The sequence below is a fragment of the Corythoichthys intestinalis genome, chromosome 2, assembly GCF_030265065.1.
Source record: "Corythoichthys intestinalis isolate RoL2023-P3 chromosome 2, ASM3026506v1, whole genome shotgun sequence".
NCBI classification, from domain to species: domain Eukaryota; kingdom Metazoa; phylum Chordata; class Actinopteri; order Syngnathiformes; family Syngnathidae; genus Corythoichthys; species Corythoichthys intestinalis.
The window spans coordinates 69,372,646-69,505,986 of NC_080396.1; the positions used below are offsets into that span (position 1 = coordinate 69,372,646).

The following is a 133,341-nucleotide window of genomic DNA, read 5'->3' on the forward strand; positions in this document are numbered from 1 at the left end:
CTGTTTTTCTCTAAATTCTCTTTGCTAATGTTAGCGAAAGAAAAAAACGTCCATATGTTTGTACTCTGTCTTGTACCTGTCAATTTGATCTGGATGTGATACCGTAGACATATTAAGATGCAAATCCAGATATTGTCTTGCTTGTCGTGAATGATAGGGACAAGAATCATATTGGTTTTGGAACTGCTGTTGTTGAAATATGGCACATTCAACACAACATCAACAAAAGTCATCAAAGAGTCATTTAAATAATCAGCTTTTCTTTTGCTGTCTTGCGTTCAGTTAAGGATGGACATTTCAGGTCATGAACCAATGGGCTCTACAGGATGTACAGCTTTCTGCATTAGTGCTCCATCTGACACTTTGACGTCCTGGAGGAAGGAGACAGCGGATATAAAATCTTCCAACAGTTTATTGGGCCTTCCAGAGCTCAGCTGGCCGGGAGTTTCCCCTACCATTTATGACGGGTTAGCTAGTGAAGAACTGAGCATGGCAGAGGTTGTTGCTCATTCTGCTCAAGGTCTGGGTTCTTCAGAGCCAAGGCCACTCGTGTCTAGCCCAGTTCTCAACCCTACATCTGATGTACAAGGTGAAGCAGAGGAATACTGTCTGGAGCAGATCCAATCAATGGTGGTGGGAGAAGTGCTGAGCGACGTGAGAAAAGCTTGCAAGCTGCTCAACATTACACCAGGTGCAACTATTGATCTTAAGTCTTTATTCGTTTAACTTCAAACGCTTCACTGCTCTTGCTCGAATTATGCACACAGGTCTGATGAGCCTCTGGGGACATGCCCAACTTATGCAAACAGACGATTCTCATTGCTCCCTTTTAACTATAACCATCCTAATAGTCCTTGTACTTCCTCAATTTATTTTTCTGGAATTTTAGCAACATGAAACAATTTTTGCTGGCATTGAATTGTTTGAATTTTCCCCCAAAGACCCGCTCGACTGGAGTTGCATGCACGTTTACAAGTGGCTGCTATGGACGGAGCACTTGTACCGACTGCCACAGATGAGCGTGCTCTTCAAGGATCTGAATGGAAGGGACTTGTGCTACATGACAGAGGCTGACTTCAGACAACGCTCCTCACAGTTTGGACACATACTGTATGCTCATCTTGATATCTGGAGATCTGGTAAGATTTGAGACAGAAGCTGGGAAGTGAAATTTACTCGTATATTTTTAGAAGCAAACACAGTGCAAAAACAGTGCACTGTTTGGTGTGTGCTGGTAATTGCAAAAGGATTCCATTTTGTGTGTTTCTGTTAGCTGCAGCAATGAAAGACCAGTGCCCGCGAGAAGATGTTAAATCAGGTAAGTCCACTACATTCTGCACAGAGTGTCATCAATTAAAGCATGAAAGGAAAAAGTCACACATGCAGTTGCTGAGTGTCTACCTCTACCTTTTATTTAGCAAATGACAATTCTTGGTGCAACTGCCCAGGCCAGCCTATCCACTTGTGGCAGTTCCTTCAGGAGCTGCTCCTCAAGCCGCACAATTACAGTCGTTCTATCCACTGGATCAACAAAGAAAAGGGTAGGAAATAGAGAATGAGCAGTTCATATTTAAATTAGCTGCTTTGGAATGACACCAAACCATGGCCGTAGGTTTGGTCTCGACATTGGTAGGGACGATATAACAGCATAACATACATGTACACTTTTTGCTGCGGACGGGACATTAATAAGACCAAATAGATTGGATGAAAGGAGGTCAAGGCTACATTTCTCACAATATGAACCTATTTTTTTAAATGTACTTAGTTAATTATGATTATGTTGTGTGTATGTTGTGTTGTGTGAGCAACATAAGAGGTTATGCAGCACCATTTAAATATAGTTTTTTTTTTTTTTTTTACATTACCAACTGTGGCTGCTGCTAGCCGAAAAAACTTCTAATATCCCTTCTCTTCGAAGGGGGTGGAGGAGGCGGCATGTTGTCAACATGTATTCCTGTCGGGGCTGTGTGTGTGTGTGAGTGTGCATGTGTAGGGTGGGTCAAGTCATTAGCCAATAAAACTTGTTTTTGAAGGAGAAAAAAAGGACCGGCGCGTTCAGTGAGGGAAAACGGGTTAATGTCTGATCATAATGAAAATAATTCACTTAATAATGGTCGGGTCAATTCTGTCCTTACAACATATGGGAAGACAATCTAACCTATATAACTGAACTTATAATATAACGCAAATAAGGTTGCTTAAAAGTTGGTGGTGACAATTTGAGCATCCTGAAAAGTTGGTAGTGTTATGTCCCCAATGTTGTGCATGAACGCATTCAATGAACGATCGTTATTGAACACGTGCATTTTATGGGCGAACGTGAACTGAACGCATCATATTTTTGTCTCATGAAACGTTACTGTGAACGCGTTCATTCTAGCGGTCGTGAGCGGTGTTCATAACCTCGTTCATTGTCAAGTACTGGTGTTGTGCAGCAAAGACCATACGCGACTACTGCGGTATACGTGATGTCAACTCTTTTTTTATGCAGCGTAACGCTCGCACACATCTCACTAGATATCATATATCAGAGATATCATATAACAGAGAAGTGATTTTCCCCTATCCCCCTAGTCTCATCCCGTTGGCTGTTTGAACCCAGCGTGATCATTGGACACATAGTCAGTATACCACATTCATAAGTTCTGAATTAGAGCCTTTCTGGCAAAACTGCAGATAAAGCCAGGCTAAAAGCACTATTGTGAAAAAAAAAAAAAAAAAAAAAAAAAAAAAACTAAATGCACTTGTACTTTATTTAGCATCTTTGGCTAATATTTAAAAAAGTTGCATCATAAAAATACTCCTGCAACATGAATACGGTGTAAATAAATGCTAAATGGCATGGGGAAGACGCGGTGAGAGATAACTTTCCTTCGTGTGCCTCGATGACCAAACGTCAGTATATAATTCCTTTATTTATGAAAAGTTTTTGGTGTTTAATTTGGATTCGCTGCATTCGCGGCTGTTTGTAGCGTTACGCCCATGTGCAGAACCGGAAAGTTGCAATTTCTGATGGGGTACAAAATTTGACAGAACACTGACCTATTACCAAATTTTAAGTGAGTTTTACGAACAGTTTCAGTGTTGAAGTGGATAAAGTAATTGTTGTCTGTGGGTCCAATATCGACTCTGTCAATAATAACTTAATAATAATAATAATAATAATCATAAAAATAATAGCAGCAACTACTGGGGAGAAGACAGAACTACAAAGGTTTAAAATAATTAATTAATTAATTTTAAAAAAGGACTACAAAAGTTTTTTTAAACCAAGAACCTTAGTTCAAAATTTTGAATTATGAACTGAACAGTTCTTTTTAAAATTTGTGAACTGCAATTTAAACTAGTTCATGTCGAAAATGAACTTGCTAACACTGTATGTCCCTTCTGTCCCTATGCAAACCTATGCCGTTGCACCAAATATTGAAAAGTTGATGTTGTCATGTCATAGAGAAATGAGTTTGATGAATATCTGGTCTGCTTTGATTAAGGCGACACCAATATGTGACAACTTCTCTCCTCTGTCCAAAGGGATTTTCAAAATAGAAGACTCGGCTCATGTGGCCAGGCTATGGGGCATCAGGAAGAACCGTCCAGCAATGAACTATGATAAACTCAGTCGATCGATACGTCAGTACTACAAAAAAGGAATCATTCGAAAGCCAGATGTGTCACGCAGACTCGTCTATCAGTTTGTTAACCCCATATGACCCGGTTGTTTGCTCTGTCAGGCAAAAAGATGAAGATTTGCTGGACATAAAGAGAAGAATTTTAAACTCCCTAAAGTACTTGATCTTTTATTTTCATTTGTAAAGACTGCCTATTTCAAACGTGCATTTCTGCCTATTATATGCTCCAATGAAAGAGACTTCATTGTATTTTTGTTTTAAGCACACCGCAGACATCTCCACTGGTTGCCTGGTTTGTTGTCATTTTGTTGCATTGCTTTCTCCCTACAAACAAGATGGTGCAGACTAAAATTTATATATATCCCAATTCTGATTAAAGCTTGACGTTGTGTATTCAAACAGTAATAAAAACTGAATTCGATGACTGTGTATGCAAATCCTTTTAAGCCTGTATTTACAGTTTTTCACAATCCTCGGAACACAATGAGGATACTTCGCACACATTTCCCAAAGTGATAACATATCACACTATAAGCAGTGTTGTTAATAACGGCGTTAAGAGTATAATAGCGTTATTTATTTCAATAGTGAGTAATCTAATTAATTACTTTTCCCATCTTTGCAACGCCATTACCGTTATTGAGGATGTGAAGGGGCGCGTTACTACAATCTGGTTGCATGAAGCGCGAGTTGTCTGATTTTGTCACAGCTGCCTGGATAGAGCAGAGCGGGAGGGGGGAGGAGAGGAGGAGGTGGTGACGACGTTGCAAATGCAATGAGAATTGGCTCGGTGCCCCGAAGCATTAGCATAGCATGCGCATTCAGGTTAGCATTAGCATTTAGTGTGACGAGCGTCATTTCCACTTTTCTGAGTGGGTTCACCCAGAACCCATTATGTTCATAAGTACCATAGGCATGTAACAATGTATTTCTTGTTGTTGTCTGTTCTTCTTTTCTGTCTGCTTTTTTTCCTTTCTGTCCCCCCATAACACTTCCTGCTCGCTGCTTTCTCCGAAGGAATATACAGTGGGGAGAACAAGTATTTGATACACTGCCAATGGGAAAACCCATTGGCAGTGTATCAAATACTTGTTCTCCCCACTGTAACATAATGAACATCCACAATGGGAGTAAATCAAACTCATTTCCAAAACTGTTCAGACCATAAGGACACTTAAGATTCCTATTCTCCGTGTTTAAACAGCTGAACATGACAGGTAATAAATAAATAGATAAATAAATAAAATAGTTGAGACCAAATCTCTTTTTGTCATTTTAACTCCTCAATATTATGTTACAGATATCTTAAATAAAGATTCCATCTATTCAAAATGTAATAATGTCCTGACAAAAAGATGCCGTTATCTACACTGTTAATTCTGATAGCTTTTAAAGTCCGGTGGTATTACGTTTCTGTTCTTTCATGCTTTCATTACCACAGAATTGCATTAGTTAGCATTTCTCTTGCCCATTTTTTTCAATTTGGATTATAATTTTTCTTTTAAATAAGTCTCTTCTACTCAATTCGGTCTCATTTCTGGTTATTTTCTTACACAACAGTAATCCTTAATTGGTAATGATTCCTGCTGCATTTGTTCTTTTTTTCATTTATGAAAGTAGACACAAAATGACTAATCATGTTTCCCCATTTCTATATAATAAAATTATTTTTAAAATTTTATATTGATCTCCTTTCCCAACTGTGGAAATTACTCACCAAAACACACACACACACAGGCAGCCAAATGAATACAAACACCAAAAACAACACAGACCACACTTCTTTTCAAACAAACTTCTTTCCCTTCCAAACCAATATCTCAATATTGACATCAAAACAAATTCGATTGGGGTTTTTCATCACTATCATCATTTTTATCTGTGATCATAATCATCTTTATGCATATTTAAATGAACGTCTTGTTACATCAAGATGAACAGGCACTACACCAGTAAGGAGATAAAAGTACATCAGTAACTATGAACATACATCATCTAGACCGCTAATATAGGGTTTCCACAAGATGAATTGCGGTCCCTTGTGTGCATAAGGAGGAGATCAACATTACAAAAAAAAAAAAAAAAAAAAAGCATCTACACTGACACATTTTTACTGTCTCAACATGGTTAGGTCTCATTTTCAACTCAACACAGTTGTACAGTTACAATAGAATAATATAATCTTTAAATTACATCTTCATATACAAATCTGACAGTTTGGGTTTTAACGTTTTTATAATACACTTTACCATCGCCATGAAATTCATACGATATGGTGTCTATTACTTCATCTTTTCCATTGCTGTTAATTGAATGAAACACATGTACATATATAACACTACATTTTGTCTTAGTAGTCAATCACTTGCATTTTTTTTTTTAAACATTTCTTTACACAACGCATACATACCGAATGATGATGTTGCCCTCAAAATGTAGCTAAGTATTTTTGTTTGTGTTTTGTAGTTGCTTGGTTGTTAGTATTTGTGTGTGTGCATTTTCATGGATCATGGATGAAGTCCTTTTTGCTTCGCTGGACAACTTTACTCGTAAGACACAACTTGTGAGCTGGTGATGTGTTTCTCCTCACTTGTGATACCTACAGCTGTCCAATCTTGTTCCAAGCAGGTCCAAAACTGGTATTTCTCATACAGTATACATTTTCACAAATTTAGGAGTAACTCATCATATGATAACGCGCATATGAATTTGCGTATTGCAAACAGTGATATGATTAAGGGGCCTCGATGTGGCACTAAAATGCTGGCATCGGTATCGCAAGTATTTTTAAATAATGCGCCGATACACTATGTACTCTTTGAGATTTTGTTCGCAACAGCCATAAATACAGTGGCCGAGAAGTCTCAGGCAAACTGCAAAGTCCAAATGCTTTGCAAATGGAAAAAGCACAACTGCAAATTGCCACAATACGAACACCAATTCCAAACACTTTGCAGAAGAAAAAAGCATAATTGCAAATTGTCCAAAGCAGGATTGCAAATAGCCACAGTACGAACCCCATTTGTCCGTAACACCAACCCCAATTGCCCGCAACAGCAACCTGAAGGAATAGTACCTCTTCCTCGTAGGCACTGTCTAACTGTTTGCATTATTCTAACACACTTAATATTATCAATCAGGGAATAGTATCTTTCCTCGTATGTACCAATCGACTGTTTGTATTACTCTAACAGACTTAATATAATCAATCAGGGAATAGTATCGTTTCTCGTATTTACTGTTTGACTTTATATTACTCTAACACACCCAATATGAAATAAATAGCACTTATACCATAGTTTAAGGAAACAAGCAGAATATAGGGCATAAGAGATACATGACGCCTTCTTAACACGGAAGTCCAATGTGTGCGTCAAGTAACTGACAGAGCAAGATTGACGGCTGACATCTACAAGCCCACGTCTGCACAACCAACTCTCGCAATCAGTTCTCCTGGACAGTCCAGAACAAATAGCAGGACGTCCTGTACCAACACAAGGAATACCGGAGAACGCCCGATATCCAACTGATAACACGACTGACAATACTCCAAGAGCCCCTTTGACGCTGAGGTGGCAAAATCCACAACCCTCGTTGCCCCGACAACAGGAACTCCCGAATCCTCCTGTCCAATCCACAAACAGACATTAATCTTAAACAATGCCCAAACGCACCCTTCTTCCTCCCCCCACCCAGCGAGAGCTTTCAAAAGACTTAATGTTTAACCAAGCATTGTCATTTTTTTCTCGGAAACCTTTTGTTGACTTGTGATATGGTGACCTTGGATCCTTGTCTGTGTCCCTCCGTGCTGTATGATCGCTGTCGACCTGAATAAATTGCCAACTTGTGCTTCGAAGCCTTCTTCCAGCTTTCAAAATGGAGGCAGTACAAGGGGTTAAGACTAAGGTAAACGCGCAGAGTTTGGCCTTTTGGCCGGGTTGTTGAAATTTCGACCGGCAGTTCGGCTGGTGTGGTTCCGGCAGTCTGGATAAGAAAAAATCAGATTCCTTCAAATCCTAATTGCCCTCAACACGAATGCAAATGGCTTGCAACACGAATGCAAATGGCCACGACGCAAACCCCAATTGCCCATGACACAAAGCCCAATTGCCCGTGACAAGAAGCCCAATTGCCCACAACACGAACCCCAATTGCCCGCAACACGAAACCCCATTGCCCCACAGCACGAATGCAAATGGCTTGCAACACAGCTGCAAAAAGCCACAGCAAAAATTCAAATGGATGACCCGGAAGTAGACTAAATTCTACGGAAGTAGAAATGAGAACTACAACTCCCACCCTGCTGCTGCCACCGTTGAGATGGTCACAAAACACTGTATACCAAAGTGTAAATTTGTGAGTGAATTTCTGTAACTACTTTTTCAAACCCTGCACATGTAAAGGCGTGATGTGATTGTGTTGTGGAATTTGCGGTTACACGACAGCAGCAGGGTGGTATGTGTAGTCCTCATGTCTCCTTCCGTGAAAATTTAGTCTACTTCCGGGTTGTCCTTTTGCATTTGTGCTTTGGCTTTTTGCATTCGCGTTGCTGGCAATTGGGGTTCGTGTCGCGACAACTGGGGTTCGTGCTTTGGCATTTGGGGATCGTGTAGTGGCAGTTTGCATTCGTGTTTTTTTCTTTTGGTGTTTGGAATAGGGCGTTTGTGTTGTGGCAATTTTCAGTTGTGCTTTTTTCTTTTTGCAAAGCATTTACGCTTTGCAATTTGCCTGACACTTCTCAGCCACTGTACATAAAACCACCGAAGAAGAACTTCTGCTGGCATGTAGGCATGGGTTCCTAAAAGTACTGTTTCCGACGTAACCAATGGAATGGTAAATGGTAAATGGTGTTATACTTATATAGATAAACTGAATAAAAACAAACATTTTGACGACTATTTACCACTGGCTTGCTTTGTTGTAAACGTTTATCGTAAGTTTATCGGATAGTAGACAAACAACAGCCTTTCCTCTTCAGGCAAGTAATTTAATGAAAATCACAAAAATAAAGCCTTTTTTTGTATATATATTTTTAAATTCGTCTAGGGATGTCCCGATCCGATCATGTGACTGGAAATTGGGCCAATCGTACCATTTCTCAGAGGATCGAAATCAGGTGAAGAATAACGGGTTTTTAATTTAAAAAATATGTTTGTCTGCTTCATGCTCATACAGCGCCACAGCCTCTCACCCTCCCTCCTGCTTAGCAGTGCGGTCCAACTCTCCAGCTTGCATTTGGTACTTAAAGTTAACGATGATTGACAGGTTTGTAACTTTGATCTTGCCAGAGAAACTTGGTAGCTCTACGATCAAAGGCACAAATCTGTCAATAATCGTTGAACTTGCCTAAGTGTGCTGTGGCAACCCATTGTGTAAGTGAGAGCTGTTTCTGCAGCATGAGCGTCAAAGCGTGAGTCAACTCACTCAATGAGTATTTTAATAAAGACAAGCATTTTTCTACCTTATTCTTAATTCACATTATGAAGGTGGCACGGTGGGACGATAACATGCTTGCAACGTTTGTTAAAAAAAAAAAAACATCGGATCGGGACTCGGGATTTGGCAGATTCTCAAAATGGGTGACTCAGACTCGGGTGAAAAAATATGTGGTCGGGACATTCCTAGTATCGGCATTTGTCGGAAACGAGGGGCCAAAAAACGATATTGAAACTATACTAAAACTTCTGAAAATGAAAATTAACTCTTAATACACTGCTAGCGTAACACATTTAGTGCATTATTGATGACAAAAGTATTCCCCGTGTTAGTGCCTGTGTTGTGAAGACTATTGAAGCTTTGGTGGACTGTGAAGCAGCTACAAGTAGATATTGTCTAGTTACATGATATGTGAGGTTATTGCATGGATGGGAAAATGCAGTTGATGTTAGTGGGGATTTCTTTGGCTCAGCATAGAAATGGGCCGGTTCTATCAGTGAAGACCTATGTTTTTTTTGTTGGACAGCATGGCCCTTTCATGCCTCAACACTAGTACATTCATGTCCTGTTGAAGAGGTTGGTCTTCACTTAACGGTCTGGAGCAATTGACCCCTTCCTGGTAGAAAATTGCTGGCATAGGCATTGTCTGAAACGCCTCTTTACATCATCATTGATGGTAATTTTTAATAGACGTGGTTCGGAATGAAAGCTGCTGCAGAGTCATGAATCTTTTCAATGGATTGCGTGACACAACATAAAATCAAGCGTATTGTCAGCAAACCTCCTCACATGAGAACAGATGCATGCGATGCTTTGAAAGTGACGTCTGCATTTTTTTTTGTTTTAGCGTTGCATCAGGTTGTGGCCCCAACAAGGCTGGAGGATCCAGGGAATGTGAGTTGTTGCATACCACATGCTGCTATGCATACTCAGAAACAGTTATACACGTAACACAGCACACAAGGGGAAAAAGGTTGGACCGGAGCACGAAAAAATAATACATCCCCAGAAAACAAGGATACTGTTTGTGGTACTTTTAACACGACACAGCATTCCTGATGTAAGAATGATGACTGACCACACACAGCGTTAAAAAAGCTACACAAAAATGGCATCGTACTGTATATACACAATGCAGGTTAGAGAAGCTCGTCTTTGTCCAATGGGTATAACTTATTATATTCATCTTCCATTTGCACAACAGACTGCAGTGGACTGCATGTTTATATAAGCTGCATTGTACTTGATCGTATATACAGCAACACAGAGAAGCCATAATGTTCCTGTCAAGGTCTATAGTTGAGTGTGTACTGTATATATACTGGGGTAACTGCCAGTCTTGTTTCCAAACGTGTAAGTCCACTCACTCCAAAACCTGGATAAAATGTACTTTACCGATATATATTGTCTTTTACGTTACTAAGTTTAGCTTCACGCATCTGTTGGGCAAGGGATGTGTTGCTCTTAAGTCTCTGGCTATGTGCGGTGCATTTGATGGTGCTGTTCAAGCTGCCTCCAGGAGCATGTCTTTTCTTTGTCCAGCCCTTGGCCTAGATTGGCTCCACGTAATTGGCCGGGTACAGTCCCTCTCGGCCGCTGTCCAAACGACCTCGACACCAGCCTTGTTCATCTTCATCCTCAGTCTTGGTGAGTTCATCGCCTGTCAGGTCATATGGAGCATTATTTCATTAATACACAAGAATAGTTTGAAATATGAGCCAACAATGATATAAATATTCCTTCATTTTTTGTAATATACATTCCTGTGTCGCACCGATATCAATACAGTGGTACCTTGACATACGATTGCATCGACATACGATCCTTTCGACATCCGATGTATAATTTGACTTGTCATTCATCTCGACTTATGATGACATGCTAGAAATACGACGATATATGGAGGGCCGCAGCTGTCGATTAATTTATCAACTAGTTAATTCAAATAATCGAGTAATCAGATTGGGAACATTTAATGCGTTGTAGAATAAATTTTAGGAAATGTATAACAAAGGATTGCTAAAGTTGCGCTTTCAAGAGAGCAATAAATGCGAACACAAAATAATATTCCCGAGTGTTTCTTCAAACTATGCAGTATTGCACTTTCATTTAAAAATAAATGAAAATACCTGATCTTAGCCTCAAATAGTATTAAAAAATATAAATAAATGAGGATCTAAGCCAATCAAAAGAACAATTGGCAAACTTGCATAGCAAAAGTCCGCTAGCTTAAACACTATAAAATTCTTTTTTTTTTTTTTTTTTTTGCTTAACAAACCGTTTAAACACATATTCCCACAAAAAAAAAAACAGCTAAATATACCTATAAACGAAAATTTTAATGCATAAAAAACATGAACTTATGTTGTTATCTCATATTCCCTTTTGCCGCTAGACGGCAGTGTATCCACCCAAATCAATAAAACAAAATGCAAGCACTTTGAAAACAAACCGTTACAACGGCACTCTCATTAAATGAATACTAGAAGCTCGAATTACTCGAGTTAATCGATTAATCGTTGCGGCACTAGATTTTTGATAGCATTACAATTTCCTTGTTTACGCACGAAGGATTTTCTATTGAGAGAAATCAGCATGGGTCCGAAGAAGGTTAGTGCAGCTGGTGAAAAAAGGAAAAAGGTGACGCTTACCATTTAAATTAAGATGGAAATGATAGAAAAATATTAGCGTCGTGTGCGGGTCCGTCAATTGGCTCGACAATATGGCTGGTCTCCTCCCGCCTCCTTTTGACAGTCTCTTTAAGTTAAGGTCACACTAAAAACGCTTTTTTAATTCCGAAATTATTATTATCATTTTTGTAACATCGGCAAGGAAGTCACCAGCTTTGGCAGGTTTTAAAATTTTTATTTCAGAACTTGTGCAATCCAACACAGCTAATGTCCGCCGTGGCTGACGCCAACAACAACATGAAAAAAAGTAAAAACTTCCCACTCTACCACACCTCACTCTCTTTTGTCAGTCACATGGTGTGTTCAGGAACAGCATGCAAAACACAACCACCACATTAGAACCCGATTAGATTAAATTATTATTATGGGTAATTGCTATTTGTAATTGTACCAGCAGTATTTATAAAGTATTTAGCATAGGTTTTTGGGCTGTTGAATGGATGAATCGAATTATAATGCATTGTATTCTTATGGGAAAATCCCGCTCGACATCCGACCATTTTGACTTAAAAACAAGGTCCTGGAACGAATTAAATCCGTATGTAAATGTACCACTGCATTCGGACCTAAATGGATTTGACATGCTAGTCAATGAGGTAAAAATAAAATTTGTTCTTCCTCTGGACAGGATGCAACCTCCCACCAATTAGTTTATCACAAGTATACATCCAATTCATTTAAAGCGAGAGGGGGGCAGCGAATGAACTACAGTATATACAAAATCAAGACATGAATGTTTTTAGCTTGTCCACAAAAATTTGGGTTACTGAATACACATTTCTGTAATGCATAGCCTTCCTTAAAATGATAAACTAGAGAAGAAAGATACAAGGATGGGATCAATATTTTCTTATCGCCCTAAAAATTCTACCATTATTTAAGTTCCTTAATGTATCGCGTGTACAGCATTTTAGCTCAAAATGTACTGACAGTGTATAAATGATAATCATCAAGCGGCTCGGAAGATGAATGCATACATTTTGTTTACATCGGTGTCAAAGAACATCGTCTGCCAAATGACCGATTGGTGGTCATTGGTGGTTACTGACGGTAAGCAAAATCATTATCCCGCTACAGTGATTATAGTAGATTTTGAGGCCACTCTTTAAAGTCATTAAGACAAAAAAAATGTGTGGCTTTTTGCCCGCATATAATCCAGCTAAAAGACAATAATTAAACAGACTATGTACTAGGGGTGGGCAATATGGCCTTAAGCACGTAACGATAAATGACGATAAATTCGCCCAAGCGGACTGTTATATCATTTGAAAATCTGAATCAATGCATGAAATACAGATGAACCGTTTCTCGTTGATTTATTTACCAGCTTTCAGTTTAATATATTTAACAATTGTACATGCAGTCTAAACATTAAGTATATAAAAATGTATTGTAATGTATATGTAAACAATAAGAATTCAAGTATGAACATTTATAACAGCGTGTATGGCTTGAACATTGTACATTGTCAAAATCAATATGCCCGTGCAAACATGTCATTTGCCACGTTTACATGGAGCCAAATATTCCAATTACAATCGGAATATTTGTTCAAACCGAATAAATGTGTTCCATATAAACACCTCATTCGGAATGAACAGGCCCAAACCGAATGGAATTTCATTCCGATTCACAGGGGTGGAATATTCCTTTTCCCAAACCGATTAGAAGTAAAATTATATCATGTAAACAGGGAAGCGGAATGGTGTCTGGTTGCGTTCTTTCTGCGCATGCTCCGTACTGACGTGGTGACGTCACTTGGTGACGTAAGTAACGTCACTTGCAACATGGCTTCCAAGCACACGCACAGCGCACTCACACAACTTTTTAAATGAACGGCGTATCATTCTGAAGTTTTGTTTCCACTTGAAAAGTTAAAACAGCAGCTGATCTGACGATCGATCTCCATGTTTTGCAACGTGACACTTTGTTTTGATTAATCTGCGCATGTCAGACGGCAGTTGTCAAACGTCCTTTCAGAATAAAGGCAGTCACATGTAAACGCTGGATCGGAATAGATGAAGTGACATGATGTGAAATTTCCATTCGGAATGATTTGAATCGGTATGAATAAAAGTCAGCATGTAAACGTGGCTATTGTAACACAAATGACTTGCAGCTTGAACAGTACACTTCAAAAAGACAACTTATTGTTAATGGCTGCTGTGACATAATTACTCAACACAAGTGTTTACTTCATGGTTCCAGGTTTTTTTTTTTTCCCCCCAGTGCATTTTTAATACATGCACACACACATGAACCCCCAAACAGACACACACACATTAAAGCTATATTGATCTTCTGCCTAACCCTAATGAAACATTTAAGATTTTATGATGGTTTTATAAAAATAGCTGGGGCCATTAATCAGTCATATTATAAGTTTCACTGTAGGATTGTACTTTATGCTGAATGCTTTTCCATCACAAAAGCTATCACAGAAATCACATAGACAAATACAAAATAACACGACATAGTAATTGCTAGATGCAGTCCGTGCCCAATCCACTCATTAAGTTCAGCCCTTTCAACAAGGTTAGAGCCGCTATCCGACTCCATCACGTTCATTTGTAGCATTAACCGCTAGCGTTAGCTGCTAGCATTAGCCTGTGGCCTGGCAACCAGTAGAAAGCACTGAAAGCACCATCTCCTTAAATTGTGAGAACAAGGGAGGACAGCGGGTGAACGCCTGTCTGGATGCCACCAAGAGTCTACTAAATGTCAGGTGAAAGTTTGGCAAACCTCCCTTAAACCACACTCCATCACGTTTTGCTTGTAGCGTTAGTCGCTAGCGTTAGCCTATTGGACTTCTGTTTGTTTGGTTTCCTGATGACCACGTGACTCCCTACGTAAGCACACTGACTGCTTTCTTAAAGGGGAATGAACATGGACGAACAACACAGTCAAAGCGGGATGAAAAGACTATATTTTCTTGTTTTAAATTACCGAATTTACTGACATGGTCAAAATGATGTCGGTCATCGTGAAGAATTTCGGTGACGGTAAATTTTTGGTTTATCGCCCTGCTCTACTATGTTCGTACGTCTTGTTACACTGTAAATGCTAATGTACAACTTAATTAAGTATGATAAATGAACCAAACTCATTTTTTATCAACTTGTTGTGAACACTAATTTTTAATATGTAAGTAGTAGTTTGGGGCTGGAAAACATGCTTAACTTGATGTATCAACGTTAAGTCAAATCAAGAATTTTTTTTTTTTTTTTTTTTTGACCCAGTGTTCCGACGACGTTCTTTCAGACATGCACAGATCTGCCTTGTCAATTTCATGCTTTTCCCACACCAAAACATTCCCGCACACGTGAACCGCGCTGTCAACCAGAGCTCTCTTCAACACCTTTACTTACTTTAAATTACTTCACATCGATTTAGTAAGTAAATATTTTACTCTTTTATAAACTGTTGCTCACGACAGTTTATAAAAGAGTAAAATGTTTTAGTGAATTTTATTTATCTGTTCCGCCGCAATTGATGATGGGTAGTTGTGGCAATGACGACTAAGAGTAGTGGTTGCTGTTGTTATGTCATGTGTGTTCTGTTCAATAAAGTGCGCGGTTTCTTAGGGTTGTGTGGTGTACGGGCCACAAGAACAGCATGTGTTAATACCAAAAGTCAGTCTTTGTCGTTCTTCTCCACGTCGCTTGCCACAATATTTACTTACCAAATTGATGTGAAGTAGGTAAAGGTGTTGAAGAGAGCTCTGGTTATACTACTGATTGTTCATTTCACACAAAGCATCAACAAAACATTAAGCAGCTTGTCAAGAGCCAATGTCTCTTGTGTCTTAAATGCATTGTTGTCATTGTAAAATAAGGTTTAATTCCACTGAGTTAATCCATTGAGTGTTCTACCTTCATTTTTTTAGTGGGAGGGTCATTACTTTTTGAAACTGTTTGACTTAAATTAGCATTTGCTTTTTGTATTGTAAAATTATTTAAGGTAAAAAGATTTCACCTGCATATGATGAATGAGCAGCACTAAAGCTAACTAAGGTATAACTTAAGTACTGAAAACAGCATGAATAAATTCCTGTAAATAATTCAAGTTAATTTCAGTACTGCAAACTCAAAATTTTTACGATTTAATCTATTTAATGTAAGTAGCATAAATTCCATTTTGTAAGGCAGCAAGTTTGCTTTTTTTTTTTTTTTTTTTTTCTTAAAGTAAAGTTAACTTATTATATTTTACAGTGTATAATTAGAGTAAGGTGCCTATAATTAGTTTTACTTGAGGGAATTGTTGACTAATAGTTGGAGTCATTGTAGAGAAATTGTAACTACCTCTTTCATTCTAAACAACAATTCAGGCATAGCTGCGCAAAATTTTGTCCCTAGTGTTTACCTGCTTTGAACGAGAGTTCATCCTGCTCCTGGCCGTCATAGTCATAAAGAGCTCGCACACGAATGCCTTTCCCAGTGCTGGAGTCATCTTCAAAGGAGTTTCCGTTACCACCATTTTCATTTCCCGAGTATGCAGCGGGTTGCTCATCATCTGACCACTCGGTTGAGTATGCTTGGTTCTTTTCATAGCTGCTGACGCTAGAAAAAAAAAAAAAAAAAAAAATATATAAAACAATAAATAAGGTGACATCGAATGTAGTGTTGCAATGATTAATCGATTAACTTAAGTAATTCGATTAGAAAAAAGCTTTGAATCATAGTTTGGTGCTTCGAGAATTCATTTAACTAGAATGGCGTTGTAATGGGTTGTTTTGAAAGGGTTTGCATTTAGTTTTATTGATTTGGGTTGATACACTGTCCTCTAGTGGCAACAGTGAATATGACATAACTTATTTAATATGGCTGAATCCAGCCTCTCCCTGTTAAGACCAACATAAGGTAAGTTTTTGTTTGAGCTAATATGTTTTTTTTTTTTAATGCGTTCATAGTTTAGTTTATAGGTATATTTTGCAGTGTTTTGTGGGAATATTTGTTTGAACGATTTGTTAAGAGCATTGTAAAAAAAAAAAAAGTTTGAATTTTTATAGCCTTTAAGTTAGCGGACTTTTGCTATGCAAGTTAGCCAATTGTTCTTTTGTTGTACTTAGATTCCCATTTATTTATTTTAGGGCTGTCAAACGATTAAAATTTTTAATCAAGTTAATTACAGCTTAAAAATTAATTAATCGTAATTAATCGCAATTCAAACCATCTATAAAATATTCCATATTTTTCTTTAAACTATTGTTGGAATGGAAAATAAGACACAAGACAGATATATATATTCAACATACGGTACATAAGTACTGTATTTGTTTATTACAGCAATAAATCAACAAGATGGCATTAACATTATTAACATTCTCTTAAAGCGATCCATGGATAGAAAGACTTGTAGTTCTTAAAAGATTAATGTTAGTACAAGTTATAGAAATTTTATATTAAAACCCCTCTTAATGTTTTCGTTTTATTAAAATTTGTCAAATTTTCAATCAAAAAATAAAATAGCAGCTCGCCATTGTTGATGTCAATAATTACACCATGCTCACTCATGGTACTAACCCATAAAATCAGTTGGACCCAAACGCCAGCAGAGGGTGCCAAACACCAAAAAACAAGTAACAAGCAGACGTTACACTGTACTGTCATTTTAGTCTGTTTGAGCGGGGCATGTGCGTTAATTGTGTCAAATATTTTAACGTGATTAATTTACAAAAATAATGACCGCCCGTTAACGCGATAATTTTGACAGCCCTAATTTATTTACTTATTTATTCATTTTATACTGTTTGAGGCTAAGCTCAGATATTTTAATTCATTTTTAATGGAAGTGCAATTCTGAAGAAACACTCGAGAATTTTATTTTGTAGCTTTAATGCTCCTTTGAAAGTGGCAATCTTGGTCATCTTTTTTCTTAAAAAATGTATCCTGCAACACATCAGATGTTTCTAATACGATTACTCGTTTATTCAAACTAACTAGTTGATAGATTAATCGATTACCAAAGTAATCGATAGCTGCAGCCCTAATTAAATGTAATATTTAATGGTGGCTAATACTATATGTGTGTCCATGTGCTATAAATTTAAATATAAAACTTCAAAATAATTTAATGTCTTTTTTACCTTATGAAAAAAAACGTTACACTTAAAAATACCTTCCTATTTATTTTCCAAATTATGGCGTCAAAAAATATAAAAGCTGTTCAAAATTGAAGGAACTAACCTGCTCCGGTCACCAGGGGGAGCAACGTGGTCAGTGCTTGGAGTAGGTGGGGCTCCATCTGGCTTCTTCTTCTTTGGGGGAGCATTTGCCTGGTCTGGGTTGTATTCCTGCTCAAAACACATTCGTGCGGGTGCGAAAAGCAAAAATTAAGAGCTGCCTTTTGACATTCCTCACACGGATACTTCGTTAGAATCCCTTTGACGTTATACCTCAAAAGCGGGCCAGTTCATGTGCATGCCAGGTCCGTGGTTGTTGCTGAACCACTTAAGATCCTCTTGTGTATTTGCTGATAAGATCGTACGTTCCAGTTCTCTGTATATTGTGGCGTAACTAAGGACAAACAAATAAAATTGATATAACCACCAGAGGACACTGGACGATGCTCTCCAGTTTGGCAATAGAACCAAAGGATTAGTTGACATTGTGAGAGATGCTTACCAGGTGCCCAAGTCACCTCATCTAGCTCCTCTTGATGGTGAGAGCAGTGACAATTTTGTGTATGGATTAGATCAGTTTACTGTAAAAACCTGCTGTCAGTACGCCTGTCCAGGCACTGCAGACCAAAACTAGCTGGTAGCTAATGAATATCTGATCAGTGCAACACATATGTTGCGCAATGTCCCTGATAAATGAATAAATGTTTGTCGATAAAGCGTTAGAGCAGTGCATTCGCTGTTGATTTTAAATTTCAACAGGATCACTGTGGTACTACCTGTTGTCATTATCAAACACATACATACTTTTTGATTGGGTTCACACTGTCAATTGTTAACGAGATTTTCACAGTTCAAAAATAAACAAAATGAAGTCTGCAAAAAGAAGACACGTGTAGCAGTAATCATAAATGTTATATTCGTGTGCTACATTTATGGTATAGTAAGTTGGCTGCCATTGACGGCACTCGCTGTCCAATCCATTGTGACTGTCAAAATGGATTGGACATTGAGTGCCATCAAAGGCACTCGAAAATGAGCATTCACTGCCAGTCCTTCTAGTACAATGGTACCCAAGTCAGGTCCTCGAGAGCCCCTATCCAGCTTTTTTTCCATGTCTCCCTGCTCCAACACACCTGAATCAAATAATCAGGATTGTTATCAGGCTCCGGCAGAGCTTCCTGATGAGCTAATCATTTGATTCAGGTGTGTTAACGGAGGGAGACATGGAAAAAAAGCTGGATAGGGGCTCTCGAGGACCGGACTTGGGCACCCCTGTTCTAGTATAAGCGAACTGGACGATAATCGCTGTCAATGTCATGCAATGAGTCAATTTTGCATCACTTCCTTGTACTTTAAAAATACTTACGGGTCACTTCCTGTAAATTTTGGATCATTTCCCATTGATTTTCCAAGCTGCTTCCCGTTGATTATGGGGCATTTCCAGGTTACTTTCTGTTAATTTGGTGACACTTGCTGTTGGGGTTTGGTAGTGGTGGAATGTAACGAAGTAAATGTACTTCGTTCGGACTTTGTAACTGTACTTAAGTAATTTTTGTGTATCTGTACTTTACTTGAGTAAAAATATGAAGTGGTACTTTTTACTTGAGTATATTTCACTACATTTTACAGCAGGTATCTGCACTTTATACTCCACTACTTTTCAAATTGTCACCTGCATTACACATTACTTTTGTTTGTTTTCTTTTGTTCTCATTGTGAATAGCGTACCGTACATAACATGTCACCTTTGCGCATTAATGTTCATGACGTTAGCAACTGTTACTAGGGGGGTCAAACCCTCATGCTAGATGCATGTAAATTGTGTACGACAGTATGAGCGAGATGTTTACTGAGCTAAACCTACCAATTCTGTCTGAAAATGATGTCCCCGGTCCCAAATTCACTGATAAAGATGTGGAAGAACATACAAATGTTCAGCTAAAGAGATGGCTTGAGTGTCGAGGGTGGAAAAAGAGCCGACCTGATCCAGAGGTACCGTTTTTATCGACACCTATTTCTTGTGTGCATTGCCTTACGCCACAGACACTGAAATTCTCCTGTTTCAACAAGCTATCCTTTACCACCATACGCCCTGTCTTTCTTATATATTATACCCTCTGGTTGTCTTACGTCTCTGAGTGTTATTTGGGTGATTTATATTGCTATTTTTGTGTAGCGATCGTAAATGCTACTTAGTGACAGCCAACGAACAATTAAAAATTTTTTCATTAATATCAAATATTAATTCTAATTAATTTTACACTTCCCCCTTACTAAAGTTGCTTCTTTAGAACAGAAAAGGTAAAGCTATTAAATCTATAGCCTACCTGTAGGCATGAACAGGCTTAATACAAAAAGACCAAGGCCAAACATGGCTAATTTATTTAAATATCCATATGTTGTGATATATAAATAAAATTTAAATTTTTTTCAAGTCATTCATTGTCAGACAGAAGCAGCACGGCAAAACGGCACGCTAAAAAATAAGTAAAAATATCAACTAAAAAAAATATCATACTTCTTCGGAGCAGGCTGTGGCAGGCAATGGATCAGGATTGTCATCTGTAGGACCATGGCCCCCAACAAAATTTTTACTGCATATAAAGGTGAATGGCTTCACCTTGCTGGTGCTAAACTGGTCTTTTGGACGTCCGCACATTTTTTCCCCTCTGAGTTTTTGGCTTCGGGAAACGTATATCATATGTGGATGGTCGTAATGTCTGTTGTTGTCTCTACAAGTTCCATAGCAGCAGTGTTTACTCAGCATGTTCTTTTTTGAAGGATTACCAGCAGAAAACAAGCAGTGCTAGCATGGGTTGTATGCGAGTGCGCTTCTATGTTCACCCTCTTCTGGTTTATGATGGTGACGTCACATAGCTTTGCGAGCTAAAAATAGCATTCGTGAGGTACGCTATTGATAGTTTCGTTTTCATGCTTCCGGCGCAATCCATGCCCCGTGCAAGTGAGCATTAGAGGCAGCAAGTACAAGCAAGATTAGGCAGGTGAAATGTTATTGACGAAAAAAAAACCACAACACTGTAGTGCAGTAAGTGGCGGTATGCACCTGATATTTGCTTGCAATCTGCCATCAAGATAAATTTAGGAGTTTTTGAGCTTGTTAAGCTTCAGTTTAAGTTCAGTTGCTTATTTTTTCCATTCTGCACAGTTTTAAATATGCCTATATTTAAAATATAAAATATATATCACAGTTTTGCATTGGGAGACAATACTTTTACTTTTTACTTGAAAAAGTAAAAGTACAAAAAGTACTTGCTTTTACTTTTGTACTTTTACTTGAGTACATTTTTTTCTTAGAAACTTGTACTTTTATTTAAGTTTTTTTTTTTTTTCCACTTGTATCTGTAATTTTACTGAAGTAAAATAAACGAGTACTTCATCCACCACTGGGTTTGGGACATTATTGGGTGACTTCCTTGTTAACTCATTGACTGCCATTGACTGTGCTAGACGTCCATTTTCACTGGGAGGGGGCAAATGAACGAATGTAACCGTGCACACCAAAGTAAGCCAAGTGCAGTCGTGCACGCAGTCAATCACACAAATAACAAATCTAAGATTTTACAGCACCAATGTCAAAATAAAAGCATGGGATTTTTTAATGTACAGTATGAATGAGCTACCACGCGCCTGTCAGGCAGAACGATCCCGCGAGCCTTACATTTGACACCCCTGTAATATACTGCACTTGGAATGTCCCCAATCTGATCATGTGATCGGAAATTAGGCCTGATCACATCATTTGTAGAAGATCGGAATCGGGCGAAAAAGATTGTTTTAAGATTTTTTTTTTTTTTTTAGTTTAAGCGCTACAAAGCAACAAAATAAGATGTACAAGGATATCGTCAAAAAGTAACCAGAAAAATGTATGTTTTGTACTACGCAACATTTTTAGAAGATTGGAATCGGGTGTAAAAAATGTTGTTTTTAAGATTACTTTTTAATGGCTACAAAGCAACATGGTGGTCAAAATGGACAAGGATACGGTGATCCCTCGCGATATCGTACTTCAAATTTTACGCCTTCAGTCCATCGTGGATTTTTTCCAATTAAAAAAAATATAGTTTTTTTTAAAATGTTAAAATATATGGCGGAAAACACTCAGGTGACTTGAAATTCTGCTCTGAGACTCTCAATTTGGCCAAATTTCAAAATTGTCCTATGTGCATGTGTGATACATAATTGGAAAGCTTAAAATCTCAATTTTCTGGGGGAAAAAACATTTTGAACAGGAGGGCATTAAAAAACAAAAAATGTTTTAAACAGCAAAACCCTAATTGGAGGTGAGAGCAGAATTGAAGACGCCACAATTTTAACGAGATATTATCGCGTACATACTTGGTTTTCATCCAAAAGTTCTATGTAGCATGTATCACCGAGTGTCAAGACACAGATGTGAATGGCCACAGCCGGATTTTTATTTTATTTTATGGGTGAAACATGGTGATATAACAAGGGTCGCGATGCAGAAATCGCAGACAACAAGGAGTGGTTGAGATTTTCTTTTTCATATAGTTACCCTTTTAAACGTTATTTTTCAACATTTTTTTGTTTGTTTGGATCGATTATTTATCATCTAACATATCGGGGAAAATGCGACAGTAACAAAAAAATTTGAATTAAGCAATAGTTATGAGGTAGATATCCGTGACTTTTTTACAGACCCCAAATTTTTCATTGTGACGTAATTCATTTTTTCAAGTTTAAAATATGCGAGTAAATAATTTAATAATAAAAAATAATAAAAGTCTTTTTTTTTTTTTTTTTAAACTAAATATTAGACATCAATGAATGATTCTAAGCTAAAAATGACAGACATTTTGAATAATAAATATAATTGCTTACCTTCTTTTTATGGCTAAGTTGAAACAAAAGTTGCGCGACGTCTGTAAACGGGGGTTTTCAGGGTAAAACGGACAAATTAAAAATAGTTGGGAGGCTTAGTGCGCCATGAATCTGCTATGGCAGCATATAGACATATTGTTCTATCAACCACAACAGTTGTATTGGCTTAAAATATAACAGTTTCTTTTAAAGAGGAGTGCAAGAGCAGAAACTGGTTTTTCAGTCTTGTCTGTGTTTTCCGCCATATACATATACAAATGTACAAATCATTGTTTTCTTTTACATATCTCTTATTTATATCATAATTATTACATTTGCAGTGCTAAAAACCATTCATTAAAATATAAGTACAGTTTTATTAATATAGTTTTTTCTTTTCTTAATTTGGCAAAAAAAGGGAAAAACCTGTCTTATATGTATCTCTTTCCAATGCCATTAAATCTGAATAAATACATTGACCACAACGAGAAAAAAAAAAAAAAAAATCGTCATTTTCGCACTATAAGGCGCACCTGTCTATTTAGCCGCCACCCACCAAATTTGAAACGAAAACGGCATTTTTTCATAGCTATGCCACACTGGACTATAAGCCGCAGCAGTCCTCGCTGTGTTATGGGATATGAACACTCAAATGTATTAACCGGTAACACTTTATTTGACAGCGGCATCATATGACTGTCATAAGACCAAATGAACCACCATGAATTCAAGCTTCAAGCTTGAATTCAAGAAGCTTCATATGGCAATCACTGCTCCCTTGGGGGAGACAGTCAACCTCTGCTGCCACCTGCTGTCAACACTGCTGTCGTCCAACATGCCTCCTAGCATGCATTGCAGCGCTACAGATGTAAATAACAATCAAAATTCATGTTCTGTGCTAATTATTTCTTCAGTTACTGTTCCAGTTGTTTCATTAATTGTTATTTATGATATTTGATAAGTTTATCTTACAGTGGCACCATAAGACTGTCATTAGACAATCATAATTATGACATGACACTGTCATGACTATTAATGAATGCTTATAACATATATCATTTAGTGTTTACGGCAAATTAGTTCACTTTCAAATGAATGTAAAAGATCCAAGCTGGATATAAATGGAGTTAGTGACGTAATTTGTCGGATGACACTTAATGACATCGGTCAAATGCATTCAGTGTTGCCCATGGCAGTGACATGCCATAATTATGACAGTCTTATGACGCCACTGTCAAATAAAGTGTTACCTATTAACCCAAATAAATCAAAATATAAACCGCACTGGAATATAAGCCGCAGGTTTCAAAATGAAGAAAAAAAGAAGTGGCTTGTAGTCCGAAAATTACGGTAATGTAAAACAGCTACGCCTCTACTTTGCGGATTTTTTCTTTTCACAGGGGTGTCCCCATTAACCGCGAAAAACGAGGGATCACTCTATTGTCAAAAGAAACAAAGAAAGTATGTTTGGTTATAAATGATTAGGTCAATGAATAAATTTGGATCGGTACTCGGTATCGGAAAATCCTCAAAATGTGGGTAACACTGTAGACGGAATGAACCAAAAAGCATGTGAAGACTCAAATGAGGAAAGTGGGTCCTAATTTCCATCCTTGCGCACCAAGTTTGGACTGACCTAATTTTCAATATCACTTGGGAAGAAAAGAGGATTTATTTCAGCCTATTGCAGGTCAAAGATCTTTTGGGAGATGCAGTCATTATAAGCCCGCTGTGTATGTGGTTGTTTTTTGGGTCTGGCTGACCTTTGGTTCTCTGTTAGGTTGAGGTGGCGTTTAATGTCCAACAAGGCCTCCTTCAGGAAAGTCAGCCTCTTCACCTCATGCTGCTGGCACTGGTCAAACACCTGCTCCATGCTCTCCATGTAGGGTGGTGCACATTTGTTGAGCTCCTCCAGAGACTTTTCGTATTTTTCTTTAGCCTGGGAGAAATAAAAATGATTAAGTCTCCTGTCTAAACAGGTGCAGTCTTTTCCTTACTTTCTGCACATCCTGTTTGCATTTGTCCACTTTCTCATGAAGTTTCTTCTGCTGGTCCGGTGTGACAGAAGCCTCAGTCTTGCCATTGGCCTCTCGAGTGGCCGCCAGCTTCTCTTCCTTGCATGCCATGTGGTACGCTTTTTTCGCCGTCTCCATCTGCATGTCCAAACACAAAATTGTGCATATAATCTGACATGAAGGTATAAAAATCAGGGAAATCTATGAAACCAAGTGACAAACAATGACATCTCACCTCCTTGAGCTTTTTAGCCCATGGTTTCTGAGCTTTCTTAAATCCTTCCTCTGCCTCCTTTGCCTCTTTGAAACCTCCAATCATTTGCTTGTGATAGGCCTCCTTCTGCCAGTTCTTGACTTTCTCCACATCCTCGTTCATCAGGTTGTTCTTGACATCTTGGTGCAGTTCGCTCACCTTCTCTGCCTCGGTCATTACAGCCAGCCAGGCTCTCTCCACAGAGCCATACTGGGGGCCTGACGTAAACGTTAATTTAGAGTAAATGTGCTAACGTATGTCAATTCATGGTTTTATAACTAACCTTTCTCAATGAGTTGTCTCCATCTCTTCGACCAGGCGGTCAGCTGATCCCCATAAGCTTTTTCTATCTTGGCCCGTTCTTGCAGGCAGCCCATGAGGTCATTGCACAGTCGATGGCCATCATCAAATCTTTTGACAGCACGTTTGTAGTTTCCCACCTGGGAACACAAGAGCAACAACATTCAGCACATGCTTAATGGGCAAGCATTATCGCCATATTTTTAAAGTGTAGGGCTCATCATTAGTTATTTACACCTAGAACTCATCATCAGTCAGTCGTATTGCAGAGATGGACAACCATTCGTGCTCATATACACACAGTTGTACACAGAGGCGTCGCGTCCTATTAGGTAAACCAGGCAATTGCCTAGGGCCCCCAGCCAGCAGGGGCCTCCAGAGGGCCAACAGATTTAGCACACGCAGCTTTACTGCACTGTCGCAGCGACAAGTGCGACAGTGCCAGTGAAAGCCTTGGGTGCGACTGATTTTATTGGCTTCGGCACCCATGAGCATTGTGTAAGTAATTATTGACATCAACAATGGCGGGCTACTAGTTTATTTTTTGGTTGAAAATTTTACAAATTTTATTACAATGGAAACATGAAGAGGGGTTGTAATATAAAATTTCTATAACTTGCTCTAACATTTATCTTTTAAGAACTACAAGCCTTTCTATCCATCGATCGCTTTAACAGAATGTTAATAATGTTAATGCCATCTTGTTGATTTATTGTTATAATAAACAAATACAGTCCTTATGTACCGTACGTTGAATGTATACATTAGGGCTGTCAAAATTATCGCATTAACGGGCGGTAATTTATTTTTTAAATTAATCACGTTAAAATATTTGACGCAATTAACGCACATGCCCCGCTCAGACAGATTATTATTATTTATTATAAAATTTCTATAACTTGTACTAAAGTACTTGGTTGACAATTTTACAAATTTTATTAAAATGGAAACATTAAGAGGGGTTGTAATATAAAATTTCTATAACTTGCTCTAACATTTATCTTTCAAGAACTACAAGCCTCTCTATCCATGGATCGCTTTAACAGAATGTTAATAACGTTAAGTTTGATTTATTGTTATAATAAACAAATACAGTCCTTATGTTCCGTATGTATATATATCCATCTTGTGTCTTATCTTTCCATTCCAACAATAATTTACACAAAAATATGGCATATTTTATAGATGGTTTGAATGGCGATGAATTGTGATTAATTACGATTAATTAATTTTTAAGCTGTAATTAACTCGATTAAAAAACTTAACTTATATATATATATATATATTAGGGCTTTCAAAATTATCGCGTTAACGGGCGTTAATTAATTTTTTTTAATCAATCACGTTAAAATATTTGACGCAATTAACGCAGTAGGCCCGCTCAGACAGATTTAAATGTCAGTACAGTGAAAGGCCAACTTGTTAATTGTGTTTTATGGAGTTTTCCGCCCTCTGCTGGCGCTTGGGTGTGACTTGCATATGTTATGTGGCGTAATGTCGCCCTCTGCTGGCGATTCAGTGCAGCTGATTATTTGGGTTTCGGCGCGCTTTTTTGACGTGATTATATGTCGACGCGAACTCACACTAATAGACAGTGCTATTCAGACCAGCTAACGTCCGCATCCAGTATTCAGTGGCAGTTCTCATAGCCCCATCACACTGTTTGTGTCTAATACATGCATCGCTTGTGAGTTATATTCCTCCTTTGTTTATATTCATGAGCATTAGATAGTTATTGATGATGTGTATTGAATTTGTTCACATATATGGTGAAATGCAGTTACATTGTTAGATGCTTGTGAGCTAATTGGCTAGTGCTACTGCTCAAATGGACACGTATGTGTAGATTTTATGTTATTTTGTGATTTATGCAAGTTATTGACACATTGCCTTGTTATTTTCAGTTTTACAAAAATACAAGAAACGTGCTCCTGTCAAAAAGAGATGACTTCAGTAAAACCCATGCTACTTTGCCACACCGTCTGATTTCTTTTTGGAACTTAAGTTCGCTATCTGTCAATTTGTGTACTCACACACATTGAGGAAAGAATAGGGCTACTAGTTTATTTTTTGATTGAAAATTTTACAAATTTTATTAAAACGAAAACATTAAGAGGCATTTTAATATAACATTTCTATAACTTGTACTAATATTCATCTTTTAAGAACTACAAGTCTTTCTATCCATGGATCACTTTAACAGAATGTTAATAATGTTAATGCCATCTTGTTGATTTATTGTTATAAAAAACAAATACAGTCCTTATGTACCGTATGTTGAATGTATATCTCCATCTTGTCTTATCTTTCCATTCCAACAATAATTTACAGAAAAATATGGCATATTTTATAGATGGTTTGAATTGCGATTAATTGCGATTAATTACGATTAATTAATTTTTAAGCTGTAATTAACTCGATTAAAATTTTTAATCGTTTGACAGCCCTAATATATATATATATATATGTATATATATATATATATATATATTAGGGCTGTCAAAATTATCGCGTTAACGCGCGGTAATTAATTTTTTTAATTAATCACGTTAAAATATTTGACGCAATTAACGCACATGTCCCGCTCAGACAGTATTCTGCCTTTTGGTAAGTTTTACAGCAAGGTTTTTTATGCTGTCTAACAGCGAACTCTTGTGGTCGCTTTGCGACATGGTTTGTTGCTTTCTCGCCAGTTCAATATGGCTGCACGACATCTCGGGCTGACGCCTACGTTGTAATGTTGTGCTTATATGATCCTTGGACAAGATTTGTCCATAAGTATGGTTGTTGTAAAGAATGTACATATTATGTTAGTAAGCGAAATGTTATATTTTTTGTATGAGACGCTTTTTGTTTATGTTTAGTGAACCTGTATAGCGTGCTAAGCTAAAGTTGTTGCTAATGCAATGCTTGTGTACTTTTTTTTTTGTAATTTCATGACGGTCTAAAGAGGACAGTGGTTTGAGGCCATTTTATTAATAAATCAGATGAAAAAGGAAGAAGTCTGATTATTAAGGCGTCGTTCACTAGCTGTCTAGCTTTGGAAAAAGTAGACGCTTCGGAGTGAGGACAGCATAGACAGATTTAAATGACAGTAGAGTGAAATGCCCACTACAGTCCTTATGTAGGCCTACCGTATGTTGAATGTATATATCCATCTTTTGTCTTATCTTTCCATTCCAACAAATTATTTTACAGAATATATATATAATTTACAGAAAAATATGGCATATTTTATAGATGGTTTGAATTGCGATTAATTGCGATTAATTACAATTAATTAATTTTTAAGCTGTAATTAACTCGATTAAAAATTTTAATCGTTTGACAGCCCTAATGTATATGTATATATATATATATATATATATATATATATATATATATATATATATATATATATATATATATATATATATATATATATATATATATATATATATATATATATATATATATATATATATATATATATATATATACTCACCGGCCACTTTATTAAGTACACGTGTCCAACTTCTCGTTAACACTTAATTTCTAATCAGCCAATCACATGGCGGCAACTCAGTGCATTTAGGCATGTAGACATGGTTTAAGACAATATCGTGCAGTTCAAACTGAGCATCAGTATGGGGAAAAAAGGTGATTTAAGTAACTTTGAACGTGGCATGGTTGTTGGTGCCAGAAGGGCTGGTTTGACTATTTCAGAAACTGCTGATCTCCTGGGATTTTCACGCACAACCATCTCTAGGGTTTACAGAGAATGGTCCGAAAAACAAAAAATAACCAGTGAGCGGCAGTTCTGTGGGCGGAAATGCCTTGTTGATGGCAGAGGTCAGAGGAGAATGGCCAGATTGGTTCGAGCTGATAGAAAGGCAACAGTGACTCAAATAACCACCCGTTACAACCAAGGTAGGCAGCAGAGCATCTCTGAATGCACAGTATGTCAAACTTTGAGGCAGATGGGCTACAGCAGCAGAAGACCACGCCGGGTGCCACTCCTTTCAGCTAAGAACAGGAAACTGAGGCTACAATTTAGCACAAGCTCATCGAAATTGGACAATAGAAGATTGGAAAAATGTTGCCTGGTCTGATGAGTCTTGATTTCTGCTGCGACATTCGGATGGTAGGGTCAGAATTTGGCATCAACAACATGAAAACATGGATCCATCCTGCCTTGTATCAACGGTTCAGGCTGGTGGTGGTGGTGTAGTGGTGTGGGGAATATTTTCTTGGCACTCTTTGGGCCCCTTGGTACCAATTGAGCATCGTTGGAACGCCACAGCCTACCTGAGTATTGTTACTGACCATGTCCATCCCTTTATGACCACAATGTATCCAACTTCTGATGGGTACTTTCAGCAGGATAATGCGCCATGTCATAAAGATGGAATAATCTCAGACTGGTTTCTTGAACATGACATTGAGTTCACTGTACTCAAATGGCCTCCACAGTCACCAGATCTCAATCCAACAGAGCATCTTTGGGATGTGGTGGAACGGGAGATTCGCATCATGGATGTGCAGCCGACAAATCTGCACCAACTGTGTGATGCCATCATGTCAATATGGACCAAAGTCTCTGAGGAATGCTTCCAGCACCTTGTTGAATCTATGCCACGAAGAATTGAGGCAGTTCCGAAGGCAAAAGGGGGGTCCAACCCGTTACTAGCATGGTGTACCTCACCGTGCCTTTGTTGGTTTCCTCCGGGAACTCCGGTTTCCTCCCACATCCCAAAAACATGCATGGTAGGCTGATTGAACACTCTAAATTGTCCGTAGGTATGAGTGTGTGTGTAAATGGTTGTACGTCTCCTTGTGCCCTGCGATTGGCTGGCAACCAGTTCAGGGTGTCCCCTGCCTACTGCCCGTAGTCAGCTGGAATAGGCTCCAGCACCTCCACGACCCTCGTGAGGAAAAAGCGGCATGGAAAATGAATGAATGAATATATATATATATATATATATATATATATATATATATATATATATATATATATATATATATATATATATATATATATATATATTAGGGCTGTCAAACGATTAACATTTTTAATCGAGTTAATTACAGCTTAAAAATTAATTAATCGTAATTAATCGCAATTAATCGCAATTCAAACCATCTATAAAATATGCCATATTTTTCTGTAAATTATTGTTGGATTGGAAAGATAAGATGGATATATACATTCAACATACGGTACATATGGACTGTATTTGTTTATTATAACAATAAATCAACAAGATGGCATTAATATTATTAACATTCTGGTAAAGTGATCCATGGATAGAAAGACTTGTAGTTCTTAAAAGATGAATATTAGCACAAGTTATAGAAATGTTATATTAAAACGCCTCTTAATGTTTTCGTTTTAATAAAATTTGTAAAATTTTCAATCAAAAAATAAACTAGTAGCCCTATTCTGTCCTCAATGTGTGTGAGTACACAAATTGACAGATAGCGAACATAAGTTCCAAAAAGAAATCAGACGGTGTGGCAAAGTTGCATGGGCTTTACTGAAGTCATCTGTTTTTGACAGGAGCACGTTTCTTGTATTTTTGTAAAACTGAAAATAACAAGGCAATGTGTCAATAACTTGCATAAATCACAAAATAACATAAAATGTACACACACGTGTCCATTTGAGCAGTAGCACTAGCCAATTAGCTCACAAGCATCTAACAATGTAACTGCATTTCACCATATATGTGAACAAATTCAAATACACATCATCAATAACTATCTAATGCTCATGAATATAAACAAAGGAGGAATATAACTCACAAGCGATGCATGTATTAGACACAAACAGTGTGATGGGGCTATGAGAACTGCCACTGAATACCGCAGTGATGCCAGACTGGACGTTAGCTGGTCTGAATAGCACTGTCTATTAGTGTGAGTTCGCGTTGACATATAATCACGTCAGAAAAGCGCGCCGAAACCCAAATAATCAGCTGCACTGAATCGCCAGCAGAGGGCGACATTACGCCAGATAGCATATGCAAGTCACACCCAAGCGCCAGCAGAGGGCGGAAAAACTCCATAAAACACAATTAACAAGTTGGCCTTTCACTGTACTGACATTTAAATCTGTCTGAGCGGGCCTAGTGCGTTAATTGCGTCAAATATTTTAACGTGATTAATTTAAAAAATTAATTAACGCGCGTTAACGCGATAATTTTGACAGCCCTAATATATATATAACAATTTTCCAGTCATGAGGGTTCTGCGCAGGATCTTAGCGTTCAACCATCTTTTATATGAATGTCATTTAAACTTGGTGTTGACTGTGGAACACCAAAGCTGCCAAAGCTAAAAATATATAAATAAATGATTAAATAATTTAAAGTAAAAATAAAAATCAATATTCATACAAAACTAATAAATAATAAATAAAGATTTAAAAATAGTTGTTTAAAAAAAAAAAAAAAAAAAAGTGTCCTCCCTTAAGTGTCATAACAGCCTCCAGGCGCCTGCGGAATGCTTGACAGGTCTTCTTTATGTAGGATGCTGTCATCTTTTCCCAAGATCTAACAACGGACCTCTCCAAGGCTGCCACAGAAGTTTGTGGCTTCTTACAGGCACTGTCCTCCACAGTTGCCCATATGCTATAATCCAGGGGATTGAGATCTGGACTCTGGGGTGGCCACATATCACCTTGTCAATCAACTTTTTGGTCTGCACAGATCGTCACTTCCAGACCCAGGTTTTCGTGAGGCTGTTCCAGTATCTTTCAGTTTCTTTTTAACTTTGTAGACTGCACATCTGGATATTCTCAGATTTGCTGCAATCTCAGTAGGTGTCAGACCGGCACGCAGGAATTCAGGTACAGCTAAAGTTTTCTTCATTTTCAGCAGAAGCACAGGAATTGTTGAGACGAGAAATTACCAGCCGCATTGAGTGACGTTAATGTATCACTTAACCATGACAACCTATTTAGATATGTTTCAATGGCTTTTAAACAAGCAATCAACTTAGTGTAAACTTTTTTTTGGGTCACCCTGTATATATATATATATATATATGTATATATGTATATGTATATATATATATATATATATATATATATATATATATATATATATATATATATATATATATATATATATATATATATATATATATATATATATATATATATATATATATATATATATATATATCAACAAACAAACAAGCAAACTATATTTGATTCTTAGTTCTTATTTTTGTTTTATAGTCATTTTTATTATCGCTTTTATTTATTCATTAATGTATTTTAAATTTGTCAGCTTTGGTCCTCCATAGTTGTCTTTCCCTATTAAAAAAAAAAAAGCAGGCATCGCCAATGTGGCCCCGCCTCCTCAGCGCCTGTAGGGGGTGTGATCTCATGTTGCATGATGGAGAAAGGGAGGTAGTGAAGGGCTCGTGCTTTTGCATGTGTAGTTATGCAATAGCATGGGTTTGTATTAGCGTGTGTGCGTGAGTGTGCGTGTGTGCACACTAATCCGCCTGAGTGGTGCGTAGAGCAGGCGGGCAGATTTAAAGGGATGGATGACAAAAAAAGAAAAAAAAAGAAATGAAAATACATAGATGATGCAGACTGCATGTATGAGTACACACACTGTGACTGGCTCTGACATGACTTTCTGTGCAGTCTCTGAAAAGAAATAACAATAATTGTGAAGCACTCAAGTGTGTTTTCTCAACAAAAACAATACGCAGGTGAAACCTTTCTTAATGGAACTTTTTGCACTACGAAGTGATCTGTGGTGTCCTCGTTGTCTGTAGCTGAACAAGTGGTGCGCGTTGGTGAAAGGCCTTCTCAGAATCATGATGACTGAATCTCTTTGTGCCACTGTGGCTGAGTGCGACGACACAAAGAAGACTCTGTACAAATGGAATTCATTAACACTAATTTGACGGGCTTTTAAGTGTTTCTGTACTCTTGGGCACACAGTGAATCTTAGTACACATCAACCTTGCTGGAATTTGTATGGTGTCTAAATGACTCATGATACTCTTTCAAACTTAACTCTCCAACAAAATCATGTTTTGTTCTTTTAAGTACAAAAATTACCTCATTCACGGCACCCAAGCGGGAGGACAGGAAAGACTAGGGTACGACAGGGGAGGGTGAGTGCAACATTTGTGAAGGCTTTCTCTAGCCATAGACTTCATAATGGTATTGATGGGTCAGATCAGTCATGCACTGCGCCTCGTATTCAATAGGGGGCCACCCACATCAAGAGGAGCTATTCACAAACACACGCACGCGGCGATCTAACGCCGGATTTCTGTTGAAAAAGTTCACCAGAATTTCCACCGGAAAATCTTAGTTTACATAAGGCGCCCGCTAGCTACATTTACTAAAAGACTAGCATTGTACTTCAACATATTTACGTAAAATAAATGCTAACTGCACCTTTTTTTGCTTTTAACCAAGAATCAAGACTGTTTTACGTCCATATCTATAAAGAATTTGGGGATTTAAGCATTTATTCACAAGAATTTTCACTGGAAAAGCTCTGTTTAGATAAGGCAGCCGCAAGATACATTTATTAACAGACTAGCATTGTACTTCGACATATTTGCGTAAAATAAATCTTAACTGCGCCTTTTTATTTTTTGCTTATATCCAAGAATCGAGACTGTTTTACGTCCATATCTATAAATAATTTTGGGATTTAAGCATTTATTCACAAGAATTTTCACTGGAAAAGCTCTGTTTACATAAGGCAGCCACAAGTTACATTTACTAACAGACTAGCATTGTACTTCGACATATTCGCGGAAAATAAATCTTAACTGCGCGTTTTTTTTTTTTTGCTTTCAACCAAGAATCGAGACTGTTTTACGTCCATGTCTATAAAGAATTCAGGGAATTAAGCATTCATTCACAACAATTTTCAACAAAAAAAGCTCTTTGTCTGTGATTCCACTCAGTCAGCTTTGACGGCCTCACCAACAATGCAGGCCCCCTATTTATCGGCCCCGCGCCCGGTGTCCCATCAATACATTCTGAAGTCTATGCTCTAGCTACTTCAGTTTCTTCACACGGTCCAGAAACATGCATTTTATTTATTTTGTTGACTAAAGAAAAGTATCAACAACACAAAGCACCCGAGTTTTGGATTTCCTGACACCTGATCAAAGTGGCAATAAATCTGTTGCCAAGACAGGAGTAATTCATTGCAGGCCCCCAAAAAAACTATAGCTCCAGACACCCTGCTTGTCAAGCTTTAATGGATGGCAGGACATGATGACTCCATCAATCCTGGGGACACAGTGAATCCTGAACGCACTGGAAGATGGCAACACAGCCGTACCTTGGGTTCAAACCATTAAATTCAAGGAGTCTCAGTGTCTTGAAGGAGATGCTAACAGAAAATCATCACCATCTAAAGCTCTAAAATCCCAACAACCCAAGATGGAGGGATCCAATTATATTCAGGCTCTGTCGGTCTTTTATACTTTCCAACTTTCCTATATCCAAAATGGAAGACGCACGTAGCTTCCGATTCAGTTTAGATAAAAAAAAAAAAAAAAAAAACATGACTTAAATGTATCTCTTTCTGATGTTAAATCTGAATAAATACTTTGAACACACACAAAAAAAAAATATAACTATATATTTTAGGGAGGGCTGTGCTACTTCGTGGTTTTTCACTTATCGCGGCGGGTTCTGGTCCCTATTAACCGCGAAAAACGAGGGATCACTGTATTGAGATATTAATTTCGAGTGACGACGTCAATCATAGTACCTCCGTCTCGCCTGACGGTGCGTACCAATTCTCTCAATAACATTGGGGTTGTCCCAACGTCTAGCGCAAACGTAGCACAAGCGAATGGGACCCTTTCAGGGACATTTTGCAATAAATGGGGGGCTGCATGAAGTCATCATTCGGAATTAATATCTAATACCTCAAAAACGATAGCAGCACAAATGACCATTTTTACAGCACAAATATAGTATAAACGACTCCAAAGTAAAGTGCCGAGATATGATGAAGATATGGCTTGGCGATTCAAAATGCTGTTCCATAATAAAAGGCCTCACTTTTGCCGGCTGTCTGAGGTGAAAAACATGGAATTTACGACAGGGCAGACTTGAACAGTTACTCAAATATTTCCAGTGCCATCCAAGCTTTAATATCTTTAAGACATAATAAAATCAGTCTGTTAGTCTTTTTAAGTTGCATGTGCATTCTCGAGATGGACCTTACTAGCAGCAAATGCAAAGACAAAAGCTGTAAAACTAATTTTGAACCGTGCAGAACACCAAGAGAGCAGAGCAGAATGGCTTCTTAGAATTACTAATGCTGCACTAATAGTGCTGTTTTACAGCAAAGCACGACCACTTATGCCAACCAGATTCTACTGGTAAACCAATAAGGTAATGCGTATTTTTAGGCATGTTGAGATAGGCAACAAGTCAATTTATTGGATGGTAAACAAAAATGAGGGCGGTAATTTTCCTGGTTGCGATTTATCACCGTGTGTGTGTGTGTGCATATATTTATGCGTGCGTGTTGATTGCATATGAGACTCCATTTCCTTTTCCAGATGGTCAATGGTCCTCAGCACACCGTAGAATTAAAGTTAAGGCATACCAAATAAGGAAACACTTCTATATTAAACATTTAAAGTGTTAGCATTGCTACATTAAGGCTAATGGAAAAAAAAGACATGTACTACTGACCACTTTAGCCTGCTATAAAACATTGGCAGTTTTCTCCAAAATGCAAACTTGCGGTTAAAAGGTGACACTTCAGTTATTAAAACTCGCTGGTTTACATTTGCAAACGATGCGAAAAAAAAAAAACCAACAAAATCTATTACTGACACCAAATGAATGACCAAAATAGAAGTGCACCTTTTTTTTTTTTTTATTTTATTTTTTTTATACTGAGTGTAGTTAGCGGTTTAGGGAACGTACTTCCTGTGAACATTTAAGAATAAAAGCATGTCATGTTCCATATGTAAATTAAGATTTCTGGAGTTAATCTCATATACTTCAGATTCTACACTAAGAATAGCTTTAAAATGACACCCATTATGAAAAATCTGATTGGCAATGTATAATTTGGAATCAAATTGCTAACACGCGCACTTTGCAAGATGACATTGTGGATCAAATATAGACTTTTGAGCTCTAATTGGCAGAAAACTTAAATAGCGTGAGGTTTTTCACTTACAGACATGGACGAAATTATTTGCACCCCTGGAATTTTTCTAGAAAATACAGCATTTCTCACAGAAATATAATGCAATTACAAATGTTTTCAGTATGAATGTGTTTATTTCTTGGATGTGCATTGGAAAAACACAAAACAGCGGAGGAAAATAGTAAAAATTGACACAGTTTTAGACAACATTCAAAAAAGATGCTGGACAAAATTGTTGCCCCCCTCACCTCAATTTTTGGTTGCACATAATTAAATACAAAATTATAAATATATAAATATATATTATAAAATAAATAATTAATTAATAATTAATTAATCAATTAATAATGAAATAATAATAATAATAAAAAAAGAAGTAACACAAAGCAATCGCTTCCTATGACCATCAACAAGTTTCGTGCACCTCTCAGATGGAATTTTGGACCACTCTTCTTTTGTCAACTGTTCCAGGTCTCTCAGATTTGAAGGGTGCCTTCTTGCAATGGCCATTTTGAGATCTTTCCATAGTGTTCAATATGATTTAGACCCGGACTCATCAACTTACCTCAGAATTCTTCAGCGCTTTGTCTCCAACCATGTCTTGGTGCTATTTGAGATATGTTTTGGCTTAGACTTCATAATATATTGACATGACATGGGGCGCAGAGCAGATCCATAGGGGGGGCAATTTTTATTACTTCAAGTTCAAATATTTTCAAAACGAAAGCTGCTACCCACCTAAAACCAGAACAGGCACCTACCTTAGCCACATATGAGTCTCCATGGGCAGCGGCATAAAAAAATTCAAAGTCGTTCCTTTATAAAATCCCGATTAATTGTTTTTTTATATAAACAAAACTTAAAATGGCTAAAACACAAGATACACAAAAATCACCAAAATGCAGAGATAATCACCAATATCTTCAGGATCAATAGCAATATTTAACATACTGTATCATTAAAGTTTTTGCCCAAAATAGCAACTAAAATTTTTTTCAGCAGCTAATAAATCACTCAATTTTCATATCAGAAACTTAATACTTCAGGAAAACATGCAGAATCAATTATAAATAATGTATAAATACATTATTTATAAATTCTATATGCAATCACAACTTATTATAGAATAGAAAATTCTTGTGAATAAATTCTTAAATCCCCGAATTCTCCATAGATATAGACATAAAACAGTCTTGATTCTTGGTTAAAAGCAAAGAAACCATGCAATTAGCGTTTATTTTACGTAAATATGTCGAAGTACAATGGTACTCTGTTAGCGAATGAGGCTAGTGGCCGCCGGATGTAAACAGAGCTTTTCCCGCGAAAATTCTTGTGAATAAAGGCTTAAATCCCTGAATTCTTCATAGATATGGACGTAAAACAGTCTCGATTCCTGGTTAAAAGCATAAAACTGTGCATTTAGCATTTATTTTATGTAAATATGTCAAAGTACAATGCTATTCTGTTAGCAACTGAGGCTAGCGGCCGCCTGACGTATACAGAGCTTTTCTTGTGAAAATTCTTGTGAATAAATGCTTAAATCCCCAAATTCTTCATAGATATTGACGTAAAACAGTCTCGTTTCTTGATTAAAAGCGAAAAAACCGTACAGTTAGCGTTTATTTTACGTAAATATGGCAAACTATGATGCCAATGAGGTAGTGGCTGATTTCTCCCATTGATTTTTTTTTCACAACGTTTAAAAATGCATGCATGGTACGAAAAATATAATAATTACCTTGATTCCTCAAACAAATCACTCCTGAGACAATCCTTCCTGTTTGTATGTGGTAAAGCTTTCGTACTTTTAAAAAAATCCAAGCTTAAATCTGGCTTGGACATGATCGTGTGCTGTCTCCGTATGACCATTACTAAATGAAGCTCAGCCCCCTATGGTAAGGCGTGACGCAAAGAATTACAAAGTGTCAGGTCAATAGAGTTTTGAAGTCTACGGTTTGGGGTCCTGTTGGAACACCCATGACCTCTGACGCAGACCGAGTTTTCTAACACTACACCCTACATTCCGGCCCAAAACATTTTAATAGTCTCCATATTTCGTGACACACTGTCAAGGCACCCAGTGCCTGAGGCAGCAAAACAACCCCAAAACATTATTGGACCTCCACCGTGTTTGACTATAGGCACTGTGTTCTTTTCTTTGGAGGCCTCATTCTCTTTTTCTGGCACTGGGAACTTGTCTCCAACCACTTCCTGGTGCTATTTGAGGTATGCTTAAGGTCATTGCCCTGTTGGAACACCCATGACCTCTAACGCAAACCCAGTTTTCTAACACTACACTCTACATTCCGGCCCAAAACATTTTGGTAGTTTCCATATTTCATGACTCCTTGCACAATGTCAAGGCACCCAGTGCCAGAAAAAAGATGTGGTCAACAAAGAAAAGAACACAGTGCCAATAGTCAAACATGGTGGAGGTCCAATAATGTTTTGGGGTAGTTATGCTACCTCTGGCCCTGGACATGCAACAGGACAATGACCCAAAACATACCTCAAATAGCACCAAGGAATGGTTGGAAAAAAAAAGGGCTGGAGAATTATGAGATTTTTTATGTGTCTGGATCTAAATCCCATTGAACACCTATGGAAGATCTCAAAATTGCTGTTGCAAGAAGGCACCCTTCAAATCTGAGAAACCTGGAACAGTTCGCGAAAAAGTGTGCTCCAAAATTCCATCTGAGAGGTGCACGAAACTTGTTGATGGCTATAGGAAGCGATTGCTTTCTGTTATTTCTTCTAAAGGATGCGCAACCAAATATTGAGTTGAGGGTGCCAACAATTTTGTCCAGCACTTTTTTTGCATTCTGTGTAAAATTGTGTACATTTTGGCTTTTCTCTTCAGCTTTTTTGTGTTTTTCCAATGCAAATCCAAAAAATAAACACATTCATACTGAAAACATTTGTAATTGCGTTGATGTCTGGGAGAAACTGTATTTTCTGGAAAAATTTCAGGGATGCCAATAATTTCGTCCATGATTGTATTTCAAATTCTGCACTTAGCTAGCTTTTGTTATGGATTGTGTTGTTTTTTTTATATGCATTATTTTTAATGTAGTTTGAGTTTTATTTAATAACAATTCATTGCATTTGAATGGGTGATTTACATTAAAAAATTGCATTATATCATCTCGGCAATAATTTAAGACACAACATATCACCAACTAACATTTGTTATCGCGACAAGCCTACGTATTGTATATTCGCAGCAGTAACATCAGTAACAAACATAAACACTGACAATTCCATCCTAACATGCATGATTTTTAAATATGGGGGGAAGCCAGAGTAGCAGGAGAAAATCCACTTAAGCAAAAGTAGTTTACCCAAAAACCACACTGGAAAGCTTGAGGCAAGATTTAAAACCTTTGACCTCTTAACTGTGAGGCAAACATCCTAACAACCAAGCCAAAATATTTTTGCTATAGTTATTTTTTTAAATGAATAAAAAACTCACAATTTTGAAAATTTAATATTTTGCACTTGTATTTTCGTACCTCCCAGAAGCTGTCCATGGTGTCGTCAACACCTGCAGTTTCATCGTAGGAGCCAGACATTTCTGTGAATGTTGTAATGCTCTTTCTCAAGCAAACCTGTACTCTGCAACGGTGCTTGGTTTCTTGTGCACTAAAAGAATAGGAAGAAAAGATATGATTTTACAACAGCATAAAAGACGTTCCTGAATTAATATTATAGCACAGAAATAGCTATGCAGGCCTTGCGGTAACATGTGGCAATTACGAAAAGGAACTGTTTTGGCGAGATGTCCATAATAATGATATAAAAATAGCTTCCTCAGCCACGCATCCCATTTTCCTGCCCCAAGGAACGGCAATGAATGCCTCATTCTGGCGTGTCCTAGAAAAGACTGACTGCCATCACACATGCATGATCCTGAACCCTGCCGTGGTATGTGGACACCGTACAAAGAAATTAGACAATAGTCAGCTGCTGGTTTTATTACAGGTGAATAGGAAATACATAATGTCAGGGGTTTGATAATTAAGGCTTGAACTTGCTGGATACGCAAGGCCTGTGGGCGTCTCCAGACATATTTCACTGGGGTAATTGCCCCAGTATTGATCTGCAGTGCCCCAGTATAAATTTCACTGGAAAACAAAAAAAAAAACAAAAAAAACTTTAAGGTTTTAAGTCTACATAGCCTAATTTACTGAATGCGCTTATTTAATATGGTCATATTCAAGGGCGTACCAACTTTTCAGGATGCTCAAATTGTCCCCACCAATTTTTAAGCAACCTTATTTGCATTATGTAAAGAGTTCAGTTATATAGGTCATTTAGATTGTCTTCCCATATGTTGTAAGGATAGAATTGACCAAACCATTATTAAGTGAATTACTTCCCTTATGTTCAGACATTTACCCCTTTTCACTTGCTGAATGTGCCAATCCATTTTTTCCTCTCAATCACGCGTTTGATTGGCTGATGACTAGAGCCCCCAAATTCACACAATCCCAACAGAAATACATGTCACCATGCTGCCTCTTCCACCCCCTTTGAAGAGGAGGGATATTAGAAGCTTTTTTTCGGCCAGCAGCAGCAGCAGCCACTGTTAGTAATGTATAAAGATGTCATTGTTGTGGTTGTGGACATGGGGAACACGCCACTAATTTTGCGACAGAAAGTCCGACCTGCATCAGAGTTAGCATAACATTAAACTGTGTGAACTTGCTAACCTGTAAAACTCAAATAAAAAGCTGCTTAGAGAGGTGTCTTCCTGTGCCTTTTCTACTGTTAAAGTTAATTCAGCTGCATTTTGTGCATTTATTCATTAATTAAAATTTGTTTTCTACATCATTTTTCCAAAAATATTTGCAGCCTATGCACATTTTTTTTTAAAAACTCTCACTCCCCCCAAAAAACACAAAAACACAACCACTGTAAATTTCCTTTATATGACGCAAGCATTTTGAAAAATGACTTTCTCCCATGAAAATAATTTTAACTTTTCGTTCATTTAATTTTTACGTAAAAACCATCTATTTTTGAGAAATATACCCAATCTGTTTGGTCTTATTAATGTCCCGTCCCCAGATAAAAGTGTACATGCTGGTTATGCTGTTATGGCGTCCCTGCAAATGTTGAAACCAAACCTATGCCCTTGGTCATTTCACTCTATTCACTCCATATACATAATCTACACATGGCTCCTTAATACGGTGATTTATGCACGTAATTTTGACTGTGATAAGCATATGAGATGGTAACCGCGAAGCACTTTTGGAAGATATGTGTATCGACTGATCTGAGTTGCTGTGTTGGAAATTCATTCTGATGTGTTGTAAAGTCGTAATGTGGGATAAAACATGGTTGCTACAAAGAAGGGTAGCCTATTTTAATGCTCCAACCATAAATCACAAGTTGAGTCATTGTTTGGCGCTTTTTATAGACACCATTTAATAGTGATGAATTTTTTCTGCTAATCATACAGTCGACGGTGCAAATTACAGCTTCCTCTGTGTTGATGTTTGTTTGGCCTACTCTAATGAATTGTGAATTAAATGGTTCAACTTTACGTATCAGGCTAAAAAATGTGGTAAATTTCTCCGGTCGCAGATTGAAGTGAAGTTTAGCTTTCATCTTTTAGCTAACTGGCTATGAATACAATGACAACTAAATGCGACGCTCTCACTCAAGAGCTTTGTTAAATATTTTGTTAATTTGATATGTGGTATTTGAACTGTTTTTTTCTTTTGCAGAAACTTGTACTTTGGTTTGATTATATATAGTTTCAAAGGCTATTTCTGACTTTTTATAATAGATGAGTGTGAAAACAAAATTTGCTCGCTCGCAGTGCCCCATTATTGTATTAGGTGTAGTGACGCCCCTGACAATCTTACATCAAAACTCCTGCTTTTATATTGCCACAAAGACTGTAGAAGTAGTAGTCATCAATGCTTGTGAGAAGCTAAGACAAAAAATCTGAAACTTTTTTTGTCACTCCTTTAGAAAAATAACATGTATGTATCACAAATTATATATTGTTAGAGAAGTAATTGTATTCACAAATGAGCAGTTAAAACAAGTTTTTGAATTATTTGGGAGAAAGTAATTAAAAAGTTTTCTGCACATGCACAAGCTAATTCGCACTATATATGTATATGTTTTTTTCCTCTTTGTTGGGCATTTTATGTCCGGTGCGACTTATACTCAGGTGCGACTTATAATCCGAAAAATACGGTACATTTCAGATTGATTTCTAGTACCAATGTGATAAATGGCCGCCAAACTTGTCTAAATGTTCTAAAAACAAAACAAAAACATGGAAAGAGCATATCAAACGGCTCTAAAATCCTCTGTTACAAATACAGAAAAACAAGCAATTGATCACTAAAGTTCATAAACCTATTCTAACTGTCTGCACAGATCTTCTCTTGCCTGGTATAGACCCTACTCACATGACGTCACAACCACGCCTCCGCGCCATATTGTCCGTCTACTCGTCGTGTTGATGCATTACCACTACGTAAATTCCTCCTACTATGGCGTGTTTTTCTGCTCGTTAACATTAATAATCAAAATGGTGAAGGCGTGTGTGGCGGTTGGTTGCAATTACAGAGAAGATAGACGGAGAGACTTGAAGTTCTACCGTATTCCGAGAGACCCGGAGAGGAGAGCGAGATGGACTGCTGCAATTCGACGAGAAAACTGGGCTCCAAACGATTACCACGGATTATGTAGTAGTCATTTTATATCTGGTAAGATGCATTTAATATATATTTAGAGGGTTTTGGGCTGACAACCACAATTAAGATCATTGCGAGGCTAATAACCGACAACATACAGTTTCAAATTCAAGATGCTTATTTCTTCCACCATCATTACATTTTGAATAATATTTAGCTGGTACCAAGTGAAAGAAGCTGGCCTCGTCTACGGATCATCAGTTAAACAGGTGTGTCCAAACCTTTTGCAAAGGGGGCCAGATTTGGTGTGGTAAAAATGCGGGGGGCTACCTTGGCTGATTTATATAGAACAATATATTTAAACAAATTTTAGCAAGCCCTTCTGTGTGTCACATTTGCTTTATTGTTTTTCTAATTCATAATTTCAACAGTCTCGTCTTTGTGGCTTTCTCTTTCGACACTCGAACTGTTGCGAAATACTGCTGCTGTGAAAAAATAAACTAGCTTCAAGTTGCTATAATTTCTCGCTGCGGATCTTCCCTGTAATGTTGTCGTACATGTCAGCGTGTCTTGTTTAATAATATTGCGTCACATCGAACTCTTTGAAAACAGCGACTGTCTCTTTGCAAATGAGGCAGACACAGTTGTTGCGTGTTTTATTGAAGAAATAGTCCAATATCCACCTATCCTTGAAGCGTCGGCCATCGCAGTCGACTTTTTTTTTTTTGGATTGTCGCCATTTTAGAAATCACGCAGGGTAATGTTGCTTAGAGTGCTGCTCTTAAAGTTTTTCAAACTTTCGTGAGAATAGGCTGATTTTGTGTGGCCAAGATAGTTGTAGATATCAGGGTAGCAGATATCAGGCAGAAAGGGCGAAGACAGCGGGTCGAAAAATATCGATTTAGGCATCAAATATGGATCTGGTGAATGGATAGACTGAAGCTTTTCCACATAACGCCTTTTATGCAACGCATCCAATGAGTTTACAGCGTCTGAAAGCACCGGGGCTTCCATGAATTGCTCTATAAACTGAACGACTAATTGAAACCATTGAGAATAGGGCTAAATAGAGACGGACAATATGGCGGCTGGATACAGCGACACATCATTCTGTGACGTTGGTGAGTAGGGTCTATACTAGACTCACCGCTGTTCCCAGCGACTGAGTCTGGCGACTGTCCGGCGGATCAAATTCCGAGGGCGGAGCAAGCCACAGCAAACAGACAGCGGAGTGGACCAATCAGCAACGGGCAGACGTGACGTTGTTAAAGCGACAAGTAATTAGCGTGAGCGGAGAATGGAGACGTTTATCAAACATGGCTTGCGCGAGCCATGTTGACTGTTGTCAATGACTTGTGTCGATGTGTTTTTGGTCATTTAAAACTGGTTTTACCGCGGATTGAAACATATTTTCGGCTCTCCCGTTCGCCATCTGTGTAGTTGTAGAGACGACCTTTGCTGCGCAAGAGTGACGTTATTCGTTAAGAACACGTCACGTAAATAAACTAATCTGATTGGACGGTTGATTTTGTGCTTGTTCGAGAGGCCGTTAATGGGCTGGGTCCCAGACTATTTCTCACAGTGTTTGAAAAATACGGGGAGAATAGTCTGGCGGTGCCAGGCAAGATCTTCTCAATAATGTTCAGGTTTGGCTGTTTAAGTCAATTTTTTGGGGGCAATTTAAGCTACTCGAAATGTCAAGCATAGACTTCATAATGATATTGATGAGACACATTCCACAGACACTGCGCCACTCTTTCAAGTAGGGGGCAGTCCCACAGTCCACTTCAGTTGTTTGCAGTCGGTCGCAGTTATTCAACACGTGCAGCAATCCAGCGCAGGATTTAGTTTGAAAATGTACGAGAGCTGTACCGCATACAAACAGGAACGATTGTCTCAGGAGTGACTTGTTCGAGGATTTAAGGTAGTTATTATATTTTTCATACCATGCATGCATTTTGAACTGTTGTGAAAAAATCAATGGGAAAAATTAACCGCTACGGCATTGGCATCATAATTCGCAATATTTACTTAAAATAAATGCCAACTGTCCGGTTTTTTGCATTTAACCAAAAATTGAAACTGTTTTACTTTCATATCTATAAAGAATTCAGGGATTTGAACATTTATTCACACGAATTTTCAACATGAAAAACTCTTTGTGGTGATAAGGTGCCGCCACAGTGGCGTAAAGACTAGCAGCGCATTTGACATATTTACGTAAAATAAATGCTAACTGCCCTTTTTTTTTTTGCTTTTAACCAAGAATCGAGACTGTTTTACATCCATATCTATAAGGAATTCAGGGATTTAAGCATTTATTCACAAGAATTTTCAATGAAAAAGCTCTTGTTTTTTTCTTGTGTGCTCTTGTGTTTTCACTTGGTCAGCTTTGAAGGAGATAGGCCCCTTATGAATCGGACCCACGCCCCGTCAATATATTATGAAGTCTATGACAAGGCCTTTAAATTGTGAGGAGTCAGCTGAAGTTTCAAAATTTCTAGACAACTGTAGAAATGTCCAATGTACATTTAAGAATGATTTTTAGTAGCATTGGATAAATGGCCGCCAAACTTGTCTAGATGTTCAAAAACCAAACAAAAACATTAAAATGGCATATCAAACAGCTCTAAAATTCTCAGTTACAAATACCAAAAAACATGCAATTGATCACTAAATTTCATAAACCTATTCTTACTGTTTGCACGGATCTCCTCAATTATGTTCAGTTTATAACGTTTAAGTCCATTTTTTGAGGCAATTTAAGCTATTTGAAATGTCAAGTAAATTTTAATGCATTGACTTGAACAACCCCTGGGAATTTCTGCCTATATGAACTTATTAGTGGATATTTTTAACTAAAACTTCTCTGTCGGAGAAGGGGTACCCTGAGTATTAGACGAAATAAAAGCAAGATAAATAATTGCATTGCATATTTTTTGTGTTATTTTGACCAGAATTCTATAGCCGATACTTCTGAAAGAAAGAAAGAAAGAAAGAAAGAAAGAAAGAAAGAAAGAAAGAAAGAAAGAAAGAAAGAAAGAAAGAAAGAAAGAAAGAAAGAAAGAAAGAAAGAAAGAAAGAAAGAAAGAAAGAAAGAAAGAAAGAAAGAAAGAAAGAAAGAAAGAAACAGCCCAAAAGGCAAATATATATTTTTTCTGAACCAAAAAAACAAAATTTATCTGGACTGGAATCCATCATTTTAAGCAGAGTGGCATCCAGTCACATATCAGTGGCTGCTAATACAGATTTCCAGGAGACAGGAAAGACAAGGGTATGGCAGGCCAGGGTGAATGTGACATTTGAATGCATTGACAACATCGTTGTAAGAAGATGACTGGTGATTAGCGAAGAATGCATCACGCTCACTGCAATGCAGAACACAGTTTTGCAAATGGATGTGCACACATACTTATTCAAAATTACTAACCCGCCTCCACGCAGATCGAGAAAATCTGAACATTTGGGCTTTCTGGCATGAGTCGGTCAGTCTGCCACTCCATAAGTGCTGAGGGCAATCATTCCAGGTTTTGTGTCATGCGTGGTTCCACATAACAAAACAGGCCAGCAGGCAGACTGGAAGTTGGGTTGACACTCTCTCTATCTATTTGTCCGTCTGTCTCTCTAATACCACATAACCTTGCATTGGGTGTTTATGTTATATTGTAAAATTGTAATGTTATGCTGGTGTTGATAGAGCTGGGTTAGGTCTCTAAATACCAAATAAAAAAGCCCTTATACAAAATGTGCCACCTGCCACTGAAGTTTCTAGGAAGAACAGCCATTTTACTCACTAAATGGATACTTTCCACTCTTGAGTTCTTCATTTGATTGCGATGTAATTTGTTCTTACAATGACGTTTGTTTGACTGGACTCCAACACTCATTTCTATTTCCCTTCCAATTAAATGGTTTGTTTTTCAGATCGGCATTGCTGAGCTTTTCACTTCTATCTGTCCGTCTAGCATCTTATATCAATCTATAGATTTTCATCAATGATTATGCTGTGCAGAGTATAGGCTAAATAATTGTAAATTGTTGTCATAACATTTATACAATGGATATTATCTGAAATTGAGGCTTGTAAGTCCCACAGCATGGCAAGTGGGCATTTGTGTGTTGTTTTTCGCCTCATTTTCTGCGTATGTTCGGGGACCTGTGCTCGTCTCCTCATCTCTGCGCTGTCATATGTACTTTGCGTTCCGGCACCTTATGATTTACAAATAAGCACTGATTACGGCATTATGATTACAGACTCACAGTATATTTTACACATTAAACCATTTATGTTCTTTTATATTTCTGTACTGTATCAGTCACTAAAATAAAAAAGAGATTTAGCGAAGAAAACATTTATCAGTGTATAGTGTAACGTAACTTAGCAGGAAGCTAAGCTATGCAGACGTGTCACTACTACATGTTGCCACTGCATGAGATCGAAAATCCTTATAGTTGCTCAGTCAACTACTAATTGTTTTATAAATTATTCCAATCCAAGAGCGTAGGTTTGGTCTCAACATTGGTAGGTACGATATAATCTGCATGTACACTTTTTGCTGGGGATAGGACATTAATAAGACCGAACAGATTTGGTGAAAGGGGGTCAGGGCTCCATTTGTCACAAATATGAACCTAATTATTTGATAGGATAAATGATCAATGCAAAATAAATGTGTATTGACTTATACTAACTTTCATATATCTTGGTTCAGGTGATACACCGTTCAATTCAAACCTTCGTTTTCAAAAGCTACAAAAGAAAAATTTTGAAAACTTCCATAATAAATGTCTGGATTTTATTAGCAGATTTAAATTGCGATATTTGAAAATACGGTTCAGTTCGCTCAATTTCTCACAGTTTAAATAACGTTAGGAATAGAAAACACATATAGGAGGACACTTCTCTCTAAGCACCTTCCTACTCGAGTCTTGTAGGTTAACAAATTCACAGAGTTTAATGTTATGCTAACTCTGATGCAGGCTTGACTTTCAGTCGCAAAATTAGTGGTGTGTTCCCCAACTCCACAACATTTTTACATTACTTACAGTGGCTGCTGCTGGCAAAAAACAAAACAAAAAAACTTCTAATAAAAACTAATAAAAACTAAAAACTAAACTAATATCCCTCCTCTTCAAAGGGGGAGGAGGAGGCGGCATGTTGTCGATATGTTGTATTTCTGTCGGAAGTGCGTGTCTGTGTGGTGGTGCTGGGGGGTAGGAGGGTGTAATCAAGTCATCAGCCAAACAAATGTGTGTTTCAGGGAAAAAAATGGACTGGCACATTCAGCAAGTGAAAGGGGGTAAAATGCAAGTCTGGGCTTGATAATGGTAGGGTCAATTCTATCCTTACAAAGACAATCTAAATTGCCAATATAACTGAACTAATTATATGATGAAAATAAGGTGGCTTAAAAGTTGGTGAGGACAATTTGAGCATCCTGAAAAGTTCGTAGTGTTATGTCCATTTCGTCTCTATGCGAACCTATGCCATTGTTCCAATGTTTTGACAATGTAATTTTTTACCGAGCACCATAAATTGCTGATGACCTTGACAGGGTAAAAAAAAAAATCCAATGACAGATTATTCTAAACACTTCACTGAGTTCCTACAAACTTAATTTACTGTCAGGGAATTTATGTGTAGCAAAATATTTTGGTCAGGAATAAAAAAAAAACAAAACATAAAAATGTCTCTGAAAGGATCTAAAAGAAAAAAAAAAAAAAAAAAGATAAATTGCCAGCCTGGGGACACTATAAATGTTATCTTCTCCAGTTATTACAAGAAGCCTAAAGCACCTTGATAATCTCAGCAACCATCAGAAGGTGTTAGTCAAGCAGCCTGTCCATTAACTGAGGTGTCGAATACGCTACTTTTAATGACGACAACAACAGAGAAGCCAGTTCACTTTCAGCATGATTCCACTATACTTTAACAAATCAAACCAAGTCATGAGAAGCTAAACTTTATGCACCCATTAACTCTGAAAAAGAATCCTGTCCTCTGTACATTTTTGCATATATGTGCACAATCCATTCATGAGCAGGGGTAGAATGAAACAAAGTAAAAGTACTTTGTTACTGTACTTTAGTACATTTTTGTGTCTCTGAACTTAACTTGAGTACAAATATGAAGTGGTACTTTTTACTTTTACTTCATTAAATTTTACAGCAGGTATCTGTACTTTTTACGGCACTACTTTTCAAATTGTCGCCTGTGTTACACATTATATTTGTTTGTTTTCTTTTTGTCATTGTGAATTGGTAGTTTTGTTTTCATACCTCCGGCGCAATCGATAAGCCCCGTGCAAATATACCGTAACTGAGCACTAGAGGCAGCAACATGAGTACAAGCAAGATTAGGCCGGTGAAGAAGATATTGACCAATAAAAAACACTTCACTCTTGAACGGTAGGAGGCGGTTTGCTCCTGATAGTTGCTTGTAGTCCACCATTAAGATAAATTTAGGAGATTTTGAGCTTGTTATGCTTTTGTTTACAGTGCAGTCAATTTTATTACTTGTTTTTTCCAGTCTGCAGTTTTAAATAGAACTGAGCAATCAAGGAATTTTCTGGTTCTTTCTTTAAATATAGACTCAGATCTCTGTATGTATGTATATTAAAATATATTTTGCGAAAACACAGACAAGACTGAAAAAGCAGTTTCTGCTCTTGCACTCCTCTTTAAAATAACTGCTGTATTTTGAGCCAAAAGAACTGTTGTGTTTGACGGATCAATATGTCTATATGCTGCCATAGCAGATTCATGGCTCATTAAGCCCCCAAACTATTTTTAATTTGTCCGTTTTACCCTGGAAACCCCCGTTTACAGACGTCGTGCAACCCCTTTTGTTTCAACCAAGCCATAAAATGAAGGTAATTAATTATATTTATTATTCAAAATGTCTGTCATTTTTAGCTTAGAATCATTAATTGATATTTAATATTTCATTTAAAACAATGACTTTACCTTATAACTATCACTTGTTTTTTTTTTCATTACTGTTGCATTTTCTGCGACATGTAAGATGTAAACATGATGAGGTCTTTTATGTAAATTGAAAAACAACGTTTAAAAGGGTAAATATATGAAAAAGAAAATCTCGAACACTCCTTGATGTCAGCGATTTCTGCATCGCCACCCTTGTTATATTACCGTGTTTCATCCATAAAATCACCCAAAAATCAGGCTGTGGCCATTCACAGCTGTGTCTTGACACTCAGTAATACATCCTACATGGAGTTTTTGGATCGAAACAAGGTAAGTACGTGATAATGTCTCGTCAAAATCATGGCGTCTTTAATTCTGTTCTTATATCCTCTCACCTCCAAGTAGGGTTTTGCTGTTTAATTTTTTTTTTTTTTTTTTTAAATGCCCTCCTGTTCAAAATTTTTCTTCCCCAAGAAAATTAAGATTTTAAAATTTCCAATGATGTGTCACACATGCATATCGGACAATTTTGAAAGTTGGCCGAATTGGGGGTCACCTCATTGTTTTCCGCCATATATGTTTGTTTATTGTAACAATAAATCCACAAGATGGCATTAACGTTACTAGGCAAGGCAAGGCAAGGCAAGGCAAGGCAAGGCAAATTTATTTATATAGCACAATTCAACACAAGGCAATTCAAAGTGCTTTACATCACATGAAGACCATAAAAATCACATTTAAATCAACACAACGTAAAAATCGCATTTAATCACAGAATAAAAATAAATAAATAAAAATAAAACAAAAATAAAAATAAAAATAAAGCAAAAACTACTACTACTAATAATCATTGAAATCAGCAATGGAGATAAGCACATATATACACACAACACATATTAACATTCTTTCTGTTAAAGGGATCCACGGATAGAAAGACTTAAAAGATCTTAAAAGATCATTTAAGTACAGATTATAGTAATTTTATATTAAAACTAGGGCTGTCAAATGATTAAGTTTTTTAATCGAGTGAATTACAGCTTAAAAATTAATTAATCGTAATTAATCGCAATTAATCGCAATTCAAACCATCTATAAAATATGCCATATTTTTCTGTAAATTATTGTTGGAGTGGAAAGATAAGACACAAGTTGGATATATACATTCAACATACGGTAGATAGGGACTGTATTTTTTTTATTATAACAATAAATCAACAAGATGGCATTAACATTATTAACATTCTGTTAAAGCGATCCATGAATAGAAAGACTTGTAGGTCTTAAAAGATAAATGTTAGTACAAGTTATAGAAATTTTATATTAAAACCCCTCTTAATGTTTTTGTTTTAATAAAATTTGTACAAATTTCAATCAAAAAAAATAAACTAGTAGCCCGCCTTTGTTGATGTCAATAATTACTTACACAATGCTCATGGGTGCTGAAGCCTATAAAATCAGTCGCACCCAAGTGCCAGCAAAGGGCGGCAAAACTCCATAAAACACAGTTAACATGTGGGCATTTCACTGAACTGTCATTTAAATCTGTCTGAACGGGTCATGTGCGTTAATTGCGTCAAATATTTTAACGTGATTAATTTTAAAAATTAATTAACGCACGTTAACACGATAATTTTGACAGCCGTAATTAAAACCCCTCTTAATGTTTTCGTTTTAATACAATTAGTAAAATTGTCATATTTCAATAAACTGACGTCCCGCTCTGTGATGTCACATTGACTCCCAATCGTTCTTCCAGAGTGTCTTTAATTATGTAAGGTAGTGATTGAAATACACCACAAGGTGTCAATGGCGGGTTTTAATTTTATTACAGATCTAGTCTGAGTAAGTTTTATGTTTATTCTGCATAGCTATTTTGATTGGAAACGCCATTTCTCTTTGCATTGAGCGCTTTTCTTTTTGTGAACATTATTTTTTGAGAGATAGGAATATTATTTTTGTTATGCTTTCACTAAATGATACTGTAGAGATGTAATTGATCCGCCCAAATGCTTGATGGGAAGTTGGGCAACGATGACTGTCAGTGGTGGCTGCAAATAGTATACAGTATGTTCTGCGTTGTGTTCAATTAAGCGTGATAAGAAAAAGATCGTCCCCTGCTCCGCCCAAATGCATGATGGGAAGTTAGGTAACCATGACTGTCAGTAGTAGCTGCAAATGGTAAACAATATGTTCTGCGTTGTGTTCAATTAGGCGTGTTAAGAAAAAGATCGTTTCCTGCTCCACCCGAATGCATGATGGGAAGTTGGGCTACCATGACTGTTAATAGTGGCTGCAAATGGTATACAGTATGTTCTGCGTTGTGTTCAATTAAGCGTGTCAAGAAAAAGATCGACTTCTTTCATTCTCCTCCACGTCGTTCGTCACAGTACTTCTATTTGTTGTGAAACATTTGCCAAAGTTTAAGCCAATAAAAGGCATGGTCCAATGAACGCCTGTGTCCACTTGCATTTCTCTGCCTTTTCGCTCTCAATATGCTAAAACGGCGTCATTGTAAACTGTTTGAGGCAAAGCATGAACGGGTCATTCAGTGCATGCGTTAATTGCGTCAAATATTTTAACGTGATTAATTAAAAAAATGAATTACCGCACGTTGACGCAATAAATTTGACAGCCCTAATATATATATATATATATATATATATATATATATATATATATATATATATATATATATATATATATATATATATATATATATATATATATTACACAGGAGAAAATAAAAATACTTTTACTTTATATTCATAAACTAAATTTTGAAGGAAGTACTTTTGTATTTTTACTTGAGTAAATTCTTTCTTAGATACTTGTACTTTTACGCATGTATTTTTTTGCTTAAGTAAAAAAAAGTGAGTACTTCATCCATCACTGTTCATGAGTCAGTCCCAATGCAAAATTCATAGTTTGGTGACTCATAAGGCTGCAAAGCACCCGCACAAAATGAATACAACAGTCTTGCATCCCAGGAGATAGAAAAGAGAAAACAATAGTGGGAGGTGGTACTGTAAGTGTTATGTAAAATGAAATTATCAACATCCTTCACATTTTCTAGTATATTCAGTGTTCACTGCCTCTGAGATTGCCATCATAGCCATGCTGAATGTTTCTGACACTACATCAGTTCATATGGAAAAAAATGCAACTTCTAAAACTAGTAAAAAATGATTTGAAATGAGATAAGATTTGCTTATAACAAGTAAGAAAATTCTGCCGATGAAACAAGCTATTTTTGCCTTGGTAAGAATTCTTAAAATAAGACATCCATTCAGGATGAATGCGATCTTGAAACTAGTTATATTTTACTAGTTCAACGAGATCTTTAAACTAGTTATAGTTTACTAGTTCATCCTGAATGGATGTCTTATTTTAAGAATTCTTACCACGACAAAAATTGCTTGTTCCATTGGCAGGATTTTCTTGTTATAAGCAAATCTGATCTCATTTCAAGTAAGTTTTTTACTTATTTGAGAAGAGGCATTTTTTCCAGTATGTATGTCACAACTAAAGCTTTGAATGTATTTGCTGTAACTGCATATTGTTGTGCATGTTCACTTACCATCATTGCGTCCATTAAAATACAGCAAAACCCGCAAGATGAGTGATTATGGATTCCAAATGTAGCTCTAATAACAGGTCATCTGAAAGCTAAGACAAATGTTGACTATGACCTATGCTGCGAAAGTAAACCCGGAGAGGACAAGCGCGACCAAACAAGTGTGTCTCAGATGCTGAGGGATAATCCTGCGGTGTGCCACTTGAATAGCTTTAGAGGGGGAGGGAGCTCGCCTGGAAGAAGCGCAAAGGGGAGGATCGGACACAAATGCGAGGTTGACATACAAATTAGTGAAGGCCACGCCACAAATCTGGCAGCACAGCAAGGTGGCCATGGCAACTTCGTCTGGGAAGTGTTTGCAAAGTTATGTACCAAAAACTCTTATGCTTTCTGTGTTATTCTCCAGTTACTGTATTTTCTGCACTAAAAAGCATACATAAAAGCCTTAAATTTTCTCAAAACAGACAGTGCGCTTTATATATGAATCAACATTGAGCTGCAACAGGTCTCACAGCAACATGCATAATGTAACCCCAGCCTCTACTATTGTGGCTATTTTATACGCATTATGATGCGATGAGTAGGAGTGGGAACCTCTTGGTACCTCACGATACGATACGATACAATTTGCGATACAAAGCTCACGATAACGATGATCTGACGATATAGCGATACAACGATTTTCGATACATTGGTCAGGAAATCATTCTAGGATATTCTACAAAAAAACTAATAAACAGAAAAACAAGCTTCTGCTGTGAATTGGAATGAGTTTATCACTAGTAGATGTCCAATCCATTTGAAATGGGAGGGATGGCAGCGAATGAACGAATCATTCGCTGCCATCCCTCCCATTTCAAACGATTGAACGTCTATGGCTGTCAGTGGCAGCCAATGCAAGGCAATGAGTAATTTTGGGCCATTTAAGAACATTTACCTGTTGATTTTCAGTTACCTCCTGTTGATTTTGGGGCATTTAATGGGTCACTTGCTGTTTATTTTGCGTTACAGAACAGAAAGTGACCTGGGAATCACCCAAATGAATAGGCAGTGACTCCAACTCAACAGGAAATGACCTGTAAATGCCCTAAAATTAAAAGCAAGTGACCTGTAAATGCCCCGAAAATCGAACCGAATGACTGTGAATGCTCTGGTTTTGAATGAACGAACGTTCCCAGTCTCAAAGGATTGGGCGTCCAGCACTCTCAATGGCAGCCTTTTTTTTTTTTTTTTTTTTTTTCTAAATTGACACCTTTTTAAAACGACATCTCGATTCTTGACATGAGCTTATCGATAACCTTTTGGGATACAAAGTATCACGATATATCACCATTTCGATATTTTGTCATACCCCTAGCTGAGAGCCTTATATATGAAAACAGTTTTAAAATAGGCGATTCATTAAAGGTTCACCTTCTAATGCAGTGTGCCTTATAGTGCAAAAAATACGGTAATTTCATTAAATGTTTATGGAATTTGAGGTAGAACACTATGAAATGCCTAATTGTTTAAATGTTTTTAAGGGCTCCCATAGTAATCCACCTGGCAGAAATAAATTTAGCGAGCCAGTTTTGATTCTTACTAAAAAATGGGCTATGTGTAGGGCTTCAACGATTAATTGATTAACTCGATTAGAAATAAGCTTCAAATCAAATTTTGCTGTTTCGAGTGTTTGTTTAATTCGAGTGGTGTTGTAATGTTTTGTGGTGAAAGTGTTTGCATTTAATTTTATTGACTTAGGTGGAAACAATCCCCTCTAGTGGCAACAGTGAATACGACATAATGCGTCTAATGGCTGAATCCGACTGCGCCCCAGTTTTGTTTGAGTTTGTTTGTTTATGCATTCGTAATGTAGCTTAGAAGTATATTTTGAATTTTTTTGTGAGAATAGAATGTGTTTGAACGATTTAAGATCTTTGCAAAAAAAAAAAATTTTTTTAAACAAAAAAAGCCATAGCATCTTTTTTCTTTTTTTTTTTAATCTTGTTTGAGCTTAAGCTCAGGTATTTTCATTTTTTAATAAAAGCGCAATCCTGCATAGTTTGAAGAAACACTAAGGAATTTTATTTTGTATTCGCATTTAATGCCCTTTTGAAAGTGCAAGCTTAGCAAGCCAAAATAAATATCATTGCAAGCATAAACACTTGTTTATTTCCTTCTACATCTCCTCAAATTTCGATTATTCAAACCAACTAGTCAATAGATTTATCCATTGCTGAAATAATCGATAGCTGCAGCCCTAGTTAACTGAGACTTGAGGGTAAGCCAAATGTAGCACTTACACAAAGACACATAACAATTCACTTTCAAACCGTATGGCGTCTTCATTTATCCTAAAATTATGTATAGTACTTGATTTGAACTGCTAAGTAAATACAGAAATAAAGGATGTCACAGTTTGACATGTTCCTGATACGTTTGAGTGTCCGCCATGAGCCATTTCTAGCGCTCAATGGGAATCACAACAAACGTAAGCTTGTTACAGTAAGAAGATTCCATAGAGATGTACTAACTTTACCCTGCTGCACATTAGCCCTTCTTCTGGTTAGACAACAGTAATTGTAACTTAAAATAAAGAAGTATGTACATCGATAATCTTATGCTTTGGCTAAAATTTTCAGGGGTGACAAGCTGTTAGTTTGCACCGAATGGGCAGTACTTGAAAGGCACAAACACCCAGTGCGTCCACTGAGAGCTAAAACAGGACACGCTAAGCGCGAGACAGAGGGAGGTCTTTCATTGAGACATGGGCTTAGGCAGAGTGACACGGGGGTGACAGAGACAAACAGGGTGAGGCAGCAGCGTCTGGGTGGTGACAAGCAACAACAACTGACATGGAGGCAGAGACTGATGTGACATGAGGAAAGGCAAGCTGGAGTCAAGGTGCGGCAATCCCAGGGAAAACAGTGGAGGTGGTCACACGGGTAGGAAAAGTCATCTCTTGGCTGTTGCCAGGAAACAACGGTGCCTGGTGCAGGTTTCGCCATCATTAGGCAAACTGTCTGAGGGACAATGCACTAACATGATATATAGAAGGATTTTTTTTTTTTTTTTTGCACTGAACATTATCATGTACAGAACTACAGTTCAATCATGGTTTAAAGGCAAAAAGACTCCATGGAGTGTTTACTTTTTTTTTTTTTTTTTTTAACCTTTCCTGTTCATGACACAGAGAATGGGAATCTGAGTGTCCCTATGGTCTGAACAGTTTTAACGTATCACATGGGAGTATGATATACAGTCAAAAAAAAGATGTGATTTAGCGAGGTGGAGCGTACACAAATCACCAATGTGAGCTGTAGAACCCATTATTATGTGAATCACTTTGAATGTGTGGATATTTTGACATCTTATTCTATGCTGCCTGATTGCTAATCCTGACACCGACAGTCTCTTTACTTGAGTGTGCATAATTGCACCCAGTCGTGCGTGAATCCCATCAGACGTGTGATAGTCCTGCTGACAAGTGGAAATGCTGCACAGTGGCTGCCCCTGGGCCACGCCAGCCAGTCGGGGGAGGGGGCAGAGCGGCAAATCCCTCTTCCCGCAGCTCCGGCAAGGGGGCCACCACTAGGGTGGTCCCCCAGACCATCCGCGCCCCCATTAACCAGCCTTCGGGGAAGGGGTGAGGGGACGCACTACTGCCCCCCACTGCCCACCAATCTACGCCGCAACCCCCCAACCGACACAACACATTGTGGGACCCCCACGGCCGAATAGTCCCAGGGCAGGACAGGATCCCCACCCGGAGGGGGTAACACCCCGCTGATCCACCGGAACTCAGTCAGCGACCCACACCGGGACCCAAAGAGGCTACCCGGGTAGAAAAGAGAGGGGAAGGCAAGAGCAGCAGAGAGCCGAGAAGCTGCCGCAGGGCGACGAGGGACACCCTCAAACACCTCCATCCCCGCAACCGGCAGCCCAGGCTCGGTTAGTATTCCCTATGCAGTATTCCGGTTGAAAGCTACACTAGCTAAGAGCAGGCCTATAACACATAATGAGAATACTTAAATTACCCAACTGTCTAAAGCTAGACCTGTAAGTTAATAGCATATTTAGAATTCAGCTCTTCAAATATCAATACCACATTCATGAGATTGCTGTTTATGTACAGTAAAATAGTAAAACATCTGTTAATATCATTGCTTTCATTAAGAAGCCTTTTCTTGGCACAGAAAGTGTATTGTGATTCGCGACCTTGTGTTATAGATCACGGCGTAAAACTAAAATAGTGTATATGTTAGAGGTATGACTACATTGTCAAACGCCTCCAGCGGTACTGCACAGTCAAGGTTGTGCATCATTCTTTGTGCCTTGGGATTTTCCTTATCTCTCCTCTTTATGAATGGGTAGTATTTTTTTCTATTTAAATTCTAATATAAACATAAAGATAACATGAAGGTATACTTGGCAGTGAACGTGAATACTAAGCACTCGAGTATTATGTTACATCATCAATAGGTGACTTTGCCCAACTATCTATATACATACATAATTGCACTCAGTTATGATTGCACCCAGCGTCCTGCATAATGCTGCAGTGCTTATGTAACAATCAAGGCTTTTGTCACCATCCTCCCAGTGACAGCGTAGAGACGTGGTGGGGCGCAAATACAGAGAGACGGCTAGAGAGCAGGGCGAAGGAGAACCAGACTCGATTTGATAGTAGCTGATGACGGAATGAACTATGGTGATGTGAATAGTGCTCTTCAATTAAGCTGCCTGTTGCTGCACTTACTTCTGATCTTGTGAATTCTTAAGCACTGCTTGAAGGCAGTAATGCACATTTTAGTGGAATGAGAGTGTGGGAGGTGGACACATTATACATGTATTCATGGATGTACAGATCCAAACCATTTGTTTCATTCTACCAATACAAAGAGAAAACCTCCGTGAATTCGACTCCCCATCAGATGCAAATTTATATAAAAATGATGTCAATCGTTTGTGCCACGTTTGTACTGTAAAAAGTTTTGTCTGAGCTGCTATTGATTTTTTAAATATAAATTTTGAGTGGTGATGTCACACAGCCCCCCATTTACGGCGGAACGGAACCGCAATGGTGCCATAATTTTCGGTTTTGCTGCTGTCGTTTGATAGATATTGATATCAATTTTGAGGGATGACATCAATCACAGCCCCTCCATTGCAGCTGACGGAGCATACCAACTCTCTCAATAACAGAGGGGTGTCCCAGCAACTAGCGCAAACGTAACACAAATGAATGGCACCTTTTCGGGTCCATTTTGCAGCAAATGGTGGGCTGCGAGTCACATCATCACTCAAAATTATTACAGCACAAACCAGCATGTACATAGCACAAACGATTGACACCATTTTTAGCCACTTTTAATCCAAATGCAGCACAAACGAAAAAAATTTCAGCACGAACCTAGCACAAACAAATGGCATCGTTTTTCTATAAATTTGCATCTGATTGGGGGCCAACTTCACGTAGGTGGAGAACAGAACCTTTTAGATTTTGGGTTATGTTGATTTTGTTCTATTGAATAAATAAATATATTTGAATGAAAATGTTATAGTATTGTGGTGTCAACACTTCTCAACTTGCACATTTGAAAAATGATGCTAACAAGGACAGACCATAGACTTCATGATATATTGATAGGACACGGGGCCGATTAATAGGGGGGCTATCTCCGTCAAAGCTGACTGAGTGGAAACACAATGAGCTTTTTGCTTTGAAAATTCTTGTGAATAAATGCTTAAATCCCCAAATTCTTTATAGATATGGACGTAAAACAGTTTGATTCTTGGTTAAAACAACCCCCCCCCCCCAAAAAAAAAAAACACAAAAAAACGGGCAGTTAGCATTTATTTTACGTAAATATGTCGAATGTGCTGCTAGTCTTTAAGCCACTTTGGCGCCGCCTTTTCACGACAAAGAGTTTTTACATTGATAATTTATGTGAATAAATCCGTAAATCCCTGAATTCTTTATAAATATGAATGTAAAACAGTTTCGATTCTTGGTTAACAGCAAAAACCGGGCAGTTAGCATTTATTTTACGTAAATATTGTGAATTATGACGCCAATGTCGTAGCTGTTAATTTCTGCCATTGATTTTTTTCACGTTTCAAAATGCATGCATGGAACGAAAAATATAATAATTACCTTGAATCCTCAAACAAATCACTACTGAGATTATCCTTACTGTTTGCATGCGGTACAACTTTTGTACTTTTTCAACCTAAATCCGGCGTTGGATCGCTGCATGTGTTTGAGAAAATAACTGCAACCGACTTCGACCGACTGAAGCGGAGTGTGGGACGGCCCTCTACTTGAAGGGCGCAGTGTCTGGGGATTGTGTTCCGTCAATATCATTATGAAGTCTATGGACAGACCAAATTACAATGAGACAACACAATTAGGGACCTTAATTGCTGAAGTTAAAGTAAAACAAAATGTTCCAAGTAAAAGTAAAACTCAACTGATACTCTACAGATACACCCAATGTGTCATAGCTTCTCCTTATTTATAGTACTATTCTGAAGGCACCATATCACATCTATCACTTAGAGATCTGCTTGTGTTTATGACTCATCAAGTAGACCACTTTGAACAAAGTCTCAGGAGGGAAAACAACAACAACCACTAGAAGAAAGAAAAAACAAAACCTGAGCAGATGTATTTCAGTAAATCAGTACAAAGACAGCGAAGTTTCCAAATTACAAGTTGACATGTCAGCATGCATTCCAGATAGCAACTTATTTAGAGACAACAAGGATGGGTTTAGCTAAATCTGAGCCAAATATTGTTGTCTAGGGAACAAAAACCCAATTAATAAATCAGAAAGCATCATTAAGTAATCATGAGTTCTCCCTGTGTTTGCATGTCTTTCTCTAGTTTAATTGAAAACTCGACTGTATTTCAATGATAAAGCATTGTTTACCATTATGTGGGCTGCTTTTGTGTGATGATTAAACTGGTTTAAGGATGGGCTTTAAAAAATAAATCATTTGATTTGGTTGTTAATCACTACAATATGATATTGTCGTTTCCATTGAACTTCTTGACAGTTATGCTTTTTAAAAAAGGGTTATTGAATTTGATGTCATCACTCTTCAAATGGTTCTTAATAGGGATGTCCTGATCACATATATTTGCACCCGAGTACTGATTTTGAGGGTCTGCCAATAAAGCCCCAAAACTATTTTTAATTTGTCCGTTTTACCCTGGAGCCCCCCGTTTACAGACGCCGCGCAACTGCTTTTGTTTCAACCCAGCCATAAAAAGAAGGTAAGCAATTATATTTATTATTCAAATTATATTATTATATAATAATATAATATATATTATTATAATCATTAATTGATGTCTAATTTAGTTTAAAGAAAAAACAACTTTATATAATTATGCACTCGCATATTTTAAACTTTTAAACAAATTACGTCACAATGAAAAAAAATAGTGTCTGTAAATAGGTCACGGATATCTACCTCATAACTATCGCTTAATTGTATTTTTTTGTGTTGCTGTCGCATTTTCCCCGATATTTTAGATGATTAATAATCAATCCAAACAAAGAAAATTTGGAAGAAAAAAAAACGTTGAAAAGGGTAAATATTTGAAAAACAAAATCTCGACCACTCCTTGATGTCTGCGATTTCTGCTTTGCAACCCTTGTAATATTACCGTGTTTCACCAATAAAATCCCCAAAAAGTCCGGCTGTGGCCATTCATAGCTGTGTCTTAACACTTGGTGAGATGCTACACGAGTTTTTGGATCGAAACAAGGTAAGTACTGTATTTTTCAGACTATACGTCGCAGTTTTTTTTCATTCTTTGGCTGGGGGTGCAACTTGTACTTTGGAGCGACTTATGTGTGTAATTATTAACACAATATTATGTCATTTCACATGTTATTTTGGTGTTTTGGAGTGACACTGATGGTTTGGTAAACTTGTTAGCATTCTTTATGCTATAGTTATCTGAATCACTCTTAATAGCTATGTTACGTTAACATAAGGGCATTTCGCATTTCGTTGTTCATGCATCATGTAACATTATCATACTGTACACTTATTCAACAAGTTGTTCTCTGTTGTATTTTTATTTTTAATTACCTTTCATGATGACATATCTGTTCTATATGTTGTATTTTATCAAGTAAATTTCCCCCCAAAATGCGATTTATATGTTGTTGTTTTTTCTTATTCATTGCGCATTTTTGTGCTGGTGCGACTAATACTCACGTACGGCTTATAGTCCAAAAAATAATATACGATAATATCTCGTTAAAATCACGGTGTCTTTAATTATGCTCTCTCATGCTCTCACCTCCAGATAGGGTTTCGCTGTTTAAAAAAAAAAAAAAAAATTTTAAAGGCCTTCCTGTTCAAAACATTTTTCCCCCAGAAAATTGAGATTTTAAGCTTTCCAATGTATCACACATGCATATAGGACAACTTTAAAATTTGGCCAAATTGGGGGTCCCAGAGCGGAACTTCAAGTCACCTGAGTGTTTTCTGCCATATATATCAATCTTATTTATTTGTTTTTTTACAGTATGTACACTGCAAAAAACACCTCCTCAAACCTAAATTGCCGTTTTCATCCTAATTTACTAGAAATAAGTGAAATTATCCGCCAGTGCTTCTAGGAAATTTAACTCGGATCTCTTGAAATAGGAAAAATAGCTAGCTGAAAATGACCTTGACAGACTTACTTTAAACAATCAGTTAGAATATTTAATCTTTAAAAAAGCTTGAAATGTTTTTGATTCAAGAATAGATATTGTTATGTCCTCTGGTCTTATGTTGACTACTTTTTGGGTTTAATTTCTTTCTAAGATTGTACATTGTTCATCCGTCCACAGGATGTCGCTATTCTAACTCAGAATCTTAAGTTTTTCTTTGGTATTGCTGTTTGCGCTCGGCTTCCCCTAGTGGCGACTTGCTGTAAGCAGCAGGCAGAAAGAACTTTTTATTTCAGTTGGAAAAGAGGCCTTGAGGTGTTAAGACGTTACACACCTCCTCTGCACCATACATCGTTGGGAACCCTTGACAAAACAAAATCTGTAAGTTTGTACGTTTTAACAGTGGGTTAGATGTAATTTTGGTGTGTCTATTCTGTTATTTTGTTGTTATTTATGTGGCGCGAACCCACACGTTTTTGTGCTAAGCTAAAGTAGCCACTTCATTTCATTTGCTCATAATGGAGCCAGTTTTCTGTTATTTACATAAACATGTTATTGTATAGAACCTTTTATTTTGTGTATAACATTTGTGTTTTATGTATGTTTCAGTTTTACCACACACACACACACACACACACACGCACACACGTTGACACAAAGAAATAAATGAGAGGAAGGAGTTCGGGCCTCCAAGTTTCTTTGTCGGTTTAGCTCGCTGCCAAAGTCGAGTAGCCATACGCTCGGCTGAGGGCAGAAGAGTAAAAAGATTTTCAACACATCAAGCACCCAAGATGTCTCAGCAAGAAGTTTCACCACCTATCAGCCAAGTGGTCACCAGGTCGGAGGCCAGTCATTCTCATTCTTCACGCCGGTCCAGAACGAGTCAAGCTGCTGCACAAGCACGAGCAGACGCCGAAGCTGCCTACGCCAGAGCACGGTACGCCAAACGCCAAATCGACATGGAGGTCGAGAAGGCACGCATCGAGGCAACACTACACGCTCTGAAGACGGAAGGTGAAGCAGAAGCAGCGCTCGCCGCAGCTAAAGTTTGGGAGGCGACTTTCGAAGAAGAGGAGCGCGCCAAAGTCGACCTCAGCGAGCAAGGGGTATTTTCCAAGACACCCCCCTCCATCAGGCGTGCACAAGAGTATGTGCATGCTCACTTTGACGACCAGCGTGTGCAAGCAGATGGCACACAAACGCCAAACACTGAGCACCTGGTTAGGCACAATGACTCTCAACAACCAGAAAATAGCCCAAAATCAGCTGGTGCTTTTCCACATGTGCGTCACATCGACATCGCTGACGAAGAGCATCTCCAATCTCATCGTGCGAGAACGGACATCTCACACCAGCCTACACCTTCAGCAACCCCACAAAGTGAACTGTCCAATTTAGCAGCCTATCTAGCACGGCGTGATCTGCTGACATCGGGGTTCAAGGTTTTCGACAACCGGCCAGAGTCCTACCTGTCCTGGAAGTCCATGTTCTGCAACGCGACGGAAGGCCTCAATCTCAAGCCCAGCGAAGAGCTCGACCTTCTCACCAAGTGGCTCGGCGGGGAGTCTCTTCAACACGCTCAGAGGATCAGGGCGGTCCACGTGAGTAATCCGCAGGCAGGTCTCCAGCGTCTGTGGCAGCGGCTAGACAAGACTTATGGCTCTCCAGAGGTAATTGAATCCTCACTCTTCCAACGGTTGCAGACTTTTCCAAGAATCTCCAACAAAGACACTCACTTACTGCAGGAGCTTGCTGATCTTCTGTTAGAGCTATCGTATGCCAAAAGTGAAAGTTATTTGCCGGGTCTTAGCTTTCTCGACACACCAAGGGGCATAAACCCGATAGTTGAAAAACTCCCATATGGACTCCAGGAGTCATGGGTTACACAAGGTACCAAATACAAAAGGGAAAACGGTGCAGTCTATCCACCTTTTTCGTATTTTGTGCGGTTCGTAAATGACTACGCTGAAATGAGAACAGACCCTAGCTTTATGTTACAGTGTTCAAACGTAATAAATCCAAGGGTTGATAAGACATCAGTAAGACGAGACAAATACAGAGTTCCATTGGCGGTGAATAAAATAGAGATCAGTCCGGCTAAATTGACAGCACCCGATCCAGACAAACAATGTCCTATCCACCAAAAACCACATTCACTCGTCAAATGCAGGGGGTTTAGAATGAAAACACTAGACGAAAGAAAGAACATTCTCAAAGAGCACGCCATTTGTTTTAAATGTTGTGCGTCCACAAATCACAGGGCTCGAGACTGTAAAGCTATTATCCAATGCTCAGAATGTGATAGCGATGCTCATGTGTCTGCCATGCATGTCGGTCCACCTCCATGGACACCTCAAGACTTTAATCCCCCAACCCAGAGTCACGGCGGGGAGTCTGAGGGCCCAAATCCTGTGAACACAGCCAGTTGCACAGAAGTATGTGGGCAAGGCGTAAAAGGAAAATCATGCTCAAAGATCTGTTTAGTTAATGTATATCGCCGAACTTCTCCAGAAAAGAAAAAGAGGGTATATGCCATGTTGGATGATCAGAGCAATTCATCCTTAGCCAGATCTGCGTTTTTTGACATGTTTAATGTGCAAGGTACCATATTCCCATACACCATGAGAACATGTGCAGGTTTATCAGAGACACAAGGTCGTAAAGCTGATGGCTTTGTTGTAGAAGATGTAGATGGTAAGGTCTCCATGATGCTGCCTACAATAACAGAATGTGATCAGATTCCAGATAATAGAGACGAAATTCCCAGCCCTGAGGTAGCAGCAGCTCACCCTCATTTGCGATCAATCGCTTCACAGATTCCTCCTCTCGACCCATCGGCAGACATTCTTCTGCTCCTGGGAAGGGACATCATTCAGGCTCATAAAGTTCGTGGTCAGGTAAATGGGCCAAACAATGCACCTCATGCCCAGCGTCTCGATTTAGGATGGGTTGTCATAGGTGATGTCTGTCTCTCTGGAGCTCATAAACCCACATTGAACTCATTTAAGACGAACGTTCTAAACAGTGGACGTCCCACGTTCCTCAGTCCTTGCGAAAACACAATCGTTATCAAAGAGAAATACACCAAAAACGATCCACTAAACACACAAGCGGAACTAGGACAACATATTTTCCAACAAACAACAAATGACGACAAAGTTGCACTTTCGGCAGAAGATGCGTTGTTCCTAGACATTATGCACAACAACTTTGCTAAAGATGAGGCGAATAACTGGGTAGCTCCACTTCCATTCCGCTCACCTAGGCGGCGCCTACCTGACAATCGGGAGCAGGCCTACAATCGTTTAATGTCGCTCCGCAAAACGCTGAGAAGAAAACCTGAAATGAGAGCGCATTACGCTGAGTTTATGGAGAAAATATTCAGCAAGGGCCATGCCGAACCAGCGCCCGCACTGGCGCCAGATCAAGAGTGCTGGTATCTCCCTAGTTTTGGCGTTTACCACCCGCAAAAGCCAGAAAAAATTAGGGTAGTCTTTGATTCGAGTGCTCAACTTGACAATGTTTCTCTCAATGACGTGCTCCTCAAGGGACCAGATCTTAACAACACTCTCGTAGGAGTTCTGATGCGGTTTAGGTCCGACCCATACGCCGTTATGGCAGATGTGGAGCATATGTTTCACAACTTTATAGTACGAGAAGACCACCGTAACTACCTTCGTTTCTTGTGGTTCCAAAATCATGACCTTGATGGAAAAGTGCAAGAATTTAGGATGACTGTCCATGTGTTTGGTAATTGTCCTTCCCCATCAGTCGCCATCTTTGGACTGAAAAGAACAGCCATAGAAGGAGAAATGGAATTTGGCAGTGACGCAAAAGAATTCATTGAACGGCACTTCTATGTAGATGATGGGCTAAAGTCATTCTCTTCCATAGAGCAGGCCATTGATGTTCTTAGTAGGGCACAGAAGATGCTGGCTCAGTGTAACATACGCCTGCACAAAATCTCATCCAATTGTCCTCTCATAACAGGAGCCTTTCCAACCGAAGATCGTGCTGTAGGCATGCAAGGTCTTGACATTGGGCAGACTACCCCACCAATGCAGCGCAGTTTGGGCTTAGGATGGGAGCTGTTGACTGACCAATTCAAGTTCCAAGTAAGAGTAAATGAAAGGCCGTTCACAAAAAGGGGAGTTCTGTCAGTTATCAACAGTGTGTTCGACCCACTTGGTTTTGCTATTCCAGTAATCGTAGGGGGTAGAACCATACTCAGAGACATTTCCACAAATGTTTCAGAGTGGGACACTGAACTGCCAAAAGACAAATTAGAACAGTGGCAAAAGTGGAAAAGTTCCCTCGGACACCTACAACATCTTGAAATTCCCAGAATGTACACTTCAATACCGCTGTCTGCAGCCCAAAGAATAGAGATTGACGTTTTTTGTGATGCTTCCACAAAAGCCGTAGGTGCGGTAGCATACCTCAAACTCACAAATGAGGACGGACACAGCGAAGTGGGATTCCTCCTCGGCAAAGCACGTTTAGCTCCTAAACCAGACATCACCATACCCCGACTTGAACTCTGTGCAGCAGTCCTGGCCGTGGAAGTAGCAGAGTTGGTTCTAGAGGAGCTGGATGTCACAGTCGATCAGGTGAATCTTTACACAGACTCAAAGGTAGTGCTTGGGTACATCTCAAACACCAAGAGACGCTTTCACGTTTATGTGCACAACAGAGTCGAACGCATCAGGCGCTTTGCACAAACTCACCAGTGGCATTACGTGCCCACACACTTAAATCCGGCAGACCATGCCACACGAGCGTTGCCCGCTGAGCAGCTCTCCAGCTCCACCTGGCTCAGAGGCCCAGCTTTCCTCTCCAGGTTGGACCAAAGTCAAGTTCGAAGTCAAACCTTCGATCTCATAGACCCAGAGACTGACTGTGAGTTGCGTCCTGAGGTAACAACTTGCACTACCACCCTATCAAAAGGCCAGTTTAATAGTGCCAGATTTGAAAGGTTTTCAAGTTGGAAGGTGCTGCAAAAGGCTATTGCCAAACTCCAACATATAGCTCAATCATTCAAGAACAACTCTGAGGTTTCCTGTCGTGGCTGGCACAACTGCAACAAACATTTAACTGAAAAGTCACTGCAACTAGCCAAGACCACGATCATTCGCACCGTTCAAAGAGAGGTCTTCGCAGAAGATATTGGATGCATTGAAAAAGGCACAGCTCTAAAAAACTCAAGTCCACTCAGCAAACTGAATCCATTTGTTGACACGCAAGGGCTCCTTAAAGTTGGAGGCCGACTAAAGAAAGCACAGTTGTCTGCAGAAGAAACCAATCCCATACTCGTCCCTGGAAAGCATCATCTTGCTCAGCTCATAATAAGACACTTTCACGAAAAATTATGTCACCAGGGAAGGCATTTCACGGAGGGAGCAGTCAGAGCAGGGGGCTTTTGGATTGTGGGAGGAAAAAGAGCAGTAAGCAGTGTGATTTTCAAGTGCATCACATGCCGCAAATTAAGGGGCAGGCAACCTGAACAGATAATGGCTGAACTTCCTGAGGACAGGCTGTCCACGGACCCTCCTTTCACAAATGTAGGCCTTGATGTGTTCGGTCCCTGGTCCGTTACAGTGAGAAAAACGCGTGGTGCTAATGCAGATGCTAAAAGATGGGCAGTCATATTCACCTGCATGAGTACACGTGCAATTCATATTGAAGTGATTGAGTCAATGGACACATCGTCGTTCATTAATGCACTGCGTCGTTTCTTTGCCATCCGAGGTGGTGCCAAACTCTTGAGATCTGATTGTGGGACAAATTTTGTGAGTGCCTGCAAAGAGCTCCAAATAGACAAACTAGGCTGTCACAATGACAAAATAGGCACATTCTTGAAAGACAGTGCGTGCAAATGGCAGTTTAATCCTCCACATGCATCCCATATGGCTGGTTCCTGGGAACGCATGATCGGCGTCACCCGAAAAATCCTCAATGCAATGCTCCTTGAACATCCATATGGGAAGCTCACACATGAAGTACTCGTGACATTGTTAGCTGAAGTTACCGCAATTGTAAATGCCCGTCCGCTAACAGCCGTTTCTACAGATCCCGAAAACCCAGTCATTCTTACTCCTGCGATGCTACTCACGCAAAAGGTTGGCACACCACCGATTCCACCAGGGCAGTTTCAGACCAGTGACCTATTCAAAGCCCAATGGAAGCGCGTGCAGTACTTAGCTAATGTTTTCTGGAGTCGTTGGCAGAAAGAATACATCGCAGGCTTGCAGGTTCGTCGCAAGTGGAAAATAAAAAAGCCGAACCTTCAAATGGGCGACGTTGTTTTAATGAGGGAGTCTCTGGAACATAGGAATAATTGGCCACTCGGACTGATCACAAAATCTTTCCCAAGTGAGGACGGTAATGTCAGAAAAGTTGAGGTTAAGATTTGCCGAAACGGCGAGAATAGGTTTTACATTCGCCCAATTCGTGAAGTTGTGCTTTTGCTGTCTAAGGGTAGCATGTAAAACGAGTTGTTGTTGTGTATCGTTCATTAGTTAAGAGCTGACATCTTGCAGATGTCAGGCGGGGAGTGTTATGTCCTCTGGTCTTATGTTGACTACTTTTTGGGTTTAATTTCTTTCTAAGATTGTACATTGTTCATCCGTCCACAGGATGTCGCTATTCTAACTCAGAATCTTAAGTTTTTCTTTGGTATTGCTGTTTGCGCTCGGCTTCCCCTAGTGGCGACTTGCTGTAAGCAGCAGGCAGAAAGAACTTTTTATTTCAGTTGGAAAAGAGGCCTTGAGGTGTTAAGACGTTACACACCTCCTCTGCACCATACATCGTTGGGAACCCTTGACAAAACAAAATCTGTAAGTTTGTACGTTTTAACAGTGGGTTAGATGTAATTTTGGTGTGTCTATTCTGTTATTTTGTTGTTATTTATGTGGCGCGAACCCACACGTTTTTGTGCTAAGCTAAAGTAGCCACTTCATTTCATTTGCTCATAATGGAGCCAGTTTTCTGTTATTTACATAAACATGTTATTGTATAGAACCTTTTATTTTGTGTATAACATTTGTGTTTTATGTATGTTTCAGTTTTACCACACACACACACACACACACGCACACACGTTGACACAAAGAAATAAATGAGAGGAAGGAGTTCGGGCCTCCAAGTTTCTTTGTCGGTTTAGCTCGCTGCCAAAGTCGAGTAGCCATACGCTCGGCTGAGGGCAGAAGAGATATTGTTCAAAACATTTTTGAAAGCAATTGTTTCTTTAACTGTGAAAAATAACCGACTTTTAGATATATGGGCATAATAAGAACAAATATGAATATTTACTTAAAGTAAGTGGAATAATCTGACACATTAATCTGTTAACTAGTCTTTAACACTCAAAACCAGATGGAGAAAATGATGTGACCAGATTTCAGAAAAATAATCTGATTAAGATGATAAATGATTATAAATTTGCAGTGTACCATTATTTCTGAAATGTTCATAAATTATGTAAATCACTGTAAAATTGATATTTTGCCCTAAATATTTCAGCTGTAAAATTACATTTCATCCAAAAACCAGGCATAAATAAAATAAATGTAAAGCAATTAAGAATATTTTCTATTGCAACAGCTGGTTGCCAAGTGGAAAGTTAAAACAAAACAGTTCCATCCTTAATAAATATACAGTGGTACCTCCACATACGAATTTAATTTGTTCAAGGACCTGGTTTGTAAGTCAAAATGGTTGTGTGTCGGGCAGAATTTCACCATAACAATACATTATAGTTCGTTTAATTCATTCCACAGCCCAAAAACCTACTCCAAAATGCTTAATTAATACTGGTGGAACAATTCCAAATAGCAATTACACTTAGCAAAACAAATAAATTATAACTACAAATCAAAATAATACAATGGATTGTAGCCGCGTTGTGTTGCACAAGCTCTGAAATAAATGATTAAAAACTTGACGAAGCTGGCGACTTCCTTGGCGATGTTACAATGATAATAATTTTCAACTTATAAAGACTGGCGAACAGAGGTAGGCGGAGGACCCTCGAGATCGTAGACATATTCCGGCCGTATTGTTGAGCCAGTACACTGACACACCATGCTCGTATTTTTCTATCATTTCTATTTTGATTCCAATTGTATGTGTCACCTTTTTTCACCACTTGCACTAACCTTCTTGTGACTCATGTTGATTTCTCTCACAAGAAAATGCGTCCATCTTGCGGGAAAACAATGAAAATGCGACACTGTCATAAATCATCGTCTTTCGAGCATGTCGTCATATGTCGAGACAAATGACCAGTCAAATTTTATATCGGATGCCGAAAGGATCGTACTGTATGTCAACGTATCACTGTACATTGAACAGTTTCTTCCGAGCGTCATGATAAAGTTTTCAACCAGCCAACTGGAATGTTTGTAACTAAAATGTATCTTCCTAATTATAATGAAAGCAGGTTCCAAATGAAGTGAACATTTTAAAATCTAATAAATGGCACGTACTGTGTTGTATGTTCTCGGTTGTACACAGAATGATGAACTGTCAAGTAGGAAAGAACAACATTAAGAAACATTTAAAAATGTGAAACAAGAAATCTGTGATGTGGGATCGAGTGGTCAGAAGGATCGATGGCGCAAAACGACTGCCTCGCTTCTGTAAGACTGCCCCAGGCCACCTGTGGCGACAATAGTAGCTCACTCCCATCTATTATGGATTTTAAGAATATTACAATGTAAAGTGTCTTTGAGTGTCCTGAAAACAAAACAAAAAAAGGGTTATTATTACCAAAGGATTATTATTATTGTTAATAATATATGTTATTGTTATCCTCACAAATCTCAGAATAGTACTAGAATCTTTTTATGTGCACCCATCTCCTCTGCATTGCATTGTTAGATGTTTAACGATGATGACTTTTTAATGAGTTTAATTGCCTCTCTTTGTCATACTATCTTCTGCATTTCTACATTATGTGTATAATAAGGATATTCATGAAGCCTGATGACCAAAGGCCATATGCAGACAATTAGGGATTGTAAATTCAGACAGAACTGCAATCAAGCTCACTTACCCGGAGGTATGAGCAACATCAGTACGCCACAGCTTACTAATTATGGCACAAAGCATGCTAAAATGCCAAGTCACTTCATTGTGCAGCTAGTATTCAAGTAAAGATCCATTATCATTTCCACAGGATTTTCATACGATGTAGGAACACAGGCAAAAATCTTTAAGCGTGAAACCATGTATTTGTTTGTTTCGCAAGATTTTAATATAAAAGCAGAGCTGATGCAACATATACTCAAATTTGATCTTCCTCTCCACTGTCTCCATCAAGGGCAGAGTCTTCTCCCATGTGTGCTCTCTGTTCATGCGTCGCCCTTTTTTTCACACCCTGTCAGACACTGCCATCTCTACCTGTAACAGTCCTATGGCACTCAGCAACAGCTCTTTGCAGGGGAATTGGGGGTGTATAATGAAAATGAAAAAAAAAAACATTTTTCGCACTGAGTCACACATAATGTGACAACTACATAAAGGTCAAAAAAGTGCTAGACGTCAAAGTCATTTAAACTAGGATGGCTGGCATGAAACGATCGTGTTTCAGTATCACTGAGGGAAATAGACGTCCAAGCCATAATAACTGGGAGAGGCTGTCAGCGAATCGAATGGCAGACAATAATAAGCCAATATCAGGTCAGTTCCTGTTTATTTTCGGGCATTAATAGGGCACTTCCTGTTGATATCGGTCGCTTCATGTTCATTTTAAGGGACATTTATCAGTCACTTCCTGTTAATATCGGGTCACTTAATGGTCATTTTGGGGTATTTCGGGGTTATTTCCTGATAACTGGGTAGCTCCTTGGTCAATTTGGAGTTACTTCCATTTGATAACTGATTCTAGTTTCTCATTTTGGTTTCTCATGCATCCGTCTTTAAAATTGATGGATGCATCATTTGAATTGCAGGTATCTGTCATTGGAATTGAGGGTATTGACAGATAAATCTGTTAATGAATAACAATAACATTAAAGCCTACAGTGGTGTGAAGAAGTATCTGAACCTTTTGGAATTTCTCACATTTCTGCATAAATTCCCCATCAAATGTGATTTGATCTTTGTCAAAATCACATTGATGTAAAAACAGTGTCTGCTTTGAATAAAACCAAACAAACATGTATAGGTTTCCATATTTTAATGAGGATAGCATGCAAACAATGACAGAAAAGGGGAGATATAAGTAAGGGAACCCTCTGCCTAAGGAGACTTAAAAAGCAATTGAAACCAATTTTTATCAAGCAATTTAAGTCAGGTGTGTGCTCAATCACTGATTAGTGGTTTAAAGCTGCCCTGCCCACTATAAAACACACACCTGGTAAGAATTGTCTTGATGAAAAGCATTGTCTGATGTGCATCAGGGCTCGGTCAAAACAGCTGTCTGAATACCTGTGATCAAGGATTTTTGATTTGTATAAAGCTGGCAAAGGATACCAAACCATCTCTAAAAGTTGGGATGTTCATCAATCGACAGTCAGAGAAGTTTTCTACAAATGGAGAGAGTTTGTCACAGTTGCTTCTCTACCAAGCAGTGGCCGTCCACCAAAGATGACGCCAAGAGTTCAGTCCAGAATACTCATAGAGGTAAAAGAAAACAACCCTAGCGTGTCTGCTAAAGTGTTACAGAAATCACTGGCACAGTCTAATATCTCTGTGCACACATCAACTATATGGCCAGGAATGGTGTTCATTGGAGGAATCAACGGAGGAAGCCACTGCTGTCTAAAAAAAAAAAAATGTTGCTCGTTTAATGTTCGCAAAAAGGCACTTGGACACTCCTCAGAAGTTTTGGCAAAATATTTTGTGGACTTGAATTTTGTTGAATTGTTTGGGAGAAACACACAACGTCATGTGTGGAGGAAAAATGGAACAACTCACCAACATCAACACCTCATCTCCACCGTGAAGCATGGTGGAGGGAGCATCATGATTTTGGGCTATTTTGCTGCTTCAGGGCCTGGAAAATTTGTAGTCATTAATGGTAGAATGAATTCAGAAGTTCATCAGGATGTTTTGCAGGAAAACCTGAGGTCGTCTGTCAGACAGTTGAAGCTAAAAAGAGGATGGATGCTGCAATAAGACAATGATCTAAAACACAGAAGTGAATCAATTTCAGAATGGTTGCAGAAGGACAAAATACACGTTCTGGAGTGGCCAAGTCAAAGTCCAGACTTGAACCCCATTGAGATGCTGTAGAATGACCTCTAGACAGCCATTTATGCCTGACATCCAAGGAATCTGACTGAACTACGGCAGTTTTGTAGTGAAGAATGGGCCAAGATTAGTCCTGATCAATGTAGCAGACTGATTTGCAGCTACAGAAAGCGTCTGGTTGAAGTTATTGCTGCCAAAGGGGGGCACACAAAATATTAAATGTGATGGTTAACTTACTGTGTTTTCCCTCTTCTTCATTGTTTGCATACCATCCTCATTAAATTATCAAAACCTATGAATGTTTGGGTGGTTTTCATTAAAGCAGACATAATTTTTTCATCCGTGTGATTTTGACAAAGATCAGATCACATTTGATGGTGATTTTATGCTGAAATGTGAGAAATTCCAAAAGTTTCAGATACTTTTTCATACCACTGCAAAGCAGCAGAAAGGTTGTTGAGCTGTTTCCTTAGTAGTGTTACAAGGTACCTCGACATACCATCGCATCGACATAAGATCCTTTTGACATCCGACGTAAAATTTGACACGTTTTTTTGTCTCGACATGACGACATGCTCCAAATACGATTAATGACAGCGTCGCAATTTCATTGTTTTCCCGCAAGACAAAAGCATGGCGAATTTTCTCTTTAAACCCTCTATACAAATTAATATGTCAATTATTATTACTGTAACATCGGCAAGGAAGTCACCAGCTTCGTCAGGTTTTTAATCATTTATTTCAGAACTTGTGCAACACAACACGGCTACTGTCCGTCGTAGCTGATGCCAACAGCAACATGAAAAGAGAAATAAAAAACTATTCTATGCCTCTCTTGCTCTGTTGTCAGTCACATGTTGCATTCAGGAACAGCATGCAAAACACAACCGCCACATTAGAACCAAACTCTTTACATAATAATTATTATTGTTGCATTATTATTCCGATTTGTATTTATAATGTATTTGTTTTGCTTTATGTAATTGCTATTTGTAACTGTACCAGCAGCATTTATAAAGGCTTTAGCGCAAATTTTTCGGCTGCGGAACCAATTAATGGAATTATAATGTATTCTTAAGGGAAAATCCCACTCGAAATATGACCATTTTGATTTACAAACCAGGTCCTGGAACAAATTTTGTATGTAGAGGTACCACTGTAAATGCTAAAGTTACTGTGTGTTGTCAGTGTAAGAACAGTTCATTTTTATCGCAGCTCTGGTTCGTCTATCACCATCAACGGCAGCCTATGAGTTAATCATTCTTGCCATGCAATAAATTTCCCTCTCTAATGGTATGATCGTCATCTCTCTCTTGAGAGCACCTTGGTTCTTGGCAGACAGCCACCAAACCAACCAACCAAACAGGAGTATTCAGAACCTCGGACAGTTCCAGAATAAGCGTTTCTGCGTCATCCTTTGGCGAAATGACTGATCTAGACTGAAAACAACACACAAACGCCCCTAAGGCTGCTTGCTCGTGTTATTTGTGAGCTGCACCATTTCATTTGGAAAAAAAACCCAAAAAAACAAAAAACAGCCTTTTATAGTATCTTACATTTTGAATCATAAAACAACAGCACTAATGTGGCCACAGTAAAATTGCAATCGCTTCTATTCAATGGTACATTTTAGACTATTTGAAAGGCCACATGCACAAAACAAATCAGAATATGCCTCTGTGTCCTGCTACTCGTTGGCTAGAAAAGCAAAAAGAAAAACAATGACGCGAGAGATGGCTCCTACTGAGCTGTGACAACGAATTACATAACAGCACAGAGGAGCTCTCTCATTTATATTCCTGTCATATACGCGAAAAAATCCACCAAGGAATAATAATAATAATAATAATAATAAAACGTTTTGAAACGATTAATTCACCATTACTATAGTGCTTTTCGTTTGATTCAACTTGCATTTCCCCATTTGGTGCAAGGTTAAGGGAAAAAAATGAATATAAATGTCCATCCTTCCCAGACATGGCCACCATCTCCATCTACTACAATAACATTGCAACAGCCCTTGAGGACGCCGCCGATTCCATATATGCAGAAGGGGGAGAATACAATGATTCGCCATTGAGGTTTCACCCAAAGAAACACATGAATATCAAAAAGAAAAAGAGACACAATGCATTTAGATTTCATATTAGGTGAAATACAATTGACGGGTAACGAAACCCCGGCATGACGTTGCTCTTGAGGACAACACAGTTTATAATGACACATGCATAATTTAGAAGATAGAGCATCGCCAATGAAAGTGCATTATAGCCGCGGCGAAGGAAGGACCATGGCAAACGATACGATGAGATTCCGTAATAGGATGCTGTTTTGTGAGTAGCGCACTGGCTTACCAGATACACGCCACTTGCCGAGGTGCACCGAGTCCAGCGTCGCCTCGTCTGCAAATGATTCAGTATTTCCCCTTGCGCTGACAGAAGGTGACCCTGCGTCCTCCGCAAGACTCTGCAGCCTGATCACGATGCACGCAGTAAGAGGGAGCTCCACAGCACAGGCGCGACGTGGGAGGATGCCCCGTAGTCTCTTTTCAATGGACCGCACAAATTGGCTGCAAGAGGGGGCTGATGCTCAGAAAGAATTTTTGAAATGTTTAATTTTCAGTCATACTGTAAACAGTCTTTTAAAGGAGCTGTCAACAAGTTGAACCTGTCCCTTTTAGATAAATATAGGGATTAGTTTGTGTGAACGTGATGGATTTTACCCCCCTAACTATGTAAAGTGGGAGTTTCAACATGGGGAGAGCCCCAAATGCGACTTCCACTTTCAAACCAATCGCTGAGCAGAGAGGAGGAGGGGGCGTCACATCCGTGCTTGTCAATCACGTCCACTTGCCACATACTGCATGGAATGTTGTGGGGGTGGGGTCTATGGATTCATTTGAACAGCCCTCTCAGTAGAAGTAGAAGCACTCATGATGCACAAATGTTGGAAAACGGGTCCATAAAACCTACATCAAAACCAAACCAAACCAAACCAAACCAAACCAAAACAAAACAAAACAAAACAAAACAAAACAAAACAAAACAAAACAAAACAAAACAAAACAAAACAAAACAAAACAAAACAAAATAAATAAACGTGTTTTTGCCTGGTTAAGCTTATCTATGAATCTGTACAATGTATCTCTGTACAAACAGGTACATCTGGTACCTCTACTTACGAAATTAATTGGTTCTACAAGTTGTTTCGTAACTTGAAAATTCTGTAAGTAGCAACGTGTTTTCAATGTTAATGCCCTAATCCGCCCAAATTTAGGCATACATCTTTTATAATGCATAGAAATTCATCAAAACATGTAACAAATACATGTTATGATTGATTACTGTACAATAAACATTAAATGAGAGTTGTGCATTATGAATAGAGAATGAGAGATAATAGACTCATGTAAAGCTGTCAGAACACCTCATGGCCAAAGGGGCGAATGGATGCTGGGATACACACATGGTGGTGCAAGAACTCAAGTAAAAGTACAAAAGTACTTGCTTTAGAATTTACTTTACAGATAAAAGGTAAACATATTTTCTCCCGATATACAGTGGAGAGAACAAGTATTTGATACACAGTCAATGGGAAAACCCATTGGCAGTGTATCAAATACTTGTTCTCCCCACTGTATACATATATATTATATATACATATATAATAGTGGCATGACAAAGTATCTGAAACTTTTGGAATTTCTCACATTTCTGCATAAAATCCTCATCAAATGTGATCTGATGTTTGTCAAAATCACACAGATGAAAAAACAGTGTCTGCTGTAACTAAAACCACCCAAACATTTATAGGTTTTCATATTTTAATGAGGGTATGCAACCAATGACATAAGGGAGAATAATAAGTAAGTGAACCATCACATTTCATTTTTTGTAGACCCCCCCCCCCTTTGGCAGCAATAACTTCAACCAGACGCTTCCTGCATCAGGACTAATGTTGTCCCATTCTTCTCGACAAAACTGCTGTAATTCAGTCAGATTCCTGGGATGTCAGGCATGAATCGCTGTCTTTAGGTCATTCTACAGCATCTCAATGGGGTTCAAGTCTGGACTTCGACTTGGCCACTGCAGAACGCACATTTTGTTCTTCTGAAACCATTCTGAAATTAATGTATTTCAGTGTTTTGGATCGTTGCCTTGTTGCAACATCCATCCTCTTTTTAGCTTCAACTGTCTGACAGACGGCCTCAGGTTTTCCTGCAAAACATCCAGGTAAACTTTTGAATTCATTCTTCCATGAATGATTGCAAGTTGTCCAGGCCCTGAGGAAGCAAAATAGCCCCAAATCATGATGCTCCCTCCACCAAGCTTCACGGTGGGGATGAGGTGTTGATGTTGGTCAGCTTTTCCATTTTTCCTCCACACATGACGTTGTGTGCTACTCCCAAACAATTCAGCTTTGGTTTCATTAGTCCACAAAATACTGTATTTTGCCAAAACTTCTGCGGAGTGTCCAAGTGCCTTTTTACGAACATTAAACGAGCAACAATGTTTTTTTTAGACAGCAGTGGCTTCCTCCATGGAGTCCTCCCATGAACACCATTCTTGGCTATAGTTTTACATATACCTGCAGTTGATGTGTGCACAGAGATATTGGACTGTGCCAGTGATTTCTCTGAGTGTCGATTGATGAACATCCAAACTTTTAGAGATGGTTTTGTATCCATTCCCAGCTTTATACAAATCAAGAATCCTTGATCGCAGGTGTTCAGACACCTCTTTTTACCGAGCCATAATGCACATCAGACAATGCTTCTCATCAAGACAATTCTTACCAGGTGTGTGTTTTATAGAGGGCAGGTCAGCTTTAAACCACTCATCAATGATTGGGCACACACCTGACTTAAATTGTTTGGTAAAAATTGGTTTGCCCTTTAATTGCCCTATAAGTCTCCTTAAGCAGAGGGTTCACTTACTTATTATTCCCCCTTCTGTTATTGTTTGCATACTATCTTCATTAAAATATGAATACATGTGAATGTTTGGGTGGTTTTAGTTAAAGCACACAGTTTTTTCATCTGTGTGATTTTGACAAAGATCAGATCACATTTAATGGTGATTTTATGCAGAAATGTTAGAAATTCCAAAACATTCAAATACTTTTTCATACCACTGTGTATTCAAAGAAAGACCCGGGAAAAATCATTGACTACTCAGGTTTAAAACTGCTAAATGGAAAAAACAAGGAATAAGATTAACTGCTGTAAACAGAAGTTTATCAATCTCAAAAACTCCAAAATTTAGCTTAATAGCGGACTGCAAGCAACTATCAGGTGCATGCGCCACCTACTGTACAAGAGTGTGGTGGTTGTTATTGGTCAGTATCTGGTTCAACTGCCTAATCTTGCTTGTACAAGTGCTGCTGCCTCGAGTGCTCAGTTACGGTATCGTTACACGGGGCTTATTGATTGCGCCGGAGGTATGAAAACGAAACTATCAATTCACAATGAGAAAAAAATAAAACAAACTAAAGTAACTTGTAACGTAAGCAACAATTTGAAATGTTGTTGCGTTAAAAGTGCAGATACCTACAATAAAATGTTGTGAAGTAAAAGTAAAAAGACTTCATACTTGTACTCAAGTAAAGTACAGATACACAAAAATGTACTTAAGTAAAGTAACGAATAAAGATACACGATAATATCGGTGACCGATAATTATCGGCCGATAATGGCAATTATGACGTTACACAGATAATCCAGATAATAAAAAAATTAAACCGATAATGCAATCCGATAATTATATACGTGATTTAGCCTCCAAATGTGCGCAACCGAAGAATTCAGCACGCCGCCTCCTCAACCCCTCCCCTCTCTGAAGCCCCTGAGGGAGGAAGGGTTGAGGAGGCGGAGTTACACGACAAGAAGTAGTTGAATATTATGGCGGCTGTTGCTAAAAAAAAAACGACGCTCTCGCCATCTGCGAAACATGTACCGTAGAAGTTCCACGAGGCAGAAAGAAAGCGTCCTCATTCAAAACCACTAACCCAGCAGCCATTTAAAACTGCATCACAAAGATTTTTGGAAGAATACGAGGCTGCTGCTAGCGGGAATGCTAAAGCTATTGTAAACACTAAGTTAAATTACAGGGCTTGTGACGATACAGGGTCGGGCTGTTTGGGAATGCAGCCCAAGGCAGGTGGTAAATTCGCATCTAAGGCTAAACACCGGCACGACTGGAGACCGATAGTCGGCAAGTAGCCGTCTTCTGACGGAGCCTGCCGCTCTGGCCGGTCCGGCAGGCCGCCGCCGCCTTGCCATAGGTGAGTTCCCCGGCCTCGGGACCTCCGGCGAACACCCCGGTTTCTCGAGCGTTCCCTCACGGCGTGCGAGCAGAGCCAGGACCCGAATATGCCGCGGCGAACCGGCCGGGGCGGGCGGATTATCCGGTACGAACGTAGCTGCTGCCGCCGAGACGAAACACAGTTTTTTTTGTTTTTTTTTACCTAAATGACCCGACAAGCAAAGCCCTGGATAAAAAAAAAAAAAGCAGTTTATATGACCACCATTCTTCATGAAAAAGTGATGTCCAGTAAGCAAGCTTATCATGACGGCACAGTGGTTAGATGATAATTTAAACATGGAGAAAACGAAGTCAGCCAGTCAATATTGCATTCAGTATGTAAAATGATGAGCGGTCAGATGACTTTGTAACGCTGCCTTTATTTTCGGCTTAACAAAACTCAGGCACAAAACAACACGCACGCGGATGCGGGCTCCAACTCCGTCCAAATAGTACTGCCGTGTAGCAGTTTAGCTGCTGTAAAGCAAATGTCGTGAAAGCCGCAAATGTAAACAAAGCGCTGCAGAATGGGTACATGCCATCTCGCTCTTTTGAGTTAATCATTTTCACAGTGCGCAACAAAGCATATAACATTAGCAATCACTTTTCAAATTATTTAACTTATTTCTCTGCTCAATTACAGTGAGAGTAGATAATCAAATTATTAAATCAATATTCTGTAGCCACAAATATTATTCAAAATCTTTCCTTCTTCCAAGTTTTTTTTTTTTTTTTTAGGATTAAGTTTAATAATGTATTGTTTAAAACAAGGCTGTTAAGATTATTTTCGGCTAGCTATTTTTCTTCCAAGAAATCTGAGAGAAATACACTTGAAGCGATGGCAGATAATTTCACTTATTGCCAATAGATTTACACTTAAAACTGACTAGTTTTAAGGAGGTGTGTTTTGCAGTGTATTAATGTTATATATGTTAGGAATGGCTTACTTTTAAAGGCATTTTTGTGCAATTTAGGTATTTACTCTAAGTAATTGTTGCCAAAGGTTTACCATTACACAATGTCAGACAATCTGTCATTATTTAGATGTTTGAATTGACGACTTGTTCATGTTTTATGTTGAAAAAAAAAAAACAATAAATTATATTTTTGCACAGTAATATTTTCTTTTGTGTATACTTTAAAATTTTACATAAATCTTCTAATAGAATTATCGGCTTGACATTATCGGTTATCGGTTGGAATGAGGAGGAAATTATCGGTTATCGGTATCGGTTGAAAAATGTATTATCGTGCATCACTAGTAACGAAGTACTTTTATTTTGTTACATTCCACCACAGAATACATACATACTGGTACACATACAGTAGAGGTCCCTCTTACATAAGTGGATGTTAGGAAGATGTGAGGTATGGAGTCACAGGAGTGCCAAAATTAAAAATAAATAAATGGTGTTAATGGTGTTATACTTATAAATGAATAAATAAATAAATGAATGAGTAAATAAATATAAAGAGAAATAAATATATAAATAAATAAATGAATAGGTAAATAAATGAACGAATAAATAAATATAAAGAGGAATAAATATATAAATAAATAAAAAATATAACAATATACTTTGTCATTGACATTTACTTTTGGTCATTAACAACCACAAACGGAAAAAAACAATGACAATTGTATTTTTTGCCTTTGCCTTTTCTGTTTGGCTTTCAAATTGTCATTGTCATTTGTCGATCGCCTTTCCTCTTTGGGAATGTAAATGGCAAATGCGCAGAGAAACGGTCTGCCAATCAAATGACGTTGGGAGGGGCTTTCCAACCAGGAATAGTAGTCGATAACTGGTTATTCCTGGTTTAACTTTCCGCACATGCGCTGTACGGCTACCCAAGCGCGACCGCGGCTGTTTTGTGTGACTGCACTACGCCACTTCTTCCAATGTCGTCATGATTATAAACGCGAAGATTCAGACATAGAAAATAATTATTCTTTGAATGGTCTGGCATGTGTGTCGAATAATATATTTTTTACCGGTCTAGGAAAATGTATTTCTATCGTTGAATCTATCACGTAAAAAGTCTATCCATATCCATATCTATCCAGTCTATCCTATCCATAAAAACTGCACGTGCAACTCGATAACTGACGTCACTTTCCTTCAGGTAAACTAGGAATAATCAGTTATCGACTACTATTCCTGGTTGGAAAGCCCCGCCCAACGTCATTTGATTGACAGACTGTTTCTCTGCGCATTTGCCATTTACATTCCCGAAGAGGAAAGGCGATCGAGAAATGACAATGACAATGTAAAAGCCAAACAGAAAAGGCAAAGGCAAAAAATACAATTGTCATTGTTTTTTCCGTTTGTGGTGTTCAATGACAGAAAGTAAAAGTCAATGAAAAATATTGTCATTGTTTTTTCCGTTTGTGGTTGTTAATGACCAAAAGTAAATGTCAATGACAAAGTATACCGTTATATGTTTATTTATTCATTCTCTTCATATTTATTTATTCGTTCGTTTATTTACCTATTCATTTATTTATTTATATGAGGAAAAAGCGGCATGGAAAATGAATGAATGAATGAAAAATATTTATTTCTCTTTATATTTATTTATTCATTCATTTATTTATTTATTCATTTATTTTTAGTTTTGGCACTCCTGTGACTCCACAGTGAGGCAATAACCAATGGGAGAGCAACTATAAGTATGTTACGTTCAGTAAACTACTGTATTTTTGCCTCTCGTATCCCGAAATTTATTTCGTAACATGAGGCAATTTTTCACCGTTGAGGCGTGATGTAACCCGAAAATTCCGTTCGTAAAGGCGTTCGTAAATAGAGGTACCACAGTATGCAGTATAGCTATGGCCCACAGTAACACCTTTGACAATAATCATAACTACTGTATATGTATGGCTGTTTTATTAAATGACTGTGTATGCTTTGAATGTGGTTGTTCTGTGTATTTCAAATAATAAAAAGCACAGTTTAGAAAATGACTACCATGGATCATTTTCATTCCATGGCGGTAGTGGGGCAGGTTGTGCAGCAAGACGGAAATGAGTCATTTTCATTCCAAAGAATGGCAGCTGGGACCTTAGAATACAAGACTGTCACATTGCTGATGACAATACGTTTTTCAATACACAATACAATTTAAAGTGGGAAAAAAAAATCTATTGGAAGCTGAGAAGTGATGATTTTATTGACTAGCCATTGCAAAGGCCTTTAGTGATTGTATCCAATCCTAGATTAGCCTGTCAATTAAAAGTTGATTTTTTTTAACCAGTCGTGTTCAGCTGCTCTGATGTGGAGCATGGGAATATGAGTGTCCTATGGTCTGAACAGTTTTAATGTATCACATGGAAGTGTGATATACAGTACTCTCATTGTGGCTATTCATTGTGTTTCATTTATTAGGAGAAAGCAGCGAGCAAGAAGGGATTATGAGGGGACAGAAAGGAAAATAGAAGAGGAGAGAGAGAGACAGAAAAGGGGAAGGACAAACAACAACAAGAAATACAGTACATTGCAGTTCTGCAGTTTTAAATAAAACTGAGCAGTCAATTAATTTTCTGGTTCTTTCTTTGAATATTGATTTCAGATCTCTGTATGTACGTACATACAGTACACATAGATACATACATACATACACACACACACATATATATATATATATATATATATATATATATATATATATATATATATATATATATATATATATATATATATATATATATATATATATATATATATATAGCGGAAAACACTCAGGTGCCTTGAAGTTCTGCTCTGAGACCCCCAATTCGGCCAAATTTCAAAATTCTCCTATATGCATGTGTGATACATCATTAGAAAGCTTAAAATCTGTATTTTCTGGGGGGAGATTATTATTTATTTATTTTTTTTAACAGATTGGCATTTAAAAAAATAAAAATAAAAAAATTAAACCCCTAAACCCTAAATCAAGGTGAGAGCATGAGAGAGCATAATTAAAGACACCATGATTTTAACGAGATATTGTTGCATACTTACCTTGTTTCGATCCAAAAACTCTGTGTAGCATGTCTCACCAAGTGTCAAGACACAGCTATGAATGGCTACAGCCGGAATTTTGGGAGATTTAATGGGTGAAACACGGTAATATAACAAGGGTCACAATGCAGAAATCGCAGACTTCAAGAAGTGGTGGAGATTTTCTTTCTCAAATATATACCAAATATTTATTTGAAACGTTTTTTTGTTTTGTTTTTTAATTTTTTTTTCTTTGTTTAGAACGATTATTTATCATCTAAAATAAATGAAAATGCCACAATAAAAAAAACAAACAAAAACATTTAAGCGATAGTTATGAGGGAGACATGTGACCTATTTAAAAACACTTTTTTTCATTGTTACGTAATTTGTTTAAAAGTTTAAAATATGGGAGTGAATAATTTTAAAAAGTCCCTTTTTTTAAAAAACTAAATATTAGACATCAATTAATGATTCTAAGCTAAAAATGATAGACATTTCAAATAATAAATATAACTACATACCTTCTTTTTATGGCTGGGTTCAAACAAAAGTGGTTGTGCGGTGTCTGTAAACGGGGGTCTCCAGGGTAAAACGGACAAATTAAAAATCGCTCAGGTGCTTAATGTGCCATGAAACTGCTATGGCAGCATACAGCAACAGTTCTTTTGGCCTAAAATACAGCAGTTTATTTTAAAGAGGGGTGCAAGACCAGAAACTGCTTTTTCAGCCTTGTCTGTGTTTTCCGCCATGTACAGTGTGTGTGTGTGTGTGTGTGTGTGTGTACATCTATACATACACACATACATATATTACATTTTTGCTTCAGGAGAAAATACTTTTACTTTTTACTTGTAAAGTAAATTTTAAAGCAAGTACTTGTGCACTTTTGAGTATTTTTTGTCTTAGATGCTTGTACTTTTACTTAAGTATTTTTATGCACCTGTACTTTTACTTAAGTAATAAAAGTGAGTACTTCAGCCACTATTTGTCACTACCCACCTCTGGTATCAATAATTTTTGTATCGCCATATTAAGATGATCCTTATAATGATCCTTGTATTGCAAATCGTATCGTATCAGAGGTACCCTGATAGTGCGGTTTGCTATGTCAAAAAAACAGCTGCCGTAGGATTTTTTTGCCAAAATGGATTTTTTTGCTGTTTTGACTTCTATAGGGACCAATGTGATAGAAAATGAAGGGTGCCAAATTTTCTGACCCCCACCCCCATCTTTGGGGGGACATCTATTTTGGGACCTCCCTGAACAGTAAAATAGAAGTCCGCCTGGGACTACTCTTATTAAAATGGCTGTAGAACTGTTGTGCTTCAGTTGTATGACACCAAATCTGGAGGAGATGCAGCTGAAAATATGTAGAACAAATATTTATATGATCCACTGGTAAATGCTATTATTGATGTTATTCACACTTCAACCGTAAGTTTTGTTAAGACGAAAATAAAAAACTCCATTTCTGGTGTAGTTTATCTGAAGTCCTTCTGTCCTGATAGATGTAATCACTAAACTTCCACTTAGAGTACATTTTCCAAGATGTCACCTTTACATAGACACCAGAATTGTGCATCTGGACCCTGTACTTGCTGAGCCATTACTGAATAACTTTGGGCATGTCTTTTCAGGTTAGAAAAAAAAAGCCTGGAGCTAAAGATAATGGTTTTGAATGTCCAATATGTGTAATATTACAGCTGTTTCATATGTTTTAAAGTATTCTGTTAAAAAAACAAACAAAAAAAAAACAACTACAAACTCCACTCTTTAAAGCTGGATATTCTACAATTTGCGGAAAAGGACCAGAAGACTTTGTCTCTGAACGCTTGATTTCTACATTAACACTCTCAGAGTGGGACAAAATGAAAAAACTCAATTTGAAGACATTTTCAAACTGGATAGAAAAAACAAAGGTGTGTGATGGAGACAAGGTCATCAAATTGCGTGAAGAACGTGAACTACTTGGAAGATTTCTCATCATCCAAGGCAGTCGACCTAGTCTAGTTCCCAAACTTCAGGAGACAGTTGGACACTATGAGATGTCAATGGTTCCCCGCTCTCTGTGTGCTTTGGATGGATCCTTTTACATCCCTACAGACAAAGGTAGTCTCATGCATGCAATTGAAGATTGCTAAGTCAGAGCTCCCTGAAGCTGTCCCACATCCTGATCCAATGCAAGATCCTCTTGATGCCCCTATCAAAGTTATGATAATTGATGCCATGGGTGTGCTTCAGAGCATGAAAAAGACACCAACCATGCAGAAGCTGTGGAACCTTCAGGATGCGTTCAACAAATGCATCAAAACAATGATGGCAGGTTACTCTGAGGGTCGAGTTGTCTTTAAACGATATTGGCTAAATCATTAACGAGCAAAACTAGACAAAAGAGAGCAACTACTTCTGTTGAATAGTGAAATCCATCCTGAGATGAAGATCACTATGTCAATCAACGATCTCCTCTCAGCATCATCAACCAAGAAGAAGCTGACATGCGAGTTGGGCCAGGGACTGCTGGAGTACTTCTCTAAGGACAGTTCTTTTCTACTGATTGTTGTCTATGACATCTTCATCAAGGGACCAGATTTTGTAGATGCACACACACATGAAAAGGCTGATACCCTGATACCTCATCAAGTCCTTGCATCTGCTGCCAAAGGTGCCCCACGAGACATATGTCTTTGGTCACCCGACACTGATGTCGTCTTTCTGCTACTTGATTTAGTATCATTTAAATGCATTCATTGCAACTCCATCTTCTTTGACATTTTCAACAGGAATAGGTGCAAAGAAACGGAAGATAAATGTTTTTGAGCGTGTTTAAGTTATTGGACATCACAAATGTCAGGGATTACTTGGCCTGCACAATTTTTCTGGTGCTGACTGGTGAGGCGGGTGGGCTGAGTGGGGGGGGGATTTGTTGGAATATCCAAAAAGACGTGGATCAGTGCATACCCGAAGCTTAATGATGACAGTCCTGCCATTGACTGCTTCAAGGACCTTGGCAAGGGTTCTATTCCCCCTGCGCTTATCAATGGTGAGCTCCCATCACTGGTGAAGGCATTGGAGAATTTTGTCTGCCGCGTTTACAAGTCAAAAGGTCCAACAACCCTGCCATCACTCAGATGGGAACTATTCCAAACAAAGAACCTGGAGAGTGAGATGCTAGCTCCAACTCGTGCTGCATTGCTACCCCACATCCTACTGGTCCATTATATCAAAATGCGAGACAAACCTACAGGACAAATTGCCCTGAGCTTCCACCAGTTGAACAGAATGGCTGGTGTTCAGAGTAGTGGATATGTTCCTGTCAGGTGTCTTGCCCTCCCTGCCCCACAGGCAGTAGGGACAGTGCAGCTGCTCAAGGAATCACCTCCCTTGCACTCCTCTTTGCAAATGCTATGGTGGAAACTGCGCAAACACGAGAAAGGACATTCCAGAAGAGGACAGTGATGATCGTCAATTCCTTTATTGTAACCTATCTTTGTTCTGTTCTGTTTTTGTGGAATTTAGCAGTATGCTTAACTGAACGTTAGACAATAAACCTATCTTACTCGACTTCTGTGTTGTTATGTACATAACAGAAACATGTTAAATAAGAGTCTACCACAATGTCTTTTAAACACCATTTATCACATTAAATATGACATATTTTCTCTTTCAATGAAAACGGCAAATAAGTTGTTTTTACCTAATTCTGTACAATTAGACAATGCCGTAGGATGGACGCCATCTTGGGTTCGATAATACATAAGTAAAAAATAACAATTTAACTTATTCAGTTGAATTCCTTGAGCCCTAAAACCTATGATTAGACACCAAAATCAACTTACTAGCTCAAACAGAAACTGAGATATAGCCATTTTAAGCTCCTGGCAGCCTAATTGGACGCCATCTTGAAAATTATGCATTCCCAAGTGTAACGTTTTACTCAAATTTTTAGTATGTCCTTCAGCATGCCTAGATGTTCCAGAATCAATAGGAAAAAACAATGTTATCTATTTCCATTGGATTAAATGAATTATTTTTCACATATTGAGCCATCTATTTTCTATAGGGGGTGCTCAGAAAGGGGGAGAGGGGGTCAGAAAATTTGGCACCCTTCATTTTCTGTCACTTTGATTCCTGTAGATGCCAAAACAGCAAAAAAAAAAAAAAAAAAAAAAAAAAAAAAAAAAAAATCAATTTTGGCACAAAAATCCTACGGGAGTACATACTATACTGCACTATGAGGTTCCCACGTCTAGTATAAAGTGAGAGTCAAATTCAAGGATGGTCCCACAAGCATTTGAGAAGACAGATTTTTGTGTGTGTTGTTTTAAGAAACATTTTATTTTTCATTTATTTCCATTTATATGATTGATTTTTTTCTCTCTCCAAATGGGTCCTTCAATTCATTAATTCAATTCATTTAGCATTATTTGTACAGTATTTTGTTTTTACTGCCATCGCAATCGCAAAATACATTCACTAATACTGTACTACAATTGGACGTCAAGTGGTGGTCGCAAAATATTGCCACACGTTGTCATATATGAACGTGGTAAAATCATTTAAGAAAAATAAATCATATGTTGTACATGAAAAAGTATAGTAGTAAAATACTGCCGAGTTGAGCTTGCATGGTGCCTTATTTTGAAAGCGGAAGCGCTCTCTTTGTCGTCACTGCTACAGCTAGCTTACAAAAGATAAGCGGCTGCGGAAGAAACAAACAAATTGACGTGATTCATGAAAGGTGAGTGGCACTTCAAATTGTTTTCCTCTGAAACGGCCGACGCGCCATTTGCAACCAATGAGATGCGAACACTAGCTTTGCGTAGATGGCTAGCCTTCGAATGTTAACGAGGTGAAATAACTGCTGAGGCAGCAGCGACCACCACTGCAAAGTTAGCGTGAAGCTAACCGATTTGGACGCGCGACAAAATACGCTGCTGTTTAAGCCGGAAGTGCGTTGTCCACCCTCCGTCCTTTAAACATGCTACGGTGAGGACAGATCAAGTAAGCACGGAAGGAAGTGGCATCTTCTTACATGTGAGGAAACTTTAATGAACTCTAAAATCACTATGCCAAGTCGTTTCCTATAACGCGTCTAAATTGCATTGGATATCTTGCGCATTAGTTTTTCCAATGGAACCAAAGGATGCAAACATTTATTTAGCTTATACAATCAACACGCAACTATCTTGTTAATGTACGTTTCATTATGATCTGATGTCAATTACAATATATTCACATGACTTCACCAATCACAGTGTACTTTTACTGCCCTGTGTGGTTTGTCATTTAAAGGAGGAGCAGTTATACCATGTGGGAGTCACATGAATGGAAATGATGAGGCCTGAACAGCAAGGGGCCAGTTATTGGAGAAAGCCACTGCTCAGGGTGGTGATTTCCTGGTTGCCGTAGAGGTCCTGCATAAGCGGCCCACCCTTTTACCCCTTACCCTGATTATATGCAATGAATAGTACCACTCCGTCCCCCACCAATAATGGGGATGTGGCGGTCGGCTATGTGTTGGTGCCATTCTTCCTCATCACCATCATCGGAATCGTTGTAGCCGTGGTAAGTTCCATATGAAGAAGAAAAAAGTAAATGTTCTCTTTTCACAGGTTATTTAATTATCTTAACGAACAGGGGACTACGACACACGATTCAGGAACAAAAAGAAAGCAATAATCACCTAAGATACATTTATTATTAAAAAAGAAAAATTAAAAAAAAAAAACAACAATTAAAAGTTGGGCCGGCCATGACTGAATCCCCTAGTGCAGGGTCCCCAACCTTTTTTACATCACAGACCGGTGTGATTTGGGTCTTTTTTTTCCACGGACCGGTGTTCCGTCAAATTTTGCACCCTTATAAAATTTTGCTCCCAAAGCTTTTGTGGCGGTGAAAAAAGCTCTCTTTTATATTCAGTTGAACTCTCAATTAGGCCTGTCGCGCTAACAAATTTTTGTGTGCGATAATTTATTTAATAAATTATTACGATATGCGATATTATTGCACCCCCATTAAAAAAAATTACAAAAACACTGTGAGAATACAGTATATATTAATAGATCACGTGCACCCATTTAAACGCAATAAATGTTTACTCTTAAATTCAAAAATACTTTTTAAGAAATCACAACTAAAAACAATAGACCATGCCTCTTTTAAGTAAAAGACAACAATATTATTACTGCACAGAAACACAGAATAAACAAAATGTGTTTTTTAAGAAAAAAATTCCACTGAATAATTTAAGCATCTAGGCAAATGAAAACTTTTCCCTTCATAGCTTCTGCTATGGCGCTCCATGTGTAATACAGTGGTACCTCTACATACGAAGTTAATTCGTTCCAGAAGCTTGTTTGTAAGTAGAAATGATCGTATGTCGAGCAAGATTTTCCCATAAGAATACATTATAATTCCAATAATTTGTTCCACAGCCCAAAAACCCACACTACATCCTTAATAAATACTGCTGTTACTATTGCAAATAGCAATTACAAAGAGCAAAACAAATAAAATATGTATAAAAACCAGAATAACAATAATATAATGATAGCAATAATAACAATAATACAGTACAGTACCTGTAATAATGTAACGAATTGGGTTCTAATTTGGCGGACTTTTTTTGCTGTACCTGAACGCACAGCGGGGCTGACGGTGAGAAGAGAGGAGAGCGCTATTTTACTTTCTATTTCGATCCTGGGGTCAACAGCAGTGGACAATCGGCGAGTTGATGGAATAAATGACGAACCTGGCGATTTCTTTGGCGATGTTACCACAATAAGAACTGTCACCTTAACTTATAAAGACTGGCGAACGGAGGCGTAGCGTCGGCCGAGATAGGCATTGTCGACCCAGTTCATGGATGCGCACACCATGCTTATGTTTTGCTATCATTCACATCTTCATTTCAATGCTAAGTAGGAGTGGGAACCTCTTGGTACCTCATGATACGATACAATACGCGATACAAAGCTCACGATAACGATGATCTGACGATATGGCGATACAACGATTATCGATACATTGGTCAGGAAATTATTGTAGGATATTCTACAAACAACTAATAAACAGAAAAAACAAGCTTCTGCTGTGAATTGGAATGAGTTTATCACTAGTAGACGTCCAATCCATTTGAATTGGGAGGGCTTTTTTTTTTTTGCTGTTTTGGCATCTATAGGAATCAAAGTGACAGAAAATGAAGGGTGCCAAATTTTCTGACCCCCTAGCCCCCTTTCTGAGCACCCCCTATAGAAAATAGATGGCTCAATATGTGAAAAATAATTCATTTAATCCAATGGAAATAGATAACATTGTTTTTTCCTATTGATTCTGGAACATCTAGGCATGCTGAAGGACATACTAAAAATTTGAGTAAAACGTTACACTTGGGAATGCATAATTTTCAAGATGGCGTCCAATTAGGCTGCCAGGAGCTTAAAATGGCTATATCTCAGTTTCTGTTTGAGCTAGTAAGCTGATTTTGGTGTCTAATCATAGGTTTTGGGCTCAAGGAATTCAACTGAATAAGTTAAATTGTTATTTTTTACTTATTATCGAACCCAAGATGGCGTCCATCCTACGGCATTGTCTAATTGTACAGAATTAGGTAAAAACAACTTATTTGCCGTTTTCATTAAAAGACAAAATATGTCATATTTAATGTGATAAATGGTGTTTAAAAGACATTGTGGTAGACTCTTATTTAACATGTTTCTGTTATGTACATAACAACACAGAAGTCGAGTAAGATAGGTTTATTGTCTAACGTTCAGTTAAGCATACTGCCATCCCTCCCACTTCAAACGGATTGAACATCTATGGCCGTCAGTGGCAGCCAATGCCAGGCAATGAGGTCATTTTGGGCCATTTAAGGTCATTTACCTGTTGATTTTCAGTCACTTCCTGTTGATTTTGGGGTATTTTATGGGTCACTTCCTGTTTATTTTGAGTTACAGAACAAGAAGTTACCTGGGAATCGCCCAAATGAATAGGCAGTGACTCAAACTCATCAGGAAATGACCTGTAAATGCCCTGAAAATCAGACAGAATGACTGAAAGCTCTATTTCTGCGCGGCCCGGTACCGGTCCGCAGCCCGGTCGTTGGGGACCCCTGCCCTACAGTGCCCCAGTTGCCTTTAAGAAGATTCAATCCCGACCTTTCAACGCATACCCTTTTTGTTATTTCAAATGCGAATATGCAGGCTTCCATGGTAACTCTCAAAATGGCCCATGAGAAAGTGAAATTGTACGTGGCAGCTATGTTATCTGTTCCCTGCTTTGACCTTGCTTCAGAGAAGCTGAGAGCTGCACTCTCATCCAAATAAAGTCAGAAGGAAGACAATATAGAAATGAATAAATTAGGTAAAATGAAAAAATACATGTGAATAAATATCTACATCAGATGACTTGAAGAAAAAAACAACAACCTCCACCTAAAAAATACAAACGTAACTGTACATTCTCTCATGATACATGTGGGTGTGTGTGGGTGTGTGTGTGTTTGGGGGCGGTATAATGCAGCCAATGAGTTAAAACTAAAAAAGCGAAATACACCTGATCTTTTTTAACCCGATTTCAATCCTCTGAAAACGACTTGGTTGAATCAGGGACAGCCCTAGTGTTTACTGAAATGACTTTGAAGACATTTTTTAATAAGCACTTACTTACATTTCTGGCTTCTGTGTTTCAGATCTTGTACATTCGCAAAAAAAGAAGGTAAAGATGCAGCCTCACGTTTGGATAAACCTTCGTTATGACTTTCCTAACTAAACATCTTTCTTATGCCGTCTTCCCAGACTTGACAGACTCCGCCATCAGCTGCTACCAATTTACTCATATGACCCATCTGAGGAGGTGAATGAAGCTGAACAAGAGATGCTTTGGCGAGAAGAGGATACCAGAGTAAGACAACAGTTTGTTTTTCACTTAAACCTTGTGGGTTCTTTTCAAATGCACACATGAAGTAATACCTTTCTGTGTAAGTTTAAAAAAAAAAAAAAAAAATTATCTGTGGTTTTCCTTTGTTGCTTCATATACAGTATATGCTCTGCCGTGGATAGGCTGTTTTTTTTCTCACAGCTTAGTTCCTCTAACGTGTAGGAAAACAGCTGCATAACTTATCGAAAGAGCAGTCGAAAGAGTGAAATATTTCCATGCTGTCATTTTGGATGAACAATTTATCGCTTCTATCTAAATGAATTTAGAGGGTCATATAGCTATGTTCAAACCATGTTTTTGAGGCAGACCCAAATCAACTAAATTGTCATTGGCATGAAAAAATCTTTTGATGTACAGTACTTTAGTGTTTTTCAACTACTTTCACCAAATTGATCTAAAACTGCCTTTAAAAATGAATCCAAAAACGTGCTTTTCCCGAGTTCCTGTGCTGTCCAGTGGTCGATAATCATGTAATACTCTTCCATATCAATAGGCAGCAACAAGTACAGTGCTGGCCAAAAGTATTGGCACCCCTGCAATTCTGTCAGATAATGCTCAATTTCTCCCAGAAGATGATTGCAATTACAAATGCTTTGGGAGTAATATCTTCATTTATTTTGCTTGCAATGAAAAAACACAAAAGAGAATGGTGGAAAAAAAAATTTAAATCATAATGATTTTACACAAAACTCCAAAATGGGCTGGAAAAATGTATTTGCACCCTTTGAAAAATCATGTGATGCTTCTCTAATTTGTGTAATTAACAGCACCTGTTACTTACCTGTGGCACATAACAGGTGGTGGCAATAACTAAATCACACTTGCAGCCATTTAAAATAGATTAAAGTTGACTCAACCTCTGTCCTGTTTCCTCGTTTGTACCACATTGAGCATGGAGAAAAGAAAGAAGACCAAAGAACTGTCTGAGGACATGAGAAGCAAAGTTGTGAGGAAGCATGGGCAATCTCAAGGCTACAAGTCCATCTTCAAAGACCTGAATGTTCCTGCATCTACTGTGCGCAGTGTCATCAATAAGTGTAAAGCCCATGGCACTGTGGCTAGCCTCCTTAGATGTGGACGGAAAAGAAAAATTGACGAGAGATTTCAACGAAAGATTGTGCGGATGGTGATTAAAGAACCTTGACTGACATCCAAACAAGTTCAAGCTGTCCTGCAGTCCGAGGGTACAACAATGTCAACCCATTCTATCTAAATGAAAAGGGACTCTATGGTAGGATACCCAGGAAGACCCCACTTCTGACCCAGAGACATAAAAAGCCAGGCTGGAGTTCGCCAAAACTTACCTGAGAAATCCAAAAACATTTTGGAAGAATGTTCTCTGGTCAGATGAGACAAATGTAGAGCTTTTTGGGAAAAGGCATCAACATAGTTTACAAGAATAAAAACAAGGCCTTCAAAGAAAAGAACATGGTCCCCACAGTCAAACATGGCAGAGGTTTGCTGATGTTTTGCGGTTTCTTTGCTACTTCTGGCACTGGACTGCTTGACCGTGTGCATGGCATTATTAAGTCGGAAGACTACCAACAGATTTTGCTGCATAATGTATGGCCCAGTGTGAGTAAGCTGGTTATCCATCAGAGGTCATGGGTCTTTCAGCAGGACAATGAACCAAAACACACTTGAAAAAGCACTAGAAAATGGTTTGAGAGAAAACATTGGAAACTTCTAAAGTGGCCAGCAATGAGTCCAGACCTGAATCCCATAGAACACCTGTGGAGAGATCTGAAAATGGCAGTTTGGAGAAGGCACCCTTCAAATCTCAGAGACCTGGAGCAGTTGGCCAAAGCAGAGCTGGAAGCGGTTGATCGCAGTTATTTTGTCTAAAGGTTGTGCTTCCAAGTATTAGGCTGAGGGTGCCAATACTTTTGTCTGGCCCATTTTTGGAGTTTTTTGTAAAATGATAATGATTTAATTTTTTTTCATTCTCTTTTGTGTTTTTTCATTGCAAGCAAAATGAATGAAGATATTACTACCAAATTTTGTGATTACAATCATTTTCTGGGAGAAATTGAGCCTTATCTGACAGAATTGCAGGGGTGCCAATACTTTTGGCCAGCAACGTAGCTAATTACAGTGATACCTCAAGATACAAAATTAATTCATTCCGGAGTGGCTTGCGTATCATGACTTCTTTTTCGTATAATGAATCGCGTGTAAATTGCCTAATTCGTTCAAAGCTTTAATCAAAACACAACATGAAATTTGCTTTCATTCCCTCTGATTGCCTGTCTTTATCACCCTCTAGGGGTGCTAAGAGGGTCTAAGAGGTCTAAGAGGGTCGCAAATCAACGCATTCACTAACATGCCACTCACATCCTGCAGGTACTCACATTGGGTTGCGACAGGGGAAAACATAACTGTTCATTAAATGTTTCAGCATGATTTTCACGCCTCGTCTGCTTTTTAGAATAATAAGATGGATAACACAGTACCATATTTTCCGCACTATAAAGCGCATCGGAGTGTGAAGGCGCAGCTTCAATGAATGTTCTGTTTTAAAACTTTTCCTATATAGTCTGCCCCGCATTAGAAGGCACAGTAGTAGTAGTGGTTAGGGTTGCGTTTAGAGCTGAAACGAATACTCGAGCAACTCGAGTAACTCGAGTTTAAAAACTGATCCGAGTAATTTTATTCACCTAAAGTAATCGTTTATTTTGACAGCTCTACGCATCACGTTTTGCTCGGACTACTTTTAATGCGGGACAATGCGCTGATGTCACGTGCATAGAGGAAGAAGAAAAACAAAACAAAACAAAAAAAAACCAACTTACTGCAGCCGACAGCCGCTACAAACGACGCCGACATTCCTAAATACTAGCCCGCACGATGCTACGTTGGTAGCAGGTAGCGTCTGATGAGTCTCATAGAGATCACATGTATGTTGAACTAGATGCGAAATGAGACTCGTCTGCGTCTGGGCAGCGTTAGTAAACAGCCGCCATCTTAAAGCAGGAGAGCGCTAAGCGCTAATAAAGAGCACTAAGCGCTAATAAATAAGATTAACGTTACTGTCACTAGCTCATGTAACGTTAGCCCTGCGGAGGGCTAGGTTTCTATTAATTATGACCACTGTCGATGCGTGGCTAACATGTTTTACATACAGGCTTTAACATAACATAGCGTTGTGAAGTGATGAGGGTGTAAAATAAAAAAATCAATAATGCTAACTATCAATTTTAGCTCAGTAGTCATTGCTGGATAAAACACCAAGTAGCACTGGTCCCTAATGTGCTCCAATACAGCCTGTATCATACATTTATTTTGAACACTGCAACTCAAAATCCTATCAGGACTTACAGTTTAGACGAACTTAAAACTTAACTAGAACTTAAAAATGGCTTGACACAAAAAGAAATTCAATTGAAACACGTGGGAAAAAATCCTAACTGTTAAGTGATGTGTGTTATCAAGCGTAACGGCATTTTTAGGTATATATAATTTTTTAAAATAAGATCTAAAGGTCTTTTGAGTGAAAGCAGTGAATTAGTCTTTTGTTTTATTTATTCTAGTTACATCTGAGTAAGCCTGTCGCAATATGCAATAATTCCATTTATCGCGCGATATATAAAAATGAAGGCGGTAACTTTTCCGCTGCGATTTATCGCCTCGCGTGCACGTGTGTGTGCGCGCGCGGCAGACGTGCTGTTAAAAGTTCGTTACCAACTGCGCAAAATGCATCTTCGTTCCAGGTCCGCCAAAAACTAGCGCCGGAGCCAATTGTTCCCATTATATCCTATTGTTCAACGTATACCGGCCGCGTCAGTGCTCCGGAGTGACCGTGGACCATCTATGGCGCGCCGGTGTTGTTGACGTGTGGGCGCTCCCGTCAGGAGTGACATTTCACGCGGGGCGGCTATTTTTCAGCACAACGCTGGATATTTACAATTAAGTCCGCCAAAACATTGTTACCGACTTGGCTGCGACGAATAACCTCACTTTGACAACGAACAGCTGAATGAAATTACCGGTAAGAGCGCTGTGCTTCAAACTCGTCCTGTATATGAAAGCCCTCATATGCTGGTGTTGTGTAGTAATGAGCAGACGTGACTTCAGCGGCGCTTGCTAACTTATTTAATGCGCGGTTGCGCGCACACACTAGATATCATGAAATGGCAAACTAGATGTGCTACTTCCCATGCCATTGGCTACGTGAGCCCAGAGTGATTATGGGACATGTAGTCCATATACTACATCGATGAATTCTAAACTGTCATTTGTCACATGAGGTTAAGAAGGCCAAATCAATCCATACCAGTGACTATAGATAATGTTGCAAATATTGTTAATTCAGTACGTGACACAAATGGATTTGGACCATAAATAGGATGTCTTGCTCAAGTAGTAAACCTAGCTACTAAGAGAGCTGTAGCAATCAACGGTGTGCCCTGCCTCACTTTACAAACAGTAAAGATTGTTCTCAGCACTTTTATACAATTTTTTTTCATATCAGTAAGAAGTAAGCACATAAATATTATGCACTAAAATGCATGTTTATATGATGGCAATTTAATTTTTGCTCGTTAGCAAAAAAACAAAAAAACAAAAAAACAAAAAATACAATTGTTATATTTTTTTTTACAGAGCATTAAATGTATTGAATCGGATCGAAAATCGTGTCCCTCGTATCAAAATTCGTACCGAACCATGACTTAACTGTATCATTGCATCCCTATGGAACACCATTGCAGAAGCTATGACGGGAAAAGTTTTCATTTTTCTAAATGCTGAAGTTGTTAGGTGCAATTTTTTTTTTTTTTTAAACACATTTTATTTATTCTATGTTTCTGTGCGGTATCAATATTGTTGTTTTTTACTTAAGAGGTATGGTCTATTGTTTTTAGTTGGGATTTCTTAAAAAGTATATTTGAATTTAAGAGTAAATATCGCGTTTAAATCTTCATCTATTAATATATACTGTATTTGCACTGTTATTGTAAATTGGTTTAAAAAATTGGGGGGGGGCGCAATAATATCGCATATCGCAATAATTTATGAGAATAATTATCGCACACTAAAATTTATCGCGACAGGCCTACATCTGAGATGCAATTGTTGGCTGTTTTCAACAATATACATCGAAAATAAAGACATTGATTGACTGAAAATGGTTCAAGATTAGATGAAATGTCTTGTTTTCTCATGTATATTTATAATTGCGCTTCACCTAAAAATATGTTTTATCGGATTACTCAATCGATTACTCGATTACTAAAATATTCGATAGCTGCAGCCGTAGTTGCGTTATACATCCACTAGATGGTGCTGTGCTGATGATTAATCAATATTGATCCATATATAAGGCGCATCGGATTATAAGGCGCACTCTCTGCTTTTGAGAAAATGGCAAGCTTTTAGGCCCGTCTTATAGTGCGGAAAATACGGTAGTTACATTATTGCATTACTGTGAGAGGAAGCAATTTATTATCTATTATAGTTAGTATTATATTTCGTATGATGCATAATTCTCTGTAATGTGAAGTGAAAAAAGCTTAAAAAAAACTTATTGGAAAATGCATTTTTGTGTACCGAAACCTTTTGTATCTCGGTACCACTGTACTTTGTTTAGTGATGCATCAGGTGGAGGTGACAGTACCATTGTGGATAGCCGCTAGCAAAACTGTAATAGTGACAGTGATGGAAAAGTTTTTGGAAAGGAAAGAATCCAACTCTGAACTGGAAACAAAATTCTGACCCAGATTGAGGCTCAAGTAGGAAAGGTGGTCAAAAAAGCAAAGAGTGTTTCCTTGCTAAAAGTCTCCACTATGAGGCAATGAAGCAAAAGCTATCTTTCATTGGGATTTTAATGGGATTTGTAAATACAAACAGAGGGGTATTGCACAAATTTAGGATTAACACATAAAGGCTAATTGAGAAACAGCATCTTGGCTAAGCCTGATTGGCGCTTTCTTGAATGAATGGATTGATTTGGAGGAGGAGACGCAGTTAATTCAAGCCAGGTGCAAATGTTTAGGATAAACACGCAGGCAATACGCATAAGTATTGTCATTTACTCCTACGGGGCAAGAGCTGCCTCTTCAAGAATATAAGAACTACAAGCCAGTATTTGCCAAAAAGCAAACATTCTGTAAGTGCTGCTAAAAACGCGGAAGTAGCCCAAACTTGTACGGTAGATGAATAGTTAAAGGAGGTGGGGCGCCTTGAGCAATCTTTATTAGTATTCAACATAACTCTTGGCTGAAACCAAATTAATGAATTAATGAATTGAAAGATTGTTAATGCTAAAAGCAAATTTATCTTGGTTTTATGGTTGTGCTGATGTTTAGATAATTTCCCCTTTTTTTCCTTTACACCACTTTAATTATCATACAGGATTTCTTTTAAATATCTGTAATGTATCATGCCTGTTTAAAACCTCCATGAAGTTGGCCCCCATATCAGACGCAAATTCATATAAAAATTATCAACCGTTTGTGCTTGTTTGTTCTGTAAAAAGTTTCGTTTGCGCTGCTATCGTTTTTAAGATGTTTACAATTCTTTTACAGGTCAATCTGAGGTCAACCAGGCCCCTATTTTGATTAAAAATGGCTAAAAGTTTTGTCAAACGTTTATACTTCCTTTGTAATGGTTTGTGCTGAAAAAAAATTCGTTTGTGCTGCTATTGTTCTGTAGATATTGATTCATTCATTCATTTCCTAACTGTTTATCATCATGATGGTCACGAGGGTGCTGGAGCCAATCCCAGCTAACTATGGGCAGCAGGCGGGGTACACCCTGAACTCTGTCGCCAGCCAATCGCAGGGCACAAGATGAGATATTAATTTCGAGTGATGACGTCATTCTAAGTCTTTCCGTGGCGGTTGAAGGAGCGTACCAACTCTATCAATAACAGAGGGGTGTCTCAACAACTAGCGCAAATGCAGTTCAAACAAATGGCACACCTTCAAGTCCATTTTGCAGTAAATGGGGGGGGGGGGGGGGGGTGAGTCACGTCATCACTCGAAATTATTATGTCAAGCCTCCCCCCCATTTACATTAAAATGGACCCGAAGGAGTGCCATTTGTTTGTGCTACGTTTGCGCTAGTTGTTAGGACACCCCTCTGTTATTGAGAGTTTGTATGCTCCGTCAGCCTCGGGAGTTGGATACGGAAAAGCTGCGAGTGACGTCATCACTCGAAATTAATATCTCAAGACTCAATCTCTTTAAAACGATAGGAACACAAACAAATTTTTTACAGCACAAACGTAGCATAAACGAATAGCACCATTTCGGGTCCATTTTTCAATAAATGGGGGGCTGAGTTACGTCATCACTTGAAATTAATATCTCAAAAACGATATCAGCACAAATGAAGCATCTACGATTCACACCATTTTTAGCCATTTTTAATCAAAATGAACTGGTTGACCTCAAATTGACCTATAAAAGAGTTGTAAATATCTTAAAAATGATAGTAGCACAAACGATTGACATCATTTTTATATAAATTTGCTTCTGATGGTGGGGCCAAATTCACAGAGGTCTGATTAATTAAAATTGAACGTAAATGAATTGTAGCAAATGACTAGTTAAAAAACTTAAATGTTGTTACACGTGTAGGAAGAACACAGGAATTCTGAGTAAAACACTCATTTCTGACAGTGCTGATGTTGTGTGCTGCTGAGAGAGGAATTCTGTTCACAAACTCTTCTAGATTTAGGAATAGCAGAGTTGTCACTTCTCAATAAAGGAGAAGTCTTGAAATTCAGCCCGAATTCGCCTTTAGTGAATTTTGAAATTCATCCTCTTTGTCAAACTATTTGTCAGAATAAGACAACATAATTAGTTGAAGAAGAAAACGCAGAAGATGACTGACAGCAGAGCTATCTGATAGAGGTGCAGAATAAGGTTAATATGCAAGGTTAAACCTGCTCTGTAGCAGGCTTTCTGCAGGGGCTGAGTCACCATGATAATTTGTCCAGAATCAGAGGTGTATGGAAACACGCTGCTTTTATGCAACAAATATGAGGTTTTAGATCATTCGGAATTACGAATATTTACGGACTTAATCCTGTTTCGTTTTTTCCCGTTCAGTTTTGTTTGATACCCCTTTATACACAGCGGGATTAACTTTCACCGGGCATGCAATGACACCTTGTCCACTACAACAGGCCCAGGTTTCAAAGTGAGTGAGTGAAAATATGATTATAAAATGTCGTTCTTTGTGTTGGGTTTTATTCTAAATTTTAAATACACTGGTTTACCTAGTCCAAGTTTTGCAACAAATGCTTGGAAACAGTAGATGGCAGTGTTTACAAACAACAAAAAAGATTATAATCTAGATTTGGACAGAACCATAGAAATTGTTCAGTTTTGGGCCGCAAATGTGCTCAAATTAAATAAGTCACTAAGCACGTTTTCTTTTTCCAGGTTGTTCAAGGTTGGGCAAAAAGTTATCAACAACGACGCCCTCTTCTGACCAAAAATGCTTGAAGAAACCAAACCAGGCAATGCCAGAGAATATCTACGTTTAACACAATCTTTTTTTGTGTTACCCACAAACCTTATCCTGAAGTACAACAAGTGAGGCGTTGTTTGTATGTTTGATGAGTCATTCAAGCTTCAGCATATTTATTGTATCATGTATCACAAGCTTTCACTGAAGTTCAGTGTCCAATGTTAAAACCGGTTTATCTGTTCATATCTGTCCTGCAAGGATATGGTCAACGATGCCAAAATTAAGAATGAAAAAAAATATACATACATATAGATATGTATATAAATGAAAATAAAAATAACTAAAAATACAAAAAAGATTCAAAAATTGAAATAAAAATAAGTGAAAAATGAATATAAATGCAAAAATTAAAATATTAAAAATAAAAAAAATGAACATTGATATAAATACAAAAATCAATATATGAATCAAATATCAATCAATAAATAAAAGCACTTGGCTATTGTATTTTTTTAATTGTACGCGTGAACATGCTAAAGGGAATGTTATTCAAATTAGGGGGTGGTCCTAAATGTGTTGAACTATTCATCTATTGGTTGATTGACTAGCTAATGCCTGCCTGTACACGACCAATGAACGGGTCATGAGCAGTAAAAAAATGTTAGAGTTGGCGGTTAGCATTTGCAGTAATGTTAGCTAATACAATAAGCAAATATTGTCTGTGATAGCGTTGTGCTAGCACTTAGCAACTACGTAGCATTTGTCACTACCCGATCGTGACAGCCTACCAGATCGCTACTGCGCATGCGCGGATCGACACCATTTTCTCTCGAGCGATGACGGCAGATATAGATATGTACGTGGTCGATTAAACAATAAACATTTTTGTTCTTTTTTTTTTGGGACGTTAATGGTCTCTGAAGGGTTTACTTGGAACAGACTCCGGCGTCATAAATTCGAAATCAGTCGGGTATGTCGTAACCCGAGGACAACCTATATACTGTAGTTTTTTTTTTTTTTTTTTTTTTTGAGTTTATGTTCTACACATGTACATTAAAACAGTTTCAACATTTAAAAGGCATTGTGTTTACTTGTATATACGGCATAATCATTGGACAGTTTGAAACAAAAAAATATCACCCAACCAAAAAAGAAAGAAAAATGTATTTTTTTATCGTTTAATCTAACATGTACATATCTATATCTGCCGTCATCACTCGAGAGAAAATGGCGTCAGTTTGCGCATGGGCAGTAGCAATCCGTCGTGATCCATTAGCCCGTCAAGATCAGGTAGTGGCAGCATGAGTATCTACATAACCAACCAATAGGCGAACAGAAGAAACACATAGGCTCGCCCCTTCATTTCAATAACATTTCCTTCCTTTTACTTTTAAATTCATGTATCTATTTTTAATTTTGGCAGCTTTGGTCCTCCATACAAGCAAAGTTGTTACTGAACAATCTGGACCTGCAATTCTGTTATTTGTAATCTTACAAAAACAGCCTCACGTAAAAAACCGAAGGGTTCAAATAATCTTCCATCTGAATAAGTGATTTAAAAATATATGTGTCTTTCACTTTGTAATTGACAGAAGGAATGACCGCGCTCTGTTTTGCTTTTATTCACATATAAAGCATTAACAGCTCTGTCCTGTGATTGGGATCTTTGTGTGATTTTGCCAAATCCCGTGAGTCGCACAGAAGGCATGAAAACCTCAAAATGAACATCAACAAGATTCCGGGGTTTTCTGAATGACTCCTGTTACAAATATGTCGTCTGTACAAGACATGGCACCAGCACAGATTCACCTCTTGCCAGAGATGAATGCCATCATTCTGACTATTCAATGTTTGACGCACTTTCCCCACTGAACTCTTTTGAAGCCACCTGGTATCTTAAGTGCAGAATCATCACATAGAATTAACCAGTTTTTGTGCATTGTGATTGGAGCAGAAAATGTCTGTTAGCCAGGTTTTTTTGGTTGAATGTTAATGTTCCGTTTGCAGTCGTTGAGGCTCAAGTTTTCCTCAAAATATTTTAGTTGTACAGTTATACCAAAGGTGTACTTGTTTCTGAGCCACTGAATTTTACCTGAACTACTGTTATTAATTGGTTTGCACTGTTATGAAAACTCACCTTTAAGATATTCTTCCTGCTCTTAGTCATTGATTTTGTTTGCTGAATAAAATATTTCAGTAAAAAAAACCTTTGTGATATGGTACCTGTTTAGTTCTATAAATCAGATACTATGTAGTTTTATAATACCATACATTTGTTCCGTTACATTTACTTGAGTAATTTTTTGCGACAGTTTGATATGATGGATTCCAGCCCTTCCCAGTTGAAATCGAGTGAAAGTGGGCCTGGAACACTGTTCCGGTAAAAGATTCGGGGCCAGAACAGGGCGGATCAGTGCTGAAAATATGACGCCAACTGGCAAAACCCTATGTTAAAAAAAAAAAAAAAACTGCCAGGCTAACACACACACATCTCATCTTCTAGAAGAAAGCAATCTACCAACGTCATATTTGCATAAAGTACATAAATGTTAAGTTTCCAGCGATATTATTTATTTAGCTCTCCAAGCCGCAGCAGTTTATCTGGTTGTCACGACTCAGCGACGAGTTGAGTGGATGTGCGCAGCAAACCCAAGGGAGTAGGTTTGGTCTGAACTATGGTAGGGACGATAAAACAGGATAGCCTGCATGTACACTTTTTGCTCGGGATGGGACATTAAAAAAACCAAACAAATTGGGTGAACGGGTGTCATGGCTACATTTCTTACGAATATGAACCTAATAAATTGATTGGCTGAATCAGGGGTGCTCATTAGGTCAATGGCAATGCTAGTGTGGGTTGCTCGCGGAATCCAGAATATACTGTTCCTTCTCAAAAAATTAGCATATTGTGATAAAGGTCATTATTTTCTGTAATGTACTGATAAACATTAGACTGTCATATATTTTAGATTCATTACACACAACTGAAGTAGTTCAAGCCTTTTATTTAGTGCTGCAACGATTAATCGATTAACTCGAGTATTCGATTAGAAAAAAATATTCAAATTTGTTGCTTCGAGTATTCGTTTAATTAAATTGGCGTAATGGTTTATTTTGAAAGTGTTTGCATTTCGTTTTATTGATTAGGGTGGATACACTGCCCTATGGTCTGCCTCTTTTCACATGGCTGAATCCAACGTCTCCTTGTTAAGACCTACGTGAGCTAAGTTTTGTTTGAGCTAATTTTTTTTTAATGCATTCATTAATTAGTTTATTGGTATATTTAGCCGTTTTTTTGTGGGAATATGTGTCTGAACCATTTGTTAAGAGCATTGTAAAAAAAAAAAAAAAAAAGCTTTAGCATTTTATAGCATTTACGCTAGCAGACTTTAGTTAGCCAATTGTTCTTTTGTTGTACATGGATCCTCATTTAAAAAATATATATATATATATATATACCGTTTGAGGCTCAGCTTAGGCATTTTAATTTTTCATGTTCCTTATCCGATTTCTCGATTATTCGAACTAACTAGTCCATCGACTACTAAAATATTCGATAGCTGCAGCCCTACTTTTATTGTTTTAATATTGATGATTTTGTCAAAGTCAAGAAAAACCAAAAATCCCTATCTCAAAAAATTAGCATATCATGAAAAGGTACTCTAAAGAAGCTACTAACCCAACCATCTGAATCAACTAACTAACTCAAAACCCCTGCGAGAGATTTCTGAGGCTTTTAAAAACTCACAACCTGGTTCATTACTCAAAACCGCAATCATGGGCAAGACTGCTGACCTGACTGCTGTCCAGAAGGCCATCATTGACACCCTCGAGCGAGAGGCTAAGACACAGAAATTTCTGAGCGAATAGGCTGTTCCCAGAGCGCTGTATCAAGGCACCTCAGTGGGAAGGAAAAAGTGTGGCAATATTAAAACGATAAAAGGCTTGATCTACTTCAGTTGTGTGTAATGAATCTAAAATATATGAAAGTCTAATGTTTATTAGTACATTACAGAAAATAAATAACTTTATCACTATATTATATTCTTTTTGAGAAGGAGTAGTATATATATTTTTTTAATGTACATAATGTTTTGTGAGCAACCAGGACTGTCAACAGACTTGCAGGGGCCTGGGGTCAAGAGACCATTATAGGGACCCCCTGGGTCCTATGCTGGGTAATGGCTGCCAGCCGGGAACCTGGCAGCCACAGTAATAGGGTGGGAGGTGGGTCCCAGTTTTTTTTTTTTTCCCTATGGCGTGGCTCCTGGGGCGTGGCCTCCCCTCTGCCTGGGCTGCTGGCCGCAGGAGTGGGGCGAGGTCGGGGCTCCGAGCTTGCGCCACCCTGTGGCGACTCCTCGGCGTTCTCCCGCCTCCGCCTTCCCCTCTCTTCTCTGACTGGATATCCGACCTGTGCTCCGTCGCGGATCGCTGGTTGGGCGCTGGTGTATCGGCTGGGTGTTGCCTGCTCCGGCAGGGGACCCTGCCCTGCCCTGGGCCTGGTGGGCCGCTGGGGATCCCGTGGCGTGACGTGTCGTTGGGGGGCTGCTTCTCGTGGGCTGGGTGGTGGTGGATGTGGGGTTGGTGGTGCGTCCCCTCAGGCCATCCCTGAGGGCCGGTTGATGGGTGCGCGGGTGGCCCGGGGGTCCACCCTGGATCCGGGGGGGTGACAATGGCTCTTTTGCTGGTGCTGGGCTGCGGGAGGAGGGATGGGCTGCGCGGAGCGCCGTAGCTGAACAGGACAGGGGGAAAAAAAAAACAAACATTATAGGGACCCCCCCCCCACCCCACCTCACCCCTGCCACCAGCTTGTCACGACAACATATGCAGTACTTTTAACGCTTTGCAAAAAATGACAGTGTAAATTTTCAAATGATTTAATTTGAGATGGACAGTTAAATTTAACGGACCGTAATGTGATGTGACACAATATAAACAAGCAATTTCAATCTATTGTCCCATGCAGACTACAGTACAATACAACTGTGAGTGCTATGCCTGCCTGCAAAGGAACAAAACAGTATAACGAAACATCCTGTGTCTGCCCACTCCTTATCCCTTGGGTTATCAAGCCATCAAACAGTGATGCACCTAGATTTTTTGACAGCAAAGTCATTTATAACATCTGTGAAATCCAGTTTTTAAGCAAGCCCACGCTCAATGGAGAGCATGGCTCGGTTGTTAAGCCAGCCCTGTGATATGGTGCAGCGTAGGTAGTTTTATATTATTTTCATTTTACTGAAGGCTCGCTCTCCTCCAGCAACAGTCAGCCTCGCGCATCTGCTCCCCACAGACTAACATATATCCCTGATCTCCCATCACCTTCTCTCGCCTCGGCTCAACGAGAGCAGCATGTCTTGTCATACCGCAGCTCAATAGGCTACAAGTGGCCGGTGACAGACTCGAATCGAGCTTTGGTCACGGTGAATGTAAACGTTCAGTCTTAGCGGCTGTTGTTCACTTACCGGCATCACTGTACACAGCCAACTCTAGCCCTAATTCTCTGGCTTTTTGTCCCCCTTTTAAAAACTTCATTTTTTCTCGTTCACCTCTATGATCTTCATCTCTTTCTTTTCTGCGCACCCGATTTATGACAACTCGCCATGTTTAGAGTTTGTAACAATGACAGATTTTAATTTCCCCAGGGCACGTCTGTAGTGTAGCCTTGAGTGCGCCAGAGCGGGGTCAAACCATTCTATGCGAAGACGGGTAGGGGGTGTTGTGCAAAAAAAGGAAAAAAAAAAAATTTGAAATATTTAATGTTTTTAAGTGTATATTGAGTAGAACATAATATTTAATCAGGAAATTATTTAAATAAAAAAGGACACTTCTCTCTAAGCTAAGCTGCTTCCTACTCGAGTTTTGCAGTTTAGAAAGTTCACACGGTTTAATGTTATGCTAACTCTGATGTAGGTTGGACTTAGAGTAGCAAAATTGGTGGTGTGTTTCCCACTTTCACAACATTGGCGTCTTATAACATCACCATCAAACCTCAACAGATGGGGAATGATGGATGACCCATCGTGTACACAAACAGAAGGACACTTCTCTCCAAGCTGCTTCCTACTCGAGTTTTGCAGGTTACAAAGTTCACACAGTTTAATGTTATGCTAACTCTGATGCAGGTTGGACTTTCAGTAGCAAAATTAGTGGTGTGTTTCCCACTTCCACAACATTGGCGTCTTATTACATCACCATTCAAACCTCCGCAGATGAGGAATGAGGGAAGACCCATCGTTTAGGCTATGTGGAGGGAGAGGAACCATGGCGCACATACTGGCAGGGTGCAAGACTGCCCTAAGCCACGGGAGATACAGATGGCACCATGACAAGGTCCTCTGGGCTCTGGTAGACACCTTGGAGTGGGTAAGGGTCAAACAGTGGCAGACCAAGGCCAAACACACGCCAGCTATCCAGTTCATTACGGAGGAGAAACACCCTTAAGGCGGTATGGGAGTGGGGTTTGGAAATGAGTATACCTGAAAAGGTCTGGAGAGAAATCTTGTGTAGGAAGCACAAATCGTCAATCTTGGCTAAACATGGTTTTACCCGGTGCAAGATCCTACATAGAGTACATTATACCAAAGCTAGGCTTGCCAAATTATTTGTTGCGGTCTCCTGCAGGCTCCAGCTGATTATGTACACATATGTTGGTTATGTCATTCATTCTTCATATTGGTCTGATATTTTTGCCGTCCTATCAAAGATCACCGGGATAGATATTGCTCCAAATGCCTTGACTGCTCTGTTCGGTGTGGTTCCAGCAGCACGTTTTCTACCTTCTCAGAAAGGGACCTTATAGCATTTTCAACCTTGCTGGCTAGGAGGCTAATACTTTTAAGATGGAAGTCTCCAGTCCCACCTACGCAAGCCTACTGGCTCAAAGAGCTGTTAAAAAATTAGACTGACACTCAGTGGATCGGCTGTGTCCTTTGACTGGAACCCTTTTTTGGTATATGTTAGAAGCACAGAATGTCGTTTGTGTGTGAATGTTTGAACTTTGCCCCAAATATATGTGTGAATATTATTCTTGATCTGTGCCTTTTTCCCTTTTGAAGGGGAACAATTATCATATAGTTTTTTTGGGAGATATCTGCCCTGGGTTTGGGGGGGGGGGGGGGGGTTGTTGTTGTTTTATTTTATTTTTTTTTTTTTTATATGGTAAAAAAGGAAAAAATGCTCAAATGTTGTTACTCCATTATGTCATGAAACTTGTGGCCAATAAACAAAGTCCCCCCCACACAAAAAAAAAGGAGGGGGAGAAACCACCAGCCTCCGGGACAATCAAGAAGAGGCTCCTGCAAGCAGCAGTTGTGGGAGATGAGGTTTGACCTGGGAACTATTCTACTCTTCCCCAGGTTGTTCATACTTTGCTGAGGCCTGATGTGGTCATCTGGTCTGAGGAGGCAAAGAAGATCATCTTGATCGTGCTGACTGTACCATTGGAAGACGGGTGCGAGGAGGTTGCAGTGAGGAAAGCAACCAAGTATAAAGACGTCATCCTTCAATGCAAGGAGAAATAATGGCAAGTTTGGCTCTTTCTGATGGAGGATGGCTGCCGAGGTTTCCTAGCACAGTCAGTATGGAAGACACTTACTGCCCTGGGAATTGTAGGATGTGAGAGGAGGGCAGCAGTCCGTAGGTTGGGGGAGGCTGCAGAAAGCATCTTGTTGGCTTTGTAATAGGAGGGAGGAGTGAAGCTGGGGGCCAGGAGAAGGTGGGCAGTGACTGGCCATCACTGCCGGCCCGCTAACTGGAGGGCGTCGTCGTTCAGGGTCAAAACGCCCAACGAAGGTTGGACACCACCTGATGACACCTTCTCCTGGCTGAACGCTACAGTCATCGTAATGTGACTGTAAAAGGTAGCATCGTTGTAGATATATTCATTAGTATTACAGTAGTACAGTGGCTGCTGCTGGCCGATTAAAAACTTCTAATATCCCATCCCTTCAAAGGGGTTGTCGACATTAATTTCTGTCAGTAATGTGTGTGTGAGCGTGCGTGTGTGTGGCGCATTTGAGGGGAAAAATTGACCGGCACATTCAGCAAGTGTAAGGGAGTAATGAAATGAAATTAAAATAATTCACTTAATAATGGTTGGTCAATTCTATCCTGACAACATATGGGAACACAATCTAAATTACAAAACCTGACCTCATTATTTCATGCAAATAAGGTTGCTTAAAAGTTGGTGAGGACAATTTTAGTATCCTAAAAAGTTGGCAGTGTTATGTCCCTATGCAAACCTTCCCCCTTGAGCTAACCACCATGGACTCAGTTGTCCGTTCAATAGGCTGACAGACTGACATGTGATCAGCATGCAGAGTTAGCTCTGATTGGTTCAAATGCAAATGATTTCTGGAAGAGCAATGAAAAAGAACAAGCTTGTTGAATTATTGCGATAAAAAAGGGCAATGCAACAAAATTGATCAGATCCTTAAGAGAAAGTAAAGAGTTGAATAGTCTTATTTCATTTAATGTGATGGGGAGTTTCAGAATATCTTCCATGTTTAAGATACAGTATGTGATGATTTACAAAACAAAATGACCAGAGCAGAATACTCTCAGGCCATTCTTATTTGATTTTGTATTTTTTCCCCCTCCATTTGACTATAAAACTCAAAAATATATATTTTAAAATTTGTTTCATTTAGATTACCACCCAATCCAATTATGGATTCAGCATTCCATACCATTACTCCCACTGAGTAAATTGATTTTGAAGTCTCTCACTGCCATTGACGATGATAAACGTCCAGTCATGTGGCTCTTTTCATCCTTCTACTGTTAGGAGTCTATTAGATGTCCAATTCCTCCCAGCTCAAGAGGACTGGACATCTAGGACCGTCAATGGCAGCCAATGAGTTCAATTCAACAGACAGTTCAAAGCCAAAAATCCTAAACTTAATAGCAATAAATTCAGTCTTGAACAACAACCGAATAAAAATATAACAACACATGACAGAAAATTATCTTTATTGACCATTTTATCTCATACAAATTGTTGGGCACCATAGAAAATATATACATTGTACATTTATATACGGTGTCCATTTGAAAGAATGATTCCATCCTCAACAGTTTCCAGTATATAAATGAACAGATGTAGACGTCAGTTTCTGATACGAATCAAATTTTGAGAAACGACCAGGAAATTTCCAATCTCAATACTTTTTCAGTGCACCAAAAGAATAAAAACCTGCTAAACTACCACAGTCAGTGAACACAACTGCCAAGCTGACTTGCTTCACACGCACGCCAGCAGGCCTGCAAGCTGTAGATGTGGGCAAGCTGAGGCCCGTTTCAACCAGGTATAAAAAAAAAAAAAAAAAAGTAATCAAGAAACCTGTCCAACTTGCGCCAGAATAAACAGCAACACCAAAAAAACGGTTAAATGCAAAGATACAGTATAAGCTGCTGATGAGGTATGAAACTCCTCCAGGCATGTGTTGTCTGTTTGCAGTTTTCCGGGTTCATAACTGAGGTTGTAGCAGCTGAGGTGTGTGGAAGGACTTCCAGGTGGACACACAAATGTTTTTTTGTCTTGTAAAAAGCCAAACGCATTGTTAAAAACGCATACTATAACAGTGAGGACATGAGAACTACGCGAAGTGAAGATGTGGGCGCTAGGTGGCGTAAAGAGGGAAAAATATACAGCCCTGGGAGATTAGTACCAACTTCTTTGCATTTTATTATTCTGAGTTTTTTTTTTTTTTTTTAATTTGTCTTTGAGTTAGCTGGGCGAGTGTACAGGAAAAATGTCCGTAAAGCTCCCTGAAAAACCGACACTATGCTCTCAACCCGGAAGTTTCAACTGACAACATTTGATAAGAAGCAGCACATGGTTTTAAATGGTATCGAACTAGAAAGTAACACACAAAAAAAAATCCAACAACAATAAACACTAGTTGTCTCCCCCGCTACGAGGCCGTTTGAGAAGCTAAAACCTTAAATGTCCTACATGAAAGGACATTCTACGAGTGAGTGGTAACACAGGGGAGAGGAAAGGGCGTATATGCTGTATACCACCAGTGATCTATTTTCATCCTTAACACAGAAAATCAACTCCATCTAGGAAAGGATAGGTTAAACCACATCACACAAACACGAGTATTGGTAAAAGTCACCTTTGTCCAGTACAAAACAAACTCTACAGGCCCTACCATCTCAGACGCAGGTACAGCATAATCAATAAGTAACATTGAGTAAAGAGGGGGGGAAAAAAAAAAGACTACAAAGCATATTTAAGTGGAAAAAAGAAAATACACTAGCCCCCTAAAAGCCCACCTTCTCCTGTATAAAAGACTTGTGATATCAAGATAAAGAGAAAAGGGCTGTCGTCTGTCATGTGATACTTAGACCTGCGTTTGTGCAAGGTCCAGCGTTCTATCCAGTGCTGTTGCATGAGAATTGTACTTTGTTGGCCCTTGTTCGGGCCCTCAGTGGTCATGAAAGTGGCACTGCTGTTGGAAATACAGTCCAGTTATGGTTAACAGTAAGTCAGTAAATGTTGAGTGAGGTAGCATGCGCTGTATATTACTGGTCCTCTTCTTCCTCCTCCTCTTCTTCCTCCTCCTCCTGCTCAGAGGACTCCTGTGAAGGCTTCTCTTCCTTGTCCTAAAATGAGTGACAAAAAAAAAAAAAGTTCAATCTCAACTCTTCATTTGACAATATTGGCAGGGTCAATGTTATCCTAAATCTTGACAAACCACTGTGGTATGAAAACAACTGGGTGACTCATGGTGGACTGATGAGTCACAATGAGGCTTTTCGCCTGCCTTCGCTCATTCCGAATGGTGTTCATTCATAAAAATAAGTGGCGGGGTAACTACGGGTCATTGCGCCACGTGACTAATGTAATCCAGGCGTCAGTACTAGAACATCCAGAATTACTTTACTACGTAACTAACAAATTGTTGCCAGAGGTGGGTGGAAATGCGTAAATATACTCAGTTATATTTACTTGAGTAACTTTGAGGAAAAAAAAAAGTGCTTCTAAGATTAGTTTTACCAAGCTATACTTTTTATTTGAGTAGATTTGTGATGAAAAAACACTACTCTTACTCCGCTACTTTGGGCTACACAACAGTCATTTTTTTCTCTTTAGTCAACATATTAGATTTATTATTTTTTGCCAGCAATGCCAAGTAGCTGTAGCACTACCGATTTCTCCAATGAGACGTCGTAACAATAATCACATGACTCCATTATACCAATCAGACACAAGCTTGTTGTTCTATCTTCACGCCAGCCTGTTCAATCATGTGGTGTGTCTAAAGCACCGTAAAAAAATAATTTGATATAGAGCGCTGCCCTCAACATGACTCGAAAGTGCGGATTTTAACCTCTCTCCCAGTTTTTATTTGCCGCCGATTGACTGCGGAAAACTGGAGATATGATCCTTTTAATGTCAAAATAGTTATGTAGAAACTTCACTATTCAAACTTGGAACTACTTTCTCCACCAGAGGGCACTCATGCTCTTTGGACAAAGAACGCCTCATTTATGTAATTTTTTCTCATTGGAATTCAATGATATTTCTTTTTGTATTTCTTTGGCTTAATGTGGTTATGTAATGTGTTATTGTATCATCAGTATCATAACAACAGTTCATATCGATAACTTTGTGCTCAGAAAAAAATACCATTGTTTTAATAAAAAAACAAAAACAAAAATAAGCAGTTAATCACAATGTTACTCATTATTTGAGTATTCTTTTCACCAAAGACTTATTCACGTGTACTTGAGTACATTTTTTAGAAGACTTTTACTTGAGTAACATTATTTTGAAGTACCGCTACTCTTACTGGAGTAAAATTTTTGACTACTCTACCCACCTCTGGTTGTTACCAAAATTTTCCACTAGAATAGTCTATGTTAACTCATTGGCTGCTATTGACAGCGCGAGCCGTCCGATTCATTTTGATTGGTAGGGGCAAATGAACACTAGCGCCATCAATGGGACAAACTAGAGCCTTCACTGCCCGTCTTACCGGTTTTGGGGGCATTTGCAGGTCACTTCCTGTTCATTTTGGGACATTCCCCGGTCATTTCTAGGAGTGCAGCGGTGGAATGTACTGAAGTAAAAGTACATTTTTGTATATCTGTACTTGGTAAAAATCTCAAGTGGTACTTTGTACTTTTACAGCAGGTACGTGTCTGTACTTTTTACGCCACTAATTTTTCAAATTGTCTCCTGCGTTACACGTTACTTGTTTTCTTTTTTTCTCTCATTGTGAATTGATAGTTTCATTTTCATAATTTGCAATCGATAAGCCCCGTGCAACTATACTGTAACTGAGCACTAGAGTAAGCAACATGAGTACAAGCAAGATTAGGCCGGTGAACAAGATACGGACAGATTAAAAACCACCACACACTTGTACAGTAGGTGGCGGTATGCACCTCGTAGTTGCTTACAATCCGCCATTTGGTTTTGTAGTTTGAGCTTGTTAAGCTTTAATGTGCAGTCAACGAATTTTCTGGTTCTTTGAATATTGACTTGTATGTATGTACAGTATGTATGTTATAAACACACCAGTGTTTTTGGCAGCCTTTTTAATTTTTGTCTTCTGGATGATAATACTTATTTAGATATTTTAGACATTTCAAAATGTGTTTGTCTTTGTATGGTGTTTGTTGATGTAAACTCAGATTAATTTTGTCTACTTTTAGTCGATGTTTACTCAAAGTTTTCGTCTGTAATACTTAAAAAGTTTACTCCAAAAACAAAGGTTTATAACTATTTCGAAGGAATATCGACAGACGAGCCATTACGATGCAGGCCAACGACAGACAAAAATGAAACTATGGAGCCTTTTCGTCTCGTAAAATGAAAAGTCGCATCGCTCTCCTTATGTTTTAATTCTCCCAATACGTTTTTAGCTCGTTATCGTCATGAAAAATTGTTTGTCGCCAAAATATTTTCGTCATAGTCATCGTTGACGAAAACAACACTTGACATACACACATTTCATTATTGCATTGAGGGAAAATACTTCTTACTTGTAAAGTAAATTTTACAACAAGTACATTTGTACTTTTACTTGAGTATATATTTTCTTAGATACTTGTACTTAATTTTTTTTTCACCAGTATATTGTATTTCAAAGTTAAGGTTCATTCTATTGGGCAAAACAAAAAAGCAACTCTTATCAAAGTACAAAATAAATAGAAGAATACATAAAACTTGTGAATGTGTTTTTATGGTTCTAACATTCTTTAATTCACAGTTTATGTGCAAAAATAGACAACCCACCCTTTTTATTTGCAGGGACTGACTGAGGTAACAGTTAAAAAATCAGGTAGCACCCGCCAGCTGGCAACCATGGTAACTTTTTTTTTTTTTAAATTAAAAAAAACGAGATACTAACATTTTTCAATGTTGGATTACACACAGTTAACTGTAAAACATTACCAGTGAACATACACTCCCACACACTGTGAGCTGTATTTTAAAATGGCTACAATAAAATAAAAAGTGCAAATAGTTCCAAAACTTAAAAAGCACCTCTTGAAATAGTGCAAAAATAAATACTTTGCGTTTCAGTGACTTCTGTCCCGTGCTAGAGCAAAATAAACATTTCCTGATTTGAAAATATAAAATACATACACTTCAACAAGTTAGTAATACTGCGTCTGATAGTTTGTACATTCACCTTAACTTTCTTCTTTCTCCCGTAACGTCTGTTGTTGGTTTAGGTGCATTACCTCTACCAACCCCTGGTGTTAGAGGAGGACCAACTGTGACATGTTTTTTTTTTTTTTTTTTTTTTAAACTCAAACGTATTCGCCGTTTGCCTGCGTGATGCCCGTGTCGAAATGGTATGGGACGAATATAAATACCGTTAAACTCTTAGTCATTTCTTATTCTTTTTGGGATATTCCCAGGTCACTTCCTGTTCATTAATCCAAAATCAACAGGAAGTGACCCATAAATGCGCCAAAATTAGCAGGAAGTGATCCGAAATACAATGGAAATGACCTAAAACGCCCCAAAGTTAACCAATTAGGCGCAATTGACGGCCCTTGACGTCCAATCTGTTTGAAGTGGGAGGTAACCTTCCCCAATTTCAACAACAAAACGTGCAAGGCAAGGATAAGATAGTGAGAACTTTAAACACTACTGCTGACAAATTTGGGATCTTGTATCAAACTTTTCTGTTTGAGTGACAATTGCCCAATTTTGATGTTTGGTTTTACGTTTTGTTTGGTAAATAAAAAGGCACACGTGACCGACCTTTAACCTCTTTTACTATCTTGCCTGAGAGTTCCAAAATTTAATGCCTGTGGATCACTACTTTAATAGATCACAGATTTCAAGACAAGCAGCTGTGATTACCACTACAAAGTCGAAATACTTGATGAGTCAAAAGTGACTCATCTTGAAGCATTTTGGAATGCGCTGTATGTGTGGGGGAAAATAACGTGTCCTGAAATCACCTCAATTGTGTTTAGGATGGAAAGATTTTTTTTACCTCCTTCTTGGGTCTTCCTCTGCGTTTTGCACCAGGAGCAGGTTCTGCCTTTGCCTTCAAAAGAAAAGAAGGGTGAGTATATACTGTGCCATGTTTTGTGCTATTGAGCTAAAATTATCCAACCTACATTCAGGTTTATAATGTGAAAATTAAATGCTGTGACAAGAATATGTGATTATATATTTTGGGGGCAATTATTTTGAACAGTGATGTAAATTGTGGAACACAAACTGGTACGCAGGCCACTTGGCACAGGATTGCGTGAACAAAAAATATTTCCGTTTTAATCCTGTTGCACACGAGACAACAACGACGCTCAAATATGGCGATCAGGCGCCAACTCTGCACCTCAAGAATGCCAGATCAGAAAGACATTTCCATCTCAAACAAACTCTGTAAATATTACCCACCCGCTTCGAAATAAACCCGCCCATTCTGTCAACACTTCTGCACACGCGCAACAAATATGGCTTTGTACTAGGCCTGAACGACACATCGTTTGAACATCGTGATGTGAGGATGCACAATACTTTCATTGCAAGGACGTGCGATATACTGTATTGGCCCGAATATAAGACTATAATATAAGTGTTTTTTTGCATTGAAATAAGACTGAAAAAGTGGGGGGAGTCTTATATTCTGGGTCTAAACATTATACACATTCACAACGCTAGATGGCGCCAGATATCATTGAAGCGAATGCTGAACTTCAGGAGTAATGTTCTGTTATGACAAATCTCAGCTACTCTCAAGTTTAACAAGTTTGCATTATTTTATTGCAATGTTTTTCCCTATTCAGATTTGTTTCAAGACTACAGTTACAGTTAGACCTCACTTTGATGGTTAATGCAGTTATTGCAATTTCGTTGTTTTATCACAATAGATTGTCTTCTGGTTTTTGAAATGTAAATAAACCATTAATTTACCAATGTGATTGCACTTTAGTTTACATATTTAAATGTTCAGATATTAAGATTTGAATGAGGCAAAATAACATGCTTTTTTCTAGCAAATATATTGTTATAATCATTTGTTTAAGATGTACTGTAATTATTTTCTGTATAAAAATTAATTTGGTGTTCAAAAAGTCTCCCACAAACTTGAGTCTTGAAAAAGAGGGGCTCGTCTTATATTCAGGCCAATACGGTATGTATTTTTTTTTTTTTAACACGTGCAGTGCCACAGCTTCTCACACCTCCCTCCTGCTAAACAGTGTGACCAAAATGCTTTTCTTGGTCACCAGTCTAACTGGCGTTTTTTCACCTAAAGTCGTAGCTTTCGTCCGGCGAGAGAAGACTCGGTAGCTCTACAATCAAAGGCACACACGTGTTACGCTAGCGATAGTGTGCTGTGGCAACTCATTATGTAAGTGAGAGGTTGTTCTCAGCAGTGTGAGCGCCAAAGCGCGAGTGAATTTGAGTGGACACGTGGTGTGTGGTGAATAGCGCCATCGAATCCCAGGAGCCATCGGTGCACTGTGCAGATGGCGCAATGCCAATAGTGCTTCGTGTGTGCTGGACATAATGGCCTTTTTTAGGCGAGTGGTAGCTGTGTACTGCTATGTACTGAAAATTTTGCCAATCAGGGTCGATGACAAGATTCAAAAGCACAAGATGTCAGACAACCTAGGTGAATAGTTTATCTGATTTTTGCCCCCAATAAACCAAAAGAATATTCTATTTGCCACCATTAACCAAAAACACAGTACAGTGGCACCTCTACTTATGAACGACGTCTTTACGTACGGAATTTTCAGGTTAAGACACGCCTCAATTGGAAATGCTTCTTGTTACAGAAGAAATTTGACAATACGAGAGGCAATAATTCAGTATGGGCTGCTACTCACAGCTCCCAGAGTTTACTGAACGTAACGTACTTATAGTTGCTCTGCCACTGGCCCGAAAATATCGATATAATTGTTCAGTGAAAAAATGGACCAAACCAATGTGAACTATTCTTTCTTTGAAATATGAATACAAGATCAAAGGCATGCAAAATCGAAAAAAAGTAGGCCTGGACCTTGAAGGGTTAAGTCTTTTATACACCTGCACAACTGCTGACAAAGCAGCATACCAGGAAGTAAAAAGTCGTTTCATAGACTAGTCCAATTGTCTGCACCGTGAATGCATGTAGTTTTTTTTTTTTTTTAATGTTCATTCGTGAGCTACTGTTCAACCCAAAATGCTTCTAAATACACTTTTGACTGCACTTTTTGTGCATCCCAAAGCTCAAGAAAGTACTTTTTTTCTCAAATGGACTGTTAACGCACCGTGGATCTGCAAAGATTTTTAAAACATGAGTACGTTTGATGGGCGAGCTACTATTTGCCAATTGGCTGTAGCGGAGGGTTGTTGGTATCTTCTGTCAAAGTGTAGTGTTGCTTTGATGCCACATACATTTTATACAGCCCCCTATAGCCAGGGAGAATATCAACTAACTGAGAAAAACTGGAGAGCTGAATCAAGTATAAACCCTGCAAAACGTGTGCCAACCGGACTCTGCATGTCTCCCTTCCGTGAGGTTAAAGTTAAAAAGACTGTCACAATGTGTTAATGACCTGCGAACGTTAGGTAACTTACCGGTAGTTTAAGTTATTTCTGCTTGATACAAATTTAAATGTCGCTAATAGGAGCAAAATAATTAATAGTAACAATTACCTGATGTTATCTACACTGTATTATGTAACTGCTGGCAACATTTTTCAGATGATCTTATTGAAATATTTCTGCTAATGCTCATAAGGCATTATAAGCAATTTTAAATAATTTAATTTTTAAAAAATTAATTTCTGCCTCCGCTGCTGAGAAAAAAATCAGAGATTAAACACATCCTTTGCTGTTATTTGTGTATACTTCTGCCAAAATGGCTCTAAATTTCTACTTGAGCCCCTCTTTTATTGGAACCACTTTCTTTCAGCAGAAGTTTTCCTTCTAGCTGCCTGCAGGTGGCAGCCCAACCTCTGCATAGAGAGACGAACAAGGGGCAGTGGGTTCATTGGCTATTATCTAGAAGGCCAACAGGAACTAGACTCAGGGCACTCTAGTTCGCTGGCCACCTGGTCCGTGGCTCAGAGACAGCTGGTGGAAGTGAGTAGAGACATAAACCCATGGCCACTTAGTTCTCGTTGCTAACCCTATATCACAAACTTCTGTATAAATATTTGCCTTCCCTCACACGTACAGTAGCAGTGAGGACAATGCGCATGGGGGAGTTAGAGGGTTCAGGGTGAGGGAGAAAATCAGCTGTTGCTATGGAGACAACAGGCTGAGAAGAACTGGGACTGTGTGTGGGGTGGAGTGGTGGGGTGTTAGTGTGGAAACAGCATTACAGCCTCTGCACCTACGTCACCTTGTGCACGACATGCTGCAAGATGTTGAAGGACAAGTACACTGTGAGCATCACTATGTAGTTGCATGACTATTTTTGACAGGAACTGTTGGAGAAGCAGCCAAGAAATACTAAATAAATAGATAAATAAATTAAAAAAAAAAAAAAATTGCATTTGAAGGTTGGCAGGCGTCATAATGTAATCGTTCTGACCAGTGTTGCCAGATCGGGCAAGTTCCTGCCCAAATGTGCTATTTTCAGACTGTACAGGTGTGTAATGCATGGGCAGTTTGATAAAATTTGGGAGTTTTAGTTTGACTGTTAAACTTGTATGTCTACACCTTGAAGTTCAGCTATGTTATTGAACTAGCATATTAGCAGCTCGCAATGCGTAAGCTGTGAAGTGCATGTTAAAAGAAATAATGGCATAACATTAAAATGTGTTAGATGCAGTGCATTTTTTGGGGCTGGGGGTGTTGCTGCGTATTCTTTTGTGTCAAATCGTCCTTCTGACACCACAGTGATACACTACCCAGAATTCACTTCGGAATGGCCTCTTAAAAACAGTCAAAGTTGTACTTCAGCATTGATTTGTTTAACAAACGTAGTTTGAAGAAACAAATATACACGTTTTATACTGTGGAATAGGGCTGCGGCTATCGATTATTTTAGTTGTCGATTAATCGATGAACTAGTTGGTTCCGAATAATCTGATAAGGAACATTAAAAATTAAACTGAGCTGAGCCTCAAACAGATAAAAAAAAATAAATAAATGAGGATCCTAGTACAACAAAAGAACAATTGGCTAACGTACATAGCATTTTATAGCATTTAAGCTAGCGGACTTTTGCCAACTTTTTTTTTTTTTTTTTTTACAATGCTCTTGACAAATGGTTCAAGCACATATTCTCACAAAAACGGCTACGTACACAAATAAACTAAATTATGAATGCTTTAAAAAAAATTAGCCCAAACAAAAACTTGGCTTATGTTGGTCTAAACAGAGCAGCTGGATTCAGCCATGTGAAATGAGTTCTGTCATATTCACTGTCACCCCTAGAGGGCATTGTATCCACCCAAATCAATAAAACGAAAATTCAAACAATTTCAAAACAAACCATTAAAATGAGACTTTAATTAAACGAATACTCGAAGCAGCAAAATTTAATCGATTAATCGTTGCAGCACTACTTCGCAACACTCCCGGGAAAAGCAGAAGAGGAAGTACTACAAACGGCCTCAGTTGGAAAACGTTCTGGAATCTAACACGGGAACTTAATGGGTAATTGCTCGAGTGGTAGTGTCTGCTGTGTGGAAATATTCATTCTATAAATGCTATGTGTGCAAAGTGGGCATTTCGCATGGTGGAAAGGATAGAAATATGTTTGGCGATGGCAAATAATATATAAAAAAAAAAAAAACTTCTATTTTCGGTATTGGATCAGGACTCTGTACCACCAGACTCAGCGCCCCCCCCCCCCCACTTCTGACCCCCACCCCTGCTTATAATGCGAAAATGTACATACAATTGTAAAAGTGTAACATTTTATCTTGAACCGGGAGGTTGTAATCTTGCCAGACTTTATTGAACTAGGTGGGTTTTAGGGTGCGATTGGACTGGAGACTGTCTTTCCGATCCAGCAACCCTTGTTATGACATGGCCTAAGTCATTGCTTTCATGCTATTTGACGTGATGAACTCAGACATCATGGACTTACTTTGGCCTTGGTGGCGGCCTTGTTTTTGCTGCCCTTAGGCCGTCCTCTCGGCCTCTTTGCAGTTGGGGATCCGCTGGGCTCCTTAGAATCAAGATGCTGATGTTAGCAAAACAATCTGGAAATTACTACGACTTGCGTAACACTGTGCTCATGATTGCACTGTAAAGAAATACAATAGAATACAGACACACCTTAAATACATTGCAAGACGTGCCAAAAAAATTGTGCAATCAGTTCAACGAATAAATTACCATTTTTCTCAGATTCCACGACAGTGCAAACCTGCACTTGTTCACTACTGCAGCTCATAGCCACCGAAGCAATTCACCACACGGCAGAGTGCCATGTTAGCCATTGCATAAGGAACCGAGGTGGACATGAGAGGGTTAAAACCGGTTTAGGGGTGTTAGGTTACAAGTTCCTGAAAAACACAGGAAGTTTGTCGATGGGGGTGTCTACACCTCCCATTAATCATGGCTAAGCCACGCAAGTAAAGTGGGCTTCTTTCAATGCAATTGACAATGATAGACGTCCAATCATGTGGCTCTGAATGAGTTGCAGCAATAAAATGCATGTCACATTGCAGTACTTGAAGAGGACGGCATTCCTAGAACTGGTGAGTCATGCACAGTTGATACTTTTTAAAAAATAAAAATGTGCACCTGAAAGCTTTTTTTCTGTTACCTGAGGAAGCTTGCGGGGTCTTCCACGACCCCTCTTCTCGGTCGACTCCTCCTTAGACGACACTGTCCCTTTGTCGCTCATGTTTACTTCTCACACCTAGGAAATAAAACCACACCTGGTCATGGTCCCTTGAAAGACAACGCGCCGGGTTAACTGACATGGGGGATGGGTAGCGAAAAAAAGGGGGGGGGGGGGGGGGCAAAAAAAGGCGCAAAGCCACAACGCCTCTAGTCTTGAAATCAACGCTTCCCTGCGGCTCTATTTCGGGCTCATGTGCACGCCAATGCGCATGGAACTCAGTCTAACCGGCTTGCACGGTGCAGCCATGAGCAGCAGGCCTCAGGGTTGCGTTCACGTACCGAAGGCATCACATACATACAGTAAATGCACTCCATTAGCACGCAATAACCAAGTAGAGCTCAACGTACTTTTTTATATATATATACACCGCACCCTTCCTAAAGTCCTGCAACAAAATCCAAAATAAAATAGAAAAAAATTCGAGCTAGCTAACGAGGCGCGCTTCGTGTTTAGCGGCGGGCAAGCATCAACAATAGGCGACTTCTCATTGAAAGCATGTCGCCTTCTCTAACCGGGGCTCAAGCGATACTTCTTCTATTCTTAAAACCTAGCGAGGGTGCAAAATATGCACTCACCTGTTTAACCTCCAGCCGAAATTCCACAACTAATATGCCCTTAAAGCCAGGCGCTTATACCCAGTTAAAGAGCCCTGCACCGACCTACAAAGCGTCGTGTTGAGTCGACACACAAGCACGCAGCCCGCCCCCTTTAAATCCGAGCAAAGCATTAAAAGCGACTGCATTCAGAAAGAGGCTATTTTTTGTTTTATTTTTAAGATAGGACGCGCTTTTCTTACCAGCAGAGTAAGCGGTTTATTCCAACGTGGTCCAAGTAGCATGTGCGTCTCCTCTCCTACAGATAAAGGGGAAAAAAGGCGCCAGTCAGGAGGAGTTTGGGGGTAATATAAAGAGCCGCCCTCATGGGAGAAGAGGACTAAGGGGCGGAGATATGATAAATGGGCCACCAACGGCACTGGATGGGCTCAACCCCCAATGCCCCCCCACCCTTGCCTTCAACTCGGCTACACAATAAAATGGAAGCGTACAACTTGCACCACGCACGCCAACTACAGGGAACAATGTCTGTAAATAGTACAATTGAGGGGAGGGTTGAAAAAAGTGTGCTTAGGTCATTCCAGAATTGGAGGACATTTTGCGTCCCACCATTCAAATTTTTCAATGAGTCCCATACAAAATACTAAAACATTAAACATGCAGGTTTTGAGTCAATGTACTTGTTTTGAGACCAAATAAAAATAAATAAAATACATACATTAAATTGAAAGTAAAAGAGAAAATGGCATGAAAATGCCACTTTCTATTAAATCACATTGAATCCCAAATATAACAGTTAAAATGATAATGTAAATTTCATTTTTGGACTGTTATGTACATGTTTCATTTCTGTTTATTGCAACTCTGGGAACATTAGTTTCAATGAACTTAAGATAAATTACACTGGCTAACAATTTTCCCCAAGTTCTCTGTTGCATGAGTTAAAAAAAAAAAAAAAAAAACTATATATATATATATATAATTTTATTTTTTTCCAATTTGCTGATTTAAAATTTGCCATTATTTCCCCCTCTGTTTGCTGCAATTTTCATGCAAGTGGCATTTTTGACCTTTTTATTTTGGTGGTATTTTAACAGGTTTTTTATGTAGTTTCACTGAATACCAGTATATGTTTTCAGTTCTTTGCATAGGAACATTTATGTATCCTTACCAACATTACCTTATCATAACTGACTGATTTTCACATATTGAAGCACTGTCACACTGTCCATATTTTTGGTCTACGGTGTCTGCAATTGTCTAAAATATGGCATGACAGGTATTATTTTGCTACATATCAGTGTTGTTCTGGACAGCCCTTTTATTTTTGCTTTAGTCTTTTGGACGAAAATACTTACTAGTATTAGACTTGGTCATATTTTTGTCTTTTCAAAATGTGTTAGTTTTAGTCTAGTTTTACAGTGTATCACAAAAGTGAGTACACCTCTCACATTTCTGCAGATATTTAAGTAAATCTTTTCATGGGACAACACTGACAAAATGAAACTTTGACACAATGAAAAGTAGTCTGTGTGCAGCTTATTTAATAGAGTTAATTTATTTTCCCCTCAAAATAACTCCAGATATAGCCATTAATATCTAAATCTCTGGCAACAGAAGTGAGTACACCCCTTTGAAAAAACGTACATCCCTAAATGTCTAAACGTACATCCCTAAATGTCTAAATGACAATTTGGAGGGAAAATGACAAGCAGTACTCAGTTTGGACATTTAGGGATGTATGTATTTGCTAAGGGGTGTACTCACTTTTGTTGGCAGGGGTTTAGATATTAATGGCCATATTTTTAGTTATTTTGAAGGGAAAATAAATTAACTCTATTATATAAGCTGCACACAGACTACTTTTCATTGTGTCATAGTGTCATTTTGTCAGTGTTGTCCCATGAAAAGATCTACTTAAATATCTGCAGAAATGCGAGGGGTGTACTCACTTTTGTAATACACTGTAGTCGCTGAAATCTCATACAAATTTTGTCTAGTTTTAGTCGACAGTTGCTCAAAATGTTTTCATCTGTAATTTTTGTCCAAAAATAAATAAAGATTTCCAACAATTTCGAAACAACATAGACACACATATTGTACCATCTACAAGGACAACGCCAACTTGGTGATGATAGTACAGCACACACTCAGCAGTAAAAGCAGTATATTTGTTTACATTTATTTTTTATTTATTTAATAGCGACTGTGCACATTGATGAACATAGAAAAGATGTAAATATGCCAGATTGTAGCAAAAATGCTAATTTCATCACTCAATCTTTCAGTGTACATCATTTTCACATAAACCCACCTGGAAGCCACGAACTGTATGTAAAAAAATGTCCAAGAGTTTAACAATAGGAAGTCTAAAATTTTGTTGTTGTTGTTGCTATTCTCATTAGAGTCTAGCCAGAAGTTGCAAGTAATCAGTATTTCCCAGTAATTGCTCATTTACCAAACAGAACAGCTGAAGTGGGCTATTAGATAAAGGCAATTCCACCAATCTGCTCTCCTCTAGACTTACTAACCACAAAAGCCAAGTGGCTCTACTTCAGACTAGTCAGTGTTTTAAGAGGACACCTGCTATTCTGAAGCTAATGTGAATGCTATGCTAGCGCCAGGAGTTACATTTAGCATCTGATGATCACTCAGCACAGACCTTTAAAAGGCTAAAGCAGCGTTGCATATTCTCTCTTGCCAAGATAAGAAAACAAATCTTACCGTGTTTATATATATATATATATATATATATGTATATATATACAGTGTGTGTATATATATATATATACAGTGTGTATATATACAGTGTGTGTATATATATATATATATAAATACACTGGTATATACAGTATATTTATATACAGTAGGGATTCAACTAACGATTATTTTATAATCGATTAATCGGACGTTTAATCGTATACATGCACTTTATTCAATTACCTTCACAATTTAACTTAAACTTGTTGTAAGTAACAGTGAAGACAAAATGAATGACTATTTCCTTCAAAACTGTAGTCCATAACTGTACTGTTTTAAAGACATAAAACTTGTTGAAACCTGTTAGTATAAAACATAAAAAGAATTTCACAGTACACAAAACAGACAAAAGTTCATTCAAATAAAAAGTGCTGCTGGTTGACATTTTTTTTCTTGTGGGCAAAGTGCTGATATAGCTAAATGCTGTCAATAACTCATTTATTTTCTTTAAACAAACTAAACAAAAAATTTGTAATATGGAGGAGGCAGACTGTAATAAATGAGTTTTCTTTATCAAACAGTTGTTCATAAATACAATCCAAATCTAATTTCAAAGCACACTCTCTTGTATGACAGTTTAAAGTTTTAATGGAAATTTGTATTGAAAGTAAACTCTAAGCTGTTATATGGATGGATTTATTATGTGTGTGGTTTCTTTATGAAAAGAAATGAGACAACTTTGCTGTCCAACAATATCTCAAATGCTAATATGCTTCTCCAAACCACAATAGAAACAGACAATTAAGGCACCGATTAGCATAATCGCTAACTAGCTTGGCGCCCCATGCTGAGTACGTAGTAACATCTCATCAACAAAGAATACAAACAATGCAATTGACTTCATTTACTCACCTCTTACGGAGGCACACTGGATCTAACAACACAAAAAATAATCTAACTCTCAACACTTTGTAATGTTATTGATTCAGCAACCCAACCAAGTGTAGCAGTGAACTCTCTCCCTCTCTTGCTCTTATCACTGGGGTGCCCGCGCGCAGCCTCACATTACACACACACGGACCCAAACAGGACTGATCATAGCTGCTGGCAAAAATCGATTATCAAATTAGTTGGCAACTAATTTATTAATCGATTTTAATCGACTAGTTGTTGCAGCCTTTTTATACAGCATATAAATGAAACTTTGTCGATTGTGTGTGTGTGTGTGTGTGTGTGTGTGTGTGTTTGTACCCAATAGCAGAGCGGCAAGCGTACTCATATCTGTGTATCTATCAGGCTGTTTTGGCAGACGGATAAATGCGCCGACGAGAGCTTGATAAATGTGCTTTTTTTAAAGTTTCGCGAGCTCTGGGACACTTGGAAAATGACTGTCATACCTCTCCTTGCTAAGCTAATGGTACCTCGATGAATAACGAAAAAAACTTCACCTTCTCACCGGAACTAGTAAAACTCCTTACACGGCTAATATAATGCCCCCTACTCCTTGAAATAGGAAAAGTTGCTGTTTTCTTGTGCAACAATGAAAAATAAATGCATTGGTGCTTGGGACTATAGTAAATCAAGTGTAGTAGTTGTAAATATGCTTGCCGCTTTTCATTTCCTGACAGCGTCTACGTCAGGCTACATGGCTCCTACCATTTTGCACTTGCCGTGGACCGCTCTTCACACTGGCCTGACTCTAGAAAAGGCCTTAAGACAGACGTGGAAACCCCTCATCCACTGTGCCACCCAGTATAATAATAACAGTTAATTTCGATTATGTTGTTCTGAGAAAAAAAAATAAACAGACATGGTAAGCAGTTACTCATTAGCTTTTAACCTAACCACATTTACTTGAGTCATATTATTTTGAATTACCGCCACTCTTGATACTTGAGTCAAATTTGTGGCTACTCTACTCAGCTCCGGTGCGTTTTACATTTATCTACCCAAAAAGATGAAAACTATTACAAGAACCTCTTAAACAGCTTACTCAAAATTTCATAGATTACTGTCCTCATTGTTGTTGCCGCAACATTCATAATTATGTCCTTAACATATACTTTTGATGCAATAACATTTTTTAATCCAACACCGGTGACAATTTCCTTGTGTTTTTAAGCGCTTGGGCCATAAAAAAGATTCAAATTACACAATTCTACGGATGTACTGAAAGCAAAATTCATGGCCGAAACCGAAAACCGAATATTTGAAATTATTGTGGCAAACTCTGAATGTGTCCTCTAACAGCAGTGTTGTTTTCGTCAGCAATGATGAAAACGAAAATATTTCATAGATGAACAAATTATTCATGATGATGACATGACGGTGACGAGCTAAAAACATAGCTTGGGGGACAAGAACATAATGAGATGAATGCCAGTTGTCATCTGAACGAGACGAAAATCGTTTCCGTCATATGTTCACTTTAAAGGTCTGTGCTGAGTGATCATCAGATGTAATCCTAGTGGTAGCGTAGCATTCATGTTAGCTTTAGCTTCAGAATGGCGAGCGTCATCTTATGACATTGACCAGTCTAAAGTGGAGGCACTTGGCTTTTCTGGTCAGTAAGTGAATAGGATGTTAAGTACAAGTTTTTTTTTCTTTTTACATACAGTTCGTGGCTTATGGGTAGGTTTAATTGAAATGAATGTACTGCACTTCCTACTGTGTGTGTATTATCATCAAAAGTTGGCGTTGTCCTTGTAGACGCTATAATATGTGCTCGTCTGTATATTTTTAATCAAAAAGTATTGGCAACTTATATTTACCTTTGGACTAAAACTTTGAATTGCAATTTTACAGACGAAAACATTTTAATTAACTGTCCTAAAAACCTAAAACTAGACAGAGAAGAAAACATTTTGAAATTACTAAAATATGACTAAGACTAATAAGCATTTCGTCGAAAAGACTAAGACGAAGACAAAAATTAAAAGGGCTGCCAAAAACAACACTGTATAACAGAGGTGCCATCGTCGTCGTAGCATTCTGCTCGGTGGACGTTACGGCTGATGAAACCTTGACAAATGCGCTTTCTTAAAGCCAAGTTAGGCTTCTGCGGCAGCCCTACGCTGTCAAGGCAGACCATATTTACCACCCTCCGCTGTAGCCTGACGTGCACCTCCACGATATTCTGACTGGGCGTGTACGTCTACGCGTGGTGACGTGACGCAAATGGACTGTGATTGGTCTGCTCAGACTGTTGTTTCCGGTTCATCGTGAGATCACCACCATTTTCAAACATTGTTGTGCTACATGCAATAATGGACAAACCCGATGAGAGTATTAATGTCACGTAAAGACATTCTAAAGATTGCCTATTGGCAAGCAATTCGTGGAAGGAGATTGCTGAAAGTACGAGGCTGGAGGTAAGCGAATGCATAAAAAAATGGAAGAACCCCCAAGACAAGTACCGTAAATTCCGGACCATTGAGCGCCCCGGATTACAAGCCTCACCCAGTACATTTTTAAAGGAAAAAGCATTTTGTACATACATAAGCCTCTCCTGCCTATAAGCCGCGTGTGCCCACATATTAAACTGAAATATTTATAAAGAAATACACAGTTTTCCAAGTTTAAATACCATATTTTAACAAATCAGGTTATGATACAGCGTGTGACTTACAGGTAAAGGAGGTGCGGAAGAGCAAGAGACGTGCTGTCGTTGTTGTTGCGGGTGTGTCTGTGTGTGTGCGTCGGCTGCTAGAGGCAGCAGTCGTGTGTTGTTCGACGAGTTTCCAAAATAAAGAATTGCAACCTAACTTAACGGGTTACTATTTGTCATCGTTACATTACCTTAACTTTTCTTTCCAAACAGCGCCAGCAACACGGCACTTAGCTGACTCCTCAAGCTCACTCCTTAGCGTGTCGTCCTCTTCATCACGCAGCAGACCGGCTTTTCGAAACCCGTTGGTGATGGTGGATTTTTTTCACGCTGCTCCACGCTGTCAGACTTTTGCAAAAGTTGCTCTTCGCATACGACCACTTTTGTAAACGATCTGACGCCGCTGGCCATCCAAGCCTTCAATTCAACTCGGCACATCATATCCATTTCTTCTAGCATGATGCGGGTATGCTAATTCTTGCCTGGCACGGCCAGACTGTTCTCCGTGTGTTTTTCAAACACTGAGAGAATAGTCTGAGACCCAGCCCATTAGCGCCCTCTCGAGCAAGTACACAATCAATCGATAAATCAGATTTGTTTATTTGCGTGACGTGCTCTCAACGAGCGGTGTCACTCTTCCGCGTCGGAAGTCGTCTCCACAACACAGATGGCGAACAGGAGAGCCGAAAATATGTTCCAATCCACGGTAAAATCAGTTTTACATTACCAAAAACACATCGACACAAGTCAGTGACAACAGTCTGTCCCGCGCTAGCCATGTTGAATAAACTCCGCTCTTCTCGTATGTTTACTTCCGCGCGCAAGTCCCTCGTCCCGCCCGTCGCTGATTGGTCCACTCCGCTGTCTGTTTGCTGTGGCTTGCTCCGCTCTGAAAATTTTATCCGCTTAATGGTGACCAGACTCAATAGCTGGAAGAGCGGTGAGTCTGGAGTACCAGGCTAAGCTAATTCTACTAATGCACAAAGATGAGGGTCTGCTACTTTTATTCGTGCACAAAGCACAAACTTAAAATACGGGTAAGAGTGCCAACTAGCGTCTTCCTCGACACACATATTCCACGTGCCTTATGCTTGCATTTTATGCTCGAGCGCTCCTGGCGGTCGTTAGAAAAATTGATAAATTGGCCGCATCATTGCATACGCCGCAGGATTCAAAATGAGGGAAAAAAGTAGCGGCTTGTAATCCGGAATTTACGGTATGTGTGTGTTCGGAAGCGAATGGCCACACGAAGCAGTGACCCAGCCGGCCAAAAACTGCAAGCTTTTTATCACTTTATGTCATATTTTTGGTTGGTGCACATTATCATTTATTTTGTACACATGATTGCTGTGAGTGTGTGACTTATTTACATTTTACACTTCAAGCATATGAAGAATAAAGTAAATGTTTGGTGTCAAAAGAGTTGTTTTGATGTTTAATTTTTAACAACAGTCAGTTCACACACTTGGTACATTATCACTGATTGAGAGTGCCTCGTTACTTTAATGATAACGTGTTTACCATCAAGGCTTCCAACACAGTTTGGGAAGTTCCAGAAATCTGCTATAGCTTCCCACTGGCTGGTTGTAGGACACGGCATAGAAATCGGACAAAACGCTGGACAATGCAGCTTGCTGGCTTCCACCCGATGCTAGAATTTGTAATCTGACTGCCAGTCTCTGTGTTGCATCAACAATCGGACAGACCACCTCCGCAGCAGTCTTCTGCATCGCCTGTGCCTCAAAATTTGTATGATCAACATTTTTTGTTCAATATTGATGAGCTAAAGATCCACATTGTTGTCTAACCCGAAGAAAACGAGAGGAAGTTGACAAGAGTCCCCCAAAACTGTACAAACACCAACCCCACACTTCTCTAGTGGCTTGGCGGTGAATTACAGAGCAACGCAATTCTCAATTTGTCCCAGAAAATGATTGCAATTACAAATACTATGGTAGTAATATCTTCATTTATTTTGCTTGATGGGAGAAAAAAAAGATAAATCATTGTCATTTCACACAAGAGTCCAAAAATGGGCCGGACAAAAGTATTGGCACCCTTTGAAAAATCATGTGATGCTTGTCTAATTTGTGTAATTAACAGCACCTGTTACTTACCTCCGGCACATAACAGGCGGTGGCAATAACTAAATCACACGTGCAGCCAATTAAAATGGATTAATGTTGACTCAACCTCTGTCCCGTGTACCAAATTGAGCATGGAGAAAAGAAAGAAGACCGAAGAACTGTCTGAGGCCTTGAGAAGCAAAATTGTGAGGAAGCATGGGCAATCTCAAGGCTACAAGTCCATCTTCAAAGACCCGAATGTTCCTGTGTCTGCCTTGCGCATTGTCATCAATAAGTGTAAAGCCCATGGCACTGTGGCTGACCTCCCTTGATGTGGACGGATAAGAAAAATTGATGAGCGATTTCAACGAAAGATTGTGCGGATGGTGAATAAAGAACCTCGACTAACATCCAAACAAGTTTAAGCTTTCCTGCAGTACGAGGGTACAACAGTGTCAACCCGTACTATCCGTCGGCGTCTGAATGAAAAGGGACTCTATGGTAGGATACCCAGGAAGACCCCAGTTCTGACCCGGAGACATGAAAAAGCCAGGTTGGAGTTTGCCAAAACTTCCTGCGAAAGCTTTGCTTTCTCTGGCACGGGACTGCTTGACAGTGTGCATGGCATTATAAAGTCTGAGAACTACCAACAAATTTTGCAGCATAATGTAGGGCCCAGTGTGAAAAAGCTGGGTCTCCCTCAGAGGTCATGGGTCTTCCAGCAGGACAATAACCCAAAACACACTTCAAAAAGCAATAGATTGAGAGAAAGCACTGGAGACTTCCAAAGTGGCCAGCAATGAGTCCAGACCTGAATCCCATAGAACACCTGTGGAGTGATCTGAAATTGGCAGTTTGGAGAAGGCACCCTTCAAATCTCAGAGACCTGGAGCAGTTGGCCAAAGAAGAATGGTCTAAAATTCCAGCAGAGCATTGTAAGAAACTCATTGATGGATACCGCAAGCAGTTGTCCGCAGTTCTTTTGTCTAAAGGTTGCGCTACCAAGTATTAGGCTGAGGGTGCCAATACTTTTGTCCGGCCCATTTTTGGAGTTTTGTGTAAAGTGATAATTATTAAGTTTTTTCATTGCAAGCAAAATAAATGAAGACATTACTACCAAAGCATTTGTCATTGCAATCATTTTCTGGGAGAAATTGAGCATTATCTGACAGAATTGCAAGGGTGCCAAGACTTTTGGCCAGCAGTGTATATTAGGGTGACCAAACGTCCTCTTTTGCCCGGACATGTCCACCTTTCACGTCGTGTCCTCGTCATTCGGCCGGGTTTATAAATTTATGAAAATGTCCGGTTTTTATGATTTTTCACGGGACCAATTTGAAGAGAATCTCTCCGGCCGCTGGGGGGCAGCGCTTGCCTGCGTTGTCGTGGCTCCTACTAGTAGGGGCGGGAGAAGGAGTACAGTTTACCCTTTGTATTATGGGGCATTACCGCCATCTACTAGCTTGACGGTTTGGCAAGAGAATAGGCAGTTACAAACTACAATAAGGAATAGTTTTAAGAGACGTCTATAGTGCTCCGTACACCTTTCTGTAAGTTTATCTTCTGTTAATGTTGCTCATGTGTCTTCTGTTATATATTATACAATATATGGGTACAAGAGATGCAGTATGTTGTATTATTCTTATATGAATTGTTCTGCGTTCGTGTATTTGGTTGAATGTTAGTATTATGTTCTAAGTGGGAGCGCCTGCACAGTTGTTAAGTTTTTTACAATAAATACTAAAGATACACGATAATATCGGCTGCCGATAATTATCGGCCGATAATGGCAATTATGACGTCACACAGATAATACAGATAATAAAAAAATAAACCGATATTGCAATCCGATAATTATATACTTGATTTAGCCTCCAAATGTGCGCAACCAAGCAGTTTTCTCCACTTCTTCACTGCCGCCTGCTCAACCCCTCCCCTCTCTGAAGCCCCTGTGGGAGGAGGGGTTTAGGAGTACGGCGTCATAGAGGAGGCGGTGTTACACATCAGTGTTGAGGCGCTCTCACTAGCGTGCGTTGCTTTTCCCGTGTGTGAAATGAAATAAACGACGCTCTCGCCATCTACAAAACAGTTCCTCAAGGTCTAAAGAAAGCGTCCTCATTGAACACCACTAGCACTAACCCAGCAGCCATTTAAAACTGCATCACAATGATTTTTGGAACGAATATGCTGCTGCTAGCACGAATGCTAAAGCTATTGTTAACAAATAAACTATAAAGGAAGCTACGGGGCTTGTGACGATACAGAGACGCTGCGGTCCTCCCGGAGTCGGGGTGTTTGGGAATGCAGCCCAAAGCGAGTGGTAAACTCCCATCTATGGCTAAACACCTCACGAGATCGATAGTTGACAAGTAGCTGTCTTCCGACGGAGCCCGCCGGTCCGGCAGGCCGCCGCCTCGCCCTAGGCGGGTAGAGCATGAGAGCAGAGCCATGCACCGAATGCGCCGCAGCGAGCCGGCCGGGGCGGGCGGATATACGGTACGAACTTTGCTGCCGCCGCCACTCCGGTTCAAGACAGAGGCCTGGCGCGGGTGCTAATTTGGCAACCGGGCGGACTGAAGGGCACAGGCGGGAGGAAATTCCCGAAATGACCCGATAGCCAAACCCCTGGATGAAAAAATAATGCAGTTTATACGACCACGATTCTTCGTGAAAGACATGTCGATCACATCAGTTTTACCACGGACATTTACACAGGTGATGTCAACAAACCATGTTTATCATGACGGCATAGTGGTTAGTTGATAATTGTAACATGCACCAAACGACACAAAGAAGTCATCCAGTCAGTAATGCATTCAGTACGCTTTAAATTTATGACGTCTTAATCAGATCATTCTTCTTAAATCTAGTCAAATAATTTTCCCCATCTTGTTTGAGTGTTGAAGACTAGTTGAATGCGCCAGATTATTCCACTTACTTGAACTAAATATTGTAATTTGTTCTTATTAAGCCCAAACATCTAAAAAAATAAGGTCATTTTTCACCTAAATCAAGAAAAAAT

General features: G+C 38.7%; 5 protein-coding genes across 8 annotated transcripts; 3 read left to right on the forward strand and 2 right to left on the reverse strand.

Moving 5' to 3' along the window:
• The first annotated feature begins 288 nt into the window (after nt 1–288).
• On the forward strand, nt 289–4,019 carry LOC130929667 (SAM pointed domain-containing Ets transcription factor-like). Its single transcript, XM_057857038.1, has 5 exons — nt 289–691; nt 942–1,139; nt 1,274–1,318; nt 1,419–1,541; nt 3,535–4,019. The coding sequence occupies exons 1-5, from the start codon at nt 289–291 to the stop codon at nt 3,711–3,713; spliced, it is 948 nt and encodes a 315-aa protein (XP_057713021.1). The 3' UTR covers nt 3,714–4,019.
• Nucleotides 4,020–7,342: 3,323 nt separating this feature from the next.
• On the reverse strand, nt 7,343–76,161 carry pacsin1a (protein kinase C and casein kinase substrate in neurons 1a). Of its 2 annotated transcripts, none has more exons than XM_057823803.1 (10): nt 75,813–76,161; nt 39,952–40,081; nt 25,273–25,429; nt 24,972–25,207; nt 24,719–24,874; nt 24,485–24,660; nt 18,153–18,273; nt 17,944–18,050; nt 16,121–16,317; nt 7,343–10,728 (listed from the first exon to the last, which is right to left on the reverse strand). In XM_057823803.1, exons 2-10 carry the CDS (start codon nt 40,009–40,011, stop codon nt 10,619–10,621), a joined length of 1,320 nt encoding a protein of 439 aa, XP_057679786.1. In that variant the 5' UTR covers nt 40,012–40,081; nt 75,813–76,161; the 3' UTR covers nt 7,343–10,618. The 2 variants fall into 2 exon arrangements, with proteins under 2 accessions (XP_057679786.1, XP_057679794.1); XM_057823811.1 differs by lacking the exon at nt 75,813–76,161 and adding an exon at nt 53,606–53,817.
• On the forward strand, nt 67,138–69,353 carry LOC130908418 (uncharacterized). The gene is made up of 2 exons (XM_057823820.1): nt 67,138–69,098; nt 69,327–69,353. Exon 1 carries the CDS (start codon nt 67,773–67,775, stop codon nt 68,748–68,750), a length of 978 nt encoding a protein of 325 aa, XP_057679803.1. The 5' UTR covers nt 67,138–67,772; the 3' UTR covers nt 68,751–69,098; nt 69,327–69,353.
• Nucleotides 76,162–88,397: 12,236 nt separating the features above from the next.
• smim29 (small integral membrane protein 29) lies at nt 88,398–104,087 on the forward strand. 2 transcript variants are annotated; one of them, XM_057830463.1, is made up of 5 exons: nt 88,398–88,484; nt 89,039–89,311; nt 92,439–92,464; nt 92,545–92,650; nt 101,077–104,087. In XM_057830463.1, exons 2-5 carry the CDS (start codon nt 89,207–89,209, stop codon nt 101,137–101,139), a joined length of 300 nt encoding a protein of 99 aa, XP_057686446.1. In that variant the 5' UTR covers nt 88,398–88,484; nt 89,039–89,206; the 3' UTR covers nt 101,140–104,087. The 2 variants fall into 2 exon arrangements, with proteins under 2 accessions (XP_057686446.1, XP_057686447.1); XM_057830464.1 differs by lacking the exon at nt 88,398–88,484 and adding an exon at nt 88,527–88,780.
• Nucleotides 104,088–110,063: 5,976 nt separating this feature from the next.
• Nucleotides 110,064–122,347, reverse strand: hmga1a (high mobility group AT-hook 1a). 2 transcript variants are annotated; one of them, XM_057830373.1, is made up of 5 exons: nt 122,189–122,347; nt 121,312–121,407; nt 120,628–120,708; nt 115,582–115,635; nt 110,064–111,721 (listed from the first exon to the last, which is right to left on the reverse strand). In XM_057830373.1, exons 2-5 carry the CDS (start codon nt 121,390–121,392, stop codon nt 111,641–111,643), a joined length of 297 nt encoding a protein of 98 aa, XP_057686356.1. In that variant the 5' UTR covers nt 121,393–121,407; nt 122,189–122,347; the 3' UTR covers nt 110,064–111,640. The 2 variants fall into 2 exon arrangements, with proteins under 2 accessions (XP_057686356.1, XP_057686357.1); XM_057830374.1 differs by lacking the exon at nt 122,189–122,347 and adding an exon at nt 121,968–122,116.
• Nucleotides 122,348–133,341: the final 10,994 nt, after the last annotated feature.

Excerpts from the sequence above, each read along its gene's own strand:
- smim29 (XM_057830463.1), top strand. The coding sequence starts at position 89,207 with ATGAATAGTACCACTCCGTCCCCCACCAATAATGGGGATGTGGCGGTC. Across the intron at positions 89,312-92,438 it reads TCGGAATCGTTGTAGCCGTG|ATCTTGTACATTCGCAAAAA; the intron begins GTAAGTTCCATA and ends TCTGTGTTTCAG. Across the intron at positions 92,465-92,544 it reads TACATTCGCAAAAAAAGAAG|ACTTGACAGACTCCGCCATC; the intron begins GTAAAGATGCAG and ends CCGTCTTCCCAG.
- hmga1a (XM_057830373.1), bottom strand. The coding sequence starts at position 121,392 with ATGAGCGACAAAGGGACAGTGTCGTCTAAGGAGGAGTCGACCGAGAAG. Across the intron at positions 115,636-120,627 it reads AGGCCGCCACCAAGGCCAAA|GCAAAGGCAGAACCTGCTCC; the intron begins GTAAGTCCATGA and ends TTTCTTTTGAAG. Across the intron at positions 111,722-115,581 it reads GAGGAAGACCCAAGAAGGAG|GACAAGGAAGAGAAGCCTTC; the intron begins GTAAAAAAAATC and ends CACTCATTTTAG.
- LOC130929667 (XM_057857038.1), top strand. The coding sequence starts at position 289 with ATGGACATTTCAGGTCATGAACCAATGGGCTCTACAGGATGTACAGCT. Across the intron at positions 692-941 it reads GCTGCTCAACATTACACCAG|ACCCGCTCGACTGGAGTTGC; the intron begins GTGCAACTATTG and ends TTTCCCCCAAAG. Across the intron at positions 1,140-1,273 it reads TCTTGATATCTGGAGATCTG|CTGCAGCAATGAAAGACCAG; the intron begins GTAAGATTTGAG and ends TGTTTCTGTTAG.
- LOC130908418 (XM_057823820.1), top strand. The coding sequence starts at position 67,773 with ATGGCTGAACTTCCTGAGGACAGGCTGTCCACGGACCCTCCTTTCACA.
- pacsin1a (XM_057823803.1), bottom strand. The coding sequence starts at position 40,011 with ATGTCTGGCTCCTACGATGAAACTGCAGGTGTTGACGACACCATGGAC. Across the intron at positions 25,430-39,951 it reads CCATGGACAGCTTCTGGGAG|GTGGGAAACTACAAACGTGC; the intron begins GTACGAAAATAC and ends TTGTGTTCCCAG. Across the intron at positions 18,051-18,152 it reads TGAACTGGCCCGCTTTTGAG|GAATACAACCCAGACCAGGC; the intron begins GTATAACGTCAA and ends TGTTTTGAGCAG.